Genomic DNA, 142,179 nt, shown 5'->3' with positions numbered 1-142,179 from the left:
ACAGTTAACAAGACAATGACTGCAATAGGGGCCACCTAAGATTGCACCGACATGAAAAAGTAGAAGTGAGAGAGCATATGCTAAAACGTCTGCTATACAGTTACCGATAGGAGATTCTATCAAAAGAAGCTACATGAGAGATGGATTAGAATCCCTTTGTCTGTGTGTTCTGTGTTTGTGCATAATTTCTGTAAAATTGTGACAGTCTGTTGTCGTTCGTCTGAACTTTGTATGCCGTTTTGTGTATGCGTGCGTGCAGATGTGTGTGTGTGTGTGTGTGTGTGTGTGTGTGTGTGTGTGTGTGTGTGTGTGTGTGTGTGTGTGTGTGTGTGTGTGTGTGTGTGTGTGTGTGTGTGTGTGTGAGAAAGAGAGAGAGAGAGAGAGAGAGAGAGAGAGAGAGAGAGAGAGAGAGAGAGAGAGAGTGTGTATAGAGTTGTTGTATTTGTTGTAGTACTGAAAAAGTCACTTTCAAAATGTCAGACTTTTTACTGTGATAGCTAGCTGCCCGCCAGGCATGCAGCCGAGCAATTTCTCAAACAATAATCAGGATTTTTCTGGTGTTCCCAATCAGTTAAAGTTGGGGAAAAGCAGACCCTGAGGAAAGAAAGAGTTGAATAGTTTAAAAGCGACAAGATGTCAAAGGAGTAAGTAAACAAAATTAGTAGACGTGGAACACCTAATATCAAGGACGATGTGATAGTTACAGCCTGAAGAGACAAAGACTGATGTACTGCGATTTGGGGACAGCAAAAGAAGGGAAGGAAAATGAGGGATGGGAATAGCAGAGGTGAAGAAAAGTAACAAGGAGGAAAAGAGAAGAAGAAACAAAAAGGAATAAACAGCATAAAGGCACCATACAATGTAAAGCAAGGTTCATTAACATAGGACCTAAGTAACATAGGCCTGCTTCATAGATAGATTTTCTAAAGGTTTGGTGACCCCTGAAGTGTACTATTGTTTAACACTCACCTAGTATTAACAGTGGTTGACCTCCTATTTACACTTGTGACATTAAAATGCTAGAAAAAATAAAATGTCTGACGTGTATCTGTGGACTAGAGTTCCCTTTACATCACTGTAGTTAAAGTGCGACCGTCTTATTTCAATTTACCAGTTAACATGCTTAACATATTTTTACAGTCATATTATAGATAAGAATATTCAAATGATTTGAAGTTGAAAATTGAAATACACTTGTAAAGTTATTCAAGTTTTGTGATACAAACTTTTGATACTTGAATGTTTTTTTGTTGTTGGGAAAAATATATCCAAATCCAAACAAACGGCAGGTTAATTATTGTCTGGGAAGAGATAATAATTAATCTTTGGGGTGCCCCTCATCTTGTAGTTCCCTTCTCATTTTTCATCACCCGAATTGAAGCATGTCAAGATGGGTCATGGTCATGTTGTCTTTTAAATGCTAGATCCTGCAGACCACAATTTCACACCAACAACTAAATGTGTGTGAAAGTGGAAGCCTGTGCAATACAGTGCCGCTGAGTGTTGTTATCCTTGATTGCAGAGGCCACTCATGACATTAGATCTTCTTTGGTGCAATCACAATTCTCGCTAGTGTCCACAGTAGATCTCTTCGGGGGATGAACCAATCAATACTACGTATAAACATAACCAAGGCCATTGCACTTACCCTTTGTATATTTTATTATATCTGAATGAACATTCATTATTACCAGAGTGTCTTTGTGTCATTAACATGACAACGCAAATGCAAAGTTGCAAAGAATCAATTGAATCTATCTGCCTAACAAACTCTTTGACATAAACTTAAAATAGTTTCTCTTCCTTTAACATTTTTATCATGTATTATTATTACTATTGTGTGAAGGCTGAAGCCTTGATGAGAAACAAATGACACCACATACTTGTTCTAAAAGACTGAAGCACCCCATGTGTGTTTAACAGACGGACCATGTGTATGTGTAGGAATAAATGGGTAGACAGATGGGGCAGTCTCGAGGAACAGTTGAGGAAGGCTTTAGACTGCAGCTGCCCCTTTCTTTTCCCCTCTGCAGCAATCAAAATAAGACACACCAAAACCTATATTGGCACCATGTTTATTTGTAAACCGAGCCTGTCAATCCACGTGTGGATTTTAAAAACACACACAGCTATGCTGCACACATCTGCTCCCATTGGTTCAATGAGATTCCATACAAACAAAATGAACTGCAGTTTTCCTGGATGCTTGACGCCTTCTTTTTTGGCAACATATTGTTGGATTTTGTCCACAATTTAGGGAGCGCGTTATCTGCGCCTCACGGCAAAAGCCTTTGCCAATCACCTGTTATTCAATTTACTCACTGCGTGCTCGTTTGATTTCTTCAGATTTAGGAAAATGCAAAGACACTGAAGCAGAAATTAGACTTAGACAGCTTGGTTGAGTTCAATCACAATTCTTGTTCAAAAAGCTCTGTTTTCAGGAAAGTGCAATACAGCGCTGGGCCCTTCAAGAGCGGAAAGTCTCCATTCAGAAAAGGGCAAAGTCCAAGGTTGTTAGATCAGTTTTATATTCAGTAGCACATTGTGGGCCGGGATTGATGGGCGATGAGTCTTCGGGGTGGGGCAAGTTCGAAGGAGAGTCTGCTTCCATGCGAGTGGTGCTGGTTATGGGCGATTCGGTGTGTTGGTGGGGGCTGTTGGTGTGTGTGTGTGGAGGGGGTTGTTGTCTTCCATCCCGTATCTCGGCCTTGGCGATCATCTTTGGCCGAGTTCTCGGGTGGCTCCTTCTGGCACCAGCTGGTTTTATCTCCACGTGACCTTCCTGTGAACATTCTCCTCCAATCTCGGACATACACTGTCGTACCGCATTCAACCGTATCTTTTTCTTTGTGAGGCCAAGATATTTCCCTCTGTGCAGAACGTTCAGTAGTAATCAAAAACTGGCGTCTAGCATTAGTCAAAACATAAGATACAATCAAGTACTGAACGGTCAAGACGACTGCGGCCGTGTCCATGATTCAGAGAAAAAACATCAGGCATGCATTCCACAGTTCCTTAAGGGTCATTAAGGTATTTAGGCAATATATCAAAAGTCATTTGTTATTTCAAAGTCCTCAGAAATATATATATCAGATCATAAAGTTATAAAAACCTTTCTCATCACCACTTATCAAAAATGTCTAGTTATGTCTTCTTTATTGATTTGGTGTGTAGGTATAATTATATGCTTCAAATGTTTCTTTTATTTATTTAATATGTGAATATACTTGTCTGCTTATGTACTTTATTCAATGAGGTTTGAGCATATCTGTTTTTGTAGCGAGGCAGGACTTTTTGTATTTCGACCTCATTCCTTCACTCCCTCTGTTGACCTCAGTTTTACTGAGGTCACCAAAATCGTTGATGCCACCAGGGTCCCTCTGTTGGCACACCACGTCCCTCTGTGGAGCCGCTACAAGTCCCTCTGTGGGGCCGCCAATGAGTGAGAAAAATAAATATAGATAAAATTCATACCCAGACATTTGTAAAAGATGGAGAGTGGAAAGGCAATTGGCCTAGACGACATTCCAGTGACAGCATGGAACTATCAAGGAGAGATGGCAGGGGAGATTCTTAAAAAGCGAGAAGTTCCCCGGAAAGGTGTTGACTTCTATTTCTTAATTCAGACCACGGCGATGCGCAGAACTGTAGTAGCTACAGAGGTGTTGTTATGTTTATTAAGCAAAGCATGAAGTTATCGGAAAGAATGTTAGAAGCGAGGCTTGGAAATCTACTAGCCAAAATAATGGAGAGTGTGGCACAGACAAAGATAGGACATGCAGATGGTTGGTGGCACAGAAAGATATGGAAACGATCGCTCTGCAGTCGCGGCCCCTAACAGGAGCAGCCGAAAGAAGTGGAAGATGAGAAAGAAAATGTGAAAGAGAAATACATAAACAAATAACGAATTACATACGTAAAACAAATAACGAAATACATACATACATATATAGTACATACATATAGACAGACAGACATCGAACAATTGCCCATTCGGCCACTCAGCCCTTCAGTCAGTCACTCAATGAATCACTCAATCAATAAACCAACCAATCAATCAATCTACCACCCAATCAATCAATCAATCAATCAATCACACAGGTGTTAACTAATTTGTAATTGTATTGCAAGCAATTCAAACTCTAATGGAATATGATGATGTCCATATCTGTTTTATCAAATTCTAATCCTACTTTACCTTTGTATAAGGCACAGGTGTCAAACTCAAGACCTGGGGGCCAGATGCAGCCCGACACATGATTTTATGCGGCCCCCGAAGACAAATTGTGCTTTTTATTCATGAGTCATTACTCGAATTGCAAATTGTCTTCACTTTTAATAATATTTTATTTTTAAATATTAGACCAGTTTTTATTTGTCTGATTTGAAAGCGAGTTACTTGTCAGTTTGTTTTGTAGCTTTTACTCTATATAATATGAGGTGCTCACACATTTATTTGGGTATGACAGTCATACCGGTCCTCCGAAAGAAGCTATGACTACACTGCGGCCCGTGAACAAATGAGTTTGACCCCCCTGGTACAAGGGATAGCCTTCTCATTGATCAATCACGTATCTTAAATCATGCTTTTCCTCCTTTGAAGCGACTATGTACTTCAAACCCAAACGGCACCATTTTATAGGGAAAAAACTTGTTGAATCTATTTGTTTTCGACATAATACTACCGCAATCATCTTAAATTTGTTCAGTTTATCAATCCCTTCCATTGTTTATCCTGCAATCACGTGAATAATGTGTTATTCAAACTTTAACGTTCATAATCCACCTGTTCCCAATTTGTTTGGAGTCTGTATGTTATTGTTCTAATTTTTTACATTTAATACTCTCCCACCTATTTGATCCTATCTTGTGAAGGTCTACAGTTTATTATGAGCTATTTTGAAACTCTTCACACTTGTTACCAGGCTTTGGCTCCATCTCATGATGTTGTCTCCCATTCACTTCATTTCTGCCGAGCTGCTTCTTCTCCTCCGTCCAGCATGTTGAAGACTTAAAAACCATCAAATCTGAAAACACTTAAAATCTCACAATTCCCCCCTTTGTTTTTTTATTTTTTTATTTTTCTACCTCCCCCTTTTGACACATTCTAAAAAATGTGTCACAATGGTTAAAAAGTAAAAATAACAATATCCATGGTGACATACCCATCGCCAGCTGGACTTCGGTGTACCTCCAGATGCCATCCTAGCCTGGAATCACCAATTCTCAGTCCCTGAAACTCGACTGGCAGCATCTCCCATGGCTGTATGAACAAAAGCCACCACCCACCTGTAGCTGTGCATGCAGCTCTCCGTACAATAAACATCCATAATACCAAAAAATAAAATTCATAATGATAAAAATAATCCACACATGGGCGCATGTCAAACGCATGAAATAGAAAATTGGAGCCTGCCGAGCCTGTCATGAAACCGATCACATTTACAAACTCGTTATGAAAAGTAAGGGGTTAGTTGTTAATGCATGTTCACAGACATGACACAAAATTCTCCAAGACTGCAGTTGACAACCTGCAAAGTAAAGCAAGTTTAACAAATAAAGCACAATCTGCTCCCTGGGTTGCTGTTAGAGGCTGCAATACAATTAGGTAAAACATCAAAACAAAGCAAGTCATCACAAATTCCGTCACATACATTTCGTCACACTGTCAGGTAAGTCCAGAGTTGTTGTCATACACTGTCTTGGCTCAGAGTCTTGATTGTCAATGCTGGTATAGTCACGTCTGGTCATAATCTTGAAATGGGCCTTCTCCATTGAAGTCTTTTGTTGTCAATGGTGCCCCAGAGTAATCCTAAACCCATATTTAGTCCAAAATGAGCCCTGATCAATCTTGCTTTTTTCAAATCTGTAGTATCTTTATATTTTTCAGGTGAGAGGAATGTTATCCTCTGCTGTGATCACATCACCCCAACCTTAAATCATGTTAACCATTCACAATACACAAACCCCATCCCAAGTACAGACTTGACATTCATACAGCATGACAGACAAACTGTCATCCCACAACACACACATAAAACATACAATATTAAATTGTAAAAAGAACCCTCCCTATGCAAAATTTTCTCCTCAATTAAAATTTCCCTTTTTTATTTTAAATCCAAAATTAATATCTAATTGTCTGGTCTCCTGTCCTCACATCGTTTGCCAATATGCATAATACTGGAACATGATTTAACTCCCCATTTAGTTTGCTCACATCTCACACTTAGACTATTTGACACTTTGTGTTGAGCTGTAACTTCAATATTTCCACCTTCTCATATTTCTTCCACTAAACAGTTCCATTTTGCTTTCAGTTTAAATTCATCCCTCCAAATAACTACCTCTGGCAAAAAACCAAAAATTTTTAGAGCACTCCCTTTTACTGTCACCTTGTTCCTTCATTCATCTCCTCACAAGCATTACTGACCCTCCTAAGAAATAATGATACTGAAAATAACGTTTAAAAAATATACACAGCTTCCTCCTGCCACTTACACTATAACCTTGGATTATCGTTCTCATTTTTGTTGATGCCAATTCTTAGAATTAAAAAGAAATACTTACTCTTGATAATTGAGTGACGCTATATCACAAATTTTGAAAACCTTCTTCCATGTTCCCCCTTTGTTCCTATCAAAACCAATTAGAAATATTTTTGCTGTCATGATCATCATTGTGGCCCTCACACTTATTGTTCTTGTATTTTAAATTGGCAATTTTTGTACATTTGGAGCCCTTTGAGACTTGCTTGTGGGATATATAAATAAATTTGAATTGCCTTGACTTTATTATTATTCAACTTCTTCTGCATTCCTCTTCCTTTTATTTTAATCTTAACTACTTCCACATAATTCATCTGATTTACTCCATTACACTTTTAACCTCCGAGATTCAAATTCAAATTTCACATCCTCACTTCCAACATTGCGGTAAAATTTTGCAAAGTTTCATTTTTTTTTCCCTTCTAATTTCTTCTAGTTTTCCTTTTTTCTTCTTTTTTTTTTTTTTCCACTGACTCAACTCATTTCAATTTTTTTTTTTTTTTTTTAACTGTTCATCTTATGCCTACCTATTCCAAAACTTCCCACTCCCCAAATTTCAAATTTTCAACTTTAAAAATCACGCCCAATTTTACAAAATTCTTTCTAAATTTTTATCAATTTTCTAGCCAATTCATCACGTTCCAAATTTAAACATAACCTTGTAGCTTTCCCCGAATTTTTATTCAGCCTCTTCGCTTTCACACGCAATTTCTACAGAAATGAATAATTCTAGTTATTATTGTTAATCATCTGTGGCCCTCGTAAGGACAAGCCACACCAGTAATGGATGGATGGATGGATTGTTAATCCTAACCCCAAATGCCGATCATAAATTGCCATTTAAATCAATTGTCGCAAGGGTCATGTCAATGTATTTGTTATTTAAAGCCCTACTGTATTACTATTTTGCCGACTATCCAGAATTCCAACTTTCTTATGGCCCCTCACCCATTCAAGCTGAAATATGCATCCTATAAGTCAGTCGCAGTTGATGTGTAATTAAATTCTGTTGTTTTGATAAAGGTCAATTAAGTTTAGCAATTCAGCCTTCTGTTGCCCGAATCCAAATTTTCACTGGTCCAATTATAAAATTTCATTATTTCAGTTAGATTAATTATGTCTTCGAAATGCTAAGTTACATATAAAAATTTATGATTCAAAAGATTTAATTTCTATTGATCAATGTCCACCTTGCAAAGTTTCTGATCACGCGGTTGTGTAATTTGTCAGTGCATCTTCACTGTCCCTATCTATGTATTTTATTTTTTTTTATCCCCGTTTCAGTGTCAATAAGCAGCCTTATTATTCCCACTTTTATCAAAACTCCTCAGTTATGTCTGCCCCAGCACCCAAACACACTTCCATCCCTTTTGTCCCACACTCCACCAACTTTGTAATGCTTCAGCAGTCTTTAGCAATGTGTCCAGTTTGACTTCATGTGACTCGTGCAAGTCTTTAGCAGCCTCTCCTCTTAGATTCTCATGATGATGATTCAGGGCTGGACCGTCCGCCATTCTCAAATGCGTCCATCTTGTCTTTGTTCTTTCAGTCCATTTTCTTTTTGATCTGCAACTGTGTGTATTCCACCAACTATATGGTTCTTGTCCTGTGAAGAGCTGTGCTTGCCCCCTTCAAGCATGATAATAGTTCCTGTTGTTCTCCCAAAGGTCAAAGGTGTCTCATGACCAGGGACAGTCCTCTGTTGATTTTGAGGCAGCCAGTAGAGTACAAGGACTCAGTTCAGGACTTGTGCCATGCGCGAGGGCAGAACACACTGGGACACAAATTTCACAAAACTATCTTCGTGTTATCAGTCTTCATGTGTAGTATTTGTTCCTTACACCCCAAATCTTCCCATTAACATATTGTATCCTATCAGTTGCGCACACACATCATCTTACTATCAAGCCGCCCTTATCAAAAGCTTTTTTTTTTTTTTTTTTTTCGAGTAATCCATCCACCCTACCCATTAACACGGCTAAAATCCTCGTTCCAGTGTTTATCATCAAATAAAGTTCCGAAATCCTTTGTAATAAACTGTAATGTAATTTAACAATCTACCAACATGGTTGTATATGCGGTGAATGTTATTGTTCAATCTATAGGTCATACAGCGCCTGTGTTCCAACTATGACACTCCTCCTTGGTTTACCATCTCATAAGTTATTGTTGTCAGCAGCGCTAAATGATAGTGCTTGAAAGTGAATGTCTTATCGCCCAATTTAAAACACATGCCGCATTTGAGCGAGTATTTATTCATTTATTTGCCATCCTCATGTTAGCTGGCATGTGTCAGAATTAAAATGTAATTTTGCTTTTAATTTTAAGTCTTTCAAAATTGCTTTATCCTTACTGCACCGAGATAAACTGTCAAATATATCTTTAAAAACAAACAAAAACAATCTATGCTCCTGCACAGACTCTTAAAAGTGGCACCCAAATGCCAGATTACAAATCAAACCTCCTCCTTCACTCTCACATTTTTGATAAAACAGTCTACTTATCTAGACACTGTCATCACATACGAAATAATGGCCTGCAAATTAAATATAATGTCGTTGCTCTGGTCCCTCAAAACATGTAACTAGGATTTGGACAATTATTAACCCCCATCAATTGATCAATTTTCTCCTCACTAAATTCCTAGCCTGTTAATCTATCTGCATAAAGAAGACATTTACAATGCGGGGGATAAGAGAATAACAAGGAACACCTTAACAATAAACACAAGGAAAACCTAACAATAAACAAAATAAACCCAAACCACAATCAAAACCAAATAAACTCGGCCCATGACCTATGTAGACCAACACAGTACTCCAAATATTTCCCCATTAAAAATTTAAGCCTTTTTGTGTAGAGCACCATTGATTTCTAATCATTGACCTAATTTTATCCTTAATTTAATCCCAATCACGAATGCCCCCTACTTACTTTACTTGGTGTTCTTTTAATAAAAAGTGCCCCCTTGCAATGTCGTTTTTATTTGTTGTTTTTAACTCTAAGTGATTCAAATCTTTGACTTATCCTTACATGTGTCCTTGTATAGTCTTATGTCATAACCAATCAATAATTCCCCCTAAATTTAAAATCTGCAATCATAATTTAATTTTATCCAATTCTACAATGTATGTTCTCTCTTACTCTCACATTTTTATGAGGGCTGGGCACTCTCCTCGTTGGACGAGTTTCTGACCACAACCCTCAGATTATTCTATCATTTCTAATTTTTACATTTAACAATGCAAATCTGATTAACCATTGTCTACCACACCGTTTCCGTGCACCAATTTAACGCAATTCCATCCTTTATAACGAACTGATACACAAAGACAAACATACACATAAACAAACACACGGGCCCACAACATAGACATGACAATCTTCCCAGTTGATAACAAGGGTGGGGGGGGCAACTGAAGTGCGGAGAGCCTCGCCATCACCACGTCGCACAATGTAACCCCCCACCTCTGTCCAAAAGGTGCATTTGTGCCCACCTGACCGTTTGGCCCAAACTTTAGAGCTGCACCCTTTTGAAAACAAAAATGGTTACAGTTTAACCCCACCACACAATGGGATATAACCTTCATGCTAATTAAATATACATTCTTTATCAAATTCTTGTTAAGCCATTTTTTCTGACTCCAACTCTCATGCAAAATCAAAATAAAATCAACAATTTTATACAAATCAACTTATTGTTCTTCATGAACCACAAATCATCACTTCCATCCCATGAACAGCACCACAACTAATCACTCACTTCTTCAGCTGCGCCGCTGTCCCATCTGACAGCCAAGCCTGCTTTCCACACAATATCATCATAGACACACTTCAACAATTATGTAGCGACCTGGTTAACCCAGTTACCCTTCGCCCTAGACAACAATATAAGTCTCTAAGGTCGCACTATTGAAGTCGCCAGGCATCCGTCCTGCTATATCAGCGATGCCTTCACCATTTTTTTTTTCTTTTTTTTTTTTTTTTCTTTTTTTTTTAATTATATTTTTTTTTCACGAGTCCCTGACTCGTATTGGTGGCCTGGCCAATCCAATCGACCCCGACCTTAGGCAACAGTATAAGTTCCTAAGTGTCTACTATTGAGGCCACTCAGGTGCCCATATGCTAGTCACTGGCATCCCACAAGTTCCAGCGGTGTGAGCGCCCTTTGCTGATCAGACAAAGTCCTCACCACCTTTCTCTTAATTCACCACGACTCGGACATCCCAGATGTCCCTCGCCTTAGACAGCCCTATAATGTTCTAAGGTCACACTATTGGAGTCGCTCGGCATCCGTACTGCTATATCAGCGACGCCTTCACCTGTTTTTGTATTTTTAATTTTTTCCACAAATCACTTTTACCAAATTCCACACAAACACACACTTCTATACAACCACCATTCCTGAACACAGAGCTGAAATTATTAATTTTTGTATTCCGCTTTCACTCCACAATATTGCTGAACTGGGAGAGAGAAAAAAAAAAGTTTCCCCCTTACCTTTTGTGCCGATCGGACTGCAATACTGTTGAGCAAGAGCGGAGAAGGAAGAATCCTTTGTGGAGCATGCACTTTCCCTTCTGAAGAAATCACGTCGGATGGTCACCATTTGTTGGATTTTGTCCACAATTTAGGGAGCGCGTTATCTGCGCCTCACGGCAAAAGCCTTTGCCAATCACCTGTTATTCAATTTACTCACTGCGTGCTCGTTTGATTTCTTCAGATTTAGGAAAATGCAAAGACACTGAAGCAGAAATTAGACTTAGACAGCTTGGTTGAGTTCAATCACAATTCTTGTTCAAAAAGCTCTGTTTTCAGGAAAGTGCAATACAGCGCTGGGCCCTTCAAGAGCGGAAAGTCTCCATTCAGAAAAGGGCAAAGTCCAAGGTTGTTAGATCAGTTTTATATTCAGTAGCACATTGTGGGCCGGGATTGATGGGCGATGAGTCTTCGGGGTGGGGCAAGTTCGAAGGAGAGTCTGCTTCCATGCGAGTGGTGCTGGTTATGGGCGATTCGGTGTGTTGGTGGGGGCTGTTGGTGTGTGTGTGTGGAGGGGGTTGTTGTCTTCCATCCCGTATCTCGGCCTTGGCGATCATCTTTGGCCGAGTTCTCGGGTGGCTCCTTCTGGCACCAGCTGGTTTTATCTCCACGTGACCTTCCTGTGAACATTCTCCTCCAATCTCGGACATACACTGTCGTACCGCATTCAACCGTATCTTTTTCTTTGTGAGGCCAAGATATTTCCCTCTGTGCAGAACGTTCAGTAGTAATCAAAAACTGGCGTCTAGCATTAGTCAAAACATAAGATACAATCAAGTACTGAACGGTCAAGACGACTGCGGCCGTGTCCATGATTCAGAGAAAAAACATCAGGCATGCATTCCACAGTTCCTTAAGGGTCATTAAGGTATTTAGGCAATATATCAAAAGTCATTTGTTATTTCAAAGTCCTCAGAAATATATATATCAGATCATAAAGTTATAAAAACCTTTCTCATCACCACTTATCAAAAATGTCTAGTTATGTCTTCTTTATTGATTTGGTGTGTAGGTATAATTATATGCTTCAAATGTTTCTTTTATTTATTTAATATGTGAATATACTTGTCTGCTTATGTACTTTATTCAATGAGGTTTGAGCATATCTGTTTTTGTAGCGAGGCAGGACTTTTTGTATTTCGACCTCATTCCTTCAATATAGTATACAATCTTTATTTCTATCATGGTCACCATGTTGTAGGAGATTTATTTTTTATTTTTTACATTACCTCTTTTGGACATTTTTGAACTAATATAGAGAACAGTAATGTTGGGCTCCAAAACCCAATAAAAATATGATAGCGCATCCAGGACAACAATGGCAAAGAATTAATAAACTGTTAACTGATAAAAAGTGACATAGCGAGTTTGTTTTGACAGTAATCTAATCTTGAATGCTAGTTAGAGTCATGTGAGTTAAACCCACAAGACCCCTCATACTATTTAAGCAACACACGCGCGTGCGCGCACATACACACACACACACACACACACACACACACGCACACACACACACACACACACGCAGACACGCACACACGCACGCACGCACTGCCTCAGAAACAATTCTAGTTTGTCAATGTGGTTGATGGTTTAAGAAACCACCAGAAGGTATTTTAATTTTTTACTCCTTCGCCCACCCCCCCCCCAAAACAAAATCGCATTGGTCTTGTGAGTTGTAGCATGGAAAGCATGAGCAGGAATAGAAATCTGGGAATTTTGAATATTCTAACATGCTTGCACACATGCATTTTATGTCTTGGTCTTTGCTTTACATATTCCCTGGGGTGGAAAAACAACTGAATAATGTAGATTGCATAGTAAAACTAATTAACCAATAATAAACTACAGTAGTGGTAAATCCCAGTCCCTCCGGAACAGCCCTGCACTAAGTGAAATCCGCAATATACACCCTAGGTATGTTAATACAGCATTAACTTAAAAAAAAAAAAAAAAAAGGGTATTTTAACACATGTAAAAATGATACAAACACTTTTAAACATGTATCATTTTAGAAAGACCAGACCCACAAAACAGGAACCTGTGATTGAGGGTGATTCAATGTACAATGAAACAAAGCGCTACCTGACAATGCCCCAGGGAAGTTTTCCTTCAGTTATTCGGACGGGTTACCAACAATATTGTTTTGTTCTTATACAAGTTGTTTTGTCTCATGGTCTCAAATGGTTGTTTGGTGTTTTTGGTTGCAGTAACGATGATGAAGTTGATATGAGTTGCTTAAAAAGAACAGCAGGGCTGTGGAAAACCACAACCATTCCACATCTTGCAAATTTTTGTATGCATAATGTAAATAATATATCCTCATGACATGAAATTAAAAGAGCAGCAGTATTTCGTTTGTTTCTCTTGCTAAGTTTATTTGAAAGAGAAGCGTATCATTTATAAATTATGATTACTTAACTATTCAATCAAATATGGCACCCTGCACGACTTCTTTGGTTAATTGACAAAAGCAAATAAATGTGTATGTTGATTTGGGACTCACGATGAAACAGCAAACGAATAGTGTGAAAAAGGCTGTGGAAAATCTCATGTGTATCATGTGAATTACCACCACCTAACAGTGGATAGGTTAAACTGTGATGACTCCTTTTGCCTCCCATCACACCAGGATGCCTTCCAACTTATCAAAGATTCATTAGTTCCCTAACACATCCATCCAGTTCTCCATGCACATCAGTACCCCCCATTAACACTGCTCCATATTCTTCCACTGGGACATCTGAGATAATGCCTCGTTCAAGGACACAGGGGGTAATGCATAAGAAGTGATAGCCCACTTGGGAGTTAAACCCACAACCGCAATGGCACAGTAGCTGCATCCAATTAACCTCCGTCCTGAGGTTTCCTGCTTCTGAAACTGGAATCACTGTATCGGGGCTCAAGAATATTTATGCCAGAAAAAATACTACTTCATATCATTTTGTATTAACTCTTGTATTTAAATGGCATGATGGAAACATTTATTGGGAACCTCCTTGAGAGAATACCTACCAATCATGTGATTACTGATGAAAATGGCGGAGACAGGGATACTGAAAACATGAAAATAATAGGACATCATCCCACTAATCAGTTATTTCAATCAAGGTAGAATTAGTGTGCTCAGGTGTTGCGCACATCTGCTCATTACAGGTTTGCACATGGAAGAGACACTATGGGTCGCTTCCACTCAAGATACCAACATGGAAAACAACAGAGTTTCAACTCAGAATGATCAATCATCTTTGCTCGGCTGGCGTTTTTGCCATTTAAGCAGACTGAGCTGCCGTTACACTGCTTCAATCATCATCTGCCATTCTAAATGCTAGTGCTAATTAGCATTCCCATTCTAAATTACCTCCCATCCCGTGTTCCCTGATTAGGCTTAATCATTTTGACAGCCAGTTTTATAGCTACGATTGCCCACTAGCTCAGAGTCTATCAAAGGCGATTAGAAAGAGAAAGATTTGAAATGGGAAACTGACACTTTGAGAAGATGAGAGGAATATTGCATCAATGTTGACATGATGAATAAGACATTGTACCTTGAAAAACGAACAAGATTACAAAAGGAAGAGAATATCCTTGATAAGTTTTAACCTGATCCAGAATAGTCAAGCAAGGGTATACATGTCATGGTCCTAACAGGAAAACATCCACCTCTGATGCCCTGGAGCACTGAATAGTGCCCCTGCTGCTGAGTATTGTAGTGCCAGCATGGAGTCAATCATCTGATCGCCATGGTTACCTCACCATCAGTGTAATCCAGCCAATCATTACGCTCAAACTATCTTCGAAAATAGAAAGAAAGAAAAGCCCAAGTAACTTCAGTTCCTGTTCACAGGAAAATGATGAAATGGTGTGAAACCATTCACATCACCCATTACACACCTTAAGTGCACACGTTCATGAGTTTTGGTCTTTCTTACTTGCAGCCTTGTTTTTTTTCCAAATGTCCCAAATACTTCCGTTGGTTGGTAGGTGGTCCATTTCATCTTGCTTGATGTACCATGAGTGTCCTGCTCTCCCAGGTAGACCAAAGAGTAGATGAAATGAAGCGAATGATAGGATTTTCAGGGTTTTACTAAGATCTGAGGGCTTTTCGCCCCGAAGGATGTTTCTGGCAAATGGCTCGTAAGTCAACAAATTGGGTAATTTTATACGATTGGAACACTAGCAAAATCTAGTTTCTATGCAAAGTGACGTGCTATGTTGTTGGAAAATTGTTAGAAAAATGTATCAAATGGAACGGCATGTGAAACGAAATGCCCATAATTGTTTTACAATATATATATATATATATATATATATATATATATATATATATATATATATATATATATATATATATATGTATATATATATAGGCGTTATATAGACACACAGACATATATATATATATGTATATATATATATATATATATATATATATATATATATATATATATATATATATATATATATATATAAATATATATATAAATATATATATATATATATATATATATATATATATATATATATATATATATATATATATATATATAGGCGGCTCGGTGCCACACTGGGTAGCACGTCCGCCTCACAGTTAGGAGGGTGTGGGTTCGATTCCACCTCCGGCCCTCCCTGTGTGGAGTTTGCATGTTCTCCCCGGGCCCGCGTGGGTTTTCTCCGGGCACTCCGGTTTCCTTTTGCATGTTCTCCCCGGGCCCGCGTGGGTTTTCTCCGGGCACTCCGGTTTCCTCCCACATTCCAAAAACATGCTGGTAGGCCGATTGAAGACTCCAAATTGTCCCTAGGTGTGAGTGTGGGTGCGATTGGTTGTCTGTCTCTGTGTGCCCTGCGATTGGCTGGCAACCAGTTCAGGGTGTCCCCCGCCTACTGTCCGATGACGGCTGGGATAGGCTTCAGCACGCCCGCGACCCCCGTGGGGACTAAGCGGTTCAGAAAATGAATGGATGTATATGTATATATATATATATATATATATATATATATATATATATATATATATATATATATATATATATATATATATATATATATATGCATGGAGGGTTCCATCCCAAGTCCAGCACCCTGAGACTGTACACTAGCCGTAAAGAAGGAGGCCGAGGACTAGCGAGCGTGAGAGCCACTATCCAAGATGAAACATCCAAGATCCATAAGTACATCAGGGATAAGGCCCCAACGGATCACGTGCTCAGTGAATGTCTCAGACAATGGGCATCAAAGGAAGATGAGGTGCTGGAGGGACCATCATGGGAGGACAAGCCCCTACATGGGATGTACCACCGAAACATAGCTGAAGTAGCTGATATCCAGAAATCCTACCAATGGCTAGAAAGAGCTGGTCTGAAGGACAGCACAGAGGCACTGATCCTGGCTGCACAAGAACAGGCCTTGAGCACCAGAGCAATAGAGGCCCAAATCTACCACACCAGACAAGACCCCAGGTGTAGATTGTGCAAAGAAGGTCCTGAGACAATCCAGCACATAACTGCAGGGTGTAAGATGCTGGCAGGTAAAGCATACATGGAGCGCCATAACCAAGTAGCTGGAATAGTGTACAGGAACATCTGTGCAGAGTATGGACTGGAAGTCCCAAGATCCAAGTGGGAAACACCTCCAAAGGTGGTAGAGAATGACCAAGCCAAGATCCTCTGGGACTTCCAGATCCAGACAGACAGAATGGTAATGGCGAACCAACCGGACATTGTGGTGGTGGACAAAGAGCAGAGGAAAGCCGTTGTGGTTGACATAGCCATCCCAAATGATGGTAACATTAGGAAAAAGGAACATGAGAAACTTGAGAAATATCAAGGGCTCAGAGAAGAGCTGGAGAAGACCTGGAGAGTTAAGACTTCAGTGGTACCTGTGGTCATTGGAGCACTAGGGGCAGTAACCCCCAAACTGGAGGAGTGGCTGAAACAGATCCCAGGAAAAACATCCGACATCTCAGTCCAGAAAAGTGCAGTACTAGGAACAGCAAAGATACTGCGTAGAACCCTCAAGCTCCCAGGCCTCTGGTAGAGGACCCGAGCTTGAAGGGGAAAAAGAGACCACCCACGGGGGGTGAGGAAAAGTTTTTTTTTTTTTTTTTTATACATATACATGTATATATATATATATATATACATCCATCCATTTTATATTTTATATTTAATATTTTATATATATATATATATATATATATATATATATATATATATATATATATATAAATGGTGTGAAACCATTCACATCACCATCACCATTCATATATATATATATGGCTGACTAGCTCAATCAGTAAGTCACATGACTTACAAACGGGAGACCCAGGTTCGATTCCAGGCAGGGGCACAATATGAGCAATGAGCAATTACCTTACCAACAATCAGTGTGGGTCCTTAGGCAAGACCCTTAACGATACCGCCTACCTCAGAGATAATGAGAGTACAAGAAACGAAAGACATGCCGGCTCAGACGTCGCCCGGACAAACAAGGTCTGCGTCAGGTGCTGGGGAACCAGAGCAACCTGATGAAAAATGGGCTACTGGAACAAGACACAAATGGGCGAGATGCGAGAATAAGGATCTGTTGGAATGCTACTACTCCAGCAACCCGAGCGAGAGGGGTTACATGCGGAGAATGCGGGAACAATGGCAATTTCGATACCCACAGTCAACACTATTGGCCAAGCAACTAGTAGCTCAATGTTCCAATATCCATAAACGGCACCTGCTATCACAGCTCGAGATTGATGAGATACAACACAAATGCCATAGCGAAGGTCAACCAGAGCACCAGGTCAGAGACGAGCTAAATCCATGTACAAGTCCAGAGGTTGGCTACGAAACCCCAATAAGCACAAGAACGAGGCAGCAACTGACCTGAAGAACAAGATCATGGCGAGAATGAATGCTCGGGAACTTAGATACACACTGCAGAGGCTAAGTGAAGTACCCTCAGAAAGTCTCCTAGAAGATGTGAATGCAGCACTGACAACAATTCCTACGGCTACCATCACTGAAACCAATGAGCTGATATACACCTCAGCAGCAGTGATCCTAGAAATGCTTGGCTACAAGAAGAATGACCATATGCGACTACAACAGTGCCCACCATGGAAGAGAAGGCTGGAGGCCAAAATCAAGATAGCACGGAGAGAAGTGAGCCAAATGACAGAGGCCCAGAAAGGTGCAATGAAAAAGCAAGTTCCCAAGAAATACAGCCAGATGCCCATACCTGAAACACTCGAAACTGCCAAACAAAGACTCAAACCCTTGGCCAGCCGCCTAAAGAGGTACACAAGAGAGAATGAAGCCAGACGAATAAACAGGTTGTTTACAACACAACCAGCAAAAGTGGCAGGGGAATAATAGCAGAGCAGACCCACCAAGGCTGGAAACTGAACAGTACTGGAAGGTTATATGGGAGCGGGAGGCATCACATAAGAAGGATGCACAGTGGCTGGTGGCTCTGAGAAAGGACCACAGCAAGCTCCCTGAACAGAACCTAGTAACCATCACAGTGGCAGACATCCAGAGAAGAGTCTCAGGAATGAAAAACTGGACCAGGCCCTGACATGATCCACAGCTACTGGCTCAAGAAACTTACAACTCTCCATGAGCGCCTGGCAGCACAAATGAACCAGCTGCTAAGGGATGGGACTCACCCTGAATGGCTAACCCAAGGGCGTACGATCCTGATCCAGAAGGATCCTTCAAAGGGTACAGTCCCATCCAACTACCGGCCAATCACCTGCCTCTCCACAACATGGAAGCTGATGTCGGGCATAATATCAGATAAGATCAGCGGGCACATGAGCACTGCTCAGAAAGGGATTGGTAAAAATACCAGAGGAGCAAAACATCAACTCCTGGTGGATAGAACAGTCACCCAAGACTGCAGAACCAGACGTACCAACCTGAGCACTGCCTGGATTGATTACAAGAAAGCATATGACTCAATGCCACATACTTGGATCACTGAATGCTTGAGGCTGTACAACATCAATGGGACTCTGAGAACCTTCATCGCCAACTCGATGAAACAGTGGAAAACCACACTTGAAGCCAATGGCAAGCCACTTGCACACGTGACCATCAAATGTGGTATATACAAGGAGACGCTCTGTCTCCAATGCTGTTCTGTATAGGACTGAACCCCCTCAGCCAAATAATCAACAAGACGGGCTATGGATACCAACTCAGGAATGGGGCCACCATCAGCCACCTCCTCTACATGGATGACATAAAGCTGTACGCTAAGAACGAGCGGGACATTGACTCCCTGATCCACACTACCAGGATCTACAGCTCTGACATCGGAATGTCATTCGGACTTGAGAAATGTGGCCGCATGGTGACTAAAAGAGGAAAGGTAATCCACACAGAGGGGGTCTCACTCCCAGAAGGAACAATAGCAGACATTGAGGACAGCTACAAATACCTTGGAATCCATCCATTTTCTGAACCGCTTAGTCCCCACGGGGGTCGCGGGCGTGCTGGAGCCTATCCCAGCCGTCATCGGGCAGTAGGCGGGGGACACCCTGAACCGGTTGCCAGCCAATCGCAGGGCACACAGAGACAGACAACCATTCGCACCCACACTCACACCTAGGGACAATTTGGAGTCTTCAATCGGCCTACCAAGCATATTTTTGGAATGTGGGAGGAAACCGGAGTGCCCGGAGAAAACCCACGCGGGCCCGGGGAGAACATGCAAACTCCACACAGGGAGGGCCGGAGGTGGAATCGAACCCGCACCCTCCTAACTGTGAGGCGGACGTGCTACCCAGTGCGCCACCGAGCCGCCGGCAAACGGCAACCTTGACGAGGAAACAAGGAAAGCAGCCACAGCCAAATACCTCCATCGAGTAAGGCAAGTCCTAAGAAGTCAGCTCAACGGCAAGAACAAGTCCCTAGCCATTAACAGCTACGCCCTACCAGTAATCAGATACCCTGCAGGAATCATACGGTGGCCAAAGGAGGATATACAGACCACAGATATCAAGACACGGAAGCTCCTAACCATGCATGGACGGTTCCATCCCAAGTCCAGCACCCTGAGACTGTACACTAGCCGTAAAGAAAGAGGCCGAGGACTAGCGAGCGTGAGAGCCACTATCCAAGATGAAACATCCAAGATCCATAAGTACATCAGGGATAAGGCCCCAACGGATCACGTGCTCAGTGAATGTCTCAGACAATGGGCATCAAAGGAAGATGAGGTGCTGGAGGGACCATCATGGGAGGACAAGCCCCTACATTGGATGTACCACCGAAACATAGCTGAACAGGCTGATATCCAGAAATCCTACCAATGGCTAGAAAGAGCTGGTCTGAAGGACAGCACAGAGGCACTGATCCTGGCTGCACAAGAACAGGCCTTGAGCACCAGAGCAATAGAGGCCCAAATCTACCACACCAGACAAGACCCCAGGTGCAGATTGTGCAAAGAAGGTCCTGAGACAATCCAGCACATAACTGCAGGGTGTAAGATGCTGGCAGGTAAAGCATACATGGAGCGCCATAACCAAGTAGCTGCAATAGTGTACAGGAACATCTGTGCAGAGTATGGACTGGAAGTCCCAAGATCCAAGTGGGAAACACCTCCAAAGGTGGTAGAGAATGACCAAGCCAAGATCCTCTGGGACTTCCAGATCCAGACAGACAGAATGGTAATGGCGAACCAACCGGACATTGTGGTGGTGGATAAAGAGCAGAGGAAAGCCGTTGTGGTTGACATAGCCATCCCAAATGATGGTAACATTAGGAAAAAGGAACATGAGAAACTTGAGAAATATCAAGGGCTCAGAGAAGAGTTGGAGAAGGCCTGGAGAGTGAAGACTTCAGTGGTACCTGTGGTCATTGGAGCACTAGGGGCAGTAACCCCCAAACTGGAGGAGTGGCTGAAACAGATCCCAGGAAAAACATCTGACATCTCAGTCCAGAAAAGTGCAGTACTAGGAACAGCAAAGATACTGCGTAGAACCCTCAAGCTCCCAGGCCTCTGGTAGAGGACCTGAGCTTGAAGGGAAAAAGAGACCACCCACGGGGGGTGGGGATTAGATTTATATATATATATATATATATATATATATATATATATATATATATATATATATGACTGTTGTTTGTGTCTATGCACCAAACGGCAGCTCAGAGCTCACCCTTCTTGGAGTCCCTGGAGGCAGTGCTGGAGAGCGCTCCTTCTGGGGATTCCATCGTTCTACTGGGGGGACATCAATGCTCAAGTGGGCAATGACAGTGAGACCTGGAAGGGCGTGATTGGGAGGAACGGCCCCCCCGATCTGAACCCGAGCGGTGTTCTATTTTTGGACTTCTGTGCTCGACACGGATTTTCAATAATGAACACCATGTTCAAACATAAGGGTGTCCATGTGTGTACTTGGAACTAGGACACCCTAGGCCGCAGTTCGATGATCGACTTTGTAGTCGTGTCATCGGATTTGCGGCCGCGTGTTTTGGACACTCGGGCGAAGAGAGGGGCGGAGCTGTCAACTGATCACCACCCGGTGGTGGGTTGGCTCCGATGGTGGGGGAAGATGCCGGTCCAACCTGGCAGACCCAAGCGCTCTGTGAGGGTCTGCTGGGAACGTCTAACAGAATCCCCGGTCAGGAAGAGCTTCAACTCCCACCTCCAGCAGAGCTTTTCCCACGTCCCGGAGGCGGGGGACATTGAGTCCATGTTCCGCGCCTCCATTGTTGAGGCGGTCGACCTGAGCTGTGGCCGTAAGGTCGTTGGTGCCTGTCGTGGCGGCAATCCCCGAACCCGCTGGTGGACACCGGCGGTAAGGTATGCCGTCAAGCTGAAGAAGTAGTCCTATCGGACCGTTTTGGCCTGCGGGACTCCGGAGGCAGCTGACAGGTACCCGGATGGCCAAGCGGAACGCGGCTTCGGCGGTTGCTAAGGCAAAAACCCAGGCGTGGGAGGAGTTTGGCGAGGCCATGGAGAATGACTTCTGGACGGCTTCGAGGAAATTCTGGTCCACCATCCGGCGTCTCAGGAGGGGGAAGCAGTGCAATGTCAACACTGTTTACAGTGGGGATGGTGTCCTGCTGACCTCGACTCGGGACGTCGTGAGTCGGTGGGGAGAATACTTCGAAGACCTCCTCAATTCCACCTACACGCCTTCCATTGTGGAAGCAGGGCCTGGGGACTCTGAGGCGGACTCTCCAATCTCTGGGGTCAAAGTCACTGAGGTAGTTAAAAAAACTCCTTGGTGGCAAGGCCCCGGGGGTGGATGAGATCCGCCCGTTCTTAAAGGCTCTGGATGTTGTGGGGCTGTCATGGCTGACACGCCTCTACAACATTGCGTGGACATCGGGGACAGTACCTCTGGATTGGCACACTGGGGTGGTGGTTCCCCTCTTTAAGAAGTGGGACCGGAGGGTGTGTTCCAATTACAGGGGAATCACACTCCTCAGCCTCCCTGGTAAGGTCTATTCAGGGGTGCTGGAGAGGAGGGTCCGTTGGGAGGTTGAACCTCGGATTCAGGAGGAGCATTGTGGCTTTCGTCCTGGCCGTGGAACAGTGGACCAGCTCTACACCCTCAGCAGGATCCTCGAGGGTGCATGGGAGTTCGCCCAACCAGTCCACATGTGTTTTGTGGACTTGGAGAAGGCGTTCGACCGTGTCCCTCGGGAGGTTCTGTGGAGGGTGCTTCGGATGTACGGGGTGCCGAGCCAACTGATAAGGGCGGTTCGGTCCCTGTATCACCGATGCCAGAGTTTGGTCCGTATTTCCGGCAGTAAGTCGGATTCGTTCCCAGTGAGGGTTGGACTCCACCAAGGCAACCCTTTGTCACCGATTCTGTTCATAACTTTTATGGACAGAATTTCTAGGCGCAGCCAAGGCTTTGAGGGGGTCCGGTTTGGGGACCTCAGCATCGCGTCTCTGCTTTTTGCAGACGACGTGGTGCTGTTGGCCTCTTCAGGCCGTGATCTCCAGCTCTCACTGGAGCGCTTCGCAGCCGAGTGTGAAGCGGTCGGGATGAGGGTCAGCACCTCCAAATCCGAGTCCATGGTCCTCGATCGGAAAAGGGTGGAATGCCCTCTCCGGATCGGGGATGAGATCCCGCCCCAAGTGGAGGAGTTTAAGTATCTTGGGGTCTTGTTCACGAGTGAGGGGAGGATGGAGCGCGAGATCGACAGGCCGATCGGTGCAGCGTCGGCAGTAATGCGGACTCTGTACCGGTCCGTTGTGGTAAAGAGAGAGCTGAGCCAAAAGGCAAAGCTCTCAATTTACCGGTCGATTTACGCTCCTACCCTCACCTATGGTCACGAGCTATGGGTCGTGACCGAAAGAACGAGATCCCGGATACAAGCGGCCGAAATGAGTTTTCTCCGCAGGATGTCTGGGCTCTCCCTTAGAGATAGGGTGAGAAGCTCGGTCATCCGGGAGAGACTCGGAGTAGAGTTGCTACTCCTCCACGTTGAGATGAGCCAGATGAGGTGGCTCGGGCATCTCATCAGGATGCCTCCTGGAGGCCTCCCTGCGGAGTTGTTCCGGGCATGTCCCACCAGTAAGAGACCTCGGGGACAACCAGGACGCGCTGGAGAGACTATGTCTCTCAGCTGGCCTGGGAACGCCTTGGGATTCCCCGGGATGAGCTGGATGAAGTGGCTGGGGAGAGGGAAGTCTGGGAGTCCCTCCTGAAGCTGCTGCCCCCGCGACCCGACCCCGGATAAGCGGAAGAAGATGGATGGATGGATGGATGGATGGATGGATGGATGGATGGATGGATGGATGGATGGATGGATGGATGGATGGATGGATGGATGGATGGATGGATGGATGGATGGATGGATGGATGGATGGATGGATGGATGGATGGATGGATGGATGGATGGATGGATGGATGGATGGATGGATGGATGGATGGATGGATGGATGGATGGATGGATGGATGGACCAAACAGAATGTGTGTCATTAGATTAGCAAGATTTTGTGAAAAGTGCAGGTTATTTTGCAATCAGATCTTAACACTCCTGATTTCATTATTTACATCCTGTTTTGATTTCAAGCAGAAGGCAGGGTACTCAGACAAACAACCAGCCACACAGTAATGAGACTAGGGCATTGCACCAATTGATGCAATTTCTGTTAAGTATCATGCTTAGTAGGAATTCACCTGGATGTCAGGATTTTCACACACGCTTATTACACGGTTTATTTAAAAATAAAAAAATAAAAACAGTTAAAAAACAAATGTGATGGTTAAATATGACATTTCCAACTGCTAGATGGCAAGTGACACATTTTTTAGAATGTGTTCCTTCACAAGGATTACGCCAAATGCATTCTGGGAACCTAGTGACTTTACCATCAAAAGGTAGATGATTGCACTTATAGAGATGTTGATGCTCTTATGGGCAAACATTTTCAACATAGCAATTTTTGTGGCATGACTAGCAATTATTTGTCCAGCGCATTGCAGCAAGCGAAGGGTGTGAATCACTCTCAAAAACAGCCCAGCTATACACAAAGCACTTGACTCAACTTTTCATATAATTCCTTCAAGATTTTCAGAAGAATGCATATTCACAAACAACAGCAGCTACATTTGGAATTTTAACCCTCAAATTTTCCGGTCTTGACACCAAAATAGATGAGCCCTGCCAAGGAATGCAACATTACAGCGTCAGCTCAGCTGGATATAAGATGAAAAAATAAAATGCTGATTGGCACTCACAACGTGACATCTACTCAACAAAGCTATTTGAGCAAGATTTACACAAACTCCAAGGTACCACACTGTGCGCATTATTATGAAAAGTCATTGCTTGCCTGAGATTGAGGACAGCTTTAGAGGCACAAATCGCACACATGCACAAACACATTAAATAGGTCTACTTACCTGCAGTGCTCCAAAAACTCTTCATGATAACACTCTTACAAAAATACCAAATAGTGCTTACATTCTCACCTGGCAACGTGCCACAGTGGGACGCCCTCGATGGTGGTGGTGCCCCCTAGAGGCTGGTTGAAGTCATGGCCGCAGAAATTATCGTCAATCTGCAATGGCTAGGTGGGACATAAAGACAGAGACCCATGAACGACTAATGCTTTTAACTCCATTGTCTCACTAAAATGACACATTTTGTGAACGATGCAGGAGCCTTTCAGTCTGGCCAGCACCTACAAGACATTTTATAGAACTTGAGCAAAGGCAAAACATGGCAAATTTAATGAGGAGCAATGTGAATTTAAAAATCATTGTTAGTAAAATTAACTTTTTTTTTTCTTGTATTGACAAAGAAAATTATGAAGAAAATTAATTTTGTGATTATTTATTGATGGGGGGGGAAGTCTAGCCTGCTTTCTTTTGAGTATTTTAGCAGTCAGTGATAAGAACATGTCAAAACAACTAAAGTACCATTAGGAATTACTTTCTTATGTTGTATTGATTTCTTTGTACCCTGGATTGGCAAACGTAGTTCTCGGTAAGAAACAAGCCAATCTGGTAGTGCATGAAATAAAAGGGCAACTGTGAACACACAATCAAGAGAGGTGCAAATGACCGGAAGTAAAATTGTAGGTCAAATTAGCATATTATAATCACAGTGTGACATGTATATGTCCATTGACGGGGAGGTGCGATCCTATGTCACAGTTGATTTACTTGAAAGAGAGAGTGTGTGTGTGTGTGTGGGGGGGGGGGGGGGGGGGGGGGGCGTGCGTGCGTGTGCGTGTGTGTGTGTGTCTATTCCATGGTGTAATGGTTAGCACTCTGGACTCTGAATCCAGTGATCCGAGTTTTAAGTTTCAGTGGGACCTCAAATATTTGGTCATATAGTATTTGGTAAAGTAATCACATGTTCTTTGAGTTACAATGTCAACTGGTAGAATTTACTTTAGCTCTTGGATGGTTTTAAATCTAATGCTCTTCTGGATTACCGTGTAATGTTTGCATGGTGTGATTGTGAGCACTCTGAATCTAGCAATACTTGCAAGTCTTGGTGGAACTTCCAATTTGTAGTTATTTACCTGGAAGAAAGATTTGGAAATTCCAATTCAGTACTTTGTGTACAGCCAGCCCTATGAGTGTGTAAGCCCTGCCTCCACTACTTTGGTCAATTTAGAAAATGAGCACCTTAGTGCATTGTGCTCAGAAAAATTATGCTCCTCCTTGGGTCATTCCCAGGGTTCCATGGTGTGATTGATGGTGAGTGCTCTGGACTCTGAATCCAGTGATCCAAGTTCAAGTCTCCCGTAGGACCTCAAATATTTTGTAGTTTAGCTGGGAGAAATTTGCGAAATGGCAGCAGTTTGTGTGCTATCCCATGAAATCGTATGCTTCCCTACACCTGAGGGTTCCATGAGCGCTCTGGACTCTGACTCCAGTGATCTCAGTTCAAGTCTCAGTTGGACCTCAAATCTTTGGTCATGTACAGTCGTATGCAAACGTTTGGGCACCCCTAATCAATTTCAAGATTTTCCTGTATAAATCATTGGCTGTTCGGATCAGCAAGTTCAGTTAAATATATCATATAGCAGACAGCCACAGTGATATTTGAGAAGTGAAATGAAGTTTGTAGGAGTTACAGATTTGTCAAGAAGAATGGTCTAATATACCTTCAACCAGAATCCAGACTCTCATTGGAAGCTATAGTAAGTGTCTAGAGCAGTGGTTCTTAATCTTGTTGGAGGTACCGAATCCCACCAGTTTCATATGCGCAATCACCGAACCCATAGATGTTTTTTACTGGCGCACAAAATGAGCCGTGCATGAACATCACCTTGTTCAAAGAATAAAACCAACACGATGCATGAATTCACGACAAATGACATACCAGCAAATCAGTGTGACTTCTGCTGTTGCCTTTGCGAGACCAGTTCAGATATGTGTTATCACGAATTTATAAATCAGGTGTGTTCGGACCTCCACAGTGGTGGCTCTGCTGAACCCCTGAGACCAACTCACCAAACTCCAAGAGTTTGACCAAGCCCAGGTTAAGAACCACTGGTCTGAAGGCTGTTATTTCTGCAAAATGAGGATCTACTAAATATTGATGTCATTTTTCTGTTGTGGTGCCCAAATGTATGCACCTGCCTACTTTTCTTTAAATAATGATTGCACACTGTCTGCAAATCCTGTAAACTTAATTTGACTCCTCAAATATCACTGTTTATCACTGCCGTCTATGGATTCGGGCCATCTGATTGGTTCCTTTGCCCCCCCGGTTAAGACATGCGGGGGCTTGTTGGGATTTGGTTAGGAATTGATTAGGACTTGATTAGTAAGTGTTAGGAATCGTTTTGGCTGTCCCTTCAGGGCAAGGAACGAGCCACTAGCCCCACGGGAAGTTGTCATTGTCTGTAAGCTTGTGTGTATGTAAAGTTGTCATGGTCCGACGAAAGACTGTTAGGGGTGAATAAAAAAACAACTCTGCTTCAAGTTTATTCTGCTATTAACCAGATTCAAACCGGGGTTGCAGTGGCCTCAATGCTATATTATGGTCAATATGCAGTTGCATGTTTGGGGTCTTTTCTCTAGGATCTTCAGCCAGGACACCCAACGCTGACCATGAAAGAATGTTGATGTTAAAATGTCGGTGAAACTATCCAATAACTACACAGATCCGATGATCCCAAAGACATGAGATGAGACAAAATTGGAAAGACTTTTTTGTTGACAGTGTATGTGAGTTACTTCAACCCAAACGTTCACATAAAGTACACATAGCTAATGTTGACCACAAAATGGCATGTGAGCTAGCCAGGAGTCCTGGAATCTTCTGAGCCGTAGACAAATGTGATGTCCATTGCTCCACTAGCCCTACAGGAATATGTGGTTTGTAAGATTGTGGGTAACACTTTCGCAAAAATGAAAAAAAAAAAGACATTATTGGCATTATTTTAATCTGCCATGATGCTTTATTCATCGCGCCACTCGCCCTACAAGTTACGGCTATCGACCGTATACTTGTGTGGAAAATCATCATTGTCTGAAAGATGGCTGTTTAGCAATAGTGAGCAAGTGACAAAGACAACAAAGTAATTTGATTGTGCCATGACCCGGATTCAAACCAGGGTTGCTGCAGCCACAACGCAGAGTACTAAGCACTATACGATCATGGCCAATACGCACAACCAATTCAATTCTACTGCCAGCTCAGTGGCCTAGTGGTAGAGTGCCCTGAGACTGGAAGGTTGTGGGTTCAAAGACTATAAAAATGGGACCCATTCCTCCCTGCTTGGCACTCAGCATTAAGGGTTGGAATTGGGGGGTTAGATCAAGTCAAGTCAATTCAAGTTTATTTGTATAGCCCTAAATCACAAACAGTCTCAAAGGGCTTCACATAGCCAAAATTGACAATTATTCTCAAAGCATCCCCTGATCTTAAGCTCCCAAAATGGCAAGAAAAACTCAAAAAAACCTTGCCAGGGGAAAATGAGAAACCTTGAGAAGGGACCACAGATGGAAGGATCCCACTTTCAGGATCACCAGGTTGTAATGGATGCAGAGAGGGCACAAGTAATACATGATATGAAAATCAATGAAAAAATGGATGTCGGAGGTGCCCTCGATTGTCCTGGCAGTGTCTTCAAGGAGGTTGAGCTGCAGTTTTCTCATCTTGAATTGGTCCCCAAGAATCCAGCTAGCCGCTATCAGCTTTTGCGCCACCTAACCAGCCAGGGAGGGGGTGGGCAGAGAGAACAAAACAAACTCCGGCCGAATCGGCCACTACAAGTTAGTTAAAGGCCATCTCATAGAAATGTGTCTTTAAACGTGTCTTAAATGTTTCTACTGAGGTAGTAGTTCTAATATCCATTGGTAGGGCATTCCAAAGCTCTGGAGCCCGAATAGAGAATGCTCTAGAATCTGCAGACATTTTCTTGGCCCTCTGTGTAACTAAAAGACTAGTGTTTTGCGAACGAAGGTTACGAGACGGAACATAAGGAACGACTAGGTCGACGAGATATGAAGGCGCTAAGCCATGCAGTGATTTATAGGTTAGTAGAAGAACCTTGAAGTCACATCTTAAATGGACCGGGAGCCAATGTAATTTGGCTAATATTGGGGTAATGTGATCAAATTTTCTTGACCGTGAGAGCAGCCTCGCAGCGGCATTTTGCACTAACTGTAGACTTTTGATACTGGACTTAGGAAGACCAGAGAATAATACATTACAGTAGTCCAGGCCCGACGTGACGAACGCATGTATAATAGTTTCCGCATCCCCGGTCGAGAGGATCGGACGAATCTTAGCAATATTACGAAGGTGAAAAAACGCAATCCTGGTTATATTCTTAATGTGTTTTTGAAAGGAGAGCGTTTGGTCAAATATTACCCCGAGATTAGTTACCGTATCACTCTGAGTGATAGTACGGTTATCTATAGTTATAGTGGTTTCCTTAAATAAGTGTTGATAACGAGTAGGACCAATTATCAACATCTCAGTTTTATCTGGGTTAAGACGAAGGAAGTTGAGAGACATCCATTGCTTGATCTCCGCAAGGCACGCCTCGAGATTACAACAGTCCCGCGGATCTGTCATCGATTACGGCATATATAATTGGGTGTCATCCGCGTAGCATTGAAAACTAATATTATATTTACGTATTATGTCCCCAAGCGGAATCATATAAATATTAAATAAAATCGGTCCGAGTACCGATCCCTGTGGGACACCACACGTAACATTATAGAGCTCAGAGGACGTATTGCCATGGACCACTCGGTGCGTCCTGTCTGATAGATAGGAATTGAACCAGCTGAGTGCTGACCCTGAGATACGAACACAATTTTTAAGACGCCCTAATAAAATATCAAAGTCTACAGTGTCAAAGGCAGCACTAAGATCGAGTAGTAACAATACAGACGACGTATTTGAATCCATAGCTATGAGGAGATCATTAGTCACTTTAGCAAGTGCTGTCTCTGTGGAATGATTAGCTCTAAAGCCAGACTGAAAAGAGTCATATCGATTATTAGCGACCATGTAATCAATAAGCTGCTGCGCTACTACTTTTTCAAGAAGTTTTGCTATGAATGGGAGGTTTGAAACTGGCCTATAATTACTGAGACAGTCCGGGTCAAGATTTGCTCGCTTAAGTCGCGGTTTAATAATAGCGGTTTTAAAGGCTGTTGGCACTATCCCAGAGGAAACAGACAGATTGATTATATTTAAGATGGACAGTTCTAAAATTGGAAATAATTCTTTAAGTAGTTTGGCTGGAAGCGGGTCGAGTAAACATGTTGTTTGTTTAGCCGCACTAACCAATTTTGTAAGCATTTCAAGGGACACGCTGTTAAAATTTGAGAGGGTTATTGCATGATCCCCAGCGCTAGTAACCAGCTGAGCGATTGGAATGGTATTCTTGATCTCGTCCCTAATGGACTCAATCTTTTGAGCAAAAAATTTCATAAACTCGTCAGCTTAGTGGAAGGAGCTATCGGGGGTCGGCTGGCGCAGAGTTAGCTTTGCCATTGTATCAAATAGGTATTTAGGATTGTTTTTATTGAGATTAATGACTTGCGAAAAATAACGAGTTTTTGCTAAGATAAGCGCATCTTTATATTTCAGGAGGCTGTCCTTCCATGCCTGATGGAAAACCTCAAGTTTGGTTAAACGCCATCTGCGCTCATGCTTTCTACATAATTGTTTAAGCGTACGTGTTTCATCTGTGAACCACGGAGTTGGCCATCTAGTCAAAGTCAAAAAGTCAAAGTCAGCTTTATTGTCAATTTCTCCACATGCCAAAGACACACAAAGAAACCGAAATTTCGTTCCCCCCTATCCCACGGTGACAAGACATGGCTCACAACAGACAAACAGTAAACAAGTATAACAAAAGCGTGCTGAATAAATAATGAATAAATAACACAACAATAAATAAATAAATAAATAATTAAGAGGAGCGTAAAAACGCGTACAGCAGACATTCCCGAAAATAGCGCAACAGTGCCGCACGCTACGCAGAAGGGGGTAGCGAGTTCAGGGCCCTAACAGCCTGGAGAAAGAAGCTGTTGGCGAGTCTGGTGGTGCGGGAGCGCAGGCTCCTGTACCTCTTCCCAGAGGGCAGAAGGTCAAACAAGGAGTGAGCCGGGTGACTCACATCTCTGGCAATCGAGGTTGCCTTGCGGGCGAGATGGGAGGTGTAAATGTCCTTCAGGGAGGGAAGCGAAGCACCAATAATCTTACCAGCCGTATTCACTATGCGCTGCAGGGCCTTCAAGTTCTGTTCAGTGCAGTTACCACCCCAGACAGCGATGCAACTGGTGAGGACGCTCTCAATGGTGCCACGGTAGAATGTAAACAGGACTGCCTGAGGAGCACATGCACGCCTGAGCTTCCGCAGGAAATACAGGCGGCGCTGAGCTTTCTTTGCCAGTGACGAGGTGTTCGCGGACCAGGAGAGGTCCTCACTGATGTGCACCCCCAGGAACTTGGTGCAGCTCACCCTCTCCACCACAGCACCGTCGATGATCAGCGGCAGGTGTGTTGTGTGACCCTTCCGGAAGTCCACAATGATTTCCTTGGTCTTACTGACGTTCAGCAGGAGGTTGTTGTCCCTGCACCACGTGGTCAGAAGGTCAACTTCCGACCTGTACCGAGTCTCGTCGCCCTTCGTGATGAGACCCACCAGAGTCGTGTCGTCAGCAAACTTCACAATGCGGTTGTCGCTGTAGGTCGCAGTGCAGTCATGCGTCAGCAGGGTGAAGAGCAATGGACTGAGCACGCAGCCCTGGGGGGCCCCCGTGCTCAGCGTGATGCTGGCGGAGATTTTGTCGCCAACACGCACCACCTGAGGCCTCTGACAGAGGAAGTCCAGTATCCAGTTGCAGAGGGAGGTACTGAGGCCCAGCTCGTCGAGTTTGGAGATGAGTCGCTGCGGCACAATGGTGTTGAAGGCAGAGCTGAAGTCCACAAACAGCAACCTCACATATGAGTCCTTTCTCTCCAGGTGGGTGAGGGCCGAGTGGAGGGCAGAGCAGATGGCATCCTCAGAGGACCGCTTGGCACGGTACGCAAACTGGAAAGGGTCAATGGTGGGGGGGAGAACGGACTTGATGTGCTCCAAGACCAGCCGCTCAAAGCACTTCATGATGATGGGCGTCAGTGCCACAGGGCGGTAGTCATTGAAGCAGGACGGTGCAGGTTTCTTCGGCACAGGAACGATGGTGGCAGCCTTGAAACACGAGGGGACGATGGCCTGCTGCAGGGAAACGTTAAAGATGTCTGTGAAGACACCCGACAGCTCCCCAGCGCAGTCCTTCAGCGCTCGACCCGGGATGTTGTCAGGGCCCGCCGCCTTACGGGTGTCAATAGCGGCAAGCGCCCTCCTCACACCGTCGGCAGAGAGGCGCAGGGGCTGCTCGTGTGGGGGGGGAGTGGTCTTCAGCGGGCAAGTGCTGTTCTGGGCGTCGAAGCGAGCAAAGAAGCGGTTCAGATCGTTCAGCAGGTGGACGTCGCCCTCACAGCTCCTCGGCGCGGGCTTGTAGTCTGTGATGGTCTGAATGCCCTGCCAAAGGCTACGTGCGTCCTTGCTGTCCTTGAAATGGGTGGAGACCTTGCACGAGAACGCCTTCTTCGCTTCTTTGATGCCTCGGGACAGGTCGGCCCTCGCTGTCCTCAAGCCAGCCTCATCCCCTGCTCTGAAAGCCTTGTCCCTGGCCCTCAACAGTCTGAGGACAGCCCCCGTCAGCCACGGCTTCCAGTTCGCGCGAGTGACGACGGATTTCGAGCAAGTCACATCATCGATGCACTTCGTGATGTAAGAGGTAACAGAGTCAGTATATTCCTCTATGTCCGTCCAATCGTTGTAGGTGGCTGCCTGCTTAAACAAGTCCCAGTCAGTGGTGTCGAAGCAGTCACGAATCTACGGCGAGTTTTCAGACGTAGCGGTGCCACAGAGTCGATGGCTTTTAATAATGTCGCATTGAATTCATTTCAGATCACCAAATGATTCCCGGGCGCGTCTCCGCTGCTGCTCACTGCCCCCTTCGGGGATGGGTTAAATGCAGAGACAAAGTTCACCACACCCAGATGTGTGTGTGTGACAATCATTGGGTCTTTACCTTTTTTTACCATACAGGCCATGATCGTATAGTGTTTAGTACACTGCGTTGTGATCGATTCAAATCCGGGTTATGGCATAATCAAACTACCTTGTTGAATTTGTCTGCTGGTCACTGTTGCTAAACAGCCTTCCTTTGGACAATGACAGTTTTCCACACAAGTTTACAGTCGAGTGGCGCAATGGATAACACATGATGGCAGATTCAAGTGATGTTTTATGTATGATGAGAATCAAAACAACAGACAAAAGAGACCCAAGGTAAATTAACTCAACCCGTTTTGTTGCAATTGATAGCCCATGTGACATGCACCTCAGATTAAATGGGGCTAGTTGATCAACAGCAAACCCGGGTAATCATGCATCCTAAGAGAGAATCATTCCCCTGCACCGATGAGCCCCATAGTAGACCAGCTGACCCCGTTACATTCCGATTGGTAGCCCATGTGACATGGACCTGAAGACTGAATGTCAGTGATTAATGGAATAAATAGAATTTGGTTGGTCTAAGGCTCCCAATTCCCTAACTTCAAGTCCTAACGCTAACTCTAAAACCCTAACAATAAGCAAACCCTAATAATTAACCCTTAACCTGCTAACCCGCTAACCATTACCCCCTCACCTTTAACCCTAATCTCTAATGCTCCCCCTAAATGTAGTGCTCTCTAAACTTGAAGGCAGGCATGTACGAACTGGACCAACAGATTGCCCCATTTCAGAACTGTTTTAGAAACCTTTACAGATGGTTAAAATCCACATAATAGTTATGCGCGCATGGGTTCCGTGAGCGTTCTTTCCCCCCCTCCCCCCACTCCCCTCCCTTTCCTTTCTCCCACCAAGTAGCATCTTGCCCCTCTACAGTGCACAATTCTCGTTAGTATAGTAGCTAGTATAGTAGCTAGTATCTCCGCGTGTCACACGGAAGACTGGGGTTTGTCAAACCTGCACTTTTTATTAAAGTGACCGGCTTCCCATTAAAATGTTCGATAAACCGGGGTGAAGGGACTCGTCCGTCTCTGACCACCTGAGTTAAATTAATTCTAAAAGAATCAATATAATCTTTTTATGATGCCAATCCCTCTGAAGTCAAACGACACTCGTGCTGAGTAACTTAAATTTGAGACACATGGTTAGAATAACCGCGCCATAATGATGGCTCCCTTCAGTTGTTTGAGGCTTTTGTTACATTTTGAATATTTTTAGATGTCTTTGTTAAGACCTCAGCGATTCATTGATCTACCGCACACTTGCCCTAGTTGTGCCGAAGTAACTATTTATATGGGTCAACTGTACTTTGTTGCCGAAGTAGCGAGCCTACATGTCTTTATTCGATGAAGGGTCGAATTAATGGAAGTATGACGACAATAGTATTTGAGAAGACATTTGATGCATTAATCATTAATTCTAAAACTATATATAAACTCCTAACTGTTGAAATGCTTCAACCAACTCGACTATTTAAACGAATGATATTTTAAAACGAATCAAATATTTAAGCGAAATAAAATTATCCTTCAAACAGTTTTGAAGGCAATTTAATTAGTCAATTGTCCCAGTTAGATTTAAACGCGGCCCGACAAGTACAGGACGGGCCCGCAACCTACGAACAATTGAATAGATTTGAATCTAACAATAATCCGACTAGTCTAATTTAAACGCCTTTATTAATCTTATTCATCACGGTCCGATTTTATACCATAATAATTACCTGTAATCGAATCGAATTGTCAAATCAAAAACAGTCGATTGCATATACCATACAAATTAGCCCACAACGAATTAAATGATTATACAAGCCACATTTATTGAAAAAGTATGAAATAGAATTACAAATTTTAATTCAACAACGAACAATTTCACTCACTGATACCCGTACAAATAAAATCGTTCAGTCACGAAGTCCTTTTGATTATAAAACATCCATCCATCCATCCATTTTCTGAACCGCTTAGTCCCCACGGGGGTCGCGGGCGTGCTGGAGCCTATCCCAGCCGTCATCGGGCAGTAGGCGGGGGACACCCTGAACCGGTTGCCAGCCAATCGCAGGGCACACAGAGACAGACAACCATTCGCACCCACACTCACACCTAGGGACAATTTGGAGTCTTCAATCGGCCTACCAAGCATATTTTTGGAATGTGGGAGGAAACCGGAGTGCCCGGAGAAAACCCACGCGGGCCCGGGGAGAACATGCAAACTCCACACAGGGAGGGCCGGAGGTGGAATCGAACCCGCACCCTCCTAACTGTGAGGCGGACGTGCTACCCAGTGCGCCACCGAGCCGCCCTATTATGAAACATAAATCAGTAAAGTAGGAAAAGGTAGCTACAAATTGTATGCTATTTTTGGTGGAAATAAAGTCGAGTGATCAGTTCACTTTTATTTCGAGAATTCAAATTTGGGAAATAGGTTGGCCTCAAGAGGACCGGCGTTCGGCCCCACGGCTGTCCTCCCCCCGGCTTAAACACGGAAAAATCCGTTCCCCTCACCTAATTCTTTGTGAAATGTCGTTCTACATTAATGAACGTTGGTGTACTAATGTCACGGTGTTGAAAGAGTTTTGCAGCCCTCTCCTAGAAACACTTTTCATAAACTGCCGGCCGTTCTATTCACCACGGGAGTTCTCGTCGATCGTCATGGCGGCTGTTTACATTCCACCACACGCACGTGCGAGTGAAGCCACGCAGATGCTGGCTGACCAGGTGACAGACATGGAGAAACTTCTACCAAATTCACTAATCATTGTTCTGGGTGATCTTAACAGGGCAAACCTCGCACACGAACTCCCCAGATACAGACAGCACATAACGTGTCCCACCAGAGGGGCACATACACTGGACCACTGCTACACCGTAATTAAGGATGCATACCACTCTATGGCTCGTGCAGCTTTAGGACTCTCGGACCACTGTCGAGTTCATCTGATCCCGGCCTACAGGCAGAAACTAAAAACTTCTAAGCCTGTGGTGAGGACTGTGAGGAAGTGGACAGTGGAGTCAAGGCAGGACCTCCAAGCCTGCTTTGACTGCAGCGATTGGGGAGTTTTTGAAGCTGCAACTTCAGACCTGCACGAACTCACTGACACTGTCACATCATACATCAGTTTTTGTGAGGATCTGTGTGTGCTGAAAACATGACCTTCTGCACATACAACAACGACAAACCTTGGTTTACACCGAAACTCAGGAGACTGCGCAAAGTCAAGGAGGAGGCCTACAGAAGCGGCGACCAGGACCTGTTCAAGCAGACCAGAAACACACTGAACCGAGAGGTCAGGAAAGCCAGGAGGTGTTACGGGGAGAGCCTGGAGAGACACCTCTCTGCCAATCCTGATCCCTCAACAGTGTGGAAAGGTCTGCAGAGCATCACGGGCTTCAAGAAACGAACCCCCCGTCCTGTGGAGAGCCCAAGGCTTGCTAACCAGCTAAACAGGTTCTACTGCAGGTTTGATCGGTCCTCCCACACAACGGGACCTCCTGCAGCACAATCTACATACTCACCTCCCCCCATAACTGCTCTGTCCACACCTCCATCACCGTTGTCACCGACTCTCTCTCTTGCAGAGGCCGCGCCCGCACTCCAGATCTGCGAGGAGGAAGTGCGCCAGATGTTCCGGAGACAAAAGACCAGAAAGGCACCGGGCCCAGACGACGTGTCACCTTCCTGCTTGAAAGTCTGCGCTGAGCAGCTGGCGCCCACCTTTGCACGGATCTTCAACCGTTCCCTGGAGCTGTGTGAGGTGCCCTCGTGCTTCACCACCATCATTCCAGTGGCCAAGAAGCCCGCCATCACAGGTTTGAATGACTATAGACCTGTCGCACTGACATCTGTGGTCATGAAATCTTTCGAGAGGTTAGTGCTGAGCCACCTGAAGGATGTCACGGGCCCCCTGCTTGACCCCCTCCAGTTTGCCTACCGGGCAAACAGGTCGGTGGATGATGCGGTCAACATGGGACTGCACTACATCCTGCACCACCTGGACACCCCAGGAACGTACGCCAGGATCCTGTTTATGGACTTCAGCTCGGCGTTCAACACCATCGCTCCTAACATCCTCTAACAGAAGCTCATCCAGCTCGCGGTGCCTGCCTCCACCTGTCAATGAATCACCAGCTTCCTGACCAACAGGAGACAGCGTGTGAGGCTGGGGAGCATCACATCTGACACCCGGACCACCAATACTGGAGCCCCTCAGGGGTGCATCCTCTCCCCACTGCTCTTCTTTCTCTACACCAACGATTTCTCCTCAGGTGACTCTCCTTTTTTTTTCAAAGTCAAAGTCTGCTTTATTGTCAATTTCTTCACATGCCAAGACACACACAGAGATCAAAATTACGTTCCCACTATCCCACGGTGACAAGACAGTTCCCAATGTACATACAAGTAAACAACACAAGAAAAATAAAGAAAGCACCATCAATGAATAAATAAGAGTGATGAATAAATAATAAATAAACAAATAACACAATAAATAAGTACAGGACGCTACGCAGAAGGGGGAAGAGAGTTCAGGATCCTAACAGACTGGAGAGTGAAGCTGTTGGTGAGTCTGGCGGTGCAGGCGGTGCAGGAGCGCAGGCTCCTGTACCTCTTCCCAAAGGGCAGAAGATCAAACAAAGAGTGAGCGGGGTCTATCCCGTAGACGTCTAATAGACATCTATTAGACGTCTATTAGACGTCTATATGTGAACTTTTTTTAGACGTTTATTGAGTAGACGTTCGAATGATGGCTAATAGCTATTAGCGCGGTTAGCGTCTAATAGACGTCTAATAGACGTCTATCCCGTAGACGTCTAATAGACGTCTATGCCGTAGACTATAGCAAAGCTGTCTAATAGACGTCTATTAAATGTCTATGCTATAGACGTCTACGGCATAGATGTCTATTTGTTACACTTTTAGACTATTTTTAGACGTGTTTTAGCCCCGACGTCTGGTTAGCATATAGACGTCTAATAGATGTCTATTAGACGTCAAAATGCTCGCAGGGAGGCCACTTCATTAGGGAAAAATCTTGGTCAAAGCTTAACTGAAAGTGAAAAGTGCCACACCTGCCCTCACCCCCACCTCCTGATTGGCTGGTGTCTTTGACGTCACTTATGGACACTGCATTAGGTACACCGCCATTTTCAGGTGTACCTAATAACAGGCCACTTCATTGGGGAAAAATCATGGTCAAAGCTTAATTGAAAGTGAAGCCCTCACCCCCACCTCCTCATTGGCTGTTTTGTTTGTGACATGCCTCCTGGACACTTCATTTATTCATTCTTTCATTCATTCATTCATTAGGTACACCATAACTGGCCATACCTAACAACAGGTCATTGCATTTGTAAATGTGGGCAAAATTGTAAAAAAGATTACATTTTGAAACTCAATAAACTCTATATCTGGAACCTTGGCAAGAACGCGCTTGGTATATTTGAATTGAGCTTTCTCGTTTACCGTAGGCATGCCAGTTCACTAACGATGTTTAATGTCTCTGACAAGTACGTTTTTTACAAGGCTCGTCACAACAATATATTTAGAAACCAACAGTAGAGTCATTCTCCTATGACCGGACACGACTGAATCATCTAGTCCAGCTATGATCAGTATGATACTGTGCCGGCACACTTTGTTGGTCCCTTTTGATCCCTGATGACACAATTTAACACATTGCGTGAATGTTAAAGTTAACAATGATCGTCACACACATATCTGGGTGTGGTGAAATTTGTTCTCTGCATTTAATTCATCCCCTGGGGGAGAGGGGAGCAGTGAGCAGCAGTGGTGCCGCGCTCGGAAATCATTTGGTAATCTAATCCCCCAATTCCAACCCTTAATGCTGAGTGCCAAGCAGGGGCAATGGATCCAATTTTTATAGTCTTTGGTATGACCCGGCCGGGGTTTCAACCCACAACCTTCCGGTCTCAGGGTGGGTGCTCTACCACTAGGCCACTGAACTAGCTATGTGTCAAAAGGGGGAGAGTGAGTGTAAATGAGTAAGTAGAATCAATTTGTAAATTGTGAGATTCAATGTTGTTAGTATATGTGCTCTGTATATTGAGAGTTTTATTTTGAAGGATGCTACACAGGAAGTACTGCTTTTACTATTTCTGTTTGACAAATGTTCTTAATAAAACCCAGGTGTTACCAATGTGTTAATTGGGGGCAATGACAAACCAAAGTGAGTTGTGTGACGGTCATCTCTGTCTCCACAGTATGACTTATTTTATTTAAATAACTCTGCTAACAGGTTATGGGCCCAGGATATGAAGTGGCCGTTTATGTGATCTCTTTGTAGAGAGGCAACGCGCGTGAGTGTCGACGTGCAACATTATGACCATGCAAGCTGAGTAAAAATGTTTTGAATGTACTTCTTTTTGAAGCCTCAACAGGGCATGTAAGAATTCAACGTACAGTGATGGAAGGAGCAGAAGAAGGATCTCGAAAGGAAGGGAGTGAATCAAAGGCAACAACCTGGAATGGATACATTGCATAGTAACAATTAAGGGATGTCAAGGTTTAACTTTTTTTTTTATAGATGATCTGCAAACGGTGATCAATCATAAAGCTACAAGATAAACAACAAATATTTAGAAGGTCATTTAATGTAGGAGATAAATAGACCAATTACAGGGAATAGAGAATGTTTGATGAAAGGGTAAATTGTTAATAAATTATTTTAGGCTGATTTATTTGCATAATGAATATTAAATATTATGAAGATTAAAAAAAATTGAGCAGTTGAACCATTTTGGGAAAATGATGAATGATTTGAACATGAATTGAATTGGACATGAGACAGATAACTGAAAGATACATTGAATTTGAATTGGGTTCAAGCACTCCCTCCTGCATTGATGTGTGTACATATGTCAGTTAATGCCCAAACTGGGCACACCTCTTCTGAGTTGCAGAAAGGTCGCTGTATTCCTGGACCAATTTTGTACCTTCCAGTTGCTGATCCAGATTGTGGTTTGCTGAGCAAACTGCTGCGGACCCGGAAGCAAAGGCTGAGACACTGAAGACAAAGACTGCATAGCACATGTTTTCAGGTTCCTTCCGGACAGAGCAGAGCTGCAAAGGGGGTATGAACTGTGCTTACCTTCCACCAGTGGGAGTGCCAAGCCCCCAACGGCTGAACTGTTACCAGCAAGTGTTATCTCGGACTGACGATAGTGAAAACATTTTGGTCGCCTAAGGCAAAGGGACCGTTTTTATTCCTGCATAATTACATCTTGCCGCAGGTTTTTCACTCACACACTCAAGTCGAACAGAATTAAGGCTAGACCTCCTCCTCATGGCAGTTTTTTTTATGACATTGAAGTTTTTGATCATGTATCACCTTTTGTAACCCCCACCCCGTCCTCCCTCATTTACTCTCTTAATGTTAGGTATTCGTGCTCTTGCTCTCTTTATTATTTCTCCACTGATATGGATAAAATTACGAACTCCCTGGTACAAATTTCCGCCACACCTTCTAATGACACCTGCACGGACATCGATACTCTCATGCCTACAGCCGCCACTATTCCCCCAACCCCGGCATAAGCACGTGTATCATCTGTGTTCGTTTTTACATGATTTATGGAGGTTCTTGTGTTTCTTGATTACGCTCATTGTGTAACTGACTGATTACTACTGTAATTGAGGGCCGCGATTTAGATGGACCTATCGCCTATCAGATGATCCAATATTCCCGTTTTCACGACGCACTTTGTTAGTTTGTCCTTGCCTTTTGTTTGACCTCTGTTGAGGTCAAAAGGGGGACTGAAAAGGGAGCAACAGCAATGTCTAAATATTCTTATTAATTTATACAAACATAGTTGCTCCATCAGAGCACAGACACGGCACACACAGCTTGGTAACTTTTCCATTACACATAAGGCAGAGCTCATTAAAGTCATGACACATTGATACAAAACATTCAGTAGATAAGATATTCTTATGAGGATATGTTTTTCCTTCTTTTCCCTTCCCTTTTCTTCCCTTCCGTATTCCTGCTTGCAGACAGTATAAAACCTTCTGATCTGGAGTCTGACCTTGATGTTTTCATCTGCTGAAGTGCATTGTGTACTCACTGCCGTAAAACAACCCAAGATCTTGCAAATAAAGAACCAACTATTACTCCACATCTTTGTTTTCCTTGCTCAACAACGGACATCTTGAACAAAACGCAACACTTGGTAAAGTATATCTGAAACCTAGTTTCTCAATCACAATACTTAACAACCTCTTCAAATAACACTAAAAAAGTACTACCCTAATGAACATGCATTTTTGTGCCACCTGGCCACACATTCATACATTACAAATTTAGCATGAAATAAAAAGTTGCATTACAAGAGTATAATTGTAGTCAAAGTATATCAAAATACAAGTTTGTGCCACTTTAATCATGTTTTGAAAACCAATAGTCAATACTGTCTGTATAAATGTAATTTTTCTGCCACCTGGCCACATATTCATACGTTACAAATTTAGAACGAAATAAAAAAGTTGCATTACAAGAGTACAATTGCAGTCAAAGTATATCAAAATACAAGTTTGCGCCACTTTAATCATGTTTTAAAAACCAATAGTCAATACTGTTTTTGAACAAAGGAAAAATTCATAAATGACAGAATGTAACAGCTAACCACGTCAGGCTAAAAACTAGCACTAGTGAAGACAAAATAGCAGAGAGGACAAGCCACTTAAATGAACAGGGTGCCCTCAAGCTTTGAAGTCCATGACCCATCCTTGGCATCATCTCAAAATCTGTTTCTCCTCTGTACCACTTTGACTGGGGAACCAGTGATTGTCAAGAGGATGAGGCTTTTCGAGACACCCTTGTTTTCTTAAGCTTTTCACACCTTGCCGTCTCACCCTCCAAAGAGGACAACTCAGATATCTTTTGGAGAAAAGAGTGGGAGGCTCCCACCATGGGGTCAGGGTATGAATAACCTACATGAAAATGGGCAGTAGTAGAGAGGAGAAGGTGTTAAAATGGCTTCCCGTATGTCAATCCACAATAAAGACCTCATCTGACATGCTTACTCACCCTTCAGATGGTCTTTAGCAGAGAGGAGATTGTAGGCTGGATAATTGACTTTGGCCCTGCAGAGGAGGAAATTTAGAGCGGAAAGGTATGAGTGCTATAGCCTAACTCGACTGTATACAGAGTGTTATTAATCAATTTATTTTAGAATACCACTCCCACACTCAAATACCCGCGGTACTTGCAGGTCTGCACAGGAAAGGTGCTCATGCCTCTAAGGACTATTGTAGGTGGCAAAAAGGCAGACGGGCTACCGTTAAGTTTGTATCGCTCAGATAATCTGCAGGGAACAAACAAAAGAGAAGGATCAAAAAGGGGTGCAAATAGTTAGTGTATACACCACTTTTTTACAGCTGCTCTTGTTCTTTACAGAGCACTATAACTTATGTTGCCACAAAATTGCTTAACAGCAAACCTCAAGGTTAAGGGCCTCCAAGCATGGCCACCTGGATGCGTCTTGGAGAGGCCAAAGAGCTGCTCATCCTGTTGGGGCTGTCCATGGTTGTCCCCAAACGAAGGGAGTAAACTTGTGTTCTCTAGCACGCCATCTAAAATAACGTTATTTTTTCAGATGGTGTCCTAATAGCCGAACAGACGTCACTGACGCGAGACTGCTATTCATTATGATACATTACGACCACCTAGAGGTGGAACTAACGAATTACACCAAAGCAACTTCTGGTCTGCAGTCTCAATTCAAAAACGGAAAGTTGATGATAAATGGTCATTTTTCGACAAGTCGGAAAACCACGGATAAAAGGATGATGAATTTTAGATGCGAAATAAGTGGCTTAGCCAAATTGGACATCTCTGAATTCCTACGTTATGAATGAACGGCTAACTAGCTGCCGTTTAGCACAGAAGCTACGTTCGCGTGTATATGGCAACGTCGTTAACTAACTATTCAAAGGTTGAGCCGATGAAAACGTCCGAATCTGTCGTGTGAAAGGTAGTCGTCTCAAAGTGGCTGCCATCATCAATCTGTCGAGCGCCTGAGTCTGACAACCGCCTGAAGTGGGCCCATGATGGTCGCAATTTGAGCGTCCCCTTGCAAGAAAAGTTTCTGAAGACGGCAGCGATGCTTCCAGATGCAACGTCATGTTGCACACTCAAGAGTAGTTAACTGTACACTATCCCTTCGTGTTCTTGGAAAGTGACTCACGGGTATATACTAGATCGCCTTCACTACACCCAACGTTATACGCACCGTCACCATGGCAACATCGTTCTTAAACGACCCACCGCTTGCAGCCTCCAGTTCATTGTGACAATCTGCATAAACAAATGGAATACCAAGTGCTCGCCGACCATTTTATTCCACATGCAGTGTCAAAAAAAATTACAAAGCTCTCTAAAAGACTGACTGGCTGTTAGAAGTATTGAGTACAAAAAAAAATCTTTATTTCTGTTGATGTGGTGGGGAATAAGGTTAATTGCCCGTAATGCTAATTCAAAACAGTGGGAACAAAGTAGTCAAACTTTTTGGGGTTTTATTGAACATTGAGTCTTGAACAAATCTGAAAAGAAACACAAAAATGGGTCAGTTCAAGTAGCATATATGTGGAAGTGCTTTGGTGTCTTCAGAGGTAAATGTGGTTTCAGACAAAATTGGCTTATCTTTAGCTTTTTTTCACCATCGTCGATAAGACGGGAAAAGAATATTGCATCATTAACCACATCCAATGAGACAACTTGAAAGCGGGCACTAATCTTTTGCAACAAAACTTACTATTTAATTCATCCTCCTGATCATTCGGTTTATCTGGTCCTCCCTGTTGCCAGCGTCACCTCCCTCCACAAAGTGGGTGGTCTTCTTATTCATGCCACCACGAGGCGATGACAGCTTGAATGGCCACAGAAAGTTGTTGGCCGACTTAAAGTTCTTGCCAACGGTGTATATCTCGTGGATGAGGTCCTCCACGCAGATTATTCCATATTTGCCTGCAGGTGAACATTTAAGCATGTTAAATTGCGCAAACAGCAAAAAGGTGCCACTTGAACAGTGATAAACATTCTGAAGGTGGTTTCAGACACAACTGGCTAAATTTGAATTTTCTTTCACCATTGTCGATAAGCCGAGGAAAGAAGGGGTGTGCATCATCAACCATGGCCGTTTAATCCACACACAGACTGAACTGCGTGTGGGAATCCATTCAAACTGAGGCATATGTCTAAGTGTGTGCATTACCAAGATTCCCCTTGACCAAAGCGTTGTCCGTGAGGGCGATGCGCTGTTTCCTGATCTTTCCGAAGCCACGTTTATAGATGAGCTCACGCACAGATTTCAGGTTGGGGTATCTGTGATGTTTCAAAATGCCAAGTTATTCACTCCTCAATTATTTAAACTTGAGACAGATTTTTTTTTTTTACTTTAAATATCAATGTGGTTTCAGACAAGACTGGCTTTCATTTCAGGAACCAGTCGAAATAAACTCACCCCCAAGCAATGTAAGGCTCTGCTATCCTGAGCATGTTGATGGAAGCCTTATTAAGTTTAACAAACACACCGTTGAAGATTTGACGGAGACGCAGCAACTGCAGAACTTTGCGGACCTTTGGGCTCACGCCATTGATGCTACAAAAAATTATCCATTCAGTTAGCAGATGTACTGGTACGGAATCATTTGAATAATTAAAAGCATTTTGTGTGGTTTCAGAACAAATTTGGCTTAATGTCAGGATTGTATCATCATAGTCGATAAGTCGGGGAAAGACCCATACATCATTAACCACAATTGTTATGCTAATCTTAAGAGACGAGTAAAGTTGCAAAAATAAAACAATTCTTCTGCTCAGACCTTCACTCACCCTCGAATCCTGATGACAAATGCCAATTTGGGCTCAGCCGGCACATAATAGTTACCAACTTTACGAGCCGTTCGTGAAAGGCGGATCTCACGCCTGTACATCTGCCTGTACTCCTTGTGGTACTGCTCGGCCCTCTTAAAGATGACCTTTCTTTCAGCTTTGCGGGCCTATGACAACAATCAGGTTTATTTCATGCTAAGTGGCACAAAAAGCAAAATAGGTGCAGTTTGAACAGTAATTAACATTCTGAAGGTGGTTTCAGACACAACTTGCTAGTTTGAATTGTTTTTACTCATTGTCGATAAGCCGAGGAAAGAAGGGGTGTGCATCATCAACCATGACCGTTTAATCCACACACAGATTGAACAGCGTGTGAATAAAATCCGTGTCAGAATTATCTGGCGTGATCAGAGCCATTTACAGGGATGAGAACGGCAAATGAAAAAAAAACCCACTGAAAAGTAGCCGGGGTCTGGGGTCCGCATGCCCCACTGGGGTGGCCGAAGGACCCCGGGCCCTGTGAGTTGCAAGATGACGCTGCTCTCAAGCCCATCTGAAGCAGTTCCTGATCCCGTACTACTTACCCCCCCCCCCCCCCCCCCCATATAAAAACACTTTTCTCAACGGATCCACACGATTCACGAAAATGATATTCCCGACGGAAAAAAACACGGAAATCTGCGGAAGATTCTCATCCCTGCATTTACCTTTTTCTCTGTAAGCATTCGCTTGATGCGAGCGGCCTTGCTGGCGGCGTAAGCCTGTCGTCTCTTCAAAAGGCTCTCAGGGACAGACGGGACTTTTTTTCTATGATAAAAAAAAAAAAAAAATCACAATTTATAATGAGATTGGATATGGAAACTGGAGGTGCTCAGGAAAAACGTCGGAAAGACGGCCATGTTTTCATTACGCATTATCTAAAAGCTTAAACAAGTACGACACGTTGACTAAAATTATTATTCACCGAGTAAATGCAGTGGTACGTATAACTTTTTCAACATCCAATTGAATTGTTTCTCACTAACACTTCTGCAACATATCGTATGCAACTTCAAAGACAAACCATATTGTAGTCTGGCCACGGTGTAAAACGTCTCGCAAAAGGCGATCAAATGCATTAATCTTCCACGATACAAACATGGAAACGCTGTACACAAATTCAACAGTGCCGCGAAAGATTAAAAATCGGTACGATATGTATTTTAAGGCAAGATTCCTTAAGATTGGATTTTAAGAGAGACACTCACTCCTTGTCCGCCATGGCGTCCACCGAGAAAGAGAAATCTCACGATGCGCATGCGCAGTTTGAGAATTTCAGGACCCCAAAAAATGTTCTCTCAGCTGCCTGAGTAATAATAAGGTAGTACCCAATACCGTACGGTCGATCTAAAAATTTTGATTCTAAATGGAACATCGACGCATAATTTGGACTAAATCGTTTTTTTTTTTTGTTTAACTATGCGGTGGTTTCATGCGTTCCGCTTATTCAACTCATTCAATTAACAAATGTTGTAACACCAAGTAAACTACTATAATTATATTAATTTGTCATAGTAAATTGTTACGATAACGTAACATACTTTTTATATAATATATATATATATATTCAAGATTTCAAGAAAGAAAGAAAGAAAGAAAGAAAGAAAGAAAGAAAGAAAGAAAGAAAGAAAGAAAGAAAGAAAGAAAGAAAGAAAGAAAGAAAGAAAGAAAGAAAGAAAGAAAGAAAGAAAGAAAGAAAGAAAGAAACGCAAGCCACATCTGGCAGCTTTACAATCGTTATCCGCAGCATGGCGCTCTTGTATTATTTTACGGGCATATACTGAGTGGAGAGCGTTTGGAGGTGTTTTCAACAATTTTAAGATTATGCAAATTCGAAGCCCTGATCGTCCGATTCTAAGAGAATTGTTTCCACTATATACATCTATAGCTCTGCCAACATACTAGAAATATTTTGTTCAAGATGCTATTTAGCTTAAACAAACTCGTGCTCTTTAAAGAGAATATATGCAGGGCGACCGACATTGGGCTACATGCCTTCACTTAGAGTATTTGGTTTTCAAGTAACTGTGTGAATAAAATTTGTGTTTGGAGTCCTGATACACCCACCACACGCATAGGGCCAAGAAGCGTGCATGCTGCAATCCGTTGCACAATTTAAAAAGTTGAAAGAGGATGGAGGACTTTGAACGTGCTCCAGGTGCTTCACTTATCTGGTAATGCGGGCACGTTTGTCTAGTCCCGGCCACACCCTGCAGCTCTCGTTAAATAATAATGACAGTGGTGTACGCAGACAGTTGGAATAATGTGGCGTTTCCCCTTATGAGGTGATCGATCCACTTTCACGCTGCGCGATACGCAATGAACCAATTAGCGGATGTCAACCACTACCGGGATTCGATAATAGTACTAAGAGAGAAATGTTTACAAAAAGTATGTGAACTAGATTTTCTTGTCTGAGACGTATGATAACAGAATAACCATGGTAGGTAGATAAATAAACAGATAGATAAGAGTGGTGACGGCATTACTTATCAATATATATATATATATATATTTCCAAAAGTCATGTGATTACTGTTGAGTCAAAGATTCATTGTAACTGGCGCTCAAAGGCTGAGTCCGATTGGGTCCGGTGTTGATGGGAGGACCGAATAAATAGCGAGCCCAGATGCGCTTCGGGATGAGACGAAGCAGAGAAAGCGAGCAGGAAGCCTCTAAGTGTGCTGCTTGTGCGCTCAAAGTGAACACCCATTGTAACTTTTAATTTAACTTGTAGGCTTCTCTCCGCTTCTTTGGCACTTTACCCTGCTAATACTTCGCGTTTCCCATTATCGCCAAGGTCCGTGAAGTAGTCGCCGTCTTGTCGTCTCCGGTTTACGTAAAGAGTGGTCAACCTTGCGCTCGCTTCCTCGTTTATTTTTGTTTTGTTTACTTAACTGTCCAACATGATGATGATCATCGCGGAGTTCTTCGTGGTCATCCTGAAGGTGCTCTGGGCTTTCGTAACGGCCGGGGCAAAGTGGGTGGTGCGGCCCAAGGAGAAGAGAGTGGCCGGACAGGTGTGCGTTATCACCGGGGCTGGAAGTGGCCTCGGGCGGCTCTTCGCCAAGGAGTTCGCCCGGCGGAGAGCCATCCTGGTGCTGTGGGACATTAACAGCCAAAGCAACGAAGAGACGGCAGAGATGGTGCGGCAGATTTACCACGAAGTGGACACGCCGACCTCCAAAGATGGTGGGTAGCGTGGCGTTTTTTAATGCCGGTATTTATTTGATACATAATGTATTTGATTTATTCTTAGCAGAAATGAGAAATGGTGTTAAGTCACGTGACCTTCGCAATCTCTTCTGCATTTGCACTGGAAAACGTGTACTACATGCATTGCACGCTGAAATGCGTTGTGTAATCTTAACTCGCCCGACATTCCACTACTTTGATGATGTATTCTGTGAATTGCGTACGACGCCTACAACTGTATATTGCGACGTGCGGATTCAAGTTGAAGGCCAAACAATCCTAATTGTACACCTCCACACTAGATGGCATGCCCATCTCTTGTCACTAAAATTCATTCAAGTAAAACAATTGTTCAATAAATTGCTATATTTTGAGCCACAAAAAGACTATACTATATCCAGCAATTAAAATAGTACATTTTGCATATATTTGCTAATTAATGTTCATGCACTGGAAATTTAAGAAACACTAAAAGGACTAATTTACCAATCCTGCCACAAAAACCTGTGTGCAACTTTTTTACAGCGACTACTTTAGGCGGCGTTGAAGAAATGCCCTCATTCCAGCCCCAGGTGTACACATACGTCTGCGACGTGGGCAAGCGCGAGAGCGTGTACTCCACAGCTGAGAAGGTGCGTCGAGAGGTGGGCGAGGTGGACATACTCATCAACAACGCCGGTGTGGTGTCAGGCCACCACCTCCTGGAATGCCCCGATGAACTGATCGAGCGCACCATGGTGGTCAACTGCCATGCACACTTTTGGGTGAGGTGATACACGCAAGCAAAAATAATTATTGTAGCCATAATAATAAAACCCACGATGATTTCCATTTTGACATGCATGCCAACAATTAATCTCATCCCTCACGCGGGCCGGGCTAAAGAATTAAATTTGCGTTGGTACTTGTATGATAACAAGGAATGGTTGTTTCTGCATTTTTAGAATGCCACCAGAGGGAAATTAAATCACAGACTTGTTCTTGTCTCAGGCGGCTTCAGTCGGAGATTATGACTTGCTATTCATTCCATGTGCTGTAAAATTATATATTTTGTAAAAATAATGAATTTAAATTTTTTCAACTATCAATGCCAGCGACTCTCAAAAAAATGCTCTCACAGTAGTTGGCACTTAGGATGTAGCTGCTTGGTCACTCGCGTAGATCACAGGGCTCAAATGCACATTTTTCCAAAGGCCATTAAATCTGTGAGCAAAACATGTCAATTGGATTTCAAGTACAAATACACAAAAGTGCCTGCGTGTGTGTGCACTCCTGATGAAAGAAGGTCTTAATGAATGGAGACAACCCGAGTTGAGGATGTGGTTCATTAAAAACACAAGCGGCTTTAATGGAGCTCAGACGACAGCAGCATCCCTTCCTACGTCAACACATTATGGCCACGTGCTGCATGCAAATGTAATCAAATCCAACTTCTGTAAATGAAAATATCCTGACTAGAAATTCATTCAATGTGCTTTCAAATTTGGACGCTTCAAGGTTGACATAGTATGTTACCCTATTTGTGTCTAAACATATGGTGAGGGGTCCCACAAAATCATGACAGCGAGTTTACAACTTGGTCATCACCTAAAAGGCACCCCTGGGTGAAAGAGTAGCTAAGCCAACCTGATTTAGGATGCAGGAAATTTCCTTTTACGAGCAAAGTCGTCAAGCCAAGATGCTGATAATAATTTTTTATTTATTTTTTTGGTCTCTCAGGGGAGACGCAATATTTGTTTCGATACTTGTCACACCGCGTTGCAAAAAGGATGGGATGTGTAGGTAGAGGGGCGGGGGAGTCAGGGGGGGGGGCAGCTCAGACTCTTGCCGAATCCGTGCCTGAGAATGCTTTCAGTTGTCCAGATAGCGATCGGTAATGTCAGCTGTGTTGGCCGTTATTATTTGAGACGGTTCACACTTTGGACTAAGTGGAAGCCCTCCTCGCCATCTCGAGATGGTTATTTTTGCTAACTGTACGCCCTAAGTGTTGTGGCGGGAAAAGAGCAGGGCCAAGGAGGCAGCACCGGGCCACGGGGTGGGTGAGATGAGAGGCTAATGGTAAGCTGCTATTGACCCACTTTATCTGACAATTGGTTTCTTGTCTGCGGATCCGCTTGACGAGATGCCAGGCGACAGGAGCCAAGTTCTGCGGACCGCATTCCTGCTGTACCCAGAGAATGGATGCAGCCAGGCAGAAGGGTCCTATTTGACTGCTTTTATATATCCGGTGGGGGGGGGGGTCCTCAGGCACCTGTGTAAAACCAAACGTGGCTACTCTACTTGATACCTGCTCATGAATTTGCAGATGGCCAAACTCATTCATTTAAAACATTGAAGTGGTGAATGGGAGTTGGAACTGTCAGCTAGTTAATCAAATTCCGTGATCTGCCGTCGGTCGGATCTCCTGCTTCGTCCCGTTGTCCCTGGAGAAGTCAGCTTAATTAAGAGACCATCTGGCCCGATATTTTGTTCATATTCGTATCAGCGAGGCACTAATGCGGCCTGACATCCCAGGTGCAGGAAGCTTTTGTGCAGGACCCCCAGTGCTTCCCCTCGCCACAATTAGGTGGAGCGGTGGGGCAGGGGCCCACTCCACGTAGGCCTGTGTCAGCGGGTAATTTAGCGGAACGCCGAGGCCCAATTACGGCCTGCTCTGATGTAAGACACGAGCCCCCCGGTCGCCTTCACACATTTTGTGTCCGATAGGTCAGCAGGGGTCACGGCCGCATGCCGGGAGCTGCCATAGAGAGGCGGGACGGCCGTTTTTAGACAGGGGATGAGCCTACAGCTACCGTATACGGCTTTTGCGATTTCATACTCCAATATCGGCGGGTCTGGAACGTATCCTCTGTAATTAGCGGGAGTTCGCTGAATTTTACAGAAAGTGTTCGCAATGTTGGCTCGCGTCGGGGAATCTCCTGCCAAAGCGATCCATCCCCTGGTTTCTGAACGTTTACAGTGGGAGTGAGAAAGTTTGGCTCAAGTCGCATCAGGACATATCTTAAGTTAATGCTTCATTTGCACGCAACATCCTCCCTCATCTGCCGCCATTCTGGCTCGCTCGCAACCCCCCTCCCCGGTGTTTCGATTAGCAGCTTTAAATTTATATCTTGGAAAAGTGCAGATGTCTGGAGGCCAATCCAAAGCGCTTTTACCTGGCCAGAGCGCCATCCAAAACGGTTAAGTCCTCCTTTTTTATTGCTTCCAAGTTTCATTACCTGCCAAAAAAAATGAACAAAGACGCCCGCAGATCCTCTGACGCAGCTTTAACAAGGCCTTCCCTCCCCCACGCAAGTGTGCTGCTATCTGGTACCACACTCCCTCTGGTTCTGTTTACAGAGAAGGTGCATTTTTCCCGCAAGACTCCCCCTACCATAAAACTGTAACTTTTTATAAGAAGCCAGACTTACTGGAAATGTAGTACAGTCAAACCTCGGTTTTCGACCACAATCCGTTCCAAAAGGCGGTTCGAGAAGCTAATCGGTCGAATTCCGTATCTCTTTTTTCCTTTACAAGTAATGGAAACAATTTGAATCCGTTCCAAGACAAAAAAAAGGCCTTTTTTAAGCATTTTTTCCATTTGCGCATTTTTGTCCGATCCAGCAACTGCAGCACAAACATAGCGCATCGCCGACCGCGCAACTGCACCGCGCTGATAGCATTAGTGTGACAGAGCCGTCGCTGAAATTTAGAAAATATTTTTAAAGTCCTGATGTACTTTCCAAAATTTATGTCGACTTAAGTGTGCAGGGAGCTTAATTTTGTCCGATCGCGCAACGCGCTGGTCGCATTATTATGACTGAGCCGTCGCTGAAATTTAGAAAATATTTTTAAAGTCCTGATGTACTTTCCAAAATTTAAGTGGACCTCAGTGCGCAGGGAGCTTAAGTCCGATCGCGCAACCGCAGCGCGCCGGGCGCTCACTGTCGCATTGCTTTAAGAGCGTCTTTGTGTTTTAGGATGGCTTTACTGCTCCCACTTGCTTTCTTTGGAGGCATGATTAGGGGTTAATACAATTCTCAAAGTAACGAAGATACAATAACAACGGAGTCAGTCAGCATCCGGGCCGTGCGGTCGGGTTTTCTCGGGTCCTTTCGGCTCATCTCGCGGTGTTCGACCTCCGAATTTTGTTCGACAACCGAAGCAAAAAAAGTCTGGAATTTTTGTTTGAATTCCGATTTGTTCGAGAACCGGGACGTTCGAAAACCGAGGTTTAACTGTAGTATGCATTTTTGTCTAGTGGATTGATCCTCTTCATGCAAAACTAGCAAACTAGGATAAATCTATTTCTATTCTAATGATCAGATTTTTACTTTGCAGCAAACCTCAAGTAGAAAGCAAAGGGCCTGCTATAATTATTGTTGCTGGCTACAATGATGCAGCATGGCACCCAACAAAAGGCCCTCTGGTTGTTTTTCGGACACCCTGCCGGGAGAATGATTGGTCAGTTACCATGATGTGTCACACCTGCTGATTGGCTCCTGTTGGGTGCCCAGGATGGAAGTTAGGCCCCTCAGGGTTGATCCATAACCTAATCATTTGCTTGCCCTCATGTGCACACAGCAAAACTGCATTACAGTTTGCGTGCCTGCATTTCTTCTCATGACCACTGGGGGGGCGAGAACATGAATTCAAAGAAAAGCCTTGTGATCTTTCTCTGGGGGTGAAATTAGCATAAGCCGTACCAATAATGAATCCATATTTAAATTTTAAATATAGATTGTTTCATTGAATTATGGGCTTTAAGTTGGGTCGGCTGACTTTAATCATGAATCGTGTTGAGTTTTGTGATTGGCGCTGTCGCCAGCTCTTTAGTGGCCGTCTCAACAATGCTCATGAGAGATTTGTGTGGGAAAAGATCACACACATCAAAGTACATACCTGCTTGTCCAGTGAATACCTGAAGGGAGGGGCGCAGGAGGTGGGCTGGCACCTCCCATCTTTTCTTTTCACACCTGCCAAAAATAAACTTTCACATTCCACTCTTTATTTCAATTCATTTTTATGCCTCTTATGAATTCAGATGCCTCTTTGTGCGTAACCATGGAGAAGTGTGAATACAATAAAAGGGCGATCAAAGGGCTTTGGCACAAGTGAACTTACTTTATTTTCCGCTGTCCTCTGTGATCACCCCCCTCCCCCTCCTCCTCTCCTCACCCGCAGACCACCAAGGCGTTTCTCCCCAAGATGCTGGAGCTGAACCATGGCCACATTGTGACGGTTGCCAGCTCCTTGGGTTTGTTCAGCACAGCTGGAGTGGAGGTCAGTATCACAACACAGCACATGCACATTCATGGTTCCCACCATCCTCAAAAACCCCAAAACAAAACACAATGCTTTTAACGCTAAATCTAAGATGACGCTGATCCCCCCCCCCCCTTAAATTATGGGACACGGATGAGCATTAGGGAGCCTCTTATAGATTGCTTCTGGAGCGAGGGGGGGTGGCTCCAGAATGAGCTGACAACTCCCGAAGCGACGGAGACATCTTCATCGCGACTCCAGCCTTTTTATATCATAGTGAAAACCTCCAACCACCTAAAAAACATGACATTAAGAAAGAGAAATACCACTTGGAGGCTGTTGTGTGTGGGCTCAGTGCTAACCTGACAGATTTGTTTTTACCTCTCCAGGATTACTGTGCCAGTAAATTCGGCGCCATCGGCTTCCACGAGTCGCTGAGCCACGAACTGAAGGCCTCGGAGAAGGACGGTATCAACATGACGCTGGTGTGTCCTTACCTGGTAGACACGGGCATGTTCAAAGGCTGCAGAATAAGGCAAGTCTTTTTGTATTTGCAAGGCTTTTTTTTTTTCTTTCTTTTTGGTGCACCTGGCAAGAGTTTGCGCTCACTGATTTTCACCCAATAAAAATGGCTAACGAATAGCATTTGATCTTCAAAGTCACGGTCAGACTCGCCTCTTTTGTGCCTCGTTGTTGCCGACAGAGAGAGCGTGACACTTTCCCAGGGGAGCCTTGCCAGTTGATGCACCTGGCTCAATAAGCTCTGCCCCCCACCCCCCTCACTCAGCAGGGAATGAACTTACTAATGAAATAAAGAGCATACTGTACATGTTAAGCAATCTAGGTTTGGGGGCGGTTAACCTTTGACCTTCTCCACTCAGGAAGGAGATCGAACCCTTTCTGCCTCCCTTGAAGCCCGAATTCTGCGTCAAGCAGGCCATGCGCGCCATTCTCACCGACCAGCCCATGATCTGCACGCCTCGCATCGTCTACATGGTCAACTTCATGAAAAGGTGAGCCCAGCCCCGTCCCCTTCGTCACCGCAATAAAAGTCAGTGCTGACCGCCTGTCCCACTTGTGCAGCATCCTGCCCTTCGAGGCCATCGTGTGCATGTACCGCTTCCTGGGTGCCGACAAGTGCATGTACCCTTTCCTGGCGCAGCGGAAGGAGGCCATGAACAACAACGAGGCCAAGAACGGGATCTAGGGGGCGCCGTCCGCGACACGAACAAGGGGCGGTGCGCATAAGCCTACGAGCACGAGGAGATGACCACTGGGGGGGGGGGGGGGGGGGTTATGGCGGCAAAGCAGAAAGACTGAATCTAGACTGGTGCACTTGCATTGAGCAAATGCCAAGGTTTACCATATTGTTTCTCTGGGACAAAGAAAGCTGTGTACTACACAATGGATTTATTTGTTTTGGTGCGTGTGTTTTTTTTTTTTTTTTTAAAAAGATACATCTATATACTGTCACTAGTTTTGAAGCGGTATCCAATAATTAACTATTTAGTCACCAGCCTTATCTAGTGTCATTGTGGAAATATACTGTATGTTACTGTACAGACAGTAAAAACAACAAACTTTTCTTTCTTCACTTTTCTTTTTGTAGACCTGCACTGTAATTTTTTTAAGCTTTCTCTACACTGCCTACTCACGTTAAGTCAGACATGTTTAAAAGGAGCCCCCCTTCTTCAATCCGCACAATCAGCTCTCAAATGGAGAATGTATATGTTCATGGTGTAGTTGTATCTGTTACTTGGTGACCGCTGGTGGGAAATGTTAAAAGATTTTTTTATTTTCTTTCTTCACCCCTTAAAAAAAAAAAAAAAAAAAAGGTAACACTGTGCTGTCAATTTGTCCCGTTGAAAATGTGTTGTAAATGTCGGTAGTAGCAAAGTAACCCAAATGACCGTCTCCCTATACTGTGTGTCATGTATGGAGATTTGCAATATGGGGACGACACGGTTTTAAAAGACATTCCTGTAGGTGTCATTCCTTCAGTCATGGCGACGAGCCTTGGTTCTCTACCTCTTTGTTATTTTTGGCTTTTTTTTTTATTTTGTTTGACATTATGACCTATTTTTTTTGTTGTAGTTTTCTGAAGACTGCTCCATAGCAAATCAAACTGTGGTTCCGATGTTTAGTGTCTCTACCTAACTTAAATTAATAAAGTGATTTAGATTATTACAACGTGGTGTTTCGGGTCTTCCTTCTACATTACAAATTGTAGGACGGGCTGGCGTGCTTCCTCCGAACGGGGTGACTCACCCGTCAAGAAAACTTCCTTCTTCTTGGTTTCCCTTTGTTGAAGTGTTCTCTCCCCGCCCGTGTTGGACACCGACTGAGTCAACCTTGGGTGTCGGCCTCGCGGGGCATGAGTTGGCTTTTGTGAGGAAACACAATAGGAAATGATCAGGTTGACAAAATCACTGGCTCAGATGAGCTAAGCAAAATAAAATTAAGTATCTGTGTACGATGAAGAACCACTCACCTTGAGCTCCGATCAACATCACTGGACGAGGGGAATGCTTGAAATGAATTCTAATGAGAGAACCACTGGAGAACTGGTCAATATATTATTATCAACATATTTTGTACAGGGTCAACCCTTAGGGGCAGAATTGTTTTTTTCTGTGGGCATCTGTTGGATTCCTCTCATTCTTACATCCTGCCGGCACTAATTAAAAGGCCTTAGAGAGGCTCGATGACATAAGTATATGTATATATATATAAATCGATGTTTCCAACATTTGGTATTGCTCTGCTGCCACATTGATATTCTTTCTATTCTAAACATGGAGGTTCACTTCCTATCCTGGCTCTTCTGAGCCAGGCGATTTATCTGGGACCTCAAGATGACCTAAAGCAGCTCTGCCAGTGTATGATCAAGCTTCTGGAATAGAGATGTGCCACTAATGCGTGTGAACAGCCTTGGCGCTACTCAATGGCTAGCAGATGTAGCTGCCAGCTGAGTCCATTAGTCAGCGTGGCTGAATTAAGAACACCCCCCCCCCCTGCTTCTCCATCTGGCGGAGAAGGAACGGCAGAGGGCGGCACAGGTGCCACGCCAGGAAACAGGTGACGGAAATGCACAGGTTATGCATATATGCCATCGGAGATCAATAGAAGGAAAAATGGATGGTTAGCAGCATAGAAAAAAAATATATCATCCAATCAAGCAATCTTATATTCTTCATGTAATATAGTTATTTAGAAAAAAAAATCAGTTTTTGGTCAAAGGTGATGAGACAAATAATTTGGGAATTTCCTGACATTTGGGGTGTCCCACGGCCCACGATCCGATTAGAATAGATCCGCCCCTGCACTGAGAACAACTAGTGAGCTTCCCCTGAATTCTTAATTTTGAGGTATAAGAAGACACGGACATGTTTCTCCACATGAACTGAGGTGTTTTTACTGCATTCCAACAACAAAAACAAACACTGAAGTCACGTCGTTCTCAACAATCTCATACCGACACCGGCAATAAAAAGCACCCAGTCAATGTTGCGACGGGTCAACAAGACACACAGAATGGGGCGTAGATGAGATCGACGAAACGGTGGCGGGCGGGCAAGCGGGCGGGGATGCTCCACTGGCACAGAATCACTGCAGCTACTTCTCGCGACTTCACAATTATACTGGGCACACATCATGACCTGTTTATTATTGTCATGCATGTGACGCTGCTGTGATGCCGTGCCAGGGGCAGGGACAAGTTCAGACGGACGAGGCCGGTCCGACCTTCGCGTCTCGCCACTTTTGTCTGCATGAAAAAAAAAACGTTTATTGTGTTAATTTTCAGGATGTGATATTCTTGCAATTCATACACGTTCATATAGATAGATGAACTCATTTTTTTACGTCAGCATACAAGGTAAGCTAGGTGACTATATATGAAGACAACGACTAGAACTTTCACAGCACTGGCATTGGTTAATTTTAAATACAGTACTCAAGCATGGTTAGAGTAAGAACAGAATAAAAGAAACAGAAAGCCCCGAAACACAGAAGCTACAAGCTTTTTTCGCTCGTCTAAAATGTTTCTTTTTGTAGTTTAATGCCATGATGTACATATTTGTGTTAACCATACCGACAAATATGAATCTGGTGGGAACGTTGGACATCCCTTCAATTAATACATGACCATGCATATCGCTTGATTCTCATTATTTTGCGAAACCGAGACGCAACGGGTCACATGTGTGGAGATAGTGTTGTCTTCACATAGACTCGGGTAAAGGGGCGGGGGGGGGCGTTTAGTCGCTTGCTTCATGGTGCACATCCAACCTATTGCATGTTGACAGGATACAGTGGCCATCGTAGGGGGAAAGGGAAAGGAAAAGCTTGTGTGTGTGTGTGTGTGTGGGAGGGGCGGATTAGTTACATTGCGGCCTCAGGGGGGGGCGGTTGGGCGGGGGGCTGTGTTCCCAAGAGAGAAAAAAAAAGAGAGGGGGGGGGGGGGGGTCAGCTCCTGGACGACAGCCTTTGAATCCGTGCAGACCTGAGTGGTGGTGCCTGAGTTAGTCTGTTTAATGTCCGTCGTCCCTCCCACAGGTTTCGGTGCTCTGCGGACACAAAAGCAAATTGCGTTGCTGTCTGGGCCGGCTGGAGAATTTGTCTGACCTGTTCCTTGTGTTACCCTAGCGAGTTCTTCAGCTTCTAATGGACATGAAAAGCATGTCACAAGAGGGGGCGGGGGAGTGATACATTAGGATATGGAATGAGGACATATCACAGGAGGAAATATCTGTATTTATTTCATAATTCATATTGAGTGACTTCAATTTGTTTGTATTCCCAAAATTTTATTGCTGATGATCATTCTGAATTATTATTAATTATTATTCTACAAAGTTGTCTTTCCTCACTTTCTTCTGCTTTTCAACACGAGCTGCAAGAACATATACATATATATATTTTTTTTTCTCCCCATTGGACACCTATTAGGAAAGTATTCCAGAAATGATGGACAGGGATTTCCTCATCCTCTTTCCTTTCCTAACGAGCTCATGGCGGGCGGAGGGGTTTTGAGAACGAGGAAGTTATGCGGAGAAAGCCTGTCCGCTTGGATGTGGCATTAGTGGGACATCTCACTCTAATGGGAGCCGGGACGGTGATGCTCGGTACCTTGTCCACCGGGTCCAGTCCCTGCTCCGACAGCTGTTTCAAGGCACTTAGAGCAGCCTGAGAAGAGAGGGAAGAACAGATGGTGGAGTGAATGCGCAGGGAGGAAGAGAGCACCATTGAGTGGGAGGGAGGAGAGGCGAGGAGAGTGAGTGTCACCCATCAGCTGCTTTTCAAATAACACTTAACTCTGGGAAAGACAATGCCAGGCCAGCAGGACACTTTCCCTTCCCTCCGTGTTGTCTTTGGCTCCTCTGTCCTCTGTGTTTGTCTAGCGTTACCGCCTTAACATTTCCACTTGCTGCCAAGTCAATATGAGCGAGTGACTGATCTGTATGCCCAAATGCATGCTTAATAAACAAGGGCAGCCAATCAAGAGTCCTTAAGAGTTTTGGGACTTATTGACCAGCTATTGAGTTGGACCACAAATTGAAGGCCACTTGTAGAAACGGGCCCATCTGATGTTGTCCAGGCACGGCGGAGCATATTGAACATCTGTTCTCCCAGAACCCATTTCAAGGTTCTTTCAACACGTTTTCTGTCCATAACATTGGATCAGGCCTATCAGGTGGGACATTTGTGTCAATCAAATTAGCAGTCATAATGACAGCTTGGATTATACTTATATTATACTCGGTGGATCAGAAATGAGATAACAGACAAGGGAGGAGAACAGCGTCGGTAAAGCTTGAGTAAGAAAACCGCAAAATTTGTTAGACTTCAGATTATGAGAAAGCTCGGGCAGGAATTACAATTTATGAGTGAAGGAAGCAAAGGTCAAAATCTGGATTTTACCCATCAAACTGACAAAAGAAAATCTGCGACGCTTGCAACAACAGTGCAAGACAGCTTTGAGAAATTGTACTGTTGGGATTTATTTTGGATTCTTGTGAAAAGCTAATCAATGTAAATCACTATTAGAGCATTTTGTCTTTTGAATCACTTTGTATTTTTAGATGCTTGGTTATGAACAGGAAGATGTAGCAAGTGAAGAAATAATTGTCAGTAAAATTAACTCTTTGTTTGTTGTATTTATTCAATCAGCTTTCCCCCCCCCCCCCCCCCCCCCCCCCTTAGGTAAATAGCTGCGGCCCATCTGTTTTAGGATGTGTGTGGGTAGGGTGTGTTTGTGTGGAGATAAACAACCATAAATCAGTGGCCTGACGGTGGCAGAGCTGCTGATATACGACAGGCATGCATAAGGGCCAAAGCAGGCAATCTCCAGGACAAATATTGGGCCTATCTGTGGCAATGGAGGACAATTTTTAAATGATTATCACATTCTTCATCCAAATCAAAATGATATGTACATTTTTATGATCACAAACCCAAAAAGTCCCATTAGTCCTTCTTTCACCTAGTCTCTTTCCGATAATACCCCCGTGCCCACCTCACACATTGGCTCTATTTAGCTTCTCCTAGTTCAAAGGCTTGGACGAGCAGCAGTTGAAACGGGCCGCCGCCGCCGTCTGAGGACGATCTGCAACCGTAGCCGAGTTTCTGATGGCGAGTGACAAGAGCGGCTCATTTTTCTGGGCCTGCTGCTCTGTTAATGGCTTCCCCAACAGAGGCTTTGATTCCATCAACGCCTTAGCCAAACAAAAAGCCCGTTCTCCCAGGAGTACCATGCACTGGCCTGATAGATTTAATGGATTGTTGGATCACATTGACCCAGACAAATCGGACTCCTGTGTCAGATCTCACTGCAGGACTGCTGGGTTCTAGTGAAGGATAGTTAGAGAGGAAAGGCCAAGTTAGGCTGACTGGGGAGATGGCAAGAAAAACACAGGAGAAAAATACCTGCTTGAAATTTAGCTTATGATGTAGACCACAGGTGTCAAACCCATGGCACGGGGGCCAGATCCAGCCCACCACATCATTTTATGTGGCCCGCAGAGGCATAGTTTCTTGTTAAAAATTGTAAATATTTTTTTAAAACCCCACTTTGAAAATAAATTAGGAAATTATTTTAATGCTGGATTCTGTTGTGTGTATGCGACAATATGATAGTCATTAATGGCCCTACAAGGGAAAAAATAACTACGATGTGGCCCGCAACAAGAAATGAGTTTGACACCCCTGACGTCGAGAAGCTCCCATCATGCAATTCATATTCCACATGTTAATAAAACATGGGAACAGCAAGATGCAGGTGCATTCAAGTATAAAGTCAATGGGGGGGAAAGGAAGCAGGCTTCAGCTACCAATTGATGAATGATCATTGCTAGACAGTGAAGTGACTCAATTACATAAAAGAAACTTTTGTCAATCCATTTCAAAATCAATCTTGATACTCTTCTATTATTCCCAGAGATGTTAGACAATGATTAGTGAGCCTTGCAATAAAGTGGTGAGACTCTTAGACATGAAAAGCATTCTGATGAGAATGATCTAAGGGATGTCGGCTAGACTAAACAATGAGCAGAGTGGATTTCAAACAGGGAGCTTAATAGGCAGAAGCTGGAGAAAATGAGTGTCGTCTTTGTCGGACATCTAAAGTGGGATATATTGTGCTGTTTCCAAAAAAATTTAAAAAATAAACGGGACAATGTTCTTCCCGCCCACAACCGCAAAGAAACTGATACCAGTGGTCGAGCCTTCATCTCATGTTATCGCGTTGGTGATTCCTTTATCATTTATTCTTTTGTCATGAAAGTCTTGAGCTTTTTTCCCCAAACCCTTGACTTTCATTTAGTCCAAATTCCTTTGCTTTGCCTCGGCTCGTGTTTGCAGCCTGGACCGGGATCACAGAAAAGTTCCATGACAGCTCATGGGGAACACCTGTGTGTGCATAAGTGCTGCCAGAGTCGGCATCTATTTGTTAATACGCTGCTATATGTACATGGACTCTTGAGCAACTACAGAGAAAATGTAGTCAGAACTTCTCACCAAAAATGGCTTCCTCACTCTCTCTCCAGATTTCACATCCTCTCCCACATCAGAGGCATTGATAAAAGAAGCAGTGTGTGCCACGGCCCGACATGACGTTAATTCCTCTGAAGCCGTTCACATGTGCCGCCTGGCTTTTTTTTTCCCCGCCGTAGGTTTTGCTACAGCTGAACAAACTTCGCAATGAGGAAATGTATTTGATTCCGGCATACATCGCAGTTATGTGCGGACACTGCCACATTACAGTTATGAGAAATCCCAAAGGGGGATGGCATGCGGATGGATTTCTCGCTTCGCCGGTGGGTCCTCGAGGCTCCCCAGGGGAGCAAGCCTTCACTGACATGGGAAGCCATAAATAAGGGCCTGGGGCGATACGCCGTGTCATGCGTCATTTGGGCCGGAGAGGCCTGCTTTATCCCCCCCCACATCATTGAGCTGCTGAGCATGGCATCTCCTAGGGCGTAATTCAGAACATATGGGCAAAGGCCGAGGGCAGGCAGAAGCGCATACCACGCTTGAGCCTTGTCAGCGTAGCATCTGAGATGCTACGCAGACGCATTCCAAGACAGACGAGCAACGGTATGCCTCTTTGCGATTGAGAAAGAAAGCGGCCTTTACGAGAGCAATTCATAAGAACAAAAGACAAACGGGATCCGACACCCACGGAGAGCGAGTCAGACTGGGGAGTCTCCGTCTACTTTCGATATTGCAAACTAATCCCCGTGTTAGCTGATGAATCAGTGGCTAAATAAAGCATGTGATGAAAGTGAAGAATGAATCTGAGAAGGGCTGTGGAAAGTACCTTATGGCCTTGTGTGTCACAAATACATTTCCTAAACCTCACAAACAGAAGAAATCCGGGCCCACTTAAATTGAACGCAAGTTAAATTGGTTATTTCCTACATTTTTGGGGGTGGCCTGCCATGACATTTTCCAAATATTGTAACGCTGAGGCGATAACTGAAAAAATATTTGGTGGGAGATTGTGGAGTCAGCTTTATGACTGTGACGGTTCTTTATTAGCTGTCCTCTGTGACTTCAAATTAGTACTCCATCACATCACATCCACCTGCAGAGATCAATGTGTTATCTATGGCCCACAGGGAAACTCGCCTTTGTCTAATCCTGCGCTATTAAGACTCAAATTGCCCTTGGGGACAAACAGAAAGCTGTGGGAAGAAATGGACGACTTTCAGATGCATTCTTTAATGAGCAGAGCGATACTGGTCAGTCCCAAAGGGCGGCCCACTTCTCCATTTTCAAGCTCGTCTTTGGCCGGCGTTACCGTCGGAAATAGTCTTGTTTTGGCCCTTTGTTTACATGACGACAAGGTTTAACAGCAGGTTTCCAAGTGGAAGTTTTGAGACATGATCATACGGAGTGGATGGAGCGACCCGTAATTAAATCAAATTAAATTGGAGCGCTTGGTCAGAAATGCAACTTTTCAAACTGTCAAAATCAGGTGAGAAGATTTAATGGGGATGATTTGAAAGTGTGGAGAAGGAGCACCTTGGGAATGCCATCTACGGAAGGCTAAGGTGAGAGGAGTTAAGTGTTTTACTGCCATCTGCATGCAATAATCTTCATCCAAAAGGTGTCCCACTTTGGACAAGAGTGAAATTGGACGTTTGCTAGACAAAGACATCCGGTAACAAGAGAGGACCAGTTAGCGTTTTACATCGGCTTCCTCTCATCTCTTCCTGTCGCTCCCCTCCTCTCCGTGTTGACGTTGAATCGCCCTTGTACACACGAGGGACACGCTTGTAAAACCCGTTGTGGTGTTTTATCATTTCCTACGGATTGCCACCAGACCCAGACTGTTTCTCATTACTCCGTGCGTTCGATAGACTAGGTAGGCCATCTTAGTTGAGAGCCATTGGGTTTAAGGGAGTTCTTGAAATGTTATGAAAACCTGCGAGCGTTTCTACAGCAACTGGCACTGTGTGCTGGAGACACAGATTATATATCAAGCATGTTTACTGAAAACAATAAATTCCACCTTACTGAAATGAAGTTACCAGGTAGACGTCGTCTGACCGACCAACTGACACATCCAGGGGCTTTGCTAACTTGACAAAGATGGACTGGAATAAATAAAACTGGAATGTAATGGATACTAAAATCACACATCCCTTTTTGAACGGTGCGGCAGTTGTGTTGAAGAAAGCAGGGGTTTCAAGAAAAGCTAATAAACACGAGCGAAAAATATCAGCAGGAGCCCAGCAATATTATGGATTAGGTTTAGAGACTGATGTGATGAGCAAGCTCACTGACACGACACTGATGCAGATGGTGATTAAAACTCAATCAAGCTAAGCTAGATCTCCATTTTAATTTATCCAAAATGAGTTCAAATTCACTATGCTCATTCTGCCCCACACTAAAATTCCAGAAAATGGGCGCAACAGATGCGATTACCACATTTTTTTTTAGCTACTGATGCTGGTAACAGGAGGGAGTATTAAATCCTTTGCGGGCAGGTTTTTTTTTTTTTTTTTTTTTTGAGACGCCTCACAGCTTTTTACAGCATTGCAAACAGACAGTAAACACCAGGAAGGTGCTGCACTTTAACACGTGATTAAGAGCCAACTAATTGGATTGCAGATGGTAAAACTGTAAGGAGGACCGTAAAAGCCAACGGGAGACGGGCTGGGCCTGAGAGAGGGATCAGGACACCTCGGGCTGCTGACAAATGATCGAGCTTGGGTTTCTCATTTCTGCTGCCTGACTTGAAAATGCAAATAGCAGACTTTCTACGGTCCCCTCCTAAAAAAAAAAAAAAAAAATGGGAAAGTCTCCCCCCCCTGCCCACCATCCATCCCTCCATTCTTCCCCTCTCATGCAGTGGTTGCTCGCATGAAACAGAGGTCAGGGTACTAATGGAAGACCTCATAGCCTTGTGTGCTTCGAGAAACCCCCCCCCCCCGTCCTGTCTCTCTTATAAATCAAGCTGGCTTCATTGAGAAGGGTAGAATCCTCTGATGTCTCATTTCAAAGTCCTCCTAAAGGCTCACACGGTTCCACATTTACTCTGTGGGCACAGCAGAGAAATGTGTGTGTGTTTGGGGGGGTGGGGGGGATGGGAGCGAGTGAATGGAATTTGATTAGAGGAAATTTTGGGATAGAAAAAATAGAATCACATAACAAAGCCTGGCATGTTATGGAAAATTACAATATTTTTTCCCCCAAAAGACAGGAATACCAGGGGGCTTTGCATAGAACCTTGTGGAACCCCTTAATATAGGGGTGTTCAAAAATATGAAGTTTAATTTAAAACTGGTGTTTTTCCTTCTTTTCCAGAATGCTGAATGACATTCAACAGCAATGTGAAAGAATTTGCTCAACGTTTACCAAAATACGTTAGGCACACTTTGTGTTCTCAACAAATCTCAGTTAATAATCACTGACAGCGTGTCTCCCAAAATCCCCCATTCTTGCATTTGCAGAGCTTCGCAAGACCATGACGGTGCTGTTATGATGCAGGCAGGCAGGCACGCACGCACGCACGCACGCACGCACGCACGCACGCACGCACGCACGCAGTGTTTACACAAACCGCAGGAGTGTGTGACACCTCAGTCGTAACTAGTGTTAACCCCCAACGTGGCTGTTGTTTTTGAATGTTTCAAAATGTCTGCTGCTTGAGGCCTGAGAATGTGTTAACATCCAGATGAGAGGAAGGCGGTGGCAGCGGGGGAGCAGAGCGAGGAGGGCTGGAGGTAGAGGGGTGTCTCAGACAGACAGAAAAACATTCCCCAGTCGTTACGCTCATGTCCATAACTCAGTACGCTGCCACAAAAGCAGTGATCCTGACGCGGGGCTTTAATGACTGGACTCCAACCACTATAAGCGCTGTTACCTGCTGCTCAACAGTGAGAGTCACTTTGGGCCTGATTCATGGCCACAGATAGCATCCTTTAACTTATATTGAGTGGAAAGAATAAGATTTACACCTTTCTAAGTGGGAGGCAACTTACAAGGCTGAGTGATAGCCTTCAAATTCAGAGATAAACCACAAAAAAGGACACTCAGAGGTTGGTGACCTCACTACAATCCACATTTGTCCATAAAAATATATATAATATATTGGCTACTTGGGTAATCTTGTTGATGGGCAGACAGACCACACTTGGCCAGGAAGAAGGGCAAAAAAAAAAAAAAAATCTGCCTGTATTTGACTTGCCCCCAATGGCCACAAAGGTCACATTTGCATAGTGAGAGGGAGGAATTAGACTAAGAGACACCATTCAGGTTACATAATGTCAAATCAAAGCAGAAATACATTCCCACTGGCAAAGTAAAAAGCTAAATGCGTAGGTGGTAGAAAATGCGTTTTCTCCACAGGTGACATACATCACAGTTGTCACACCGCCAGACCGCAAAGCAAAGATTAGAAAGCCAGCCCTTATCTTGGGGACCTTTTCAGCGAGTCCCGCTATCACTCAGTGTCAAATGACATTAGTCTAATGAGGCAAAGATGCGACAAAGAGCGCTAGGGTAGGCTGACAGTTAAATGCCTCCCGTCAGGGTGATGATTAAAAGGAAGTGCGATGGGCTGAGGAATCGATGTTAAAAGTCGTACGCGAGGAATATCACACGTCGAGTAAAACACGGCTGCGAGGCCGCCGGCCAAACAACTCGGCCTTCTTGACACAGAGGTGATAATGAAGCTAACACTTTTCTTACCTTTACGCTATCACAGAGGTGTGGCTGATAGTATGATTTATTTGTATACTCACAGATGTTAATCTGGGTAGCAACACCTGCTAACCTCTGAAGAAACTTTTTCTTTTTTTTTGCACAAGTCACGACGTTTCTAATACACAAATAGGTTTTGGAAATATCCGTTAGCAGTTTGTCTTGAATCCAGCTGAAGTGTGTTTATTGACTTCCCCCCACAATGTCATCACTTAACAGACAAGCTAATGCTTCCAAAGGGCCACTGAGAGCTATCAACAAGTCTCCTAATGAATGGGCAAGTTCATGTTTATTCTGGGGGGGCAAGACTCACTTGAATCCCCCATTTCATCATCTGCTGTCTCAATCAATCTCTCATATCCCCCACTCAATCAATTTCTCTCCTCTTTTTTTCTTCTCTCCCTTTTCGCTCTCCTTTCTGGATGGGTAAGCCACCTCCTTCCTCCTCCATCATTCTTTCACTGCTCCTATCCACTCCCTAATCTTGTGGTTTGAAGGGTGTTTCCTGAAGAGGGCATGCATGCAGACGCATTTGAGTGATGGATGGTGGGGTGCAGTATGCTTGACGGTGGAGGTTCTGGCTTGCGAGAGAGGAGAGGTAACTAGCTTCTTGGAGGGAGTACACGGGAGGTATAGCTCTCACTCAGGGCCTGCGTGATGCGAGCTAATTACGATGGAAGGATGGGAGCTGCCACCTCCTACAATCTATCAGCGCCTTCATTAAATTTTAACAGGCAGGAAATTTGGAAATAACAAAAAACAGATTTTGGCTCGAACATGAATGCTATTTTTCTTTGTTATTTAAATTAGGTCAGGTCGATGGCTACTTATTGGAGCTTTCGAATTTATATACTGGCCCTATTTTAAGGTATCAGGCAATTTTGGAGGGTTTCAATACCAGCCACCGATAGTAAAATCTACATCAGAAAAAAAACAAGATTTTCTTTGCTATTTCTTTATCTTAAAATATTATACATCCAAAGTACTGACCCAAAAATCCCTACCCAACACTATTTGACCAATTTAATTAACAGCATTTTACATTGACAAGTGACAAAATCTCAATCCCAAATTTGGAAATCAGTGCTCCTAATTTCCAGGAAGAGTCAACGCAGAATGCAGCCTGCTATTCGATCACACCCAGTGATTTAGGATCCATCCAGGTGTGGAGTTTGAGGATATAAAGTGTAGACAGAGAAGCCGGGAGGACAGCTGCCTGCCTGCTTGGGTAACACTTGAGAGGGACCCCCTGAGAGGAGCCCAGCCTGGGGTAACGTCTGCACTCCAGTCGGGAAGGAGGACATCAAACGCAAGCTCACCTGCTGTTCTCCCGCGCTAGCTACACGGGGGTTCTGAGAAGACCATCACACCAAGGCATCGGTCCCATGGATCATCTGGCTGCCACTTTGTCACAAACATAGCAGACCCCCACAACAGAGTCACTGCCTGGCTAGTTGAGGAATTCAAATATTTCAAGGGATGACAGCAAATAGTTTCACCCACGTCAAATAAAATCATCTAGAATTGCTCATTCATTCATGTCACAGCTGACAATTTGGGAGCCGGGACCCCGCGGATGGCGGTGGCTCAGCTGAGGACATTATTGCACGCAATGAGACACACAAATACATAGAGAGAGCCACTGCGGTGGGAGACAACAGTCACCCCTGTCATTTTCGATTGCAGGCCGCTCATGTTGCATCAGCGACACCTCACGTCCAGCCCAGTGGGCCTCAGCCCCCCTGGTGTCTCACTGCCGCCACAGACTGACTGCCAGAGACTTACTTCAGCTCTGGAGAACAAACACACAAATGAGCCTTGTTAAAAAAAAAAAAAAAAAAAAAAAAAAGATCCAAATACGATCACAGAGCGATGAGCTCTAACCAATGTTATTCTTAACAAAACCGATCAAGAATTTCACGTTGCGCCACTTGTAAGTCAAAGCAGCAAAGTAATTAAAATGCTGAATTAAAAATGTCAGACTTGTTGACAGCTTTTGGTTTGATGCGAAGCGCCGCCAGTGTAGCGATTCCTTCCAGGCTTGCATGTGTTTGACAGATGCGACTAAACGGATGGCAACAAGGTCAGGAAGCCTCAGCTATGCAACTCTCTCAAATACACCCAAACGAATATTATCCCGTCAGGAATGTCTGCACAAAGCTAAAGAGTCGTGGCACTCGAGCACAGTGTTGTCTTTGGCTTGGATGCTTCTCTGTGCTCGATGAATAACAGCGCATTGTTAAAATGACAGATCTGACAATCAATAGCCGTGGCCGCAGCTTTCACAATACTGGACTTGCGTCTCTTGTACAAGAGTTGTTTTTCCCTTCTTCTCGACAAAAATCACAATAGATCAATAACTGCTGTTCATCGTTGACATCTATTGTCTATGGGAAAGAAGAACGCAAGCCAAGGCCAACAAGTGCCACGCGAAACAATTGATTGGCAAGCCGGAAAAGAAAAATGAATGTGTATTCACAATGCGCAGGCCAGATTGAGGTTCAGAAACCAACTCACATTTTTTAAATAATTTCTTTGATTGTATGTGACTCACACAAACTTAAGACATTCGACCAAGTTTAATAACTGGCTGCCAAACGCGCATACAATTAGGTCAAAATGTCTAAATTAGCCATTAAATTAAAATTTATCCCAAAGGCTTTGATGACTAACATTTATGGAAACATATTTTCTCAATCCATTGTTAAAAGTAGAGATTTGTGTTTTTGTCACGATCTGTTCGTTACTGACGCGCAGCACAAAGCAATCCAACAACTTCCTGAAATAATTCTCTCCCAGGGAAAATAAATGTAAATGCGACAATAAGCGAGAAGCTGTTCCATTCTATTTACAGCTAGCTCAACGGCGCACGTGACCGTCTAGGTAAACTGCCCAAATCTATCGGGCCTTTCGGCCTACTTTGTTCAAGCGTCAGTGTTTGGGGGGCTGCTGATGCCGAGCAAGCCCTCATTGTCGGGTCTTCCCTTTGTGGCCATGCTCGCACACTGTACAGAGGAAGAAAAGGCCTTTCCTAACAGTCGGTCATGCCCCAGTGCTCCTGGCAACAACAGGTCCAGAGGACGCAGACCTGCCTGGCCCATATTGGCTCGGCTCTGCGTTAGCGGCGGCAGCGCTAGCCCCCTTCCCTGTTCAAAACGGGGACGGCCCTTTATTAAAGCTTTGAAGAGTGCCGGACAAAAGGGCGTCCTATGTTTAGATGATAGAATGTAAGCAAGTGGTTTTCTGCTTGGCCAGCACAAGACAATGAGTCTCATTTTTGAATACAAGGCGTTGCAACGCCAGAGTTGCAGTGAGAAAACCAAACAAAAAGGAGGGAAAAACCCAAAACCCCAAATGAAATTTACAAAGCATTTATTGATAAGTATATATGTATATATATATATATTTTTATATGGCTGATATTTTTACAAATTTATCTTAAACTCATATCGTACAGAACAGCTATAAAATTAGAACCACTTCTGGCAAAAAAATATTTTCAGTGAACATACCTGGTCATGGCTCGCTTGGAGGGTGCTCCCGGTGCCGTGAAAAGTCATTTGCACAGGAGAGAGTGTCAGATAGGTCACAAAGTCCTTGCCACTCTGCGCATCGCTGTACTGCACCTGGAAGAGGTCAAAGACAAAGGGATGAAGTGTTGGCGCCGTTTGAGAAAATACTTGGGCTCATTAGAACATACTTGAAATGTGAGATGGAACGCAATGTAATGCACAAAACGCGAGATGCTGAACTGAGGAGGAGACGGGCCAAGAGTGCTAGAGTGTGGAATGCCACTTGAAATACGGAGCGAAAAAGCGGCTGCAGAAAAAAACTCTTCTGACAGGTTCATAAAATCAAAACCTAAGGGAGATCCAAATATATACATTTGATCTGGTATTGTGTGGTTAATGCCATGTAGAAAAAAAATAAGAAAGGAGGCATGAATAAACAGGATGGAAAATGCTAAAAATGGACTGAGGTGAAGCTTCAATTCATGAAAACAAAAAGCATAAGATTGTTTTTTTTGCTTCTTTTTGCCCACCCTTCACAATTCCCTCCGCTTTTTTTTTTTTTTTTCGGGGTCTGGGCTCTTTGGCTCATTAAGAGAATTTAATCTGGGAACATTTGTGTTGTGGGTCCGTAGTGCCAACTGACACACTATGTGATGTTTGACTGTATAAATAAAGCTCACAGGCTTCCAGCTCCAAATTCTGGATTAGAAAACAGACAAATTTGGCAGGTCACCAATCATCACCTGGAGGTATTTCTTTCACGGCAGAATAGTTTGAAGCGGCCCGATTACTTCAAGGCCCACATGGGACGTCAGGATGAGGCACCGCGGCGCCGCCACCGTCATTTGTGATGATTTGGCCCAACTAACGAGCGTTGACAACAAACTAGCCCCATTCTGTGTCGGAGTGCGTGTTCGGAGGCATCTGTGAGCGGATGCATTTTAAACAGGCCTAACTAATCATCCCAGGTCTCAGCCTCTAATCCACTTCCTTTACAGACAAAAGGAGGAGGAGAGTTACGCAAGGCCTGCAATTGATCGGCAGCACTAATGTGGAACGACCTCTGACATTTGGCCTCAAAAGCTGGCTCCGCCTCAAACGCTCCTCTCTTCCAGCGAAGAGCATGCGGGAAACCAACTGCGTTGGCATGCCGAAAACTGTACACGATATTAATTGCGCTGTACACGGAGACCCGAATCCATTCATCATCCGCGTACAAGACTAATGGCCGCCGTCCAGAGAAAGCCCAGATAAAAAAGAAGTACCTTTTGACTATACTTTAATAAACGAGCCCTCTCGCTGGAGGAATGCTGTCATTGTTTGTGAGAAGCAATTAGAGGTCCTCGCCAAGCCACTTCAGAGGGGACCCCGGGGGTCAAGAGTGTTTTAAGCACATTGTTAATATACCTTTCACTACGGCTAATGGGAGCAGATTGAGGGTAAGCACAGCTGGTAGTTGAGGGCAAAAATTAAAACTTGTAAAACAAAGTGGAGTCAATTATTAAAATCGAAAAAGAAAAAAAAAATACAAAAAAGTACCTTCTGTTATAATTGCAAAGTGATGGAATCAGCAAAGATATTTGGCTGGCTGGCAGTTGGGTGGTTGTCGACGGCGCTGAATCAAGCCGCGCTGCGCCAATTTGTGATTCCATTAAGAGTTTAAACACGAATGATGGCGGAGGTGGCGCCGCTCCAAGATGGACGCCGACCAGCCTGCCAATGAGCTGCGCTGACGTCTGGTGCCTGTGGCGAGCGCTTGAGTCGGATTCACCCTCATGGCTCAAGTGACACAGTTCTCATTTTGGGCCCCCCCAGGCCAAATAACGAAAAATTAATTATCGATTATGGTTAATGTGTTTTATTTGTATACTGCCGTGTTGGATATATGTAGGAATTAAGGATAAAAAGATTTAGAAAATAGCTACCAAAAAAAATAAAAAAAATAGTAAGCCTGCTTGTGCTTGGTGGTAGTTAATAAAAAGCAATTCAATGTGTTTTTTTAAGAGTGCGTCAGCACGCGTGTGAATCTCCCTAATTTACAATTGAGATGGTTTATCAGCTTGAGTTTCCGCTGGTTGCCCGGTAACGTCATGTTGGTTTTGGCGGGGGAATTTTTGGAACACGTAGTCATGCATGAAGATGCACTAACCGGTTCTTAGTTGTTGTTTTTTGTTAGTAGGGAAAGGAAAGAAAAAAAATATATTTATTCGTTCAATCATTTAATTCTCACGAAAGCGCTTGGGGGGACCGGTTTGATTTAAAAAAAAACGTAGTGTTGAACACAGGCAAGATCAAAATGATGCTGAAAATACTATTCTAGCATTTGCTAGGTTTAGATTTAAATGTTTGCAAATGGGCTTGATTGTGGCATAAAAAAAAAAACAATGGCTCAGTTTTTCCAAGGCCACCATGTCGGCAGCACGATGGCACACTCAGCCAACAGTGCATTAACTGTCTGATTTATATCACAGACAAAAGTTGTTTTCCAAGATTGCTATTCACAGAAATATGCTACGCGGTGCAGCTGGAAGCCATCACCTACTAATGGGCTAGGATAAGCCTTCTTCCCAAAATGTATTTTCTCAAACAATTTCCAAAGTAAACAAAGAGACGAGGAGTGAGGTGACGACAAGAAGGGCGCTGCTCTTGAGTCTTTGGACAAGATGGCCCGTTTGATGTGGATACAAAGAAACGAGAGGCGGCCTTGGAGATCGGAAAGATGACTAAAAAAAAAAAAAAAAAATAGAGGGGGGGGGGGGAGATATTTGAGTGCCAAGCAGGCAGAAGAAGTGGTCGGTCGGCATCATTTGACGTGGTTTCTCAATACGGCCAAAGGAGGAAGAGGAGGGACGGAAGAACAAACAAAGAAGAGTGTGAGAAAATCCTGGAATCAAACGAGCCACCCGCCAAGGATGTGTTTTTATGAATACCGTATTTGCCGGTGTATAAGTCGACTCGGTGTATAAGTCGACCCCCTAAAATTCAACGGAAATTTACGATTTTATGATATATCCTTTGTATAATTCGAGCTCAATTGTTGCATTATATTAAACTTCAAAATTCAATCAGAAATATGCGAAATTTATTGACGAAATGTGTTCAAATTCCGGGAGGCCGTGCACACGCGCCAAGTGGCCGGAAATAGCTCCCGCCAAGCGGATCGGCTCTTTATAAGCACCGCGGAGGAGATCGCAGAGCCTCATTCGACTTCCAGCAGCCGACGAGCTCGCGCACGCCGCCCGGCACCAACGGGAGGCCGTGCGCACGCGCCAAGTGGCCGGGAATAGCTCCCGCCAAGCGGATCGGCACTTTATAAGCACCGCGGAGGAGATCGCGGAGCCTCATTCGACTTCCAGCAGCCGGCGAGCTCGCGCACGCCGCCCGGCACAGCCGGGAGGTCGTGCGCACGCGCCGGGTGGCCAAAAATAGCTCCGGCCGGCGGATGGGCACTTTATAAGCACCGCGGATGAAATCGCGGAGCCTCATTCGACTTCCAGCGGGCCGCGCACTCGCGCACGCCATCCGGTTCAAATTTTCTAAGTGCCAACGGCTCTTGCGCCATAAAGAGTCCGCCTCGGCTGGCTCCCCATGTCGGCCAGAACAAGTGAAAATTCGGCCTCTTCCCCTGGAAGTCCGGCCAAGTTTGGCGAATATTTTCTAAGTGCCAACGACTCAACCGCCGTAAAGTGTCCGCCTCGGCTGGTTCCCCATGTCGGCCACCACAAGTGAAAATTCGGCCTCTTCCCCTGGAAGTCCGGCCAAGTTTGGCGAATATTTTCTAAGTGCCAACGACTCAACCGCCGTAAAGTGTCCGCCTCGGCTGGTTCCTCCGGTCGGCCAGAACAAGTGAAAATTCGGCCTCTTCCCCTGGAAGTCTGGCCAAGTTTGGCGAATATTTAGTTATTGTCGTTGCTTGACGCGCGATGACTCGCACATTCGCTCAATACCCAGTACTTCCCCCTAGCAGTCATCGTCGCTGCCTGGCTATCGATGTCCGTTATTGAGGTGAGAATATTTGAAATTGTTGCTGAGGATGCGTGTTAATGCGACGAACGCTTTATAATGATTCAGTTTCTCGCTGTTTGATGAGCCTGACGGACGCACACCCACGCACAATGAGATGCATGAGAAACGGCCTTGGTTACAATCACATTTGAAGCGATGAATACGAAGTTAAATTTTATGACTCGGTGTATAAGTCGAGGTCGATTTTTTTCGGTCGATTTTGGATCAAAAAAGGTCGACCAATACACCGGCAAATACGGTATGTGCTTTTCCGTCAATGTCCGGTGAAGTCTTCCCTCCCAAACTTTGATTCTATTTAACAAGCTGGATAGCAGAAGTGATGGCTATCTGGTCTGTGTTGTTTCTGATGGATAGTGCAGGTGGGTAAGATGATGTGATCCTTTCAGCGTCACTCAACGATATGGCGCTGATGCAGCGTGGATAACAGGGAGGATGTTATAGATCTGAAAAGTTAATATCCGTTTCCTTCTATGTCTGACCTGAATTTGAGATTCTTTGGATTTTGGACGACTGCTGTCCATATGCAACCAAACCTCAAATACACTAAAAGATGAAAAAATAAAGTCCCTTTATAGTGGTTTGGGCAATAACTCATGTTGAAAGAATCGTAGAGTGTGACCACCATCAAAATTTGTCATGTCTAAACTAATTTCCAATTATTTTGCTTTACTAAATTCAACAGCCAAGAGCGTTGTAACTCCTAACTGATGCTGAAAGATGGAAATTCTCTTGGCACCTGCCTGTTACATTTGTAGTGTTTATTGAATGACAACGCTGCACTTTTCTACTGGCAGGGCCCCGGCCTGCCATAAACAATTTATTATTATCCAAGCTAATGAGAGCAACTTTTTTTTTCTCTATTACGCTGGCTTCTGGAGCTATGTCAGATGTCAACAAAATAAAAACAAAATGTAGGTCACTGTACCAGAGATAGTTTGGATTTTTTTTTTTTTAAACACACAAAATATACAGTTTATATAGTAATGGTAAGTGGACATTAACATTTATTTATTTATTTTTATTTTTTTTTCAAATTTATTTTCTGGTGTGACGCAAAGTGATGTCTGTTTCATGGAAAACTTTTTTTTGGGCTACATTTAGACTGTAGTGAGTTTAGACCACAGACACGCTTACCGTATTTGCCGGTGTATAGGTCGACTCGGTGTATAAGTCGACCCCCTAAAATTCGACGGAAATTTACGATTTTATGATATATCCTTTGTATAAGTCGAGCTCAATTGTTGCATTATATTAAACTTCAAAATTCAATCAGAAATATGCGAAATTTATTGACGAAATGTGTTCAAATTCCGGGAGGCCGTGCGCATGCGCAGTGGCCGGAAATAACTCCAGCCGAGCGGATCGGCTGTTTATAAGCACCGCGGAGGAGATCGCGGAGCCTCATTCGACTTCCAGCGGCCGGCGAGCTCGCGCACGCCGCCCGGCACCAACGGGAGGCCGGAAATAGCTCCAAGCCGAGCGGATCGGCACTTTATAAGCACCGCGGAGGAGATCGCGGAGCCTCATTCGACTTCCAGAGGCCAGCGCACTCGCGCACGCCGCCCGGCACATCCGGGAGGCCGTGCGCACGCGCCAAGTGGCCGAAAATAGCCCCCGCCGAGCGAATCGGCTGTTTATAAGCACCGCGGAGGAGATCGCGGAGCCTCATTCGACTTCCAGCGGCCGGCGAGCTCGCGCACCCGCCCGGCACATCCGGGAGGCCGTGCGCACGCGCCAAGTGGCCGAAAATAGCCCCCGCCGAGCGGATCGGCTGTTTATAAGCACCGCGGAGGAGATCGCGGAGCCTCATTCGACTTCCAGCGGCCGGCGAGCTCGCGCACCCACCCGGCACATCCGGGAGGCCGTGCGCACGCACCAAGTGGCCGAAAATAGCCCCCGCCGAGCGGATCGGCTGCTTATAAGCACCGCGGAGGAGATCGCGGAGCCTCATTCGACTTCCAGCGGGCCGCGCACTCGCGCACGCCGCCCGGTTCAAATTTTCTAAGTGCAACGCACAATGAGATGCATGAGAAACGGCCTTGGTTACCATCACATTTGAAGCGATGAATACGAAGTTAAATTTTATGACTTGGTGTATAAGTCGAGGTCGATTTTTTTCGGTCGATTTTGGATTGAAAAAGGTCGACCAATACACCGGCAAATACGGTAAATGCTTTACAAAAACTGTTTGTGTTTCATTCAGATTCAGGTTCATTACACTCCCTGATACGAAACATCCTCTCGATGAAACGTATACAGCGTCGCCTGCATGTTTCAATTGCAGCCTGGCTCGTATTCCGACGTGTTTATTACCCCACATTAATGCAAGGAGGGATTCACGGAGCAAGATTGAACCCTGATGTCAATAATGCAGATTAAGGCTCGTACATTCAGGGAACAAGACGGGCTCGAATTTAACACACGCGCGCGCAGGCTTATCCCGACTCTTTAATTCCAGAAGGTGTGAAGCGAAGGGTATCTAACGCTATTCCAAACGGACAATAAGGAGGAAGACTTCGATGGTTTCAGCGCACAGGAGGAAGATGAAGACGGCTCTTTTTTTACTTCCATTTTTTTTTACATCCATTTTTTCATTGATTTTCATATTATGTATTACTTGTGCCCTCTCTGCATCCATTACAACCTGGTGATCCTGAAAGGGGGATCCTTCCATCTGTGGTCCCTTCTCAAGGTTTCTCATTTTCCCCTGGCAGGGTTTTTCTGAGTTTTTCCTTGCCCTTTTGGGAGCTTAAGATCAGGGGATGCTTTGAGAATAATTGTCAATTTTTGGCTATGTGAAGCCCTTTGAGACTGTTTGTGATTTAGGGCTATACAAATAAACTTGACTTGACTTGACTTTTACTGGTATGTTTTTTTTAACCAGCCCTGTTAGTGCTGTGCTACCGTGTTGCTGCTGTGTTACCGCCGCGTCTCAGTGACTTTGCTGTGTTACTTCCGTGTTGCTGCGGTATTACTGCCGCGTCACAGGCAATGTTTGGAAATAAATGTTAAGGTATGTTATTAAAGCTTTAAAAAAACTTTCTGTGTCCAGTCTTTCTTTGCTAATAACTCGCGTGCACACTTCCGCGATGCTGCGGTACTACTGCTGCGTCACAGGCAATATTTAGAAAGACATGTTCAAGTATGTTATTAAAACGTTAAAAAGGCTTTCTATGTACTGTCTTTCTTTGTAAAAAACTCGTGTGCACGTGCGGTTTACAGTCCGGTGCGGCTTATGTAAGAAAAAAACTGAAATGTCCCTGAATTTTAGCTGGTGCGGTTTATAATCCGGTGCGGTTTATAGTCCGGAAATTACGGTACTCAGTAGTACGGAAGCGGCGCACTCCGCACTCTATTTCATCTATCAGTGCCGAATTTCGAGCGTAGGCTGTGACGTCAGTATTCTCGTAATTCGCGCGCTGAGCTTTCAGATACAGTTTTACGCTAATGCCACCCACAAACCTTCCCCTGGAATCCTTCCATTAAAATGAGTGGCCCGAAGAAAAGAAAGGTGGACACTGAGTGCCGAATGTTAAAAAAGAGTGGACAATTTGGCTCGACCTACGTGTGTGAGAAGACGTTCAGCCACATGAACGTCAACAAAGCCCGTCACAGATCTAGGTTAATGGACCGACACCTCGGCTCTATCCTAAGAATTACCACAACAAATTTTACTCCAGACTATGATGCACTAACAAAAAAGCGAAACCAGCAATACTATTGATTTCTTTATTACTTTATTTAGATGTATTCTTTCACTGATTCTTCAAGATGATGTATTTGGTCAGAATGTTTGCCGTTGGATGTGCTTTCGCCTCATTAGATAAACATACTTCATAAATCTGACCTGCAGGAGCTGAAGTGATGGAAAATGTTATTCATCATAACAGTGTCGTATTTAATAAGAATCACTGATAGTAGTTTTTTGGTGAAATATTTGTTTAATGCTGTTAATAAATTCATTCGTTTTCAAAAAGTTTTTTTAATATCCATGCTTTAGTATCTACTAAAAGTAAAAACCTTTTATGCAATGACCTTTACATGTCATTTATATTACTTCACACAAACACTACATCCATCTGCTCCTGGTTCGGCCCCCCGGTCAAAATTTAGAACCCAATTCGGCCCGCAAGTCAAAAAGTTTGCCCACCCCTGGTCTGGAGTGTGGTTAATTTATGAAGCTTACCTGGAAGCCCTGGATCCGAGCCAGGTACTCCAGCTGCTGTGCAGGTTGTACCGACACACCGCAGTCACCGCAGGGACTTGTGGCCTTTCCTGGCAACGCGGCGGCGGCGTCTGCCATGGGCGACTGGCCGTTTAGCAGCAGCTCCCGTGCCATGGTGGCTGTTGGGCTGGGAACAGGGCATGGACTGCAGAAGTAGGGCGTGTGTCCCGGAGGTAGCGGGCTGCCGCAGGGCGTCATGTCTTTGGAGGGCATGTAGTTCATGGAGCCACCGCTGCCCTTGGAACCCGGGGAACTGCCTCCCTGCTTTCTGCTGGCTTCCATCTCCTGGTAGACATCAGGACTGAGGTGGAGGAGACCTTTCTGGGCTGAAAAGGTTGAGAGGGATGTTGTTTAGTAAATACATTTTCAAAAGTGAATGATATTAACCAGGGCTGTGGACTCGGACTCGGGGACTCGGTCAGACTCGGTCATTTTTGCCGGACTCGGACTCGGGGACTTGGACTCGTTCGGACTCGGTCATTTTTGCCGGACTCGGACTCGGTGCTGATTTTGACCGAGTCCACCGAGTCCGACAATAAAAAAAAAATACGTTCTATTTTATTTTCATCATGCTGCTGAGAATGTGCGTAGGAATACTGTCCACAGCCCTGCTTACGATCAATGCGGCCACGTTGAGTTGCACTTAGGCTCATGTTTACATTATGTACCAATGTCAAGGATGATTATGTCACCCAGCTTATATCATTATTTTGATTTTGATCTAAATTAGCCTTGAATAAAGACTAAGCAGTCACATGAATTAACAGAAAAAATGAACAGCCGGACTCGGACTCGGCGGACTCAGTGCAAAAATCCGACCGAGTCCACAGCCCTGATATTAACACTGCTAAGTCTCTATTGCTGAGTCTTTAGACATTAACAAAATGAAAGCGGACAGAAAAGTGAAGGACGACCCAGAGTTTAATCAGGAAGTGAAATTTCATACATGAACTGCTGAAATGACAGCCATACAACTTCATTCACACGTGTGTGTGTGTGTGTGTGTGCGCGCGCGTGTCTGTGTGTGTCTGTGTGTGCGTGTGGCTTGGCTTCCAAAGTGTCATTCCATCACTTTGTGTGGTTTGGCAGCGGCGAGCTGGAGCGATGCATCCGCTGGGATGTGAGTGCAGCTTCTTTCTCACTCAGAAACGCAAACACAGACACATCAACCAACATCAACACGACAAGCGGGATTGCATCAGTGATGAGAAACAGCACAGTCGGCCGCCTGGAATCATGTCTCGCTTTGAACACAGCGGGGGGGAAGAACCGGGAAGCGGTTTGCTTCACGAGCCCTCGGCGGAATTGGAAGCACTTCAAGAGCCCGACGTTTTCAGGTTGTCCTGCGAGCCGTTTTCGGTGGCCCAAAGAAACGGCATGTGGGAAGATCGCTCTGACATCATTGCCCTGTAATGGCTGTGACAGTTGGACTGAGGAAACGGGGCAGGCCGCTTTCGTCACTTTGCGACTTGGATTCAAGCGCGAGACTCAACTTGGTGCAATGATAAAAGCGAAGGAACAAGTTTTTGGACGGGAGACGAGCTGGGTGTGGAGGCGTGGATGTGAAAAGCATGCCGAGCCTCCTCAATTCATCCAAGGTCACCAGAGACAGGAGGACCAGCTGTGTTCATGTGTGTGTTTGCGCTTGTTTGTGTGTGTGCGCAGACCAACAGCTGGGAAGAAAGTGCTGGAGCGAGCGCATGACTGACAGCACACTTCCTGTTTGACTTACGGCAGCCATCACACACATGCAGACGAGTGAGCGAGAGAGAGATTTGCACACTTGCACTTCACTTGGAGCTTTCTGGGAATCCAGACGCCCATGTTAACAAGCTAAGTGGGCATTGAAGGCCGCGATGAAACCCAGGCGCTATTACTCATACGAGAACAATCTCCAACACGTCAGTCGTGACACAACCTCCGCTGCTTGAGCCTTTTTTTTTCCTCAGTGAGGAGGGCAATTGGAATTCACGCAAAAAATTCAGCTTTGCAGCGTTGGTCGTAAAAAAAAAAAGAAAGATTCAGGCCAACATGACATCAGCAGTGGACAAAGAGTATTACATGCATGGGGCTGGGGTTTTGCTGCAAGTTTCCAGGCAGTTTCGGAGAGGGTCCGCCCATGTTGGGCGTCCGGCGGGCCAGGGGGAGCGCTGGAGGGAAGCCAGAGCCAAGCATGAGACTGATCGAAAACAGATAGGGCCAGAGCCCGCCGCTATAAATCACCCCGGCTGAGCGAGACCTTCGCACAGTTCACACATGCACACAATGCGCCGACGCACACAATGCGCCGACACACACATGCACAGCAGGAAATGAAATGTGGCAACTCCGCTGAAAAGCCCGGCTGCAGGACCCATGGGAATAGACGAGAGAAAAATCACTTCTCGTACTAGTCTTTCTTTTAACGCTCCCTTCCAGTCCGTATGGCGCTGTTAGTCGCGCCGCGACGTCCCGCAGGCCGCAAACATAAACAATGAGCTGCGCGTAAAAATTGATAAATCTAAAGAAATAGCCCATTTAAGATTTATCATCATGTCGGGAGGCGTGGATTTGAGAGGAGGTATCGTTGGGTCAACAGAGTTGGGTTAAATGTCTAAATCCTTGTGCACTGCCGATCGTGACCACAAACAAATTTTTTTTTTCATTGAGTGGTAAATGTTTGTTCAACAAATATTCCAAACGTCTCGGGCGGGCTGTGTGGTTTGGTCGACCATAATAGGCAAATTAGCAAGAGACTTAAGCCTGACAATGAGTAAGGGGCAAATTATGAATGGGAACGGCGAGCTAGATGAGGGGAATTTTTGCACGAGGCTTCACTCTAGATTTCTAATTGGGCCAAATCACAAACACGAATGTGATGAATGCGCAATGTAATGTGCTTGTGTATTTGTGTCAGGGCATGGCACTCAATTGGATCTGGATGATGACAGCGCATTGCAATTTAAAATACGGATTTGTTTGTTGTCTATGCCGCATCATATGGGCTATTTTTATTTCTCCAGCTGCTGGCATTTAAGTTAACTACTTGTTGCTGTTTGCATACACTTCACGGAGGGGAACTGTAAGCAAAAAAATAAATAAATAATAAAAATAAAACAATATAAAGCAGCTGTACAGATGCAACACATTTTAACTGTGGTTGACTTCAAAGTTCCAGACTTTGGTATTTTTGTTATTTTGTCTACAGTTGTTTTGAAACGTCGCCTTGAGTAGTAACTCGTCGATGGAATTTCCATCCACGGCCCGCATCATCTTGTGGTATGCGTCCCGAGTGCACGTACAGGATGATGTGAATGTGCGCTAATCCTGAGTGAAATGTGATGTTTTGTGCACACGGGGAGGCGGCGGGGGGACTCCCCAGAGGGCCTCCATGTACAGGCCCTGTAAGCCTGAGTGAATGGGCCCCAATTCGCAGGCTCCCCACGAGGGACGCACGGCCGATTAAACTGACAGTCAAGATGCCCATTGACCAGTCACAGAGATTAAACGCCGGGCCTTCTCGCCGACTAAAACCACCTGGGGACGGGAGGAGGCGGAGAAGGAAATGGAAAGAGGGACATGCCGATACTCACTGTTACTCGTCGCTTCGGTAAAAGGCCCCTTTTGTCCATTCCAGCCTTTGTCGTCAAACTGCGGTGATGCGGCGGGGAAATGGGGAGGGAGGGGGGTGCAAAGTAAGAGAGATGTATTCTTCAACAGACAGCTTTTTCCACGCATGTCAGACAAGTTCCTTCCTACTGTTTGGACCACAAAGAGACGCTCACATGCGAGAACGCTTAAGGAGCCTAGTGTCTGTCTATTTAAGTGGGTGTGTGGGGGGTGTTGTCAATGTTGAGCGCCCTCAAAGGCTCCTATTCAGCGCCACCGCTGTGGATCTATGCAGATACAAACTCGCACCGTCACAAACACACATGTATGTGGCAACCAGCCCGAGCGACGGTTGGGATGAGAATTAGATGAATTTACATACAGTATGTGTCATATACTTGATGTTCCTAATAATTTGATTGTGTTGTGTTACGCATGTATCAATTTATGACGAAAAGTACCTCTGTTGGATTTGGAGGGAGCGTAGAAGCTTTGTATCCCAGCTGCAGCAGCATCGCCTCAGCAGCATTCCGTTTGGCCACCTTTTTGTTCGGCCCAGTTCCCGTGGAAACCTCGTTGTTTACCTTCACCTGCGTAACAAATGCGCGCAAACATTCACAATGGCTGCGAGGCGTCACTTTATCACAAGTCGGACCCAAATTTTCGCTTTTGACATTTTCGGTCACTTTCGGTTTCCATATCGCCGACTGAGCCAGCCACATAATTTACACTTTTCAAAAAAAAAAAAAAAAAAAAAAAAAAAGGAAAAGTGAAGATAAGTGTTTGTTTTTCAGCGATCCCGAAACATTAAATCTGTCGAGTAAAAATGTAAGCAGATATTTCCAAGAGACTATCAGATGTCATTATGTTATGCAAACAGACAATTACGCTATACAAATAACGTGAACGCGGCCGGAGCCTGTTCAGGCTTCAGTGCGCTTACTCAAAGCGTTCTGACATGCTCGTTAACGTCCTCGTTTAAACGCATCGTACGGGCTACGAGCGAGCCATAGTACTGTATTTTCAGCTCTATTAGGCACACTTAAAAACTTAAAATTTACTCCAAAAACCACAGTGCGCCTTATAATACAGAGCGCCTTTATATATTGATCAATTGATGAATTTGTTGATCCATACTGGTTGTACACAGCGCTCTGCCAAAATGTTTCAGTACGTTTTAGTACGACTAGTAAATTACAAGGTCACATCGCTTTCCAGCATTACGGCAACCATGGTCAGGGGGCGTCACTAAATAGCTGTTGTACCCGCGAGGCTATTTCATTTCAAAATAGGCTGTTCCGTTAATGTTTTCGAGTACGTTTACAGATCAATATCCAACGGAATCATAAATAAGCAGCACCAATGTGTTAAATCAGTCTTTAGTCGGTTCCGATCACTTTTATGGGAGAGTGTTTGAGAAACGTTTACAGGGGGCTGCCATGACACTTTGCTGAGGCTCATGGGAGTCTGAGAGTTGAGGCTCATGGGAGTTTGCGGGTGGCTAATGCTATAATGATAGCTGCTAAACGCACGAGGCTATTTCATCTCAAAATAGGCTGCTCCATTAATGTTTTGAGTAAATTTACGGATCGATATGGAAGGGAAACATACGTAAGCAGTACCGATGTGTTAGATCGAACTTTAGTCAGTTCTGATCATTTTATAGGAGATAGTTTGAGAAACGCGATTGTTTACAGGGGGCTGCCACGACACTTTGCTGAGGCTCATGGGAGTCTGTGAGCTGAGGCTCATGGGAGTTTGCGGATGGCTAATGCTATAATGATAGCTGCTTTACGCACGAAGCTATTTCATCTCAAAATAGGCTATTCCGTTAATGTTTCGAGTAAATTTACGGATCGATATGGAAGGGAAACATAAGTAAGCAATGTGTTAGATCGAAATTTAGTCAGTTCCGATCATTTTATAGGAGATAGTTTGAGAAACGCGATTGTTTACAGAGGGCTCATCGGTTATTGGCTGGTGGATGCATACCGCAACCCTAGTCAACCTGTTTGTTGCAGTATAGCTTCTATTTTATGCGCCTTTTAATCCGCTGTGCCTTATATATGAAATAATTTCTAAAATAAAAAAAATCAATGAGGGTGCGCCTTATAATCCAGTACGCCGTTTGGTGCGAAAAATACGGTAAATGACATGTAAACGCAATAATTCTTCAAAAAATAAACACAATCAGTCTATTGGAGGCACTTCAGACGAGGTGAAACATTTTCTTTTCCTTTCTGCGAGTCGCGGTTAAAACGCTACAAAAGAGACGTAAACAGACACCCGCTCCACTCCCTGTGACAGAGAACAATGAAGAAACTTAAGAAGAGAGTGAGCGGGCGACACAAAAGAACGCCACATACATTCACAGGGCCTCATGTGCGGAGAAAAGAGAACAGTTTGACGCTCTGTTGCACTTACAAGAGAAGGACCAGACAAATAAATAACAATAATGATCATAAAAATAATAATGATAATGACAATAATACTATATGCGACTTGATGTGTTTTGTCATTATGTACCTGCATGATGAATTCCCTGCGTCGAGGCATCCCCCTCTCCGATAGCAGCAAATACTCAGGCTCTTTCTCCTTCTTGGCCTGCTGGATCTGGGCCAGGCGGCTGATGGGGTTCATGCCCTGGCCATAGTCCGGTCCCGTCTAGAGGACCAAATGACAGGAGCGTGGGATACGTACGTAAGTAAAAATAAAATAATTGCCCATCCACTCAGGCTGGAGTACTACCTTGAGGATGGTCTTAGTGCGTTTCTTGTAATGTGTTTTGGGTTTTTCCACAACGGGGATGAAGGGCAGCTTCTTCAGGTCCTGCAAAACGGACAGCGCGGCCCGCTTCTTGGACAGCTTTTTGCTGTTGCCTTCGCCCTCGGCTGAGAATTCCCCAACGGTGACGCGGGTCAGGAAGCTTTTCATGTGCGGGGGTCCACTCTCCTTCAACACCTATAGCATGTACACAAGCGCAAAGAGAGTTCCGCAAATGAAAATGTTGATTTGGTTCCAAATGTTTTTTCCCCCGGACTGATACACGAAACAGGCTTGTGCGTCTTGCATATGTGTACACAGAGGCTTCCGCGGATCCATGTGCACGCGTGTTTTGGTCATGGTGTGTCTGTGTGTGTGTGTATTGGGAAGCGTGTGCAGCACACTCTGCAAGCGGCTACACCAGGTGGTCTAAAACATCTGCTCTCAATGGTCACAGTGCTACCCGCCCATATACTCATGTTATTCATATACAAGACACACACATGCACAGGCACTGACGTACAAGAACACATTAAGAATAACATGCTCCTAGATGACGGTCTCTCGTGATGAGGGCTCAGTTTCCTTCCTCTAGCCTCTGGTCACCTGGGAGACCTAAAACAAACACCGGCTGGCGTTAGGTCATGCTTCTGCAATCACATCTACTTCCTGTGAAGTACCAGAGCTGGGTTTGTGTGTGTGTGTGTGTGTGTGTGTGTGTGTGTGTGTGTGTGTATGTGTGTGTGTGCGCGCGTGCGTGCGTGCGAGCGAGCGAGCGAGAGAGAGAGAGTGTGGCTCTAAAACATTTAAGGAAAACAAACAAAAAAGAAGTGAGAATTAAGTTGAACACTCTAGCACAGTTCACCTAATCAGTGTTGTTTAGTTTTTTTTCAAGCAGTGTTCATTAACCGGGATGCCAACAGCTCCTTAATCAGAGCACAATTTGTGGCGTTCACAGTGCAAATTGTTGCAATCAAACAAAACTGCAAACGGCTAATTTCAACCCAGTGAACTGATTAAAAGCGATAAGTGGAACCATGAGCATTTCTCGGATAGTTGACACAACAACACAGCACAGCGCAGAACAGCACAGACTAATTCTACGCCATTACAGGAATTGAGGCATAATGTCCCAATTATTGCCCATTCAATAAGTAAGTGCATGTTGTTTGTTTTTGGTTAAGAAAATAAAATGACGCTAATGGTGGCCGTGGCACCAGTTCGACGTGCAAATGGAAGGAATGGTCAAGACTAAATTCTCCAAAAGTAAGATTAAAAAAAAAAAAAAAATTCTTCAATTCGGACTCAATGTGGTTATACTTAACAAAATACCTCTCATATCTATTCTAAACGGCGTGACTGCCAAGCACTCGAGAGCATGGGCAGTCTGTGCTTTCTATCAGTTTTTTTTTCTTCCTGTCAGCATTCTTGTACAATGAATACACTTTATATAAAGAAGCATGTTGCACAGAGAGACCTTGGAGTACAAAACTAATGATTTAAGAAATACATGTAATTGTTTCTAGCACACGCTCTGGCGAAGCGAGGATTTCTTTTTCCGTGGAAAAACGTTTTTTACAAACCCCTACATGTCTTCAGAAAACACTGAAACATTTATTACATGTTCCCTTTGGAGGACTGGGGGAAAAACATGATCTGGCATGGCGCCTAGAGGGATCCTAACATATTTCAGAGGTGGCCAGTGACACTCATTTTTAAGTCACACTTGCAAATTTCTAACAGAATGTAGGCCAGCCCGAGCTCCTCAGGTACAATAGAAGAGAAATACGGCATGGATAGGAAGCTAAAACAAAAGTAAGGGTCCGGCAGAATGAAGAAAGACTCTTTTGTGTGATGACTGGTGGATGGACAAGCCGGGGGTGGTGGGGGGGGGGGGGGGGTGTAGCTTCTCGTAAGATGGGTGGTTCTTGGCTAAGTCTCGCTACTCTTGTGTCCCTCTTTGGAAAAAAAGCGCATCCAATCCAACAAACAAGCTGTGATTTATAGATCGGGTTCCCCTTTGATGCCGACATCTGCTTGATATTGCCTGACAGGAGGATTAAATGAGCCAACTGGCTCGGAGGGTGGCGGCGACCCTCATCGTCGCGGAGGGATGGGAAAGCAGGCGCTGGCTAGCGGTGACGCACGGCTAATTTTGCGAGGGAAGGAATGAGATGTGAAAACATGGCCACTGCTGTGAGAGGTCTGCACCTGAAAGATGACCAGGGACACTGAAGATGTGAAAAATGAATTGTGCCGCCTTTCTGTGTTCTTCAGGCAACTGAATGCGACTCAAGGCGTGAAAATGAAAATTCCACACAGTGACAGATAATGAATCACACCAACACGGATTTAGCCATCCTTGTGTATTAATAGCAATTCCGGGAAGAACGTCTATGTCATGGTCTGATGAGCAAATGTGTTTCCAACAAAAAAAAAAAAAAACGGGCAGGCGACAGGAGGGCTGGCCAGGATAACTTTCCTAACTCATTAGCAGGAAACACCAAAGAATTTGGTGTTGCTTCCTTCCCTCCTTATCACCTATATAACCATCGCTTTCCCAACTTCTCCATCAAGGTCTGAGGAGGGGAAAGGAGAGATTCGATGGCAGCAGGAAGGGAGGAGGCATGCAAAATACACCGAGCCTCTCTTGTTTTTGGCACCTCGAAGTGTTGAGGAGAATGGGCGATGAGGGACAGCTTATTGTATACATCAGCTGAAATATGGTGAAAAGCCAAAGAGAACAGACCAAGCCGGTCGTTTGAGGACATCATTGATTTTTTTTTTTTTTCTTTTCATGGTCAGTCAAAGTCAAGAAGTCTTTCAAATCTCTACAAGAAACAAAACCTTGAGCATATCTTCTTACCTCAAAGTTGACAGTCAAGTTCCTCTTCAGGGCAATTTCATAGACCAGGCTGATTTCTGACTTGCTGGCATCAACGCCCTCCTCACTCTCCACCTTTTCTTCTAAATCCTAATGAAAGAATCAAGAAACAAACTTCGGAATCATCCGTGACTGTTGGAGAAGTGCGTCCAGCCATGTTGTAAAATTACAAATCGAGGAAGTGCAACGTCAGCCAAGTTATGATTCTCATTTGACGACTGGCTCACCGTATAGGAAAAGCACGGCTGTTTATCAACTCTTCATTCCCGTGAGACAAATTAATCACCGTGAAAATCGTGAAACATTTTCTCCAACGAGCAGAAATTAGATAACTGGAGTTTGTCAAGTGTATGTACTAGGTTGGTACGTGGGAATCGAATACTTGAGGGTCACTGGCAAAACAACAAATGCGTGACATTTATTTTTATTGTAAATAAATTCTGAATAGCTCAAAGGCTAACTCTAAACAAAATCCTTAAGTGCTGAAATGTGACTGACTAATATTTCAAACTTGGCAGATCATGCTATGTTTATGAACTCGCCTTTGATTTACTATTTAGTGAAAAAGTGAGCGCGCAAGTACAGACTCTTTTGGTGTCACGTAACGATTCATTCTGGGCACACATTGCTTTTTAAAGCATTTTGATATGAAATTTATTCTGCTTAGAAAACTGCAATTGGCAGAATGATGGATGCGCGAGTAAAACGGAATGATCGATCAGATCGGTGACCTTGCTGTGACAGATTACAAATGGATTTGACTTGAGTGCTTCTACTAAGATCAGCAAAAGTTCAGCAAGTGAAATGGAATGGAGCTTGAGATTTTTCTGATGATACCGCAGATGACAGTAAATTGTTACACTATAACAGCAAAAACAAAGATTTGAAGTCTTCTTACATGTTATTAATGTCATCACCATTATTGAGCTGAATTTAAAAAATATATATATTTTAATATTTTTTATTTATTTATTATTAATATTTCAATTTTTTATTAATTATTTTTATTTTATTTTAAACATATTATTTAAGAGCACTTATTGTTGCTCTCGAGGTGTCTGAGTTTTCACTGAGGACATTCCATGATGTTTTACTTGGGAGTCAAAGGCACAGATACTATTTACAAAAGCACCACAATGTGCAACAAAGTGCACAACAAGCCTCAGTAAAAGCGGAAGACAAAAGAGCTCATTTACGGATGCAACAACACGACGGGTCAAGCAAATAACCCAAGCAAAATGTAACAAAAGCCGAATTACTGGCAATTAGCAGGTTGTGAGCATCTGGGGTAAATTGATTTGCCGTACGAGACAATAGCACTTGGCAAATTCGCCTGGAGGGAAACGTAAAGGTGCCGACGCGCTGAGAGACAAAAAAAAAGGAGGTCAAAAGAAAATTAAAAGCAACCTGCGGTGGTCTTTCGGGGATGGGCTCATTGCGGAGGGCTTGGAGGGCCTTCATGGCAGCGCTGTGTCTGGCCGCTTGGCGAGTGCGCCCCTCCCCGATGAACTCGTGACTCCCCACGGAGAGCTGGACGTAGAAGATCTTGGGAATCGGGTAATGGTACCTGAGACACAAGTTCATCAAATTAGGAGTTGCTCATGTCCCCCACAAAGGAGAAGATCTTTGTCAAATTGAAAAACAAAAAGGAGGCTTGAACATTAGGAGGCAATCTAACCTATTTTATGTACCTGTAAAGATAAAAGGTCGCGCAACACATTCGGGTCAATTACGACACAATACCCCGTTGGCCAATCACTTAACTGATGTTTTACTTTTATTTCTCAGCTTAGGCTTGCCAAACAAAGCAAAGGGACACATATATCCTCTCTTCTTTCTTCTGATCCTCAACATAGATTTTGTTCTCTTTCATTGGGTCCGGACAGAGTGGGACTAAGCTGTCAGACGAGTGATAGAGTGGTCTACAAGTCCATGTGGTGAGCGCCCCCCCCCCCCACTGGGTCTGGGAAGGGGGTGGGGGTTGGGGTCTGCAGAAGGGAGGGAGGGCAAAGAAAGAGAAATAGTGGGAAAGCTAACAAGAGGTGGGAGGAATCCAAAGTTTTTAATATCCGTTTTGCCTGTCCTCTGCTTTCATACATGGCTGCTGACGTCATGTCATTCTCAGCCAAGTAGGACAGTCCAATCAAAGTTCACCATAAAGACAAGAGAATCACACGCTTGTCCTCCTGACTATCCTAATACATCTTTTTTTTGTTTTGTTAATATTCCGACTGTCTCCTTCATATATTTCCTGCAAAAACATTTTATCCTCAGAATGGCAGGAGGTCTTTTCCTCAGCCCGCAGACGTCAGTCCTTCCGTCCTTCCACATCCATCTGCTTTCAGCTCCTTCCCTGGGCGGAGACTTGCCTGGCCCTCGCACGTCAAGATCAGCCCCGGGGTCTCAGAGGATATGCCAAGTGCAACATGGGCTCGGGCCAACAGCGCCGAGCCGAGATGGAAGCAGCTGGGGCTAGAACATGGCGTACAGGTGCAAGGGAGGAAGAGATTGAGGGATTACGCGCAAAAATGAAAAACGGGACAGAAGGGGTGGGAGGCAAGACGAAAACAGAGAACGCAAGAGAAAGGGCTGGGGTGGAGGGCGATGGAAGGGGAGGCCGGTGGGAGACCCTAATCTACAACGTGGGAAAGCCAACGAGCCAAAAACACGGGAGAGCACAAGTTATGCACAGCGGAATCACGTGCGCAAGCAAATCACATCGCTGCCTGCTGGCTTGCTCTGCATGTATGTTATCAATTATTATTCATATTATTATTACTACAAAGCGGGAGTCTGGCCAGGACACCTGTAGGGAGGGTGGAGGGGAAAAAAAATGAAAATAATAATTTGAAAAAATGACGTGGGTGATGACGTGTGTGGGTATGACTCATGATTTCAGCATTTCACACTAGTGCGCACACTCGTGTTCAATCTTTGATCTCTCATAATTGAAAACGAGAGATATGGCCATTCAATTAATCCCGCAAATGACAAGGTTACATTTAGTCCGGGAGCAGTTTTTGATGCAGCAAGCTAACTTTCTATCTTTGAACACCACAGCGAATATTTAACAAGATCCAATGGCGAGGCCAAAGAGAGGAAATGCAACATGACATCCGGTGGCTTTCCACCAAAAAGACTCGTGGCCAACTTTCACTACAAACATGAATTCTACCGTGGCACCATTGCCTCCTCTCCAGTTGTATCGCTGTGTGGTGGGGTGGTAGCTGCACTGACTACAACATGAAGGTCCTGCAGCCCATAGTGACCACAGCTGGTAAGATTATGGTGCTTCACTCCCCTCCCTGAAGGACGTTTACAGCAAATTTTTCCCCATTCATTCTTAATGGCAGATTCAACATTTCACATTTACGTTGCTCCAGTTTGAAATTCACTTAATTCAACACATTCAAAACATATTGGGGACATTCCCAAACTTGCCAAATTCAAAAATTTCACGTTTTCACTTTTAAAATTTGCACAAAATTTTGCAAAATTTCACAAAATTTAGTTTTTCACTTCTAATTTCTACATTTTTCCACCGATTCAACTCATTCCAACTTTCAACTGTTCATCTTTTGCCTACCTATTCCACACCTTCCCACTTACCAAAATTTTCAATTTTGAAATTCACACCAAATTTTCCAAAAATTTAGTTTTTCCCTTCGAATTTCTACATTTTTCAACCGATTCAACCCATTCCAACTTTATTCACTTTGTTCACCTTATGCTTACCATGTTCACCCCCTTCACCCCCACTAACACGATGCTTTCACAATTCAACCTTTGACCCCAACTTCCAGATTGGTGGCCATCTTGGACTGACCCTGAAGTGCCCCAATGAACCCAGAATGAACTGGAAGTGACCCAAATCAAACTGGAAGTGACCCTAGATCAAACCGGAAGTGACCCCACATCAAACCGGAAGTGACCTTTTTAAACCGGAAGTGACCCCAAATAAACCGGAAGTGACACCAGCTAGACCAGAAGTACCTCTAATCAAACCGGAAGTGACCCAAATAGACCGGAAGTGACACAAATCAAACCGGAAGTGACCTTATTTCAACATTAAGTGCCCTAAATACTTACATTTGCGCTAACTTTTGCAAATTTTGTCCGGTTAAACCCGTTTCAACATTTTAACCCCAAAAGTGAACCTCCTGAAGCCATTTTTTTTCCTTTTGTTCCAAATTTCAATAAAAGTTGGCGCATTTTTTTTTCCTTTTAATTCCCATTCATTCTCTATTATGATTCAAGATTTGCTCTAACTTCTACATTTTTTAACCGATTCAACTCGTTTCAACTGTTCATCTTTTGCCGTCCTATTCCACAACAAAAGTTCTCTACAATTTTGTTTTTCTACTCTAATTTCTACATTTTTTAAACCAATTCAACCCATTCCAACTTTATTCACTTTTTTCACCTTATGCTTACCATATTCACCCCCTTGACCCCCACTTCCAGTGTGGCGGCCATCTTGGATTGACCCTGAAGTGCCCCCAATGAACCCAGAATGAACCGGAAGTGCCCCAAATCAAACCGGAAGTGACCTTAGGTAAACAGGAAGTGACCTCAGGTAAACCGGAAGTGACCCAAAATAAAACCGGAAGTGACCATTTTACACAGGAAGTGACCTTTTTAAACCGGAAGTGACCCCAAATAAACCGGAAGTGACCTCAGCTAGACCGGAAGTGCCTTTATTCAAACCGGAAGTGACCCAAATACATCGGAAGTGACCTAATTTCGACATTAAGTGCCCTGAATACCTACATTTGCGCTAACTTTTTCAAATTTTGTCCGATTACACCTGTTTCAACATTTTAATCCCAAAAGTGAACCTCCTGAAGCCGTTTAATTTCCTTTTGTTACAAATTTAAAAAAATTTTGGCGCAATTTTTTTTTCTTTTAATTCCCATTCATTGTCAATGAGGATTCAAGATTTTTCTACTCTAATTTCTACATTTCTCTACCGATTCAACCCATTCCAACTTTCAACTGTTCATCTTATGCCCACCTATTCCACAACTTCCAGCTTACCAAAAATTCCAAACTTTCAAATTTGAAATTCAACCAAATTCTCCAAAAATTTGTTTTTCTACTCTAATTTCTACATTTTTCAACCGATTCAACCCATTCCAACTTTCAACTCTTCATCTTTTTCCTACCTATTCCCCAAATTCCCACTTACCATAAATTCCACATTTTCAGATTTGAAATTCAACCAAATTCTCCAAAATTCCGAAATTCCACCAAATTCTCCGAAATTCTGTTTTTCACCTCTATTTTCTACATTTCTCAAGTAACTCTACTCGTTTCAACATCATTCGCCAACATTCCCCAAGAAGTTATTCATAGTCTTCGCCTTCACACGCAATTTCTCCAGAAATTGCAAATTCTAGTTTATGTTATTTGTTTATTTATTATGTATTCATCGCTCTTATTTATTCCTTGTTTGTGCTTCCTTGTTTTTACTTTTTGTGTTGTTTACTTGTATGTATATTGTGTACTATGTCTTGTCACCGTGGGATAGTGAGAAACGTAATTTCGATCTCTTTGTATGTCTTGGCATGTGAAGAAATTGACAATAAAGCAGACTTTGACTTTTGAATATACAGCCAGAACTGCGTAAATGGTGCTGCTTTGTGAGCAAAAGAGTGACAGAGCCTTTGTGGAGGGTTGGACAAAAAAAAAACTTGGACAGGCCTTGTTGTTCCTCCAGCTGCACTTTCTTCCAATGTCTTGCCAGACATGTACTTGTTTTCCCTCCCTCCCTCCTTCCTTCCCTCATACTTCATTCCCTGTGTCCATCATTAATTGATTTTCTTCCTTTTGGCTGCACGCAAGTGATAATGCACAAAATGCAGAATGATGTGATGTAAAAAAATGTGTCAAAAAGAAAAAAATGGCATTTGGATGTATAAATTCCAAGGACAATGGTCTACTCCATTAGGAAAAAGTGGATACTGTGACGAACCTTTGTATCGTGGCCAAAAAAAAAAAAAACAAAAAAAAAAAAAAAAAAAAAAACAAAGGCCAACACGCGCCGCATGAAAAGAAAAAATATTTTGAAGTGATTTTCTGGAATGACAGCACATCACTATTAACATAAATTAAAAAAAAAAATCCATTACTTTCTAATACAAGCATCTTTACCGAAAAACAGCGCACAACAGACTTGGCTTTAGTGGTTCCTTTCAAGCAGAGTGTCAGAACTGAGAGCAGCCATTGTTTCCGGTCACTGGGATTGTTGTGGTTTCAATTTTGAACACGAGATTAAAGCACCCTTGTACAAGTACTATAATCAGTCTCGGGGCCCTCCTTCCATGCTTGGCTCAGGAGAAATCAGAGCCCCCAATAAAATTACCCCTGGGCTCTCGTAATGGCTGACTAATGGTGACACATTGTGTATCACTTCCAAATATGAAAAATTTACAATAGTATTACTCAGAGGGAAGGGGCTAAAACAAAAGGAAAAAAAAAACGGATTTAGTTACTAGGTAGAAAAAAACCACATACGGAATAATTCACCATGTAAGTAATAGCAGCTGCTTGAAAATCATATTTGATGAACTCACTAAAAGCAGGTATTGCATAAAACGAAAATAACCATGAGAAAATGATTTTTCCAATGTGTGTGAAAAAACAGTTACCGTACTTTCCGGACTATTAGGCGCACCCAGAAACCTCAAATTTTCTCAAAAGCCGACAGTGCGCCTTATAGCCAGGTGCGCCTTATGTATGGAGCAAATTCCGGCCCGCGGGCCAAATGCGGCCCGCATCTAAATTCAAACTGGCCCGAAGCATTGTGTCATAAAATAAATCACAAGTGGCCTGCTGAAGACTATGAATCATGAATCAAAAAGACTATGGATCATTATTTTATAATCACTAAAGTAATTTGTTGCGTCTGAAGTTGAAATAAAAAAGATAACATGGAGAATGATTTGATTTGGATTAAAAATCTGACATGATGCAACCTGGCCTGTTTACTGCAGTCACAAACACCAATATCACCCTTCTTATTCATACAACAATAACAACAATAAAACAAACTTAATACATCTAATAAAAAATTCATTCAACTTTCATAAAATTGTTAATTTGTTATTTTAATCTTTAACTTTAACTTTTAAAGTTTACTGATCTATCTGACTGTTTTGTTTTATACTTATTAAAGTAAACTTTACATGTTTATTTTGTTTGTTGTGTGATATTAACATTATTGATATATTGTTATTGTTTTCACTATTTCAAGCTATTATACTGTGATTGCATTAATGATGCACCGTATAGTCCGGTGCACCTTATATATGGACAAAATTTTAAAATGGGCCATCTATTGAAGGTGCGCCTTATAGTCCGGTGCGCCTTATAGTCCGGAAAATGCGGTACATCGTGTGCATGTTCATGCCACATAGCATTAAAGAAGAACAACTAATTGGAATCTTTGTGCCCTTTGAGTGCCAACTTGACCGAATGAGAGAATAGCTGGCTGGAGATCGCTGGGTGGAAAAAACAGATGCTGCTGTCGTCCCCATTAAAAGTATTACGTTGTGACCTGCTGTTTTATGTTCATTGTCATTAAGAGGGATAATGAGTTCCTTTGTTTATAAAAAAAAAAAAAAAAAAAAAAAAGGACAGCAAACATCCTGGTGCTATTTTAAGCCTTTTTTTAATGCCTTGATAACGCCTTTCAAACTGATTGTTTGGGTTTGCTTTACATCGGTAGCTAACGGCTAATGTCGGTCTCGGTGTGTACCTCGCGCTATCAGACGTACGGAGACGAGTTATTACGGAAAGGAACTCGGGCTGACGTAGAGTCGTCCTCATCCGATGAGTTTCAAAGTGCGGAGCTGTGGACATGACTTACACAAACATGAAACTCGAGTCATCGCAACTCAATGGACATGAGACTGGCGACCACAAATCTGTGTTCCAAATGCTCCAGTCTCTTCAATAAAATATTTTTTAGGAGCTCACACCGATTTGTACAATTGTTTTGAGATACTAAAATGCTGGACGCCCAGTTGAGAAAATTGTCTCCCTTCGTTTGTGACGTGAAAACAGTAACGGCTTGCTCAGTACGTCAGCATGTTCACATGAGGAAATGTCACAGGGCAGCGAAACCCCAGACGTTCATTCCTCCATCTGACAAAAATCTTAGTGACATAACCAAATTAGGTGTGGGAGAGGGTGGGTGGTCAACATTTGCTCGGCCTTGCTCCTAAGGGGAGGCTGGGAAGGGTGCATGGGGGGTCATGCTGTCCCGACACCAAATTCCGACGGCGCACCGACTGGGGCAAAGAGGGGAGTAGGGCAACGGAAGTAAAAGTTGAGCAACTCAAAAAGAAGTTCAGGACAATGCCAGGGGCCCCAAACAAGCTTTCTGCTAGTTTGAAATATTCAATTACTTTTAGCCTTGGCTGACTCATAGGAATTGGGTGTTCCAAAGATAACACAATTCTCATAGATTATTCACAAGAACGTTTTGGCGTCATTTTTTGTTGTTAATGATTTTGACGGGATTTCCACACCGGTTGACTCACTTGAAAACTATAAGCGTCACGCAGAGGAGGACGTTCTCCGACGCCGTATTTGAGAATGGACAATGGGACGGTTAGTTCACCATGAAAGATCAAGCGCTGATGTTTAAAGTGGTCAGAAATTATTCACGAGCCCTCGGCCATAAATAAGATTCATTAAGACGCTGATAAATGCTCATTACATATTATCGCCACATTTTCTCATCAATGCACTTTCTGAATGAATCAATACGGGCGCTGGTGGTGATTAGAGCGCTGATGGATCAGAGCCAGGCTGGCCTTTTAATGAGAAGATTTTCCATCAACATGATTCCGGATCACTCTTATTCATCATAATAGGTAAGCACATGGGCATATGGAAACCTTCGTTTGGCCGCGGCGTCATTATGATGAGCGATTGCGGCTATGGCCTGTCACTCCGCCACGTCATCCGTCACCGGAGGAGGAGAACTCATATTCGCAAGGTCTCACTTTCATTAATCCCGCTGAAAGAAAGAGACCTCGTGAAAACATAAATGACCTTGTATGCTCTTTTTTTTTTTTTTTTTTTTTTAAAGATGACGTGCATCTCCTCAGGACCGCTTGAAAAGTGGAACAAAAGAGAATGAAGTGTGTCGCTTTCCGCATTTGAAATCGTCAGCGAGGGACAAAACGTTGGCAAACATATGTTTGCCAAAACTTTGCAGACATTTGTCTCTCGCCCTGTTTGTCACCGCATGGATCAAACGGAATAGGCTGTGAGCCAGATGCCAAACTGCCTGCTGACGAGACTCATTTAAACAACAATGCCACTGAATCACTCCTAATTCCTGGACCTGGGTTGACATTGCAGAACTAAACTATGAGCCACAGGATTTTTGTTTTCCAAATTTTTCTTAATTAATCAATCACATAGTCTGTAAACATAAATTACATTTCTGGCTGGGGAAGCCACAAAATGGATGTACAAGCCACTGAACAGAAACGGTGCAAATTCATTTTAAAAATGAGTAAACACTGCTACCTGGTGGGCAAAAAAAATAAAACCCCTCTGGGAATTTAAACATACAGTCAAACCTCGGTTTTCGACCACAATTCGTTCCAGAAGGCGGTTTGATTTCCAAACCTATTTTTCCCATTACAAATAATGGAAAAAATATTAATCCGTTCCAAGACGAAAAAAAAACACCTTTGTTAAGCATTTTTTCATTAGCGTATTTTTGTCCGATCGCGCAACTGCAGCACACCGCCGAACGCGCGACCGTAGCACGTCGCCGACCGCGCAACTGCAACGCGCTGGTCGCATTATTGTGACAGAGCCGTCGCTGAAATTGAGAAGACATTTATAAAGTCCTGATGTACCTTCCAAAATTTAAGTGGACCTACAGGACTGTTTCAAAAAATTAGAATATTGTGTTCTTTATTTTCTGTAATACAATTAAAAAAAACAAAAATGTCATACATTCTGGATTCATTACAAATCAACTGACATATTACAAGCCTTTTATTATTTTAATATTGCTGATTATGGCATACAGTTTAAGAAAACTCAAATATCTTATCTCAAAATATTAGAATATCATGAAAAAGTATACGAGTAGGGAATTCAACTAATCACTTGAATCGTCTAATTAACTCGAAACACCTGCAAGGGTTTCCTGAGCCTTGAAAAACACTCAGCTTGGTTCAGTAAACTAAATCACAAGTATGGGGAAGACTGCTGATATGACTGCTGTCCAGAGGACCATCATTGACATCCTCCATCAGGAGGGTAAGACACAAAAAGAAATTTCGCAAAGATCAAGCTGTTCACAGAGTGCAGTTTCAAAGCACATCCACAAAAAGTTTGTTGGAAGGGGGAAATGTGGCAGAAAACGCTGCACAACAAAGAGAGATGACCGCAGCCTTAACAGCATTGTGAAGAAGAGTCGCTTCCAGAATTTGGGGGAGCTTCAAAGACAGTGGACTGAAGCTGGAGTCCAGGTATCAAAAGCCACTGTTTACAGACGTGTCCGGGAAATGGGCTACAATAGCCGTAGTCCCATGGTCAAGCCACTTCTGAAATCAAGACAACGGAAGAAGCGTCTGACTTGGGCTATGGAAAAGAAGCACTAGACAGTTGCAGAGTGGTCCAAAGTCCTCTTTTCAAACGAAAGCAAGTTTTGTATTTCATTTGGAAGTCAAGGCGCCAGAGTCTGGAGAAAGGCTGGAGAGGAGCAAAATCCAAGTTGCTTGAAATCCAGTGTGAAGTTCCCACAGTCAGCGATGGTTTGGGGAGCCATGTCAGCTGCTGGTGTTGGTCCACTGTCCACTGTGTTTCATCAAGTCCAGAGTAAACGCAGCTGTGTACCAAGAGATTTTCTTCCGTCTGCTGAAAAGCTCTATGATTTCATTTTCCAAAACAATCTGGCACCTGCCCACAGTGCCAAAACCACCAGTAAATGGTGTACTGACCATGGCATTACTGTCCTCGATTGGCCTGCCAATTCCCCTGACCTGAACCCCATAGAGAATTTGTGGGGTAATGTGAAGAAGAAGCTGAAAGACACCAGACCCAACAATGCAAATGAGCTAAAGGCCGCTATTGAAGCATCCTGGGCATCCATAACACCTCAGCAATGCCACAGGCTGATTGCCTCCATGCCATGCCGCATTGATGCAGTAATCCATGCAAAAGGATTCCCAACCAAGTACTGAGTGCATTAATGGACATGTTCAAATGTTTGATTTTGTTTTGCTGTTATAAATCTTTTTTTTTTTACTTGGTCTGAAGAAATATTCAAATTTTTTGAGATAGGATTTTTGAGTTTTCTTAAGCTGTAAGCCATAATCAGCAATATTAAAATAAAAGGCTTGCAATATTTCAGTTGATTTGTAATGAATCTAGAATGTATGACATTCTTGTTTTTGTTTTGCTGTTATAAATCTTTTTTTTTTTACTTGGTCTGAAGAAATATTCAAATTTTTTGAGATAGGATTTTTGAGTTTTCTTAAGCTGTAAGCCATAATCAGCAATATTAAAATAAAAGGCTTGCAATATTTCAGTTGATTTGTAATGAATCTAGAATGTATGACATTCTTGTTTTTTTAATTGCATTACAGAAAATAAAGAACTTTATCACAATATTCAAATTTTCTGAAACAGTCCTGTAAGTGCGCAGGGAGCTTAATTTTGTCCGATCGCGCAACTGCAGCGCGTCGCTGACCGCGCAACTGCACCACGCTGGTTGCATTATTGTGACAGAGCCGTCGCTGAAATTTAGAAAATATTTTTAAAGTCCTGATGTACTTTCCAAAATTTAAGTGGACCTAAGTGCGCAGGGAGCTTAATTTTGTCCGATCGCACAACTGCAGCGCACCGCCGAACGCGCAACGGTAGCCCGTTGCCGACCGTGCAAGTGCACCACGCTGGTCGCATTATTGTGACTGAGCCGTCACTGAAATTTTGAAAATATTTTTAAAGTCCTGATGTACTTTCCAAAATTTAAGTGGACCTCAGTGCGCTGGGAGCTTAATTTGGTCCGATCGCGCAACCGCAGCGCGCCGGGCGCTCACTGTCGAATTGCTTTAAGAGCGTCTTTGTGTTTTAGGATGGCTTAACTGCTCCCACTTGCTTTCTTTGGAGGCATGATTAGGGGTTAATACAATCCTCAAAGTAACGAAAATACAATAACAATGGAGTCAGTCGGCATCCGGGCCACGCGGTCGGGTTTTCTCGGGTCCTCCCGGCTCATCTTGCGAGGTTCGACCTCCAAATTTTGTTCGACAACCGAAGCAAAAAAAATCTCGAATTTTTTGTTCGAATTCCGATTTGTTCAAGAACCGGGACGTTCGAAAACCGAGGTTTGACTGTATTAGATTTACCTCACCACAGTATCTATTATATCAGCACACACAGTGTTATTTTTCTGAATCTATTATTTACTAAATATTTTATGAAGGGTACTTTGTTGTAATTAGCTGGCAACCAGTCCTGGTTGTACCCCACCTCTGGTCCAAGTCAGTCCGGATAACATATTGCTTACCTTTGGTTAAACATGCCTCTGAAGTTGTAGCAAGCTCTGTAGTTGGGCATGGGCTTGAGATCAGGTCTGCAGTTGGGCACGGGCTTGAGATCAGTTCTGTAGTTGGGCATGGGCATGGGTTTGAGATCTAGAGGCCTGTAGATAGCTGGCTCCCCTCTCTTCATAGCCAAACCATTCAGCTCCACTGTTGGTGTTATACTGCCTGTTTGAGGATGTACATGTGGAACAAGATGTTTACAATATCAATAATGAATGATTCATCCCAAGAGGAAATTTTTTATCGACTCTCCAAAATGCTTATGCTCACTCTGTCTTTGTTTACAGTACCTGGATTGCTGTTGATGTCCACTTTCGGTGAGCGAGGCATTGGCTTGGGAAGGACACTTTCATCCAAAGCTTTGGAGGCTGTGGAATGTTGGGCCTTTTTAATGCTGGAGCCCTCCGCCTCCCAGACCTGCTCCCCAAGAGTCAACTGCACTGTGAAGATCTGCAACAGCGACACCCAGAGGCAACGCCACGTTATGGCAGGAAGCCAGTCAATTGACATAGTACCTGGATGTTTTGATACCTAGCAAAACATTCAGAATGATGAATTCCTTTCCTCACCTTAGCGTGTGCAGGGCCTCTCTCATTGAGGAGCTTGTACTGCGGCTGGATCCGATTGAAACGGGCTAACTCATTTACCAAACACATTGGAGTTTTCTCTTTAGGGTTTGCCATGTTCTCCTCGGGCGAACCTGAAAACAGTGGCTGATGAGTTAGGGTTCCAACACATTTAAAATTTTGGGACTTGCCTATCTCTACCTGGCGGTGTGGCAGACACAGGAACGTCCCCAAATCCAGCTGCAGGAGCGGAGCAGGCAGGTGTGGGGGACGGGCCTGTGCCGTTGACAGAGGGCTGCAGACCCAGGGATCCTGGGCTGGTCATGGCTGCCAGAGGACCTCCAGAGGAGAGGCCAGGACCAGCCTGGGCTGCTGAGGTCTGTGCTTGTACGTGAGCCATGCTCTATTCCTGAAAAAATGGTAATTGCAAATGATTTTTATATTGTGGAGGAAGGACGACGCAACATTTGAGGGCTACAGTGTTCAATATTTGCACATTTTCAACAATTACTGATTTATGTAGAAGCATCTTCTGGATTCAATTCCCTGGGTCTTTAAGAATAAATTCTTGAAGTGAAGCACACATTCTGACGAGGCAGTAGCCCTTTCACGCAGACAATGAAGCTTTATTTGGAGGAGCTTTGCTCATGTTACTGCTGCAAAGCTTCACTGGCAAAAAGGGGAATCCTGAATGCTACAATGGACTTGCAGTCATCTTTTAAAATCAGATCTCGTGGAATAGAAATCTATAGTAAACAAAAGCTTAAGTTTACAATAACATTGTCTTCTATTTTTCAGTACTGATGCATAAACACAAAGTAGTCTGGTGTTCATCCAAAATTTTGCTCAGAAGTATCATGATGGAAATGATCATATAGGCACAACCATCACATTTGACCAATAACTACCTGGTTCACAAATGTGGCCACTTGTCAGGTTAAGTAAATGAGCACATGTGCAAACCAAAACAACAGGTCAGATACTAAAAGAGAAGGCGGTGGGTGTGCAGAAAACTCCAAATATAAATGCATTAGTTCGTAAGCCAAGTGAATTGTAGATGTAGGTAGTCTAAAGAGAGAAAAGCAAGCACCGAACATGACAATTGGAGATTCTGCATGACTGTAGTTAATTGGGTTCTCCGGCGACATACTTTTCCGTACTTCCACCCGTAAACAGTAAGCACATCGTTTCTTGCCTCAAATATGGGGATGGGTGTTAGGTTGCAGGCTGTCTACGACCCTTCGAGCATTCATGAAGGCTGCGACTCTTTCCACTTTAGCAGGAAGCTAACGTTGCCATGCAGAAAAACAACCTTCCCTCTGCGTGGCAGCTCCCGAAAACAAACGGACGTGATGATCATGCATTCCGGGACGATTATGGAGTCTTTAATGAGTAACGGGTTGTTATTATTAGGCAACATGATGGTCATGGAATCGTTGCTTCAGCTGGCTTCAAGCTCATCATGGCAGGTCGGCCGAGCGCCCCTCTTGTTAGCATCACCTTAGCGCTCCATCTACCACGAAAGTCTCTGCTCTTTCTCTGCACGTTGGCAACGGAAGCGGAGTGAAAGCAGCATGGCAACTAAACTAAAGACAACATGAAAACAAACTGACGAATATTATGTGCATTTATTTACCTTTGTTTAGGGCCAGACCCCAGTTACACCTCCAACATTGGCAAACACTAAAGAGAACTAGAGGCAGTTGAAACATACCATTTGATAAGTGTGGGTAATTAAAATGAAAGTACATCAAACCGCGGGTGAATTCAGATTAGGAATTTTTAAAGGCGTGGGGAGATAGTGTCTTGTGTCTCTCGGTGATATTGGACGCTTTGTATTTTCTCCATAACGTCGTTAGAGATTTGAGGTAAAGATAGAATGAATTGGACACACCCATGGTCATTGAATGGTTCAGTCCTAGTTTTCGTATTTTGCAGCGTCCATCCGGACTTTATTTCTTAACACAACTTACTTTATAAATTCGATTAAATAATGAAAAACAGATGTTTTTAGAGGAACTTGAATCTTATATATAATTTAATATATCGCTATATATTTTATATAGAGCTGCCTGCCGTGCACAGAATATTCTTTCAGATTTTAACTACATTATACCTCAAGCACGTTTTACACTTAAATTAATATTCACATTATTAAGTGTTCATTTATATTTGCAAATATTGCTTGCATTCAATGAAGCTGAAGTTACAGTGCATGTAAACGTTGCCATGACAACTATCACACGAATTGCAGTTGCAGGTAAAACTGGGTTTATATAATGGTGAGTTTTTTTTAAGCACCGTTACAGGTAAGAGAACTACCACACCAGTTAAACAAAAGTGAATCTTTGCTTTTATTATCGATTATGAAAATGAACAGGCACCTACTACACAGAGCTTGAACATCCCAGAAAATTTTTAAAATAAATATGAAACCCTCATTAGTGTCACTAAAATATATAATAATCTGCAACTAGGGAGTTCAAAACACATTGAAAAATGAAAAACCAATGACTCACGTAACTTAGTCACCCGCAAGTTAATTTGAAATAAAAATCTCTTCCGTGAAGGCTTTTGTTATATCCCCTCACAAATCCTCTAATATCTGCTCTAAAACAATCATGTCAGTACCATCATGTCTCTGACAGTGAATGAGACATTAAAAAAGGAAAACAAAAACAAAAAAACATGGTCAACTAGAAAGTTCAAGGAACTTATTGATACACTTAGTGAGTGTGCTGTGATCTGTGCCATTTCGTTCACACCACTCAAGACAAGCTAAATCTGGGAGGGGAAACAGCAAATGCAACGCTAAACAAACCAAGATGGAAAATTCAAGTATCTTATTGATTTCTTGAGGAATAATGATTACGCTTTGAATGACCGTGCCTCTCAGGAGGCAGATTTTGCAATATCGAGCTTGTCAAACACGGTCAGTCATGGGGGGGGGGGGATAAATCAGTTATCTCAATGTTCAATGCTCTTCAGCAAATAAAGTAAAGAAATGCACGCAATGCCCCTGTAAAACTACCTGAATTTTGTATACTATCCTTTGAAGCTGGCTGTATACATCCTCATTAGTTTAAAGTTCTAGGCCAACCCATTATCACTAAGCTATGGAGTAAATACACTTTCTCTAACAACCCCCCCAAAAAGCAAAGCCCTATATACGATAGCTCCAGACATGTTATAATTTTACAATATAACAGTCTCTTTTGGTGAAAATATAGTAAAACATCTGATAGGTATCTTTATTGGGGGAAAAAAAGTACCTGAGCCATAACGCTGACCAGGCAGAATCACAACGCTTTTACGACATTACCCCCACAATTCTCTACCCTTGCGGAAATAAAAATACCACAATCGAAAATGTTAACCAACAGCCTCACCCGTAAAACAGTACAAAAACTAGACATGTAAAGGATTTTAAGAAAAAATGCAACAGACATTCGTTCAATTTAAAAAAAAAGGCCCTGTTTTGAGTTTGACCTCATGCCACATTTGTTTTGTTGCCATGTGTACCACCATTGAACCAAAACCAATGTGTGTGTGTGTGTGTGGGGGGGGGGGGGGGGGGGATTCTTACATTGTTGGGAATGATGATGTACTGACAGTGCCTTTTAACTACATACTCTTACAGTGCATATAAAGGTATATATAGTATTAAAAAAAAAAGATGAAGCATTTTCTCGGGTTTATGGTGGTCAGGTCCCTTCTAGAAATCCAATTGGACAACTTCTTGGTCAGCCCAAGCATGCGTCCATCGGTTGGGTATTATTGCACAACACAAGGACCCCAACGTCCGCACACACGCAAAAAAAAGAAATAAAATGTAACAATAATTATTTTTAAAACAGAAAATACACAAAAATACACCTGCATGACTATCATTCCGCCCCTTCCCATCGGTTTTCCGTTCTTCGTTATTACCAACTAAAACATGCATGAAACTGCCCAACTGGTAAGGGGAGTGGGGCAAGGGGGGGGGGGGGGGGGCAATGCAGTGAAGAGCCTCCAGCGCATTGGTGTCTGTCCATTGTTCCAGTCAAAGGTCAGAGTTCAGAGACTGAATGATTCAAAAGTGCTTTACGTAGGTCAGTGGGACTTTCTTTTCTTCTGGGGTTATAACAAACTTTTTTTTTGTACATTAGCAAGTATCATCTGTGAAGACAGTGCCAGTTGATTAGAACAGGTGCTTGGTTTCACGTCGTCGTGCTCGGCAAAGAACTCACCGTGATACCACCACTTTGTCTTCTTTGGATTTTTGTTACACGTTCTTACATAAAAGGAGTTGTCGGGTGGTCGTCTCTGCGGGAGAAGAAAAAAATGGTTGCGACTTGACTCCAAAGTTTATCAATTTAACAATGCGCATAATAAATGAATCTTTGAATGAAGCCCATTCCGAAAAGGCGCCTTACTTTTTCTTTGCAGCTGGATAACATGCTAATAATGCTAAGACAAACAGATTGCACCGAGAGGGCTGGTGACCAGTCTTCCGTCAGGATGGAGAGACAGATGTGACCGTTGCTATAAACGTGAGGGTGGACAGGTACGTTGTCCCCCGTGAACATTACCTGCAATGGAACGACAAGTCGGCGTCAAATAATGCATGACAAAGTACTAGGTCAGATTTGGAGGCACACTGACGTTTATTTTAATGGGGCGGTCGTGCGGCACTTACCTGAGGTGAATCGAAAGGATATCGACTACTAAATTTGAAGAGCAGCTGAAATTTTTCCCCTTCATACAGAGTGCCGGGGGCCCCCTCCATGTCTACGATCCACCTGAAGAAAAACATGGAGGCACAGAAGATCAAATGATCAAATGCCTTTCAATCAGTCCAGTAACACCAACGGCCTGCTCATCATATAAAGTGCCAAAGATGAGAAAAGGAGGTCATTGATAGCAGGATCGCAACCGCTGACCTAATTTCTGCCAGTGAGTGAAGCTGATGGAACAACAACTTGTGGCTTTGGTCTACAGCCTTGGGAAGCTTTCCGCTCACTCTTGTGTGTGATCATTCAGGCCACACAACAATGAGGTCAGCACTTTACTCTAATTTAAGAAGACCCAATATTGACACTTCAGTGTTTGAAAAGAGCTCCAGGAAGTATCATGTAGCGCAGCCACAATGCGCTGCTACCAGTTGTCGCAGCTCTCAAAATTTTCTATTCAGATCAATTATTTGTTCTGGAGCACAAATTGATTTTATGGACTGGACAAGGCCATGTTTTAAGCAACATTAACCGTCAAAGCAGGAATTCACAAATATTTCAACTGTATGTTTGACCCCCCAGCATTAGATATGAAAAGTCTCACCACCTGCGCTATCACAATGCTAACCGTAACCAGTGTTCTGTACAAACAAAAACAAACTGACACCTTATCTCAGTTACACACACGCAAACCCACAAAGCATGCATTCTTCCATGTTTGCTTCTAGAAACAAACCGTCCTGACCTTCAAGTCCATGAAAAAAAATATTTGCACGACTCCTTCAAGACTCCAAATGGACATTCCTTCAATGTCAATGCGCACCGCTGCGAAAGGGCTTGTATAAAAAAAAAAATAAAAAAAAAATGGCATTGAAAGACACACCCATCCAAACCATGTTAGGATGTGCGTTCAATACAGAAGCCAGCTGAACTGGTTGGAAGACTTTCCTGCCAGGCAAAAAAAACCAAAAACATTTCAGTCTTACCACAGAATAAAGATTAATCCTTTCCTTGCTTACTAAAATTCACTCTAGTAAAACAACTGAATGCGTTTACCGCTATGCAACATTTAAACGGCTAATGGCATCACAAATAACTCCAGTCAGAAAGGTCAACCAGACTCCTCCACTTTGAATGATTGCCATTTTAAAAGGACGAAGGTAATACTGTGTTAGTGGTGCAGTGTTAGTGGTGCAAATGCCATTCGCTGAAATGACTCAAATTGCTCATGACTGAGAATACAAATTATTAATATGCCGACTTATATTTTAATCATTTCAATTCGGAGAGCATGCTTGTTATGGAAATTTGAAGTAAAAAATATAATACGTACTGAGTTATGGTGTTCTGTACACTTTTTTCATTCAGCGTCATTCCTGGGGGTGGATCATTTTGCAGGGCTAATAATTCCTTTTGTAGCCGTTTCTGTAGAATTTAAATAAAAAAAAAAAAACAGACAACCTTGGCTACAGTGAATCATTTTAAATAAAAGCATGGCCCAATTAAGGCAAATTTCAATTTTACGATTAATGTGAGATTAATATACATTTGATAGGTCACTTTCGCAAGAATACTTAAATGTGTATTGGCTGGATGTCTACGACGAGGCTTAACTGGAAATATTATGTTTACAAGGGTTGGCATGTTCCAAGTTGGTGTTTACACACATACAAGCATCGTGATTCGTTGGATCCTGGTGTTTATTCGGCTGTTTCCTCTAACAGACCCGTCTTGTGTAGTTTTCCTAAGGAAGCGATGCACCTGTTCAGCTCAAGAGGAAACTAGAACAGGTCAACCTGCGCACCGCCTCACAAGCTAACTCAGCCGAACAGCAAACGCTCGGTCGTCGTTTAACTGCACGAACCTTAAATCGGAACTTATTACATCATATTAGTTGTGGTATCAAGCGTGTCAGTCGGAGAACGACATTTCAGAACATGAATATTTTCGCCCTGGCTAACTGGTTTTCTGTTGATGATGGGCTAACGATTGGAATGCTAGCACAAGCCAAGCGCCGGATAGTTTAAGTCTAAACGTGTCATCATATCCGCATTTACGTCATCTCCACTTAATTTAAAAGCCGTGTGTTGCTCATGACGCGGTGAACAAATTAAAGGTCCAGAGAGTGTGGACAAAAGCAAGTACACGATCAACTTGGGGCCGCTGTCATTTGTGCTGTTACCTGCATCGACGCCATGATGTAACCCCCCCCCAACAGTGCTGGGATGGTGACGTCAGTGGACACGTGACGGCACAAATTGTTTTGACAGGAGACAAACCCAGCGACGTAAAAATTAGCACTGTCCTCCACTTCCACAAAACGATTTATTCATACACACAGGAAATTTTATTCATAAATTAACTAAAATTAAAAATTAAACACAAGTAGATTGACTGAAAAGGATGAGCCCGAAATAGCTCCACAAATGAGTGCTATTTACACTCCTTATGTACATTTAAAATCTCTTATATTTCAATGTGAGACGTAAAACTCAAGGCCCGGGGGCCAGATACGGCCCGCCACATTATCTTATGTGGCACGCGAAGACAAATTGTGCATCAAATTTGTGTCATTACGAGAATTGCAAATTGTCTTCACTTTTAATTTTTATTTTATTTTTTAAATTTGACCAGTTTTTACTAGTCTGATTTGAAAACGAGTTATTTGTCGGTTTGTTTTGCAGCTTATACTGTATATAATATGAGGTGCTCATACATTTAGTCATAATGGCCCTCAAGTGATCGATTCTCTCGAGCCTTACCTAAAGGTACACGACCAGTCGGAGTGAAGCTTTTCACCACACTTTATTCAAAAGTGTGAATAAATGGCCCTCCGAAAGAAACTATGACTGCAATGCGGCCCGCGAAAAAAATGAGTTTGACACCCCTGTTACATGATTGCACTCAATTGAAAATTTTAAAGGCAAAAATCATAAACTAGTATTTTGAAAATACAAATGCCTATTAGAATTTCTCAGGTTGCAAAATAGTCACACTTGCAAATAAAATTGAATTACTTGTCTCGTGGAATTGACTACAACTACTGCTCTGAAATGCATGAGAAAAAAAATATTACTCTGTCAATAGTTTACAAAGAAATTTACCATTATTGGTAATGCTCACTGGTTCATGTTCCTCCATGTCCTACTGTCTGTTTTTGTAAAGTACTGCTGGATTCTGTCCACAATTTAGGGAGCGCGTTATCTGCGCCTCACGGCAAAAGCCTTTGCCAATCACCTGTTATCCAATTTATTCACTGCGTGCTCGTTTGATGTCTTCAGATTTAGGAAAATGCAAAGACACTGAAGCAGAAATAAGACTTACACAGATTGGTTGAGTTCAATCACAATTCTTGTTCAAAAAGCTCTGTTTTCAGGAAAGTACAATACAGTGCTGGGCCCTTCAAGAGCGGAAAGTCTCCATTCAGAAAAGGCAAAGTCCAAGGTTGTTAGATCAGTTTTATATTCAGTAGCACATTGTGGGCCGAGATTGATGGGTGATGAGTCTTCGGGGTGGGGCAAGTTCGAAGGAGAGTCTGCTTCCATGGGAGTGGTGCTGTTTATGGGCGATTCGGTGTGTAGGCTGTTGGTGTGTGTGTGTGTGGAGGGGGGCTGTTGTCTTCCATCCCGTCTTTCGGCCTTGGCGATCATCTTTGGCCGAGTTCTCGAGTGGGGGCTGTTGTCTTCCCTCCCGTCTTTTGACCTTGGCGATCATCTTTGGCCGAGTCTTTGGGCGGCTCCTTCTGGGCTCCTGCTGGTTTTATCTCCACGTGGCCTTCCTGTGAACATTCTTCTCCAATCTTGGACATACGCTGTCGTACCTCATTCTTATTCTTTTAATTTTGTCATTTTGTACGAAATTATGTTAGCTTTTGGCTGTGACTGTGTGATTAATCTATTGCTATTCTTTTGATACATCATGTCTTTGCTTATTCTTAGTTTAATCATGCTTCCAACTGTATCTTTTCTTTGTTAGGAAAACTATTTCCCTCTGTGCAGAGCGTTCAGTAGTAATCAAAAACTGGCGTCTAGCATTAGTCATAACATATGATACAATCAAGTACTGAATGGTCAAGACGACTCTGGTCGTGTCCATGATTCAGAGAAAAAACATCAGGCATGCATTACACTGTTCCTTAAGGGTCATTAAGCTATTTAGGCAATATATCTAAAGTCATTTGTTATTTCAAAGTGCTCAGAAATATATCAGATCATAAAGTTATAAAAACCTTTCTCATCACCACTTATCAAAAATGTCTAGTTATGTGTTCTTTATTAATTTGGTGTGTAGGTATAATTATATGCTTAAAATGTTTCTTTTATATATTTAATATGTGAATATACTTGTCTGCTTATGTACTTTATTCAATGAGGTTTGAGCATATCTGTTTTTGTAGCTAGGCAGGACTTTTTGTATTGACTCATTGCTGCCACCTTGAATCTTAAAAACACTCCAAATGTCAGAATTTAGTTGTAGCTGCCAAAAAAATAGAGACAAATCTTTGACACGGTTCAAACAACTGTTTACTAAGACAAGGGTGGGGGAAATGGTGGAAAGAACAGACGTTTGTCACATGATTCAAGTGAACACAGTCTGCCGTATTCATACATTATATTAAAATGAAATCCTTTAATACTTAAACAATGACTAATATTCTGATGCAAAATCATGTTTTACAAGGTTTTATGGCAAAACAAGTTAAATAGTCAAAAGCATCAAGTGATACAGGTTACTACATCAACACTTTAGCAATCCAGGAAATTAGCTGCCATGAGCAGTTCCAATGCAATCTCGGGAGCGATGGGGAATTCAGGGATTTCCGTGGAGCTGTTGGTGTAGCGGACCTTGTAAGTGAAGTACATGCAGACCTTGGAGAGGACATGAGAGGGAATCTCCCTGAAGTTGACTTCGTTGGTTTCATTCTCGGCAAATTGACCTGCATGAAGGGGGATGAGAAATCATCAATGATAAGCATCATATTGTACAAATAGGAAAAAATGTACTTTAATTTTCATATTTTGATGTCAATCCCAAATCATATGGATCCTCACCTGGACCACTCAGCATAGCTTTGATCGTCCCCGACGTCAACGCATGTTCTCTTTTCACAATGAACTCATGGCCATCTGAAGATATCAATTTCACATACATGGCCTCAGGTCCTTCACAGCCGCCATAGGTCCTTTCTTCACCATCTATAAAACAGGCATAGCTTCTGACAACTGTAAACCAAATATGTAAATAATATTGTCGGCACGCCTTCTTAACAGCTGGGGTTGTTGCTGTATGCCGCAAAGAAAACATAACTCACCCATGCTGATGCAGGGGATCTGTTCCTAACAAAGAGAATAGAAGGGCATAAAAAAAGCGTATAAATTAATATGCACATCCTGTGACGAGTAATGAAATATAATCGGCAAGTGGGAGTGGTGATGTGTGCCGAAACGCTGATTCTAATACGGGCCCTTTAAATAGATGTTGACTAAACATGGCATTCAAACCCACACAACCAGATTTAAGCGAAAACTACGTTTTAAGTGTCTCTTTTGTTACGATCATCGGTGATGAAAACTACATTTACATCGGTCAAAATCTCCAATCGAGTTCGCCGCAGTTGGAGTTAGCTGGCTCATGCTAAACGGCTAACATGCTAATGCCGTGACTATTCACGTTTATGCTTTCTAAAACGACATGTTTACAATAAGGAATTTAAAGCTCTGGCTACAGTCACCATTTTACCACACACTAAACATTAAGTAAATAATTTAATCGCATAAGTCTTACCACTTGTAGGTAGATTGTGGAGTGGCAATGCTTCAGCTAACTTTAACAGCCAGGATGTTGACAACCGGAAACAGTTTCCACTTGTGCCTGACTTAAAATGACCCGTGGTGCTTCTGTGGCAATGACATTTGTTCCGTCTCTGCAAATAAACAGTTTTACTGAAGCAGTGCACATCATTTTGTTTATTTTATTGAAAATATTTTTTGTGGGTCAGCGTTTCACACCAGACGTTCCACTTCTCTTACAGAAACATGTGTAACAATTGCCAATGACATACCTTCTAATTGCAAAACGAGGGTGCCCAAAGTGCAAGAACATGGAATAATTGTCTCCTTTAGTTCATTGAAGTGCCCGTGTGGTTTGCTTGGGGAATACAACCATAATTAATCTAAACACAAACCTTTCAAGTCGTGACGTTGGCATTTAGCGTAATCTTTGAACGGCTCATCGACATCGTCAGTAGAGCATTTACATTGTCAACCCCAGAAAAGCAGATTTGGGACTTAGATAAATTATTGCTTCATATGTCTGTCTTGTTCATTTATTTAAAATAGCAAGCCCGAATTAATATTTATCGACGGATATAATCTATTATATATTAATATTTCAAGCCTTCTGATGGTAATTAATATGCACTTTTCGTCCTGTAGGGGTCGTATGTGTTGCAGAATAGCCCATCGGCTGACTGTCTCCTCTGGTTATGACGGACGAGAGCAGGTGAGCGTGTGACAGTGACATTTCACAGGCCCATAAATCTACATACAAGCTAGAATGTGTGAGTTAAGCATGCGTGCTGCACGGTCATACCAGTTCAGGGCACTGATGCCAAACTTTAAGATGTGACGTAGGAACACCCTTATGCTTGTCAGTGAAAAGTGGACCGATAGTCACGGTCAGGTACAGAATGTGACATTGGTTGGTGTCGCTGCATGCCCAAAAAGCGATGACTGGTGAAATGTGAAACAACCCGGAGCTGTTACACTTAAAGACAGAGTGCTGTCTTTGTGGATAAAAAATAAAGCAATGAACCACATGCTGCAGAAGTGACGCCGCTGACCTGGTATTTGTTTTATAGTAAGGCCTGGCTTTCACAGGGTGATCCAAAAAGTTCTGTTGGTGCGCACACACACACAGTGGAAAGCAATCAGTGACCTTGCAGCCCCCTCCCCCCCCTCCATTACACCATTAGTGCTTCTGATCAGAGCTGGCGGGTGGCGGCAGCCGCTTTCATGTCTCTCTGATATGACGCCGGTAGCCTACTGCAGCTGCTTGATGCTCTATTTTAGACACACACACACACACACACACACACACACACACACACACACACACACACACACACACACACACACACACACACACACACACACACACACACACACACACACACACACACAAACACACACTGGCATGCACTTGTAATCACAATATACAATATCGTTTGTCATTCCAATTGGTCTTCTCCCTCCTCTGACAATGACAATAAAGATCTATTCTATTCTATTCTATTCTATTCTATTCTATTCTATTCTATTCTATTCTATTCTATTCTATTCTATTCTATTCTATTCTATTCTATTCTATTCTATTACTAGCATACTGCTTACCTTCAGACAACACAAAAACAAAACATTGCTAAACCAGGTCAGAATGTCTCGTGGCGATATAGGAAAGGATGGGGGGGGGGGGCATTACTTCAGTTAAAAGAGGCAAAGGCCTGTCACAATGAATTGTCCCATTACTTTCTTGCCTGCAGCCATTCGGAGTGGCCTGCTATTTGAATGTTCAATATCTTTCCATCTATCCATCCATCCATCTGCGTCAGGCTTTAAATGGCATAAATGACACATGAGCAGATGTGACAATCAGTTAGCATCAATAGCTCGTGGCCAACGTAGTATTTAAAGCGTAATTTGTGACAAGGAGTCATTCTACAGTATCGCTGTCGTAAACAGAATATTAACATCTAAATGGCATGTGATCAAATTTGTTTGTTTTTAAAAATAATTTGGACAGCCCCCCCCCCCCCCCCAGACAAGCTGCCTTTGGTGGGCTTAGGGTTTTATAACTCACGCTTTGCCTATGTAAATTTAACAACTAAGCTAAGCTAAGCTAGCTATGCAAGGCACGGAAAGCAGATCTTGTTCGTACTGATGGCTTAGCACAAGTTTGGAAAAGGAAAAAAAAAAAATGCCAGGGCACTGAGGAGATTCCGTCCAATTTTAGAAACAAATTTATTTGCATTAAATTCTCTGGTCTGATGTGACTAACTAACCGACGTGAATGCATGCCCTGGACTTCAGCCTGGGACGACGGTTCATCTCTTGAAGCAACGATTTATAACAAATATATGTAAATTAAATTCATTACACTTTGGTATTATCTGTGTTAATTTAATCTTACAATAGTAACTACATTATCGAATATTATTTAAAAATAAGACATAATAGTGGCAAGTAATGCTGTCTTGGCCTAACATGAATAGATGATTGCCCTCTATGACATTAGTTGTCATCGGAATGCGTTAAATGGCCTCTTTGATGACACTAAAGAGTGCCAGGGTTTCAGTTTATATTTGTGCACCGAGTGCACTTAAATCTTGGCGGACACCCTGCACATATGAGAATAGTAACACAGATATTGAATATCATTCCTGACAAACTGGGGCGTCACATTTGTGTTTTACACTCTCAGGAGAACGTACACACAAATTCCAGTTAGCCCGTCATACAAAAATGTATGATGCAATAAATTTATGCTAATACTGACAGTAGGTAAAGACGAACTCCAAGAAAAAGAAAAATGTGGGAATACAAGTGAGTCACATGCAAATGAGGGAGGCGGATGTAACACAACACATCTCAATCATTCAGTGAAAAACAGGCACCTGCCTGTTCTCGCGCTGTGAATGCGACAGTCTGACATAGACACTTTGATTACAAGCTCCAGGTTCCCTTGAGACCTCATTATGAGAAGGTCAACAGGAGGGCTTTCATTGCTTGGAGGGTACGCACCATATTATAAATAATAAGTGAATACAACTTTTTTGCAGTGTGACCCTAAATGCTCCTTTTTAATCAATATAATTTTATTTTCGCATTAATAAAATGCAAAATATATAGATTATCAGACAAGAAAATCACATAACAAGGCATCAAATTTTTTATTGTTATACACAAAGTCATCGCCAAAGACTTTGCACAAATCATGAGCCTTGAGGTCTCAAAAGTTTCCAACATTTCCCCCCAAATACTCATAAGGAAACATCTATCCGCCTTTCATGTCCTCAAACGATACATACGGTTAGAAATGTCGATTTTCTTTCCCCCATCTCACCGTCAAACATTAGAATAATGTGCATTACGTTCCCAATTACAAACAAGTTATAGCCACTGTCGAAATACAGGTGTGCAAATTGTTAGAAAAATACCTATCGTCATTCATACCAGATTTTGTATTGTGCTCGGTAAAAATCCTTAGAAATATTATAGATTGTCTATATAGAAATGTCTCCAAGATGCAATGTTGCATTTAAAAAAAAAAAAAAATCCCCAAAACAGTTCAATTCACACAAAACTCTCGTCTTCATGGAGCTAAAGACAAATTAACGGTGCTGTTTGAGAAGATGCTGGCTGACTCACCCTGTTTCTATTTTTTCTATTATTTCAATTCGAATACATCGCATTAGATGTTTTTGTATGGTTGTGCTGTCACAGTTTTACAAATGTAATGAACTGTATGGATTGATTAAGACTTTGTTAAAGGTTCGAAGCAATGAAAACTAATCAATATTAAAGCCCTTTTTGATGATGACCAGAATGGGCATATTATTCGATTAATATTTGATTCTTGTGCGGCGCTTAATACATGGACATGCAGTGCATTACTTTTGTAATTACTTACTGGCTGCAACAGAGGCACTTTTGATTCAATAACAATAATTTGCTGCCTCAAGTCTACTCCGTAAAATTGAAAAATTTGTAAATTTGTAAAAAAAAAATTATAATGTAAAATGTTTACACCTAACCTAGAGTCACCATTGTCAAGCAACGACCAGACTTCACGGAAGCACTATCATGTCAAAGCCGAAAAAAAAAAAAGGTAAGCAGAGCTGCAGTGTTAGCACACATGAGCGTACGCTAACTATATGAAGAACATCTCTTGCAGCAGAGACTTCAGACGTCCCTAAAAACGCCACAAAAAAATTACAAGGAGGTTGTAAAAGTCACTAAGTTAGCAACAGAGTAATTGCTTGCTTTGACGCTAGCTCGTAGCTCTGCCCCGGTGATGTCATGGTGACAAATATTCGGTATTCCTTTGTGTATTGTGATGGAAGATTGTCAACCCTTTTATAAAGACACCTAGAAACGATTTGAAACTGTGAAAAATTGCATAATACAGTTCTGTTGTTTTATGCTAACTAATATAAAATTTATTTAGAAAATCCAAAATAATTGATCAATTCAGTCACTGTTGATTTTGCCAAAAGTTGATGAAGGGAACGCCCATGTCTAGTGATTACCAGTGTTAGCAGACACCAAAAAAACTTTTGATCTTTATTCATGAGAGTAAACTATAAAATAACCATTAAAAAAAAAGTCAAAGAAAGTCATGCCTTTGCTGCAACGGAGGCGATAGACAGTTCTTGTGAGGAGAGTTTAAACATGATGACTCAGCGGATGACAGCAGTCACGAGTATCCTGCGCAATATTAAGACAAGGATGGTGACTCTCAACATCCTTCTCTTTGAAAAAGGTAAACAGTAGTACTGTTAAAGACTTTAAAAGCTATCGTTCCACTTCAGCACACCTGAATAATTCCAACTCCTCCCCAATGGTATCGTGTAGGCATGTGTTACAATACATAACATTTGATTTGGATTTCAATAAATAACAATAAATTCTTAACAAAACTCTCGACAGGCAGTGTCAATAAACTTCTTTTGCTAGCTGTCAATCGACATCAGGAGCAGGTAACGTTATTCCTATATCGGCCCATTTCAGTCTTCTGAAGGCTAAATTACATTAATAATGTATAAATAATAATATATGTATATATATATATATATATATATATATATATATATATATATATATATATATATATATATATATATATATATATATATATATATATATATATATATATATATATATATATATACACTGCTCAAAAAAATTAAAATACCACTTCGAAAACTCATCAGATTTCAATGGTGAAATTTTTTGGGGGGATATCTATACTGATATGGACAGTTCAATGTCTCAAGAATGAAAGGATGCCACATCTTTTGATGGAAATAAAAGTTTTCAGCCTACAGAGGGCTCAGTATATAGACACCCCAAAAATCAAAGTGAAAAAATGATGTGGCAGGCTCGTCCATTTTGCCTAAATTCAATTTCTGCAACTCAAAATTCTTTTCAATATCTTGTGTGGCCCCCACGTGCTTGTATGCATGCTTGACAACATCACGGCATGCTCCTCATGAGACGACGGAGGGTGTCTTGTGGGATGTCCTCCCAGATCTGTCTCAGGGCACCAGTGAGCTCCTGTAAAGTCTGAGGAGCAACCTGGCGGCGTCTGATGGACTGAAACATTATGTCCCCGAGGTGGTCTATCGGGTTTAAATCAGGTGATTGTGAGGGCCATTCAATTGTGTCAATTCCTTCATCCTCCAGATACTGTCTGCATACTCTTGCCACATGAGGCCGGTCATTGTCGTGGATCAGGAGGAACCCAGGACCTACTGCACCAGCGTAGGGTCTGACCATGAGTGCAAGGATTTCATCCCAATACCTAATGGCAGTCAGACTGCCGTTCTCTAGCCTGTAGAGGTCTGTTCGTCCCTCCATGGAAATGCCTCCCCAGACCATCACTGACCCACCACCGAACCGGTCATGCTGAATAATGTTGCAGGCAGCATAGCGCTCTCCTTGGCTTCTCCAGACCCTTTCATGTCTGTCACAGTTGCTCAAGGTAAACCTGCTCTCATCTGTGAAAAGCACAGGGCGCCAGTGGTGGACTTGCCAATTCTGGTGTTCTATGGCAAATGCCAATCGAGTTCCAAGGTGCTGAGCAGTGAGCACAGGGCACACTACAGGACGTCGTGCCCTGAGGCCACCCTCGTGAAGTCTGTTTCTGACTGTTTGGGCGGAGACATTCACACCAGTAGCCTGCTGGAGGTCATTCTGTAGGGCTCGGGCAGTGCTCAACCTCCTTGCACAAAGCAGCAGATATCGGTCCTGCTGATGGGATGAGGACCATCTACGGCCCTGTCAAGCTCTCCTAGAGTAACTGCCTGTCTCCTGGAATCTCCTCCATGCTCTGGAGATTGTACTGGGAGACATAAAATCTTCTTGCAACAGCACGCATGGATGTGACATCCTGGAGGAGTTGGACAATCTGCGCAACTTCAAGAGGGTTAAGAAATCGCTTCATGCTCCCAGTCGTGATAATGACTCTTGCTAAAGCCAACACTTGTGGAAAAACAGTTAAAAAAGATCAAGAGGGAGGAACTTGAAATGGCCTCCACCTGCAAAACCAGTCCTTTTTGCGGACCATCTCATTGTTGCCCCTCTCGTGCCTGTTGTTAATTCCATCAACACCAAGGCAGCTAAAACTGATTAACAACCCCCTCTACCACGTACCTGACTAAAACCTTATCAGAAAAGTGTAATTAAATTATTGCCATACCCTGACAAAAAACTGTTCCTTTAATTTTTTTGAGCAGTGTATATATACGTATGTATAAAATTATTAAATTAAATATGATCTATTAAATGGAACTCCAGATCGAATCAAAGGTTCTTTTGAATGAGATAAGATATGGATTTCCCACCTCTATGCTAAATTATACTTTAGGAATAATGATATCGTTTAATTTTTGGCAAAATATACTCCAAACTCTTTTGAAAAATAAAATACATATTGCACTTGCATTTACAATAAAATACAACTCAATCGGTGTGGGAATTGAAAAAAATTAAATTAAAGGGTTTCCACTATCCCAAGAAAGACAAAGAGTAAACACAATACAATGCAAAGAAAATGCCAAAACAGTACCATGCAACTTGGGGGGGGGGTTCTGAGTAGTGCTGGATGGAGCTGGACAAACATGAAGTGCTTTGAAAACGCTAAGACTGGCGAGTGACTGTGCTAGCACTGACATCTTAGCAACACGGCCCGACCAGCTTGCTGTTGTATAAAGCGGCGGGAACTCCCCAACCCCCCGAGTAAAAAAAAAAAAAAAAAAAAACGCTCCTACTGCGACTGTGCCACACCTCACTCCCGCCCCGCCGCCATCGTCACCTCCTGGCGATGGCAAAATAGAAAGGCAGCTGTTTGCTTCCGTCATCTAAAAGTGCAGCCCTGCTTTCTCCCGGCAGTAAAGTCCGTCAGGCCACCGCCTCCTCGGGGCTTCCGCTTGCCTTGCCTCGGCGCCGGCAGCGGGTTGAAACGACTTCCACTACGTTTGATTGGTTTATTACAACTCACTAGACACAACATTTCACCTCAGATTTTCCAGAAGCCCAAAGGAGTGCTAATTGGCAGGGGTGGTCCACGCGAGGCCCGTGACAGGTCGGTGGTAGTGACGCCTTCCTTCCGATTCTCTGCGGTGTTACGCTGTTAACCAAACACCTCCGGCTGGCACCGCGACTCATCTGCGCCATTTTCTTTTTTCAAGGTGGGCGATGCAACTGCATAGCTTGCCGTCTTTTTCACTGCAAACAGAAACTTTTTTATTCGTTATCTTTGGAGGCTGTGATATGGCGTCAAAACAAACTTACGAGCACTATCATGTCAGAAAATGGACAAATATAATTGCAAGGCCGATATTCAACAGCATCACCATAGCGACCAGGATGGAGTTAGGACCCTGAAAAACAATATGGAATTCGATTATTCACTGGATGTTTTGGTCATGTGACTGACTAGTGGGGTCACATAGAAAAGAGTGTAAAGAAAATTTGAAAATCTACACTGTGCAAGACTACAAGATTTTTTTTTTTCTGTACTCACAGTTTCCTCTGCGCTTTCCGCAATCTCCGTGCTGGCTTTCTTTGTGTCTGCGAGGCTCTTTGGCTTTAGGGAATCTTGCTTCCTGAGTTTGGGGTCGCCCTTGCAGTCCCGTACGGAGGCCGGTTTTGGGGTCGGGGTACTAAGAGACCTGGGTTGCGGTGGCAGGCGTGCCAGGGCCTGAGCGCTCGGCTCTTCCTCAGGGTCCTCCTCTGGATCCGGGGGTGGAGGGCCCCTTACCGGGGGCTTGACGTAGTAACTGTGGTACTCTGTGTGGAGCTGCCCATTGACGGGGACTGAAGGAGGATTGGCGGTGGCGTCGGGCGGAGGGCTCCGCTGTTGAAGTTTTGCAGGTTTAGGGGGCGCCTCGATGAGCGCGGGAGCGACTTTGGGACCATCGGGGACGGAAGCCCTCTCCTCTTTGTTGGGCTTCCTGCTAGAACGTTCGTCTTTGTTGCTTTTATGAGCGTGCTTCTCCTCCTTGCTTATTTTGTGGGAAGGATGCTCCTCTTTGCTGCTTTTGTAGCTGTGGGCTAGATGGCCTTTCTTCTTGCTGGAGTGAGGCGAGTGGGGAAGGGAGCCCACGGGACTATTCAATGGCGAATGAGGAGGGGTGGTACCCTTGCGGTAAAAATGGGGGGAATCCCTCGGTGAGTCGTCTTTCTTCACAATGGGGACCTCCTTAATCTCCACGGGCTCTTTAAACTGCTGTTTCACGTAGTCCGGCCCTGCACAAAGGTGATCCAGATCATCTCAATAATCATCCAAAAAAAAATGGTCATCATTCATTGTCAGCAGTTTTTGCCCACACACACATTGGCAAGCTAAATGGAACACAGCAAAAAACATCAAATCAGAAGAGTTCACTTCTTGGGAGATAACCAAACCTTGAACAGATGCCAGTTCTATTTAAAAAAAAAAAAAAAAAAAGTTATCTGGTGTCCAAGATCTCACACTGAGAGAACAGCGGCCTCTTATCTAACTCCTCCTGCCTCAACTGTGAGTCACAAACTGTGGCTGAGCATTGTTACATTGAAATAAAAGTGTCTTAATATTAAGGATGTGGCTTTTTTTTTCAGCGTGGTGCTTTCCTTCACATAAAGACCGTGCTTTTTTCTTTCAATGTATCCTTGAATAAACTCAGAAAGTGAATGTAAATGTCCACCGACCATGTATGAAAAATTGCACTTCCTCTACTGTGTTGATGTCCATTTGCTTCAATTAGCTGGCGTTAAAGTGACTACAGGACATGGACAATGCGACTTTGCCTGACTAATATATGCACTGTCAAATAAATAATAATAAAATAAAATAAAATAAAATGATAAATAGGTGCATAAGAAACTATTGTTTGGGGCAATAGATTGCTTATATCAGCTTTCAGCCTTTATGCTTGGGTCAAACAAGGTGGAGCGAGACCCGAACCCCCCCCGACCAGCTGAAGGAAGGGACAGCTGCGCAGCGTCAGCTACAGCAAGGGGAGGAGACTGGGAGGGGCTGCGTGTGCTTGAGCACACAAGGATGCCAGCTATGTCTCCATCAGACGGCGGCAAACACACGTTGGCAACAAATATAGCCCAATTAACATCACCACGAGCACTCACGCCCACCCTCACTGCTCCCCACCCAGGTGCTGTGTGTGAACCAATCATAAAGGTCAGGGTTCTGTTCCCTGTGACCCTATTTTCCCTTTTGAAGTCAACACTGCCAATGTGGGCGATAATCTGCTATGGGTCTGAAATGTCAATTACAAACAACGAGGGGTTTCGAGCCCTGGTTGCTACCAAGAGGATTGAGCATGAAAAAGCTGAGGGACATTTCCACTGCAAGCTAACTCCATAAAATATGAAAAGACTGATTCTCTTTAATGCAATCACAAAAACTTGTCCTGAGTTAAAATGAACTGACAATGACACCACGGCTGAAGAAAGAGCAGTCAACATTCGCCGGCTTTTATTTGCTTGCCCAGCGTGCACCTTCCTTCGCTTTGAAGTGGTTTTCATATAAGCAGAACAAATAGGGGAGTGTGTTTGCACTCAAACAAGCAGTCAAAGGACAAAGTGAACCAACAGCAAACTCATTAACTCATTCACTGCCAATGACGGCTATAGACGTCATCTGAACTCTGAATGAGTTCGAAGACAAGGACACCTTCTACATAGACTTGTACAAACCGGGTTCGGTTGAAGTTGGGAAATTGTGTAAAATGTAAATAAAAACAAAATACAATGATTTGAAAATCCTTTTCAACATATATTCAATTGAATACATTACAAAGACAACATATTTAATGCTCAAACTCATAAACTTTATTTAATTTTTCAAATAATAATTAACTTAGAATTTCATGGCTGCAACACGTGCAGTAGAAGTTGGGAAAGGGCATGTTTACCACTTCGTTACAACACCTTTCCTTTTAATAACACTCAATAAATGTTTTGGAAGAGAGGCGACTAATTCTCTTAGCTTCTCATGTGGAATTCTTTCCCATTCTTGCTTGATGAACCGCTTCAGTTGTTCAACAGTCCGGGGTCTTCCCTGTCGTATTTTACGCTTCATAATGCGCCACACATTTTCAATGGGAGACAGTTCTGGACTGCAAGCGGGCCAGGGGAGAACCTGGACTCTTTTACTTCGAAGCCGCGCTGTTGTAACACATGCAGAATGTGGCTTGGCATTATCTTGCTGAAATAAGCAGCGGCGTCCATGAAAAAGACGTCACTTGGATGGCAGCATATGTTGCTCCAAAATCTGTATGCACTTTTCAGCATTTATGTTGCCTTCACAGAAATGTAAGTCACCCATGCCATGGGAACTAATGCACCCCCATACCATCACAGATGCTGGCTTTTGAACTTTGCGTTGATAACAATCTGGATGGTCCGCTTCCTCTTTGGTCCGGAGGACACAACGTCCAGTGTTTCCAAAAACAATTTGAAAAGTGGACTCATCAGACCACAAAACACTTTTCCATTGTGCATCAGTCCATTTTACATGAGCTCGGGCCCAGAGAACCCGGCGGCGTTTCTGGATGTTGTTCATAAATGGCTTTTGCTTTGCATGGTAGAGTTTTAACCCGCACTTACTGATGTTGTGATGAACTGTATTTACTGACAGTGGTTTTCTGAAGTTTTCCTGAGCCCATTTGGTAATATCCTTTACACACTCATGTCGGTTTTTAATGCAGTGCCGTCTGAGGGATCGAACGTCACGGTCATTCAGTCTTGCTTTCCGGCCGTGGCGCTTACGTGCAGTGATTTCACCAGATTCTCTGAACCTTTTGATAATATTATGGACCGTAGATGTTGAAATCTCTGAATTCCTTGCAATTTTGCTTTGAGAAATGTTGCTCTTAAAGTGTTCAACTATTTTCTCACGCAGTTGTGGACTAAGTGGAGAACCTCATCCCATCCTTGCTTGTGAATGACTGAGCATGTTTGGGGAGCCTCCTTTTATAACCAATCATGGCACCCACCTGTTCCCAATTAGCCTGATCACATGTGGGATGTTCCAAATACGTGTTTGATGAGCTTTTCTCAGCTTTCTCAGTATTTTTTGCCACCTTTCCCAACTTCTACTGGACGTGTTGCAGCCATGAAATTCTAAGTTAATCATTATTTGGCAAAAAACAATTAAGTTTATCAGTTTGAACATTAAATATGTTGTCTTTGTAGTGGATTCAATTGAATGTGGGTTGAGAAGGATTTTCAAATCATTGTATTTTGGTTTTATTTACATTTTACACAATTTCCCAACTTCAACCGTATCCGGTTTGTAGATACGTCGGTGACAGTTTCCACAACACAACAAATGGCTGGGCGGTGTTTTTGCGGCCAGAGCGGAGCATCTCTGCGGCTTAGCGGGGGACACATGCTCAGATGAGTACCATAGTCAATGCGTTGGTCACTCACTATTTTGTGGTGCCTTCTGGCAAAGGCCCAAGGTCATGCAAGCTCATGGGTCTATATATACCTCGCAGCGGGAGGGAGGGAGACACGCCTCGCTGGTACACATCAGACAACACACAGCTATGAAGGAAGGCGCTGTGTAATGAATGGCTTTGTTTTCTTACAGCCGGGCATACGCACAGTGACTCAATATAGACTCAATGGTCACTTCTGGTAAACAACATCATGTTATTAGTTTAATGAGCGATATCAAACATAAATGGATAAAACGATAATACAAAGGGTCATTGAGTGAGCAGATGTATAGAAAGAAATATTTAACATTTCACATCCAAACTTAAAGCTAGTTGTCCCCTAGATGTTGAGAAGGAGCCTTTTAGAGCACAGATAAGCCCCACCCCCTCAATGCAGAATTCAGCTTTGTCTTTGGCGGGAACACAACCCTACATTGTGGTACATTCATTGCTTCTTGTTTGCCAGTTCAGTGTCAGAACACACAAGTTGACACTTATGTGCTCCCCGAATGAAGAAAAAAGATATTTTGAAGCGTACATAGTATATTTTCAACCGTTACCTGGTTGGTAGAAGTTTGGTGCGAGCTCCCTAGCAACCGCCCTGGAGATTTCGGCATCTTGTACTGCAGAGATGGCGGCGTGGTCGGCCGCCTCGCTCTTAGTCCTGGCATGGGCTGTCCTAGAAGGAAACACAACATTGTCATCAATACAGATTATTCAAAAAGTATCATTTTTTCAAGTACCGTATTTTCCGGACTATAAGGCGCACCTAAAAACCTCAAATTTTCTGAAAAGCCAACAGTGTGCCTTATAGTCCGGTGCACCTTATATATGGACCAAATTCCGGCCCACGGGCCAAATGCGGCCCGCGTCTAAATTTAAACTGGCCCGAAGCATTGCGTCATAAAATCAATCATAAGTGGCCCGCTGAAGACTATGTATCATGAATCAAAAAGATTATGGATCATTATTTTGTGATTATAAAGTAATTAGTTGTGTCTGAAGTTGAAATAAAAAAGATAAAATGGAGAATGATTTGATTTGGATTAAAAATCTGACATGATGCAACCTGGCCTGTTTACTGCAGTCACAAACACCAATATCACCCTTCTTATTCATACAACAATGACAACAATAAAACAAACTTAATATATCTAATAAAAAATTCATTCAACTTTCATAAAATTGTTAATTTGTTATTATTTTAATTTTTAACTTTTCTGGTAGTGCAATTGACAACAGATTCTCATTTGCAATATCAACCTATCTGCAAAGGATATAGTAAAGGATATAGTTACACATTTACAAATCCATTCACAATGGTAATGGTTTGTGGAATGTCAGTGCGAATGATCGGCCCCTATACAGGACTGTCTCAGAAAATTAATGCATTAATGGAGCGCCTTATGGTCCGGTGCGCCTTATATATGGACAAAGTTTTAAAATGGGCCATTTATCGAAGGTGCGCCTTATAGTCCGGTGCACCTTATAGTCCGGAAAATATGGTAAATCTTTTCCAAATGGAATGGATGCACCAAATGTAATCCAGCGTGCGGCAACGTGTACCACGCATGTGACAAATTCCTAAATGTCCCACAGTGGGCATTGATGCAAGGAGGGGAAAAAAAGAATAGTACAGTATCCTAATGCCAAGAGTAAAAGCGAGTTTGCAAATCCTGAGGCTAAAACCATCACATCAACCTGGCTCGTGTCTACGGCATTATCGCCAAGCTCAAAACTGCCCAAATAGCGGAAGACTATTATCTCTTGGGATCGATTCAAGTTTAGTGCCTGTGCCTGCTAGCTTATGTGCTAAAAGAAAACACAAACGCAAAACTGTCCAAAGATGTATGCATGGCCGAATAATTCACCAACAATTTATTATAACTATAAACAACAACAACACAGATATGCCATTTAATTTCCACACACAGCTCCCTCCTTCTTTCCATCTTTCGGTCAGAGTGACCTTAATGGACGGACGGGTGACTTTATTTCAGACTGAGGGATGTCCTGTTAGCGAGCAGCGCTTGATTAAAATGCATGAGGAGCCATATGCCAACGGCTCGGTTTCCTCCCCAGAAATAAGTCGCTGCGTGACCCACACACAAAGGACACACTGAGGCCGTATTTGCAGACAGAAGCTTGCCGCTGACCAGCTGCGGTTAAAAACGTAAAAATACATTCACAAAGAATTTAGCGCTGTCTGAGTGTGCAGTGTGTCTATTTGTGAAATGTGAGCCTGTATAAGAGCAGGCGGCAATGTGCTGTGATAGAGCCATAAAGGATTGTAACAGTTCCCTTTAGGTAAGAGCGCTTAGCAAGTCCCGGAAGCGGCGCAGACGGGATGTCTGTGGGTGGGATGTGACGGGCAGAGAGAGATGGGAGTCACAGTGGAGCAGAGTGAATCGGAAGGTGAGAAAACATGAATGCTTGGGAGAGTATACATAGTGACGTTGCATCCCTGGCAATGCTTAGTAGCCCATTATGGATGTGTTTGAAAAAAGAAAAAAAAAAAAAAAAAACACGTTCATCCATTTGGTTGCATAGCAACACCATGGAAAATTAAGAAGTCTACTCTATATGTCATATTGATTTTTTTTAAACATTTGGAATTCAAAAGTAATTAAAAAATAATAAACATTTTGTATATTATGTATTATTTATATTTTATATTGTATTATTATAGGTAGTTGGTTTACTAACTGTATTTTTTTAAACAGGTGTCTATAGAAACACTGAAAAACACCAAGCCCAGATTAAAAACAAAAGAAATATATATTTTTTAAATATATTTTGAATTCAGTAGACATAAAGCAGCTCAAATTAATGGGCAGGATTCAACACACACGCCCGGTCCACCCTCTCCCACCCTCTCCCACCCGCTCCCACCCGCTCCCACCCGCTCCCACCCGCTCCCACCCGCTCCCACTGAGCATTTCTAAATTTACTCCACGCTTACATTTCAGTCCTTGCTCAGAGCATTCCTCCATAAATATTTAAGTGGCCCCAATGAGTGTGCATGTCACTAAGCTTCAGTCCATCACTCATCGGCTGGACTGTGGTCTATGTGAAGATGCTCCTTTTCACACACATGCTGACACAGTTGTACACCCTCCCACTCCCATCTCATTTTCTTTGCCACATATCGCCCTTCTGCTGACTGGTCATGTCCTGTATTTTAATATTCAAAATATGTATTAATTTGTGTTTGAAATGTATTATTGGCTGGTTTGTGAAGCGCACTATATAAATAAAGTTGTACTGTATTGTATGGCAGATTTATGATTGTTGATGCGCACTGAGTAAAGACGTCTGTCAAGTGTGACGCGTGTATTTGCGTGGCGCGTGGGCACATGTTGCAGGCTCGCAAACAAGCACCTGATCCCGGCGGGGGTTGTTGAGAAGGCGACACCGCATCTCCCGGCTGAGATGATTTTCGTGAGGGGGGGTAGCTGTGCAGATTCTCATTGCTTTTTGTGTCAACGCGGTTGGTGAAAAATGAGCACAGCTGATGCTGCTAATGACACCACACAAATGGTGGGGAGGGGGGGGGGGTCTAGCGTCACTGAATTTATTTGAATATTTTTAACTTTAAGTAACCTGAGATCAACTCTTCAAACTGGATTCCTCCTCCAGGTTACTTACAACAAACCAAATCACCAAATGGCCATTGGCCAACAACAATGACAACAGTGATGGGGTATCCATGGCAACCACTCGAGCAAGCGGTCCAACCAGGCATCTGGTGTGTATTAATGAATTTGCAAATGAACAAAACCCACGCAACAGCCTTACTCTATGTCTACGCTTGTGCACTACCTTCGCACACAAGCGTTGATTTTCGATATTTGAACAAGTGCCACTCCACTGAGTGCACCTTGTTAAGATATATTGCTCGGAGGAGTAAAGGTCACATTGCCAGGCAACGGCTTCACTTTAAAGAACATTTTAATCATGGTCAGTGCATGCACACGCACACACACACGGACTTGAGCGCAAGCTGCGTGTGTGTGATCACAAAAGGGGCTGCACGAAGCCCTCTGAAAAAGCAATACTGTGAAAGAGCAAGAGGAGTGATAACTCCATAATCCAATCCAACAACATCTGGGGCCACGGCGTACGAGCCGGCCAATCGTAATTGGCAGGCCGTGTTGAAATCCGGAGCTTGCAGAAAAATTCGAGCGAGGTGCAAAAAAGCAAAACAATCAAGGTCACAGATGCTTGAGGCTGAGAAAAGAATTGAGAAATATAATTTCTTGATTTTCCTCAAGGTAAATGTCATGTCAACCAGTAGTTATCAGTAGACTGATAACAAAACATAACTTCCCGTTTTGTCCTCAGTGGAAAAAAAAAACCAGAAAGGAGGGAAGCCGTCAATCAAAGCTGGTGAAAAATTTAGAGGAAAGAGCCACGTGGGGAATTTCAAGGGAATATTATACAATGGTTTATAACCCTCTTGAACCCCTTTAATTATCCCCCTGTGAGGCTGGTTGAGTATTCCCTCAGAACTATCTGATGACCATTCAGCAGCTACAGTCACTCAGTGTAATGGCATGTTGGTGAAAGCCAATCCAATCACTGTCACTTTCCACCCAGCCGAACGGTCTTCCTGGACTCAAGCTTTGACAGAAAATAGTGGACAGCTTGGCCACATCTTTTAGATAGGGCTACAAAAAAAAGGGAGGGGCGAAACTATTGTCAATTTTATTGCATTGTTTATGACAAATTTGATTATAAATGACTTTTTGGGGGGTCGGGCTAAATTAGGTTAAATTATGTTATGAAATGTGGGAAAGCCCATTTTAACAATTTTATTTCAGTTTGAAATTGAAACAAACTTTGAGTTCATTCAATACAATATGTACAGTGAATACATTCATTACTTAATTAGATGAAGAAATACAAAATTCTTGCCAATCACATTTTAACCAAATTTAGGGAAGAAAATGCACTCCATGATGGCATCATTCTTATTTGAAGCTGAGGAAGTTAGCGCTGCTTGAACAGAATCAGAAGGTAACTCCTTAGTGTGCACGGTTAAGTATAGAGGCGGCGACAAAGGAGAGCTTCATTGTTTCATATTCCAGCTCCGAAGTATTTGTACATACTTAGTGTACATCACATTTTGGAGAGATGACAGAGAGAGAGAGAGCGAGAGAGAGAGAGAGAGAGAGAGAGAGAGAGAGAGAGAGAGAGAGAGAGAGAGAGAGAGAGAGAGAGAGAGAGAGAGAGAGAGAGGGTGGCCTGCTATATCAGTGGTGTATATATTCCTGGCTGCTGCTGATAAGTCAACTGATGCCTTTGCCTTATTTAGTCAGTACACACTGTGCTGACACACGCTGCAAGGTTGTGTGTGTGTGTGTGTGTGTGTGTGTGTGCGTGTGCGTGTGCGTGTGCGTGTGCGCGTGTGTATGTGTGTGCATGTGTAAGATTGGAAACAGACTTGACACAGTACGTTAAAACGGTTATTTGACCAGCACAGTCATCCCCCATCGTTGACGTGTTCCAGTACACAGCAAAGCTTTTTACTTGTAAAATAACATTTAAATTTTCTTTTATTTACCTGTTGTACAAACATATTTCATTAATTGTTTAATAAAAAGATTCTTCTGCACTCACTAAATGTGTATGGCTGGAATTAAACAGTTTTCAATATTTTAATATTTTGTTTTATTTTTATGTTAGTTTTTGTATGGCTGGAATTAAACAGTTTTCAATATTTTAATATTTTGTTTTATTTTTATGTTAGTTTTTGTATTTTTTTTTATTTAATTGCCATTTAAAAATCATTCCTGTTGGTGTGCAATCACAATAAATTAATGCTACACATGAAGCATAAAATTTGTTTTTTGTGTCATACAGTTGTGCTAATTTATGTAACCTATTTAAAAAAAAACAAATGTGTAGACTCGCATTCACAACCTCCTTGGTAGTAGTAAAATTTATATCGCGCAACATTCTTTGCAGCAATCTAACCTTTGCTCGAGCACTTGGTGTTGAAAATAAACCTTATATAAATATCGCCCGTGCGCCGGAGAACTGAGCTGCTGGTTAACCTTTTACCAAGCTGCCGTGCAATCAAATGGATGCACATCCTGTTTCAGAAAGGAGAGAGTGATGGACCACATGTAACCTGAGCAGCCTTTTTTTTTTTTTTCTTTTATATATATTTTTTCTCATCTCCTTGGATATACTTGACAAGAAGAGCTTGGCCTCACACCCGTAACATTTTTCTGAAAAGAGAACCCCCCCATCCACAAAGTTACTGTGACGCTCACAGGGTCACATGACCAAAACCAGATCAATACGAGTGCATCATTTGCCATGCTGTGTATAATGAGTCTTACATAACCTGCTTACAGCATCGCAGTCTGTCACTAGCTGTCTTTTTTTTAATTTTCCTCCTCAGGCCTGCAAGCTCCTTCTCGAACGACGGTAACTAAAACAACAAGGTCGTAAAACAAAACAACAACAGAAGCTTGTATTGAGCTTTGCAGCCGCCGCCGCACATGCTCGGTAATTGGATCAATCGCTCAACTACAAAGGGAGCTCGCTTGCTAGCCGCCATAAACATTTAGCATCAGATCCAAGCCTTGCTACTGTTGCCATGTTGGCGCCATGCATCAAGTCGTGCGTCTGTTTCTGCTTGACATTGTTATTCAAATGTACAACGTTTTTTTTTTTTTTATTTGGTCTATTCTGATGGTCCTACTCGAGACATCATCCCAAAAGTCCTCACTGGTGGAAGGTTTGGGAATATTAAGCATGTGAAATCTAAGTTATGTAACCCCCATCTTATATCCCTGAAATCTGTAGAATAATGTCTCCCTGAACTCATCAAAGTGGAATTACACTCGCAAAGAATGACTGAGGCGGCTACTTGAGGATTTTGTTTTTAAACACCGTTATTTACTCTATATCTTGAAAAGACTCAAATAATGGAACAGTAAGCAATTTTGGAGTTATATTTTTTTAAATTCTTAACTGTATATGAGTGTGAATTGATTACTTTTGGATAATAAAAATAAAATTAAATAAATAAATAAATGAGCCTTTCCGGTTTTTAGTATATCAAAGTAAATATTAGTGGTGATGATTCGAAGCGGTTTTCAATACGTGTCTTTGGTTGTTTTTTTACAGGCTAATCAAAATCTGTCCAATGAAAGACGATTCAGGTTGCACTGATTGAGTTAACAGCGCAATGCGGTGCCGGAAACGGATGTCAATGTAATGCTATTTGTGTACATCGAGCCGTGTCCCAGTGGGGGTTTTATTTTAAATGAAAATATCATATCTCATCCACCTGTTAAAGCACATATGCCACATCGGAGCAACACTGAGGCCAATGGCACAATTGTGGATACGACTGGACCGTACGCACACTGGGAATGAAAGATATGGGTAGAGAATAGAAAGGGATGAACAGTGTGGCTACACAAAAGGGCCAACATAACACACACGGACGAGAAAAAGAATAATACTCTACCTGGAAGCTGCTATTTCCACTTTACTCCTGGCGATGGCTGCCGCTCTCTGGGCCCCCTCCACCGCCCGATCCACCTTCTCTTTGGTTTTGGGGTTCTTGAGAGGAATCAGCTGCTTCCGTATTCCACGCACCAGCACGTTGTTTTTGTACTTCCCTTCTTCTTTGGTGCCATCTGGGAAAATCGTGCAGCCGTAGCCGTGGCGTTTGTTGTTTAGCCACTCGCCCTCGTACTTCATCCCGTTGGATCTCTCGGAAACGCCAAATCCATTGCGCTTGTCGTTCTTCCATTCGCCCATGTAGGTCTCGGTGGTGGTGGCGTCTACGTTGTCCTCCAAGAGAAGGTCCTCGTCTGGCAGCTCGCTGTCGCCGATGGAAATGGTGGAGTTGGCGTCGCTGGAGCTGATGCGGCTCATGGTGGCGTCGCTGCGTGCCGAGCTGCGCTTGCTGGAGATGGAGGTCCGCGAGTCGGACTTGCGCAACTGCCGGAGGCTCCCGAAGAGGGAACCCCGGCGGAAGAGGCCCTTCTTCTTGCCCGTCACTACCTCGCTGTCCGAGTGGAAGTTGAGCACAAAGCCGCCGCGATTGCTCGTGGGGGTGTCAGCTGGGGAGGAGAGGTCTTGAAGCACGGTGCCGTTGCTTTGCTCTGAGCGCAGGGAAGCCATGGAGGTACGTAAAGGCGAGCGGATGACAGTCGCCATCCCATAAGGAACGCTTTGGCGCACGCCATAGCCGTGGCGCATGCCACCCATCCACTGGCCTTGATAGGTACCTGAGGAGAAGATTCTGTAAGGAGCCATACACTTGCATAATCAAACTGCATCTAACATGACACCAGCTCCTATTATTATGAATTTTTGAAGGGAGGCCTTTATTTGTACAAATGTTTCATTTTTGAAATCCCGAATCTCTTCCTGTTGGGTAAGTGGTGGCGGTCACATTATTAGTCACACCTATATTGATTAACTGTAATATTTTCTTCCTCAAACAAAGATAGTGAGGATCACTCGGAGATGTGAATGACTGAGCTCCGCAGTTATTTTCAGGCGCCCGTAACTCCCCCACTGACAGTCGGCACAGTTTGCATCTCCGACCACAAGGAGAAGCTATGAGTCACAATGACGGGGATGTTTCATTATGCGCGTTTGGTGTTGCTCAGCCCAATGGGCGACGAGTGGCTCCTCCCCAGCGTCATATTAAAAACCCGATCCCTAATAATAATAAAAAAGCTTGCCGATCTAGAACTCGCTGACAAATACAACGCAATAATCCATAATGTTCCCTTTCAGAGGAGAAAGCGATCTACTGGTCGGGACTGGAATTTAAGAGAGATTAAGAGGCTGAGGCTGCGCTGAGGTTCATTTGGGTGACCCGGCAGATCAAGCGATCAGGATGCTGCAGGGTCAGACGGCCAGATGTTCTCTAGATCCTCTTGGATCAGCTGACTTCCCTAAGCTCCGCCCCTCACAGAACTATCACTGTCTCAAGGGTGCTATCATTCTGCAACATATGGCTTCCCATTGTGATGTGGGTGCTCACAAGGGCAAATTCTGGATCAGTCCAAAAAACTCTGAAAAAGTTTGCCCTTCCTCAGTTAAAAGAAATAATTTAAGGTAGTAAACGATTGTTGACCACTCTCACGGAGGAGGGTGTTAATAATAAACTACCATGCTGGACACTAGTTGTGTTTAATTGTCCAAAATGTCTTGCTAAAGTAGGTTAGGATTGGCTTCTGCCCACTCATGACCCGAATGAGCTCAACCCAAGCACTGAACCGGATTGATGGATGTATTGCATCATATTTTTTTCCTGATAGTAAAATCTACGGGGGACTTAATAAAAACGGAATCAGTCCCTGAACAATATTCCCAACTGCAGAATGTCCCCCCCCCCCCCCCCCCCCCCCCCCACACACACACACACGCTTCAAGCTGTCAATTGGTGCGCTGTCAATTGTTGTGTTGAAGTGCAATGCAGAATCATCTCCACATTGGTGCTCGTTCACGCAACATGTTGCCTCACCTCCATCGCCGTAGGTTTCAATGCCATATCCATCTTGGAGCCCGTTGCTCCAGGTGCCGTCGTATCTCGCAGGCGTGTTGTGGCTCTGCCGGACGCCGTAGCGCCCCTTGAAGCCGTGACTCCACTCCCCGCGGTAGATCCACTTGCCTTTATTCTCCACGCCGAGCCCATGCCTCTTGCCTTGCGACCAGTAGCCCTTGTAGGTGTTCCCACTGGGCCAGGTGTACACGCCGACTATCTCGAAGCCGTGCGACCAAGAGCCCGCGTACTCGCCCTGGCCCTTGGGTCCGGTGCAGATGCCGTGTCCGTGGGCTTTGCCATCCTCCCAACCCCCGCAGTAAGTGCCGCCGTCGTCGAAGTCGAACCTTCCGCCCGTCATTCAGATGCAAAGCTGGGGGGGAAACGGCACGACCGAGGCAGGGGCGTCCAGGACCAATGGGAGAGGTTGACTGGTGGAGGAGAAAATGGGAGAGAGAGTAGTGGTGAAGATGAGATGGATGAGGATGATGATGACGATGGGATGAGCCTCCCTCTTGCGTGCGCTCATCATACATATATTTAGAGACAGAGATTTTTGTTTTAAATAGGCATCGGAAGTGTAAAGGTATGGAAGGTGAGCGTCATTTACCGGATCCGCGCACCGGCTTGTTCGTTGAGTGTGGCTGGTCTCCCCCCTCACGCCCACTGGCCACCGAGGGAGCGAGGGAGGAGAGAGAGATACCCCTGCTGGAGAGAGTCACCCGGCCAATCACACGCCACGTCACCGCCAAGATCCCGCCCACTCCTCCTCTCAGGCTCATCACGGATGCATCACTCCCTCCTCCACTAAGATTGACTTAAATGTTATACAATAATATATCAAAACCATATCCAGGCCATGTGCACAGTTCTTGGAATTTGCTTTTCCAATTAATATCCTTAAAAACTAAATTCAACTGACTGCGTTCAAATGTGATGGCTATATATGATGGGTGATGGTATAATGTATTATATATACAGCTAAATGTTTTTTTTTAAATAAATGTGAACGAGTTCTTTAAAAATACGAATTCATTGCAGCTTCCAGTACGTCACCTGAATGTAGGTTGTTAACAGCGACACCTGCTGTCATATGTATGAATTGCATCGTAGGTACTTGCTCTCTACAACAAGTACAGTTCAGCACGCTTTGTCCTCACTAGTGGGACAATTCAGGGTACCAGTAGATTGATTTGCATGTGACTAACGTTTTTTCAATTGTGCTGCCCATATACTACTCATGTTATATACTGACTCGAATAGGCACTAAAACCCAACTTATCATACAAATTTTTCTGTACTGCACAAATACAAATTAAATTTAGCCGTGTAATCACTGAATGTCAGTATAGTATTCTAGCATGTATTTATATTATGTAACCATTCAAATAAAATTAAAATAATTGTTGCCGTAAAAACCCTTCAGATTGGTGTAGTAACACTCCCTGCCAGCAGAAAGTGTCTTGAGTCAAGCTGCGCATTGTCGCCTGCTTCTCCTCACTCGTCCCCCGTGCCCCTCAAAGCGTAAAAATGGAGGATGAAAACAGCTCGCGACGCCAAGATGACAACGCGGCTCTTGTGGAGAGAAATTCAGGCGACGCTGTCGCCAAAGCAAACAAGTTAACCCTTTACCACTGGACGCAGTCATTCAATTCACAGAAGGTAAGCCGTCCCTTTTCAGCACCAGGCGCCCGCGGACAGATCCCGATTGGGGTACACGCCCCTGTGGGGTTTTACTCACTGTCACCGCGCTTGCACTCGTGTTTTGCTACTCAATGTGTTTGATCGTAACGTTGCAGCAGCGTTGTTGGTAGCATTATTGCCTTTTTGTGTTATTAATAGGGAAAAAAATATTAATAATTGTAAACGACAATGTTTACAATTTTGAGCGGTGTGAGTAACGACACACAGTACTTTGTTATTGTACTTTTTTTTCAGGTATGTGTACGACCGTAAGAAAGTTTTCTGATGACTTTATTTTTTCTCCATGTTTGAAGGTCTGAGGACTTTTTATTTTGTGTTCATTTCTCAAAATAGGCTTTTCATTTTTTCCCAAAGCCCTGTTCGAGTCCATAACAGATTTGTGTGCAAGAAACTTTGGGTACTGCAGATTTCATTAGATGTCTTAAAAATATGGAAATGTCTCCCCCCCCCCCCCCCCAGTTGCGTCTGGCCATCGCAGAGAAAGGTTTGCGTTGTGAAGAGTATGACGTTAGTTTACCACTCAGCGAGCACAATGAGCCTTGGTTCATGCGTCTCAATCCGATTGGCGAGGTGCCCGTTCTGGTTCATGGGGACAACGTCATCTGCGACCCCACACAAATCATGGACTACCTTGAGCACAATTTTACTGATGGTAAGATCACAGGCAGATTCATAAAATTAACTGCAGGGTTGCACTTTTTCCCTTTTTCATCATTTCTGTTGATTTCATGTTTGTTAAAGGAGACATATTATGCATCTATGCAAAATACCTCAATTGATCAATTTATTATAGTAAGGTTTGCCTCGCTGAAAGCAACAAAACAATAATAATATGTTTTTTTAAAATCCATAATATGTCCCCTTTCAGTTTGAGTTACATTTGTTAATTTCTCAACCATTTCCTTTTGGCATGTACCCACACATGATAGCATTATCCTGAAGACTTAAGTGAAGGAAAAAAAATCTGGTAAGCATGGAACCATCTAACATACTGCTTTGCTTATGTTATCTGTCATGTACTAGCACACTCCTTCCCCTTACTGCCACTCAATTAAATTAATTTTAAAGCGTGTACTTGAACATCAAATAAATCCTCGAGTGGCTTTAAATAGCATTTCCAACTCCTCACCTGCAGAGGTCACTCCCAGGCTGATACCAGAAGAGGGAAGCACATACTACCACAGAGTGCAGCACTACAGAGAGCTGCTGGACTCGCTCCAGATGGACGCCTACACGCACGGCTGCATCCTCCACCCTGAGATCACCGTCGACTCCCACATACCGGCTTATGCTGCAACAAGCATCCGAAGTAAGATGCCTGATATGCTTTTAAAAAGGATTCAATACAAAGTTGGTCCTACTTTTTTTTTTTTACAGCGCAAATCCTGAACACAGAGTCCGAGCTGAAGAAACTGGCAGAAGAGAACCCGGAGCTGAAAGATGCTTACATAGCGAAACAGAGGCGCTTGAAGGTGAGTCGAAAAAGTCATCAGATCTTTTCAATATGACTGACTGAGTATGACTGTGTGCAGTCCAAGTTGTTTGACCACGACAACATGAAGTACCTGAAGAAGCTTCTGGATGAACTGGAGAACGTGATGGATCAAGTTGAGACGGAGCTGCAGAGGAGGCTGGAAGAAACACCAGGTAGAACATGAGTGGGATACAACCTTCAAGGGAGTTATTGTAAAGGTGAATTTTGGTTCGCAGAGGAAAACAGTCAACCATCGTGGCTGTGCGGCCAGTTCTTCAGCATGGCCGACGTCTCGCTGGCCGTCACCCTGCACCGCCTAAGGTTTCTGGGCCTGTCCCGCCGCTACTGGGGCAACGGCAGTCGCGCCAATTTGGAGGCCTACTACGAGCGGGTGCTGGAGCGGCCGGCCTTCAGGAGAGTCCTGGGCCACGTCAACAACATCCTGATCTCGGCTGTGCTTCCGGTGGCCTTTCGCGTGGCCCGCAAGAACGCGCCAGTTATTGCCGGCACCACACTGTTGATCAGCCTTTTGGGCGGCGCCACATACCTGGCCTTTCTTTACATGAGGAGGAGGTTGACTCTGCCCATTTGGGGAAGCTGGAGCTGAATTTAAGGGATGTCACAAATCTTGCATAGTTCAAAGTCAAATCGTATTTATCTGTGAAATAATATTTAAAACTGTTCCGTTAACAAGTTGTACTCTAAATTAATTTTAACCATGTTGTAAATTTAATCCCAGCACAACTTGGATTAAAAAATAAAATCACTTATTATTATTATTTTCTCTCTTACTGTCAATCAGAATCAGCGAAAATATCTCTGGAGGAAGAAATTGAGACGCACATGCTGCCTTTGCAAGAGCAACAAATGATATGCATGTATATGTGAATCCATAAAGGAGCAGTGTTTTCTCATCTAGCTTTGACGTTGAAGTTTTAGAAGAAAAAAAAATGTTGACGACCTAAATAATTTGCGCATGGACAATATCATTTTAAAATAAATACAGATGACGACTTACAGAATTTTCTTTGCAATACATAGGAAATAAAAACCTGAGTAGGTTTGTGAAGGTTAATGTCATAAATAATGGAATACTGTACATAAAAAACAGCCTCAAGCAAAGTGCCATCTGAATGTTTATACATGCTCACCCAAATTTATGAAGAACTGGGAAACTTGGCCTGGGGTAAATCTGTGGGTAAAGAATGAGACAACAGCTTGAGTAAATACCAATGTTGAGTAAATAAACAGAAAATGGAAGCTTATTTCAATGTGCAAGGGGAGCTGTAGCAGGTGTGGGTACAGTTTGTCTTAAAACCTGCCTGCTCTTAGTTTCTTACATGAAACACAGCTCTTAAACCATCAATCTTTGTCAAAGAAAATTGGAAAGTGTCATGGAACGGATAGAGCAGGGCGACCAAATGCAGCTTGGCCCAGCAAAACAAACTAGTAGACTCGGCAAACTGTCATGACTTAACAAAACAACAAACCGACAGGGACGCGAAACAAAGGACGTGAAGACATTAAGACAACAGGAACCAAAAAGACATCAAGACAACAACAATGACCCGACGGGGCGTGAGGGGCAGACAGGACTTATATACACGACAGGTAACAAGAGCCAGGTGAGAATAATCAAAATAATCATGGGCACACAGGAGGGGAGGAGTGAGCACACAGACAAAAACCATGACAACAGACACGTAGTGGAACGGGTGGGGGCGAGACGTGACAGTAGCCCCCCAGAAGGGACGGCTCCCGGCGTCCGTCCGTCCGTCCATCCATCCATCCATCCATCCATCCATCTTCTTCCGCTTATCTGGGGTAGGGTCGCGGGGGCAGCAGCTTTAGGAGGGACTCCCAGACTTCCCTCTCCCCACCCACTTCATCCAGCTCATCCTGGGGGATCCCAAGGCGTTCCCAGGCCAGCTGAGAGCCAGCACATCCTGGGTCGTCCCCGGGGTCTCCAACTGGTGGGACATGCCCGGAACACCTCCCCAGGGTGGCGTCCAGGAGGCATCCTGATGAGATGCCTGAGCCACCTCATCTGGCTCCTCTCAACGTGGAGGAGTAGCGACTCTACTCCGAGTCTCTCCCGGATGACCGAGCTTCTCACCCTATCTCTAAGGGAGAGCCCGGACATCCTGCGGAGAAAACTCATTTCGGCCGCTTGTATCCAGGATCTCGTTCTTTCGGTCACGACCCATAGCTCGTGACCATAGGTGAGGGTAGGAGCGTAAATCGACCGGTAAATTGAGTGCTTTGCCTTTTGGCTCAGCTCTCTCTTTACCACAACAGACCGGTACAGAGTCCGCATTACTGCCAACGCTGCACCGATCCGCCTCTCGATTTCGCGCTCCATCCTCCCCTCACTCGTGAACAAGACCCCAAGATACTTGAACTCCTCCACTTGGGGCAGGATCTCATCCCCGATCCGGAGAGAGCATTCCACCCTTTTCCGAAAGAGGACCATGGACTCAGATTTGGAGGTGCTGACCCTCATCCCGACCGCTTCACACTCGGCTGCGAACCGCTCCAGTGAGAGCTGGAGATCACAGCCTGAAATAGCCAACAGCACCACGTCGTCTGCAAAAAGCAGAGACGCGATGCTGAGGTCCCCAAACCGGACCCCCTCAGCGCCTCGGCTGCGCCTAGAAATTTTGTCCATAAATATTATGAACAGAATCGGTGACAAAGTGCAGCCTTGGCGAGGTCCAACCCTCACTGGGAACGAATCCGACTTACTGCTGGAAATGCAGACCAAACTCTTGCATTGGTGATACAGAGACCGAACCGCCCTTATCAGTTGGCTCGGCACCCCGTACTCCCGAAGCACCCTCCACAGAACCTCCCGAGGGACACGGTCGAACGCCTTCTCCAAGTCCACAAAACACGTGGAATGGTTGGGTGAACTCCCATGCACCCTCGAGGATCCTGCCGAGGGTGTAGAGCTGGTCCACTGTTCCACGGCCAGGACGAAAGCCACAATGCTCCTCCTGAATCCCAGGTTCGACCTCCCGACGGACCCGCCTCTCCAGCACCTTACCAGGGAGGCTGAGGAGTGTGATTCACCTGTAATTGGAACACACCCTCCGGTCCCCCTTCCTAAAGAGGGGAACCACCACCCCAGTCTGCCAATCCAGAGGCACCGTCCCCGATGTCCACGCAATGTTGTAGAGGCGTGTCATCCATGACAGCCCCACAACATCCAGAGCCTTTAAGAACTCCGGGCGGATCTCATCAACCCCCGGGGCCTTGCCACCGAGGAGTTTTTTAACTACCTCAGTGACTTCGACCCCAGAGACTGGAGAGTCTGCCTCAGAGTCTCCAGGCCCTGCTTCCTCAATGGAAGGTGTGTAGGTGGAATTGAGGAGGTCTTCGAAGTATCCTCCCCACCGACTCACGACGTCTCGAGTCGAGGTCAGCAGCACGCCATCCCCACTGTAAACAGTTTTGACGTTGCAGTGCTTTCCCCTCCTGAGACGCCGGATGGTGGACCAGAATTTCCTCGAAGCTGTCCGGAAGTCATTCTCCATGGTCTCGCCAAACTCCTCCCACGCCCGGGTTTTTGCCTCAGCAACCGCCGAAGCCGCGTTCCGCTTGGCCATCCGGTACCTGTCAGCTGCCTCCGGAGTCTCGCAGGCCAAAATGGCCCGATAGGACTCCTTCTTCAGCTTGACGGCATCCCTTACCGCCGGTGTCCACCAGCGGGTTCGGGGATTGCCGCCACGACAGGCACCAACGACCTTACGGCCACAGCTCTGGTCGGACACCTCAATAATGGAGGCGCGGAACATGGTCCACTCGGACTCAATGTCCCCCGCCTCCCCCGGACGTGGGAAAAGCTCTGCCGGAGGTGGGAGTTGAAGCTCTTCCTGACAGGGGATTCTGCCAGACGTTCCCAGCAGACCCTCACAGAGCGTTTGGGTCTGCCAGGTCGGACCGGCATCATCCCCCACCATCGGAGCCAACCTACCACCAGGTGGTGATCAGTTGACAGCTCCGCCCCTCTCTTCGCCTGAGTGTCCAAAACATGCGGCCGCAAATCCGATGACACGACTACAAAGTCGATCATCGAACTGCGGCCTTTGGGTGTCCTGGTGCCAAGTGCACACATGGACACCCTTATGTTTGAACATGGTGTTCATTATAGAAAACACCAGGGCAAATGGCAAAGTCTTAACCGCAGTCGGCGGCAACTCTACGGACACGAACCGCAGTCGGCGGCAACACTAGGGACACGAACCGCAATCGGCGGCAACTCTAGGGACACGAACCACAATCGGCGGCAACTCTAGGGACACGAACCGCAATCAGCGGCAACTCTGGGGACACGAACCGCAATCGACGGCAACTCTGGAACACGAACCGAAATCGGCGGTAACTCTGGAACACGAACCGCAATCGGCGGCAACTCTGGAACACGAACCGCAATCGGCGGCAACTCTGGAACAGGAACCGCAATCAGCGGCAACTCTGGAACAGGAACCGCAATCAGCGGCAACTCTGGAACACGAACCGCGATCGGCGGCAACTCTAGGGACACAAACCCCAATCGGCGGCATACAAAAAGTCAGAGCCGCAATCGGCGGCGTTTGGAAGTCCAGACCGCAATCAGCGGCATTCGGAAGGAGGGGCTGTGCGCAGCTCGATCGAAGTTTGGCGACGGTCGCGGGTCCAGCGCAGCTGGCTTGAAGTCTGGCGACGCCCGCGGGTCCTGCGACGCTGGAGTGGAGCCCAATGGCGGCCGCGAGTCTGATGGCGCCAGGAGGCACTCCGATGGCGGCCGCGGGTCCGGCGTCGCATGAGTGAAGTCCGACGGCGGCCACAGAGCCGCTGGTGCCAGAAGTACTCCGATGGCGGCCGAGGGTCCGGCGTCGCGGGAGCGAAGTCCGATGGCGGCCGTAAAGCCCATGGCGCTGGAACATGCTCGGATAACGGACGTGGATCGGGCGTCGCAGTGGGAGCTGATGGTGGAGGGAGGTCCAAGCGCTGGTCGCTGTAGTGGTCGGATCACTATGTCACGGATCGGATAGAGCAGGGTGACCAAATGCAGCTTGAACCAGGGTTTATTCAGCAAAACAAACTAACAGACTCGGCAAACTGACATGACTTAACAAAACAACAAGAGGACTAACCGACAAGGACGCAAAACAAAGGACGTGAAGACATTCAGACAACAGTAACCAAAAAGACATCAAGACAACAACAATGATCCGACGGGGCGTGAGGGGCAGACAGGATTTATATACACGACAGGTAACAAGAGGCAGGTGAAAATAATCAAACTAATCATGGGCACACAGGAGGGGAGGAGCGAGCACACAGACAGAAACCATGACAACAGACACATAGTGGAACGGCTGGGGAGGAGACGTGACAGAAAGGACGTTGTTTGTTCTCCTCGGAGCCCAAAAAGCCATTTTGGATAAGTTATGTTGCAGAAGAACCTGAATTACTGTGTTTTAAATTAGTCTCAAACCGATTTTCAGGTTTTATGTCGGTGACCTCTCATGCCTTCAGGTCATCATCAGTCATAAATCTAGATCTAGAATACTTTTACGTTTATATCCTTAATAATCATCTGATGCGTAACACTGAAACTTACTTTTACTTTGGATGAATTTTATCGAATATATTCGTGTTGAGTTTGTGTTCCAGGAATCTGCGTGTGTGTGTGTATTTGGTTAACATAGCTTGCACTCAACCACCCGGCAGACCAAAAACAGGATGGAGTTGAATGGGTGGGACAATGGAAGTACCGTAAAGTAGAAGGTCAAGGGCAAAATTTGACCTCAATATACAACTTGGAGACCAAGTTGACAAAAGACAGGCTAGTATTCTAAACTATTATTCATAGACAGTGACAATCTGCTGATGCTATGGTAACAAACAGGGGATTTTTAAATATAGAGAAGGAACTAAAGTACGAAGATGAAAAGGCTTTTGAAACTCTGCTCCAGATAAAAGTGAAAAATGATATGGTGATGATGTCACGGTAATATCATAACACTAAGTCAGCCACATCTAGCAAGCTGGAATTGCAGTGGAATTGGATGTTGCATTTATGGAAATAAGGCAGAAAGGAAAAATAATGAACAAATTGGGTGCAGAGGATAGAGCCTTGGGGAACACCTGAAGAAATTGCATAAGTTAAAAGTGAATTTCTGAGGGTAGAGTAATCTGTGGTTCAAGTTGAGCAGCTAAAAAGAGAATCTCAATGCAATAAAACACGATCACGTGTCAAGGAACAGCAGAAGAAAAAAAAATATATATATATCTTACTGAATAGCAAGTGTTTGTTTGTGGTCAACGAGGCGAATGGTTAGAGGAGTGGTGTGAAATTTGTTGGATGTCCACAGACGGGCAGGCTGGGCAAACACAAACCCACACAGCAGTAGCTGACAGCCAAACCCACTTGATGGTACACGTTGGACTCAACCCCGCAAGCTCAGAAGTGAGTGGGCCCAAGTGTCGGCTTGGATACTTCAGCTCAGGGTTAAAATGTCTTGGCAACAAAGAAACGGTACGTGTCTACAGCTTCATTACGTAATCGCATTGTAGATAAGAGGCCTGTAGCCTGTTTTGCCAGCGTCAAAAGGTCTTCTGCGAAAAACCCACCAGGCCCTTGCAGAACGTCTGCCATATGCTGTTTGCTGAGTCGACAGAGGTGGGAGCTCACCGTGTTGACACTACTGTTAAAATGACCCCCCGCTGGCTCGCCCCTCACAGCTTT

At 43.8% G+C, this 142,179-nt stretch overlaps 8 protein-coding genes, 2 long non-coding RNA genes and 2 other non-coding genes across 20 annotated transcripts; 3 read left to right on the top strand and 9 right to left on the bottom strand.

Annotated features, from left to right (window-relative positions):
- The first annotated feature begins 39,246 nt into the window (after positions 1–39,246).
- LOC148381221 (uncharacterized) lies at positions 39,247–41,235 on the top strand. The gene is made up of 3 exons (XR_015854705.1): positions 39,247–39,298; positions 39,368–39,428; positions 39,501–41,235. It is a non-coding gene; the product is annotated as an uncharacterized LOC148381221 (long non-coding RNA).
- A 254-nt stretch (positions 41,236–41,489) lies between these two features.
- c20h8orf89 (chromosome 20 C8orf89 homolog) lies at positions 41,490–43,469 on the bottom strand. The gene is made up of 5 exons (XM_088363916.1): positions 43,056–43,469; positions 42,570–42,702; positions 42,327–42,434; positions 42,158–42,213; positions 41,490–42,060 (listed from the first exon to the last, which is right to left on the bottom strand). Exons 1-5 carry the CDS (start codon positions 43,252–43,254, stop codon positions 41,918–41,920), a joined length of 639 nt encoding a protein of 212 aa, XP_088220042.1. The 5' UTR covers positions 43,255–43,469; the 3' UTR covers positions 41,490–41,917.
- Positions 43,470–43,627: 158 nt separating this feature from the next.
- rpl7 (ribosomal protein L7) lies at positions 43,628–46,321 on the bottom strand. Its single transcript, XM_088363915.1, has 7 exons — positions 46,210–46,321; positions 45,670–45,769; positions 44,963–45,129; positions 44,592–44,729; positions 44,343–44,452; positions 43,884–44,095; positions 43,628–43,671 (listed from the first exon to the last, which is right to left on the bottom strand). The coding sequence occupies exons 1-6, from the start codon at positions 46,221–46,223 to the stop codon at positions 43,887–43,889; spliced, it is 738 nt and encodes a 245-aa protein (XP_088220041.1). The 5' UTR covers positions 46,224–46,321; the 3' UTR covers positions 43,628–43,671; positions 43,884–43,886.
- On the bottom strand, positions 43,744–43,834 carry LOC148381219 (small nucleolar SNORD12/SNORD106). The gene has a single exon (XR_015854740.1). It is a non-coding gene; the product is annotated as a small nucleolar SNORD12/SNORD106 (small nucleolar RNA).
- LOC148381218 (small nucleolar SNORD12/SNORD106) lies at positions 44,172–44,262 on the bottom strand. The gene has a single exon (XR_015854741.1). It is a non-coding gene; the product is annotated as a small nucleolar SNORD12/SNORD106 (small nucleolar RNA).
- Positions 46,322–47,597: 1,276 nt separating the features above from the next.
- rdh10a (retinol dehydrogenase 10a) lies at positions 47,598–55,630 on the top strand. Of its 2 annotated transcripts, none has more exons than XM_088363914.1 (6): positions 47,598–48,193; positions 48,722–48,960; positions 53,360–53,458; positions 53,830–53,979; positions 54,326–54,453; positions 54,524–55,630. In XM_088363914.1, the coding sequence occupies exons 1-6, from the start codon at positions 47,908–47,910 to the stop codon at positions 54,645–54,647; spliced, it is 1,026 nt and encodes a 341-aa protein (XP_088220040.1). In that variant the 5' UTR covers positions 47,598–47,907; the 3' UTR covers positions 54,648–55,630. The 2 variants fall into 2 exon arrangements, with proteins under 2 accessions (XP_088220040.1, XP_088220039.1); XM_088363913.1 differs by having other exon boundaries at positions 47,602–48,193; positions 53,830–53,975; positions 54,322–54,453.
- A 1,199-nt stretch (positions 55,631–56,829) lies between these two features.
- stau2 (staufen double-stranded RNA binding protein 2) lies at positions 56,830–102,108 on the bottom strand. 6 transcript variants are annotated; one of them, XM_088363907.1, is made up of 16 exons: positions 101,939–102,104; positions 100,504–100,711; positions 100,306–100,436; positions 100,027–100,186; positions 99,700–99,901; positions 88,560–88,719; positions 87,135–87,242; positions 84,254–84,466; positions 84,032–84,169; positions 81,967–82,095; positions 81,490–81,547; positions 77,879–78,243; positions 69,667–69,780; positions 58,571–58,627; positions 57,945–58,008; positions 56,830–57,206 (listed from the first exon to the last, which is right to left on the bottom strand). In XM_088363907.1, exons 2-15 carry the CDS (start codon positions 100,700–100,702, stop codon positions 57,973–57,975), a joined length of 2,070 nt encoding a protein of 689 aa, XP_088220033.1. In that variant the 5' UTR covers positions 100,703–100,711; positions 101,939–102,104; the 3' UTR covers positions 56,830–57,206; positions 57,945–57,972. The 6 variants fall into 6 exon arrangements, with proteins under 6 accessions (XP_088220033.1, XP_088220031.1, XP_088220032.1 ...); XM_088363905.1 differs by lacking the exons at positions 57,945–58,008; positions 58,571–58,627 and having other exon boundaries at positions 101,939–102,108; XM_088363906.1 differs by lacking the exons at positions 57,945–58,008; positions 58,571–58,627; positions 101,939–102,104 and adding an exon at positions 101,498–101,801.
- A 524-nt stretch (positions 102,109–102,632) lies between these two features.
- Positions 102,633–107,258, bottom strand: ube2wb (ubiquitin conjugating enzyme E2 Wb). Of its 3 annotated transcripts, none has more exons than XM_088363917.1 (6): positions 107,200–107,258; positions 106,351–106,442; positions 104,984–105,086; positions 104,721–104,876; positions 104,535–104,610; positions 102,633–104,463 (listed from the first exon to the last, which is right to left on the bottom strand). In XM_088363917.1, exons 1-6 carry the CDS (start codon positions 107,212–107,214, stop codon positions 104,450–104,452), a joined length of 456 nt encoding a protein of 151 aa, XP_088220043.1. In that variant the 5' UTR covers positions 107,215–107,258; the 3' UTR covers positions 102,633–104,449. The 3 variants fall into 3 exon arrangements, with proteins under 3 accessions (XP_088220043.1, XP_088220045.1, XP_088220044.1); XM_088363919.1 differs by lacking the exon at positions 107,200–107,258 and adding an exon at positions 106,685–107,178; XM_088363918.1 differs by lacking the exon at positions 107,200–107,258 and adding an exon at positions 106,689–107,178.
- Positions 107,259–109,517: 2,259 nt separating this feature from the next.
- Positions 109,518–111,201, bottom strand: eloca (elongin C paralog a). Its single transcript, XM_088363920.1, has 5 exons — positions 111,079–111,201; positions 110,802–110,940; positions 110,329–110,353; positions 110,069–110,212; positions 109,518–109,953 (listed from the first exon to the last, which is right to left on the bottom strand). The coding sequence occupies exons 3-5, from the start codon at positions 110,330–110,332 to the stop codon at positions 109,763–109,765; spliced, it is 339 nt and encodes a 112-aa protein (XP_088220046.1). The 5' UTR covers positions 110,333–110,353; positions 110,802–110,940; positions 111,079–111,201; the 3' UTR covers positions 109,518–109,762.
- Positions 111,202–113,940: 2,739 nt separating this feature from the next.
- On the bottom strand, positions 113,941–132,993 carry jph1a (junctophilin 1a). Its single transcript, XM_088363912.1, has 7 exons — positions 132,876–132,993; positions 132,248–132,696; positions 130,229–130,997; positions 123,300–123,418; positions 118,821–119,545; positions 118,589–118,677; positions 113,941–118,522 (listed from the first exon to the last, which is right to left on the bottom strand). The coding sequence occupies exons 2-6, from the start codon at positions 132,624–132,626 to the stop codon at positions 118,597–118,599; spliced, it is 2,073 nt and encodes a 690-aa protein (XP_088220038.1). The 5' UTR covers positions 132,627–132,696; positions 132,876–132,993; the 3' UTR covers positions 113,941–118,522; positions 118,589–118,596.
- Positions 132,994–133,745: 752 nt separating this feature from the next.
- gdap1 (ganglioside induced differentiation associated protein 1) lies at positions 133,746–136,222 on the top strand. Its single transcript, XM_088363526.1, has 6 exons — positions 133,746–133,927; positions 134,429–134,621; positions 135,105–135,278; positions 135,347–135,441; positions 135,502–135,616; positions 135,680–136,222. Exons 1-6 carry the CDS (start codon positions 133,796–133,798, stop codon positions 136,048–136,050), a joined length of 1,080 nt encoding a protein of 359 aa, XP_088219652.1. The 5' UTR covers positions 133,746–133,795; the 3' UTR covers positions 136,051–136,222.
- LOC148381210 (uncharacterized) lies at positions 134,435–137,129 on the bottom strand. The gene is made up of 6 exons (XR_015854726.1): positions 136,784–137,129; positions 136,595–136,635; positions 135,535–135,600; positions 135,331–135,412; positions 135,099–135,260; positions 134,435–134,571 (listed from the first exon to the last, which is right to left on the bottom strand). It is a non-coding gene; the product is annotated as an uncharacterized LOC148381210 (long non-coding RNA).
- Positions 137,130–142,179: the final 5,050 nt, after the last annotated feature.

This window comes from Syngnathus floridae, chromosome 20, assembly GCF_059516105.1.
Source record: "Syngnathus floridae isolate MCC-2025c chromosome 20, RoL_Sflo_1.0, whole genome shotgun sequence".
Taxonomy (NCBI): domain Eukaryota; kingdom Metazoa; phylum Chordata; class Actinopteri; order Syngnathiformes; family Syngnathidae; genus Syngnathus; species Syngnathus floridae.
The sequence above is the reverse complement of the archived record's forward strand: the minus strand, read 5'-3'. Positions and strand labels throughout refer to the sequence as shown.

Excerpts from the sequence above, each read along its gene's own strand:
- stau2 (XM_088363905.1), bottom strand. The coding sequence starts at position 100,702 with ATGGCTCACGTACAAGCACAGACCTCAGCAGCCCAGGCTGGTCCTGGC. Across the intron at positions 84,170-84,253 it reads GCACTAAGACCATCCTCAAG|ACGGGACCGGACTATGGCCA; the intron begins GTAGTACTCCAG and ends TTGGTCCTCTAG. Across the intron at positions 82,096-84,031 it reads GCAGGGAATTCATCATGCAG|GTGAAGGTAAACAACGAGGT; the intron begins GTACATAATGAC and ends TTTGTTACGCAG.
- eloca (XM_088363920.1), bottom strand. Across the intron at positions 109,954-110,068 it reads AGCTATGCTGAGTGGTCCAG|GTCAATTTGCCGAGAATGAA; the intron begins GTGAGGATCCAT and ends CCCTTCATGCAG.
- ube2wb (XM_088363917.1), bottom strand. Across the intron at positions 105,087-106,350 it reads GTACAGAACACCATAACTCA|GTGGATCGTAGACATGGAGG; the intron begins GTACGTATTATA and ends GTTTTTCTTCAG. Across the intron at positions 104,611-104,720 it reads TATCCAGCTGCAAAGAAAAA|AGACGACCACCCGACAACTC; the intron begins GTAAGGCGCCTT and ends CTTCTCCCGCAG.
- rpl7 (XM_088363915.1), bottom strand. Across the intron at positions 44,453-44,591 it reads GAGCCTTACATTGCTTGGGG|ATACCCCAACCTGAAATCTG; the intron begins GTGAGTTTATTT and ends GAAACATCACAG. Across the intron at positions 44,096-44,342 it reads TTTGGTCAAGGGGAATCTTG|GCAAATATGGAATAATCTGC; the intron begins GTAATGCACACA and ends GTTCACCTGCAG.
- c20h8orf89 (XM_088363916.1), bottom strand. The coding sequence starts at position 43,254 with ATGACGTTGCATCTGGAAGCATCGCTGCCGTCTTCAGAAACTTTTCTT. Across the intron at positions 42,214-42,326 it reads CAGACCTGCAAGTACCGCGG|GGCCAAAGTCAATTATCCAG; the intron begins GTATTTGAGTGT and ends CCTCCTCTGCAG. Across the intron at positions 42,061-42,157 it reads TGCTAAAGACCATCTGAAGG|GTTATTCATACCCTGACCCC; the intron begins GTGAGTAAGCAT and ends ATTTTCATGTAG.
- gdap1 (XM_088363526.1), top strand. The coding sequence starts at position 133,796 with ATGGAGGATGAAAACAGCTCGCGACGCCAAGATGACAACGCGGCTCTT. Across the intron at positions 133,928-134,428 it reads AGTCATTCAATTCACAGAAG|TTGCGTCTGGCCATCGCAGA; the intron begins GTAAGCCGTCCC and ends CCCCCCCCCCAG. Across the intron at positions 135,617-135,679 it reads GAGGCTGGAAGAAACACCAG|AGGAAAACAGTCAACCATCG; the intron begins GTAGAACATGAG and ends TTTGGTTCGCAG.
- rdh10a (XM_088363914.1), top strand. The coding sequence starts at position 47,908 with ATGATGATGATCATCGCGGAGTTCTTCGTGGTCATCCTGAAGGTGCTC. Across the intron at positions 48,961-53,359 it reads ACTGCCATGCACACTTTTGG|ACCACCAAGGCGTTTCTCCC; the intron begins GTGAGGTGATAC and ends CCTCACCCGCAG. Across the intron at positions 53,459-53,829 it reads TCAGCACAGCTGGAGTGGAG|GATTACTGTGCCAGTAAATT; the intron begins GTCAGTATCACA and ends TTACCTCTCCAG.
- jph1a (XM_088363912.1), bottom strand. The coding sequence starts at position 132,626 with ATGACGGGCGGAAGGTTCGACTTCGACGACGGCGGCACTTACTGCGGG. Across the intron at positions 119,546-123,299 it reads ACCAAACTTCTACCAACCAG|GGCCGGACTACGTGAAACAG; the intron begins GTAACGGTTGAA and ends ACCTTTGTGCAG. Across the intron at positions 118,678-118,820 it reads CGGAAAGCGCAGAGGAAACT|GGTCCTAACTCCATCCTGGT; the intron begins GTGAGTACAGAA and ends ATTGTTTTTCAG.